This window comes from Styela clava, chromosome 3 (genome assembly GCF_964204865.1).
Source record: "Styela clava chromosome 3, kaStyClav1.hap1.2, whole genome shotgun sequence".
Taxonomy (NCBI): Eukaryota; Metazoa; Chordata; class Ascidiacea; order Stolidobranchia; family Styelidae; genus Styela; species Styela clava.
In genome coordinates, this window is record NC_135252.1 from 16,564,374 (window position 1) to 16,679,630 (window position 115,257).

At 34.1% G+C, this 115,257-nt stretch overlaps 8 protein-coding genes across 12 annotated transcripts; 1 reads left to right on the forward strand and 7 right to left on the reverse strand.

Moving 5' to 3' along the window:
- Positions 1–1,534: 1,534 nt before the first annotated feature.
- Positions 1,535–13,227, reverse strand: LOC120343427 (uncharacterized). The gene is made up of 17 exons (XM_078110907.1): positions 13,131–13,227; positions 12,769–12,822; positions 12,208–12,375; positions 10,784–10,941; positions 10,375–10,534; positions 9,512–9,669; positions 8,088–8,253; positions 7,635–7,694; positions 5,667–5,852; positions 5,168–5,334; positions 4,733–4,934; positions 4,190–4,347; positions 3,687–3,794; positions 3,538–3,609; positions 2,904–3,063; positions 2,428–2,565; positions 1,535–1,958 (listed from the first exon to the last, which is right to left on the reverse strand). Exons 1-17 carry the CDS (start codon positions 13,171–13,173, stop codon positions 1,915–1,917), a joined length of 2,202 nt encoding a protein of 733 aa, XP_077967033.1. The 5' UTR covers positions 13,174–13,227; the 3' UTR covers positions 1,535–1,914.
- Positions 13,228–19,715: 6,488 nt separating this feature from the next.
- On the forward strand, positions 19,716–62,282 carry LOC120342770 (uncharacterized). Of its 5 annotated transcripts, none has more exons than XM_078110882.1 (29): positions 19,716–19,818; positions 48,087–48,165; positions 48,690–48,808; positions 48,962–49,151; positions 49,232–49,299; positions 49,373–49,714; positions 50,382–50,589; positions 50,752–50,882; positions 51,147–51,486; positions 52,453–52,648; positions 52,729–52,805; positions 52,923–53,033; positions 53,157–53,325; positions 54,866–54,985; positions 55,239–55,350; positions 55,538–55,647; positions 55,731–55,888; positions 56,175–56,355; positions 56,548–56,642; positions 57,132–57,248; positions 58,052–58,116; positions 58,193–58,272; positions 58,426–58,549; positions 58,748–59,131; positions 59,337–59,460; positions 59,801–59,989; positions 60,081–60,161; positions 60,456–60,639; positions 60,856–62,282. In XM_078110882.1, exons 1-29 carry the CDS (start codon positions 19,731–19,733, stop codon positions 61,192–61,194), a joined length of 4,581 nt encoding a protein of 1,526 aa, XP_077967008.1. In that variant the 5' UTR covers positions 19,716–19,730; the 3' UTR covers positions 61,195–62,282. The 5 variants fall into 5 exon arrangements, with proteins under 5 accessions (XP_077967008.1, XP_039267671.2, XP_077967007.1 ...); XM_039411737.2 differs by lacking the exon at positions 19,716–19,818 and adding an exon at positions 35,719–35,923 and having other exon boundaries at positions 60,856–62,281; XM_078110881.1 differs by lacking the exon at positions 19,716–19,818 and adding an exon at positions 35,719–35,923 and having other exon boundaries at positions 49,235–49,299; positions 60,856–62,281.
- Positions 62,283–64,836: 2,554 nt separating this feature from the next.
- On the reverse strand, positions 64,837–70,279 carry LOC120342137 (tetraspanin-18-like). Its single transcript, XM_039410832.2, has 5 exons — positions 70,041–70,279; positions 67,832–68,026; positions 65,948–66,106; positions 65,622–65,801; positions 64,837–65,373 (listed from the first exon to the last, which is right to left on the reverse strand). Exons 1-5 carry the CDS (start codon positions 70,098–70,100, stop codon positions 65,317–65,319), a joined length of 651 nt encoding a protein of 216 aa, XP_039266766.1. The 5' UTR covers positions 70,101–70,279; the 3' UTR covers positions 64,837–65,316.
- Positions 70,280–74,538: 4,259 nt separating this feature from the next.
- On the reverse strand, positions 74,539–79,990 carry LOC120342138 (tetraspanin-18-like). The gene is made up of 5 exons (XM_039410833.2): positions 79,828–79,990; positions 78,781–78,975; positions 77,472–77,612; positions 76,527–76,703; positions 74,539–75,264 (listed from the first exon to the last, which is right to left on the reverse strand). Exons 1-5 carry the CDS (start codon positions 79,888–79,890, stop codon positions 75,199–75,201), a joined length of 642 nt encoding a protein of 213 aa, XP_039266767.1. The 5' UTR covers positions 79,891–79,990; the 3' UTR covers positions 74,539–75,198.
- Positions 79,991–88,214: 8,224 nt separating this feature from the next.
- Positions 88,215–92,365, reverse strand: LOC120343082 (tetraspanin-18B-like). Its single transcript, XM_039412165.2, has 5 exons — positions 92,226–92,365; positions 90,306–90,494; positions 89,722–89,898; positions 88,972–89,193; positions 88,215–88,581 (listed from the first exon to the last, which is right to left on the reverse strand). The coding sequence occupies exons 1-5, from the start codon at positions 92,292–92,294 to the stop codon at positions 88,516–88,518; spliced, it is 723 nt and encodes a 240-aa protein (XP_039268099.2). The 5' UTR covers positions 92,295–92,365; the 3' UTR covers positions 88,215–88,515.
- Positions 92,366–95,225: 2,860 nt separating this feature from the next.
- Positions 95,226–98,384, reverse strand: LOC120343081 (tetraspanin-18-like). Its single transcript, XM_039412164.2, has 5 exons — positions 98,224–98,384; positions 97,223–97,417; positions 96,684–96,854; positions 95,947–96,189; positions 95,226–95,596 (listed from the first exon to the last, which is right to left on the reverse strand). The coding sequence occupies exons 1-5, from the start codon at positions 98,284–98,286 to the stop codon at positions 95,531–95,533; spliced, it is 738 nt and encodes a 245-aa protein (XP_039268098.2). The 5' UTR covers positions 98,287–98,384; the 3' UTR covers positions 95,226–95,530.
- A 4,263-nt stretch (positions 98,385–102,647) lies between these two features.
- LOC120343424 (tetraspanin-18-like) lies at positions 102,648–105,366 on the reverse strand. The gene is made up of 6 exons (XM_078110794.1): positions 105,217–105,366; positions 104,733–104,927; positions 104,151–104,321; positions 103,615–103,866; positions 103,440–103,519; positions 102,648–102,949 (listed from the first exon to the last, which is right to left on the reverse strand). The coding sequence occupies exons 1-5, from the start codon at positions 105,280–105,282 to the stop codon at positions 103,457–103,459; spliced, it is 747 nt and encodes a 248-aa protein (XP_077966920.1). The 5' UTR covers positions 105,283–105,366; the 3' UTR covers positions 102,648–102,949; positions 103,440–103,456.
- Positions 105,367–107,117: 1,751 nt separating this feature from the next.
- On the reverse strand, positions 107,118–111,080 carry LOC144420937 (tetraspanin-18B-like). The gene is made up of 6 exons (XM_078110795.1): positions 110,920–111,080; positions 110,638–110,832; positions 109,824–109,994; positions 109,242–109,493; positions 108,686–108,778; positions 107,118–108,372 (listed from the first exon to the last, which is right to left on the reverse strand). The coding sequence occupies exons 1-5, from the start codon at positions 110,980–110,982 to the stop codon at positions 108,728–108,730; spliced, it is 732 nt and encodes a 243-aa protein (XP_077966921.1). The 5' UTR covers positions 110,983–111,080; the 3' UTR covers positions 107,118–108,372; positions 108,686–108,727.
- Positions 111,081–115,257: the final 4,177 nt, after the last annotated feature.

Here is a 115,257-nt window from a genome sequence, read left to right on the forward strand (position 1 = left end):
TCTGCCTGGCATCTGACTGTCAGTTCCTCGGCTTGGATTCGATAGTCTTAGACTAGAATTTGCAGCTAGCCAAGCCAGGTGTAATACGAAGGCAATAGATAGATGGCCCTAGAACTACAGTTGGAACCTTATTTTTAATTCGAGCCAAGCACGGCTACAATTGCGTTAGAGTACTGCCTCGTCTGGGCATCAGGTGCGTCTTCTGAACTTTGAGTATTGAACCACTCGGTTGTATTCCTTGGACGATTGACCAGAGGCAAATATTGAATTTTATTATTTACTCAATATTTATATGAAATTGAAAGTAATATCATGAAAGTAATATCATATACTATTTATATCAGTTTATGAATACACGTGGCGATTTTTATAGAATTATGCATTGTTTGCGTGTTATTTCACTGATTGCCAATATTTGCATAATATATATATATATATACCGCTTAGCATTTTGATAATTGTCCCACAGTCGCCGTTTGCTCATCTTTTTCCTACTAATTTTCTACTATTCACTTGTTCGCTTATATATACATCTTGTCTTGAGAGTGTATACTTTATGTTTCAACATATCTGGCAGTTAACTACTTTACAACTATTCTCTCATTGAACATGAAGTGAACCGATGGACCGTTTTGTTTCTTTAGTGATTATTTGGTTGGAATGGATGGTGGCTATATTCGATGACCTCCGATCGTATCGCCATCTCCCAGTCTATACCAAAATAGATGCTGCGTAATTTGCTATTTCAATATGATCGACAAATCAATAAATTTTCACCATCTCTCTCTTTATTTGAAATCGGAGTCATACTTTCAAACCCCTAAAATGCTATCTATAGTATTTCGAGAATTTAACTTGAGATTCGGACCCTAAATGTATAATTGCGATGGACATGAAACGAGTTCATTTAACTTTGTCCAACTTTATTATTTGCTGTCAATGTTTAATTTCACTTACTTTAACAAAACTAAATTTTCAGTTGTCAAATTCTGTTGCCTGTAAACCCTTTCCACCCATTTAAAATTAGTGTAAGTCAGTTAAAATAAGCTATCATAACTTTGAAAAGACAGGTAGCTATGTATTTTAAAATAAATTGATGCCAATCTTCATACAACCAGATTTTAATCGCTATAGTTAAAACATGTTCGAATAAAACATTGAAAATGTTTGAATGGTAAAAAATGGGAATACTTTTTCTGGGGTCAAGAGTCAATACTTTCACTTTCAAACACCCCGTAACCCGACGCTGGAGTCAAAGTTTGATATGTCAGGAGTAAAAATTCGAAGTTGAATGCTATGTAACCAAAACGTCAATCTCAGCCAACCAGTTGACCATAAAGTACACAGTGAATTGATGCAGCGATTATAACCGCGAGGTCATACATACTACTTCTTTAAAATACATTTGATTGTAGTGTACTCGTGTTGAAACTTACAACTTGTAACTTTGTTGGGAATATCCAAAATACTCGATCACAATTACCTCTTTCTTAATTTTACCCCGTTTATTTGAATAATAATCAAACTCATTCCGTAATAATAAACTTCGATTTTCTATTTGTAAACGTCAATAAGATAAAGAACTCATATTATAAAATTTGGTTTAATTAAAGAAGCCTATTATTTATAACACGCGGCTTCAACAAATTTGATTTTTTAATTAATAACAAGCAAGTGATGTTAGCTTAAGCATTGGCAAAGTAAACAATTCAAATGAAGAATATGTATTTAGCTTTCATATCAAGTTAAATGTCATTTATTGTATTTTTCCAAGTCTTAATTGTTGTGGCACCTGCTGTCTTGCTTCATTCAATTCAGATCGATTTCATTGACGTAGTCATGAAAAAAACATTTGTATTAAACAATATTTTACGAAAAGCAAGACCACTGAGGTTATTGTGTGATAAACATCTCTTATAAAGTGAGACCTTCTTCATTACCAGTAGTTTGTCTGGCGCCTGAAACAAAAAGAGTAATTCAAGACATAAAACCTAAGCATTGTACAGCCCACCGTGATGTTAGTACTTATGTGAATCAATGTAAGTTCAAAACAGATGTAAATTTTTCAAATATGAAATTGTTTATTGCTCCAGTTTCATCGTCGACTTGATAAAATAAAGATTTATGAAGTATTATGAATTCACGATTCTTATGAGTTATGAGTCAAGTAAGCGCTCGGAAATTCACAGTTTAAAGGATATTATGGAATGCATGTTAAAATTTTTTGCATGTTAAATTATTTGATATCAATGAAAATTTGCGAATCGATGTAGAAATCTAATTTTTCTTCTGTACTTCGTAATGGTTTAGTTTTGTTTCTCAATTTGCGTTGAATTCATCATGCTCTGGAATGTATTTTCAGTGATAATGCAGGTCAATATGAAAGTAGGAACTATCACAGTCAGATCAAAATGACAACGTTTATACCTGTGTATTTAGATTTTTTTTGTTTCTTTTTGCAGCAACACTTCATAACCAAAACAATCATAACTATAAATACGATGATTCCTGCTAGTGTGCATAGAACGATCTCGAGTACAGGTGGACCGGTATTGCCAACGGGTTCTGGGAAGTGCAAAACAAAAACAAAATAATAAGACCTTAATAAATAAACATAAAATTGAAGTTTATAATTTTATTTTGCATCAACTCAGCTTGGAAATCTAGTGAGTAGCGTGTATTCGCAAGCATACTCGCAGATCACAGGAACAAAATGAATGGGATTTTTTTTCATTCTTATTTACGTATGATTTTTAGTCTCCGAACCCTCAGAAAGTGAATCCATGATGAGCACGGAGTACCCGACATCTTTAATTTATGATACCAACATAATTATGTAGAACACGCTAACCACTCGGTCGCTGTGTACACAAATCTTGTATATTCTGAATAAAAATACGAACCTCCAGTTGGTGTAGAAACTGTAGATGGATTGTCAACATCTTCGTAGACATAGACTGTTCTCCCGTTCAAAGGTTGAATAGGTCGATAGTTGTTTCTCAGAAGATGATCTTTTGTTTCGTTACCAGGCAACAGTTGCGAAGGTACGTTGGCCTTGTTTAGCTATCGAGTTTATAAATAAGATATATTGAAACATTTTGCTTTATTTAGCAAATAGAAATCCAAAAATGAATAAAGATATTATTATTAACGCCCATTCAAAAGTGATATTTTGCCAATGTGTAAAATTATTGAGAAACAATTTACAACCACCTGTCTTTGCGCATTGTAACTACAAAGTGAAAAACAAACGTAGTCACATTGGCTCCTCAATGAAAAGTTGACTTCGCTATAATATTACTTCAGCTCAATTTTCCCAAATAAATAATTACTACGCGCCCGAAATTTTTACGATTCGTAAATTTTCGACAGATTACACGCGGATAAAATTCTTTGCTTCCTGCACATTGTAATTATGATTCCTAACCTTCGTTGCTTACTATTGAAATTCTGCTATGTCTCATTATTATTCAGCCTACCTTCTCCTTCGCAACAATGAACTCTATTTATAATTCTTTTTATAAAATAAGATTTTACCGTTGCAGTTATTGTATCAAGTATCCCTTTCGATAGATTTGCCAATGGTGTATCTTCTGATATTTCTTCGGTCTTGATAAAACGAAACGATACAAATAATTATTAATTTCATACAGGTTTATAAAGTTTTGTTTTGACTTAATATTCACCTTTCCCGCTCCTGGCACAATAAGCATTGCTGTGCTTTCATGTTTTATAGTCTCCCTGGAAGTTACATCTGCGCCACTGTTACTGAACAGTCGTTCAAAAGCAATAAACTGAAAACAATGTGAGAAAACGAAGACTATCAGTGTTGATGCAAATGAAATTAAGTTACAACAATAAAAAAATTTGTTTGTTCATCCACGGTTGCACCTTTGCGATGGACATAACAGATTACATTTTCGATTCTATTCTTCTATTCAAGTATTCTTCTAAATTTATCTGAGTAAAAACAGAGTTTTGAATCTTAGAATATACATTGACCGCGTCCAAATGCAAGATTTTGAAGCATTTTTATTATCTTATATAACTATTTGATTCTAGCTCATCAACTTCAATATTTCTAATAGCATTTTCGTGCGTGCTGTTAAATTTTAGAAAATGATTAATAAAATGATTGAAAACCAATATGTTAAATATGAGAACAAAGAACTATTATTTATAGTCTAACCTGATTCACAGAAATTTCGATGGGATGAGATAGCAATGTCCAAATAACTGTTTCGGAGCACGGTGGTGTAGTGAGAGATCCATTGTAACGATAAAATGAATAATCGCTTGGTAGGAGTGAAATTAAGCTTGGCCCAGAGGGAAATGATACACTATCGTCTGTAAATTTAAATACTGTTTATTAATGTTTGAATCAAACTTTTAAGAACAATTGAGAAATTTGAATTTTCATCAAGTATAAATAATTCATTGCCTCGGATATTACAATAGTTCCAACTTGTCGACCCCATGGGTGACGAGACAATAAAGCAAAATTGGAATTTTATATTGATAGATTTAAAATATAGTGTGTTAATTTTGTATTAAAGTATTTCAGAATATTGTTCCAGACAGGGTAAGATAAATAAGACACCACCACTAATAACAAATGGGCTTCATTAGAAACTTCGAACGAATGTAATTTCATGTCCACCCAAATACAAATTATTTCAATCAAATAAAATATGAGATGAGTAAGCATTAAGCGCTAGTTTTGACATGTTACCTTTGTAAATAATTTCCTCAAAAGCTTGTAATAGTTTCTGCATGTTAGAATTTTTTCCGTAGTCATTATTTTGTTTTGTTTCACTACTGCCGCTATGGGCAACGTCGAGTAATACGCCAATGACGACATAAGCGTCAGATGAATTCTTCTGAAAATCTGCTAAACTTGACAAGTACGAGTTTTTGCCATGAACGATATGCATCTGTAAAAATTATTTGATTTCATTAACATAATTAGCAAAAATCAACATTAAAAGTTTTTTTAATTAGGAAAATGTCATTGTTTTCAAATTCAACACTTGAGATTCATGAATTTTTTGATTTACGTTTGATTATCGATAACAGTGAGATTAAGTTATAGTTTTCTTAAAACTCAGTACAAAAGCTTATTATTTAAATATTTTCCATATTCGTGGTTGCTTCAAAAGTAGCAAACCTCTGCAGGGTATCTTCTACCGTTCACAGTATGTTCTGATCCACCATGAATATTTCCATCAACTGCTAAATCTCCCCAGTGAAAATGAAGTTGCAATGCAGTGTATGAATCACTCAAACCACCACCTGATATTGTGTAAGTTCGATCTTTGTCGATGTTAAGTTTCGCTAGAATTAAACACACTGAATTGTATTGAACTTAGTCCCAAATAGGTAACGATCTAGAATTTATGTTCGAGTCTCGGACAGCGAAATGTTGAACACGAGAACATCAACACAAATACGGTATATGTTAGGAATTTCTGATAATCAGACCAAACGGATCCCTTTGTAACAAGATCGTAAAAGTAATTGTTGGAGTAAGCAGTCAATAAAGAAACGAAATTAGATTTGTGTTTTAATAACAAACAGATTATACAGCAGGTAAAATACACCTGTCACAATCATATATCAATTTGAAGTTTACAAGTAATATTAATTCACAAAATGTACATATATACCTGAATGCCCATCGTTGACAAATGAACCTTTTAATGCTTGGTTGTATCCATCAAAAATAATGGGTTTTACTGGGCTATTCGATCCGGGTGCATCCTGCAACTTTACCACTTTTGACTCGACAACGTTTATCGGGGACTGACTCTGCTGACCACATACTGGATATGAGTGTGACCAATCATCAGTACCTTCAAATAATTGATAATGAAGATAGTGGATCAGGAGATCAGAGTGGAAAAAATGCTCATGCTTTCCTGGCAAGGAGCAAGTCGCACTTTCAGTTCATTCACGACAAACCAAGTAAATTTGTAAGCTTCTGCTAGATCACAGTTTTGTATACGCAACTTCTCTGAGAAAAGCGAGATATAACTCTAATAACAAGGATAAATATAGTTTATACAATCCGTTTCTATGTTTGGAATAGTAATTACTATTCAAGATATTTTACAAATATACATGGTTTTGTGAAAATAGATTAAGATATTCCTATTTATCACTCTAATAACATCTCATTCAATCATCATTGTGGCAATTGCTACATACGGAGCCAAGATGAAGTAAGTTGGTAGAACGGAGGTTTTGAATTATAACCTAATCATTGAAATGGAAATATGGAGCTCAAATATGAAATTCAAGCTTTTTGTGGTCGGAATAAATGATTACAGCAAGAAGTATCATCTTGTAATGAATTATTATCGCTCCATCTGAGCAATAATAATTAATCAATTTAAACCAATCCAATTCGCAAAGTTTACCAATTTTACCAAAACTAAAAAAACAAGTTATGGGGCTATATTTCTTTTTAATACATCAAAATTGGATCTATCCGCAATGATCTCGGTCATTTCTGTGACTTTTTTCTGCATATCAATTCCGCTTCAATAAGTCTGTAATTTTGGCCCATATTATACAGTTATACTCTATATAGGTATATTCACGATTCTTGAACTTAAGTAAATGCCTTAATCGGAAATTTCGGGTTGAGTGAATGTAAATGGGATTAGTAAAAACAACACGGCTCTTGCATGGCATGTTGGCAATAACTTATATTCATATTGTTCATGGTGCGTATTTCCACTTAAAACCACAAAAACACCTGTATATGCGGGATTTGGTAATTCTCGAACTAGAACCCATTTTAAGAAGTCTATAGTTTTTAGTAATGTGTATTGCAGTCATATCAAATGTTTTGTGGAGATTAAATTTTACTTCAACGTTCATAAACACCATAGGAAGCGCGAATGAAAACCTTGACACGATTTTGAATGCGTCAAAGTGATAAAAAAGAAGAGTAAAATAGGTAAATATGAATTTTCTCTTGCTACGGGTGCAACAATTTTATAATTATTCAGGAAACTTCAAAAGATTTTTGACATAAAATTGACAATTGACGTATAAAGTCTCATACATATTTCAATGTCTTTCGTGATATTAGACAATTACGAATATTCTTCTGAATGTTTACTGATATTAGTAATAATACACTGCAAAAAACGAAAACACTTGTTTTCACTCTATTATGAGTAAATATTTTCAAATTTTTATTCGTCTTTAGGTTAGTTTACTTTGGAAACAATGCTGTACAGCTTGAGCCAGTGTTTTTGTATAATTGAATCCAAAAAACATCAATTCCTATACAATACTTTTTACCGGTATCTTTGCCATATCAAATGGTATACATAAGTGATTAATGAATGGATGCAATTAAATTCTATACCAAAAAACTGGACTGTCTATTGATTTCCAGACTATCGTTTATCATCGCGTTGCCATTAACAACCCAAGTCACGAATGCGAGAATTTGAAAAACATTTTTTCAATGAATATAGTGTTTAAAATGCAATCGAAATAGATTCATTTTTTAAATTTCAAACCGCTCAACTGCGGCATAGCAAAACTGCTTAGCACAAGAAAGTTCGGTTCATCACTTTCGCTCATTACAGCATAGCTAAGTACGATAACATTCCTACCTGTATTTGAACCATAATAAGTCCAACCATGCGTCTCATCATCTTCTTTCAAAAAAAATTCTGATGAAGGAATAAATAAAATAAATTAGTGTTGCGACGTTTTGAGTAGAAAATATTCATAATTTTAATTTTACTTTACGAAAATACCTGTTATCACAATTCGCAGAATTTTCAACGAGTTCACTCTCTTGGGAGAAACTAAATATTCACGTGGTTAACCCAAAGAGTTCTATTTACCAACGCAAAGGTGCGAAGCGTGACAAAAATATGAAAATCATGCCGATTATGCGATTTTCACCAAATTTAGGGAAAATATTTAAAATCAATTTATAATTTGTATTCAGTCATCAAAAATGTGGAAGTTCATTGCAAAAGTAGTTTTACAACAAATAGTGAATACAATCAGTTCTAAAATATTTAATTAGAAAATTAATTGATAACAATAAAGCTCACTTATATCTAAATACGAAGTAACTATTCTCCCATTCAATGATTGTACAGGTCGATAATTTCCTCCCAAGTTATCAATTGTTGACAAATCGGTGTCATCGCTCGCCGTAACTCTATCTTTGATGGCGTCAGGAGCAGAAACGGACTTCAGACTTTGAAGCATTTCCATCTACAATAATTGAAACACTACAAATAGTCATCTCAATAAGGCTATTTTAGGTTATTGTTATACAGAAGATGAAATCATATGTAAAATATTTTATCAGGCGTTTCATTTTTGTGAAGATATTCAACTACAAAAGTCCAGTATGTGTATAGTACTGTGCCAGTCAAATCTTTCGACAATACAAACTCTCGTTTGACAGCTCACACTTGACCAGGCTAAAATACTTTAAATCTTATTGGGTGAAGCTGGTGGTTTGAAAGCTATGATTTGCTCACCCTGTCCAAAATGAAAGTCAATTACCTGCGAAGCTATTGTTTTTCAAAACGCATATTTTGTTAATGTCGAGAAAACAGCAAGTCTGTTTAACTTGTTCATAACAAATTACTTAAGATAGTGTTTTAATTTGCAAGAAAATAAATTTGAAACGCTTGAACGATTTATTCGGAATTTGTGTTGACGAAACAAATGCCTGATATCTACACACAAATGGATGTGTTGGGATTTTGGAAACCGAATTATATAGAAACACAATATCTTAATAGGTTCAATTTGTAGAACAATTGACATATGCCAACTTTTTCGGGGTCAACAAAAATTAAAATAAAAAATGGTCTCTTAGAATTAAATTACTATTTTTCCGAATCCTATCAATTTCACTTTTTTGTTTAAATTAAAATTTTTCGACATCGTTCCTCTGTGACTATGACCATACCACCAAGAAACGTAAATTTATTTTTCTCGTACTCAGTACAAAAGCCTTCTCGTGTAGATATTTCCCTAAAATATGCATCGATTGTAAACAGCGCGTAGCGATTGAGGTAACCGGGAATCAGAAATATGTATTGTACAATTTATTTTCACTTGAATACTTGAATATGACATACACACGTGCTGTGCTGTAGGAAACTAACAGCAACTTTACCATAATATCAGAGTGATCGATAATTTTAATCCTGGCGTATGCAGGTCATGACGCCAGCACACTCAATTTGTAAAATATGATCTTTAGAATACCGATTGTACAAATACTCAAATTTTCACAATTATTAGGAAATTATAGAAAAGTTTCTGATTTTAGCTAATAGTACAAGGTAGTTAGCATACGAGTGGTATTTAAGTAAACAAGAGCGATTTATACAAACATTACGTTGCCTTATTGCCAACATTTCGGTATCTTTTGATGAATCAATACTAATTTTAGCGCGTAGGATAAATAATACAGTTTCGTTTTCATGACATATTTTTGATTAAGTGAGCATACCTGGGACTGTGATATTTCAACGGGTTCTTGGAAAACTGTCCACGTTACTGTTTCATAACACGGAGGTGTTGTCAGAGATCCGCTATATCGGTAATATGAAGCAGAATCAGGTAAAAGCGAAATCAATCTTGGTCCTGATTCGAGTGTGCTTGTTGAATCTATTTTTTTTTATACAAGAGACAAATATTCACATGTTAAATGATTTATACTTCATATTCATATGCCCAATGAAGCTCTGCAAATATCAAGAATTTTTTATACGTAGAAGTTTCTATATGCAAAGCTTTTTAATCCTTTCGTTCGACTTACTTTTCGAGTTTACTGTAGCTTTAGTAAAGTTGTGTTTCCTTTCGGCTTGATTCATGGAAACATACCACACACAGTGAATTCGTCTGATCAAACGATAATTATAAATTTGGAGTGTCAAGTAGCAGTTTCATTTAAACTAGTATTTTCCAGTTATTATACCAGAGCGAAAATAAAAATAGAAATGACTGAAATTTAAATTTTATAGAAAGTGATCGTTTTCTTAAATGAATTACATTCAAAATATTTCTATATAGCCAAGCTTTCATAGGGCGGTCAAATACTTAGGAATTTAAGAACGATAACTGACGATGGTACCGGCTACGGCGTGGAACAAAATGTTTATTTATATAAATATATGTTATTGTATAAACAACTTATCATTTGTTCTATTAGTATTACAACCATTTGTTGTGACATTCTTCCTAAATATATAGGCTTCATTTAATCATTTTTAACTTAAGTTCAACGGGGAGTTAAGATGGGATCTGAAATGCGAAATTTAACTGATATTCCCGGGTCCTCGGAAGTTTATAAATATTTTTTGGTAAATTTACCTTTATATCTACACCTTTGTGCTGCTTGTAAGAGCTTTTCAAAATGAACGTTTTTGCTGTTGCCAACTTTTAGAAAAACGCCCAAAACTGCCAATCCGTCTGACATATCTTTGACTTGTCCGACGCTGGTGTACGGTTCTTTTATGTGAACAATATGCATCTGAAGTTGAGTGAAAAATTGTAAGTTGTGTGAAATAAAAAATTTGATTTATCTAAGTCTAAGATAGCAAATAAACTACTAGTTTTCATATTGTATCAACTCAAATTTCATATTGTTGTCACGATAAGTTGAGTATTTTGTAATTTTAAACTCTGTTTTGTAATTTTCTTCTCAAGACCAGAAATAATACAAAACGTCTGGTTGAACCAAACCATACTTACTCATTGAAACCTATACTGTATCTCTTACCTCTGCTGGATAATGCCCCCCATTTACAGTATGTTCAGATCCATCAGTTGATCCTGGAGTTGCCCAATGGATATGCAGCTGCAATGCGCGATATTTATTTTCTCCCATTCCACCGCCAGATAATATAAATGTTTTGTTGGCAGGAAAATTCAGTTTAACTGAAAGAAGACATGATATTTATGAAAGACTTTTGTTTATAAAATATGAAATGTGAATTTTTACTGGGAAAATATAAACTTCAAAATGTGAATGCTAGTATAAAACTGAAAATACCCAAATCAGAATAATATCAAAGTTAAAATCAGCCCACAATTCAGATTAAATAACGCCAGCGGCCGCGTAGTTTTAAAAATATATTCAGCTATATGCGAGACTTAAATATTGACCCAAAAGAATGATGCTATTGTATGGAAATATTTTTGAGGTAAGTTCACTTTATTGTCAGAGTAAGCCCAATCTGTTATTCCGGACACAACAAACGGCTTAGCAAATATTATACTCATTATGTGCTCCCGTAAAATACGGCGCGATAAAAACGCATATTTCCCATAAACCTATGAAATTAATGATGTAATACATCACGTGATTTTAACGAGATCACCTAACCGCTTGAAGGCCTATTAGATGGGAATGAATCCATATGATGCTGAAAGTGTATATAAGCTAACTGAGCCTATTACTAAATCCAATCACTCGACAGTAAGGATAGTCTGATTGACACACAGCAATTGCAGCATTGCTCTGCAATATTTTGCAAAAAAATATATGTTTGCATATGTTAAACCTGGGGTCTGGCGTTTTATGCGTTGCATTGGGGAATCTATGCCATTACATTGGTCGTAATATAAATTTATTGGGCTCAACTTAAACAAATTTACCGAAAGTAACAATAAAATGTAACTCTTTTAACAGTGTTATACAACAAGTATAATCGCGTGTTTTCAGCAAAACCTTAATCGGCGTTTGAGGTGAGTAAAACCGGGACGAGTAATTCGTTTAGTCATCGGCAGTTGCACAGAATTGCGGGCTTATGAAGCTATTTGTGGTATGAGAGACATGTTTAGGTACAGTAGGCTGGCTAATGGCCAAAAAGATTTAACCCTAGGGCCTCTTGCGAAATCTCATTACTTTGGCTTACAAAAGCATTTTGTTCGGGGCATAACGTAAAATACACCGAAAACGTAATATTAATCCTGCTAAACAGATAGGAATATTTCATACTCGTTATTCTCTTGTTTCCGGTAATTACTGACCTTTGCGAAATTACCATGGGTAACAACAATTGGCGGAGGTAATGCCTTCACCAGAATACTTTTTCTAAAACCATTCTGCAGCCATGATTTACAGACTGCCCATATTTTGCTAAAGTACAGCTCGCTCAATTTAAGAATATTATTTTATTTATAGAATCTTGAAGAGCATACCTGTGTGGCCATTGTTGAGAACTTCACCGCCGTCTAAATGTTGTCCGTATCCCTGAAGTTTCAACATGCGCAAGTTAGGATCAATGAGAACTTCGTTTGTTTGAATATCAACTGGTGATTGGGCATCGTCGCCACATGCTGGAGCTTCTTCCGACCAGCTGGATGGTCCTATCGCAATAAAATAATAAAGTCAAGAGTTATGCTAATTAGATTGAATTGTTATGGCAAATAACTATCAATTGACGACGTGTTTAAAAGTCGACAAATGACAGTCGAACGCATTTTTGATTCATCTAATGAATGAAGAAGTTTAAAAAATGGGCTCCATAGCTCAAAGCAACACTGAACTGATGCAACCCCGAGAGAATATAAATTAAAACACAGAATTTACTAAATTTGGAAAGTTGAGATAAGACAAAGTATAAACAACTCAGCATATTATCTGCGCTTTATGGCTTCATTGGCAAACATCCTTTATAATACTCATGGTGTTTATTACTAAAAAATATTTTGCTTAGAACTGGTGTGAAATTAGCAAGTAAATAAGAGATAGAATGCTACCGTGCTCTCCAGCGTAGCTCCAGTCATCTGCTTGTACAGTTTGCAAGCAAAAGTCTGAGATTAAAAAATAAAATTTGAGTTGAATCGGGCAATGTACTGTATAATATATAAACATTTATAGCCTAAATGTTAGGTTAAATTTGCGAAGTTTGCAGCAGCACGATGTCATCGTGTCGAATATCTGTCTCGTATCTTGTCGTTGTTTATCCCATTGTCACCGCGGGCTTGGATTTCATCAGATATGTCGAAGTTGTCTGGGAGCTCTCATTGTATTTTTTTGACCTTGTTTAAGCTATTTAACACAAATATGTGTAGACTCCTGCTATGGCTAACCAAAAACAAACATACTTAAACGCACTTACACAAAAGAAAGCTGACCAAAACCTCGCGTCGGAACATCTTCATTGGAAAATCCTACTGATTGCAATTTCTAAACAAACTATTATTACAACAATCGTCTGTAAATATCAACAAAATAAAAGGTTTCAAACGGGTTATTTATTACAATGCAGACCGCAATCCTCACTCATTCGTCCTGGGAAAAGGCGAAACCGCATATATACAATTTAATTAAAAGCTCTTCACGATTATTCAACCTAAGGTTCAAATTATGATAATTGGACAGGTTCGCTTTTACAACGAGTTATGGGACCCAAATGTGCTGATATAGTCTAGTCTAGATATATTTACACCTTTTCAAATAGATGATTTCAGATTCGAGTTTTAGTTCTAAGATAAAGCTATAACGCGATAACATCTGTAAACGAATCCGAAGCTATAGGAAAGGTAGTAATTTACGATCAGGTATGTTGTACTATCTCTGATACAGAAATTGATATTTCGTTTCTAAAATATGCAATATACATTAGTTACAAGCATACTATACTTTACACTTACTTTGAAGAGCAATGCCATAGCATTTGCTCACAACAGCACTCACAGACGACATTTTATTAGCCTTACAAGAGAGGAAACATTACTTGATCATTAGATTTTACGGTACTCTCGTAGTATGTGTACCAGGTGAGGGTTAGGCCATAATTTTATTCCGACTTTCCTTTTTTTAGTTCTATTACGAGTTCGAGGACTTTTTGTGTTAGCCAAGTGTATATACCTTCTGCCCATAGGCTACCGTTCTATTACACAACTTGATGTAAAGTAGGCGAACAAAATTAGTTACCTCCATATTGGTACACACACTTCTGGAGCGCCGATTTTACAACCAATAAAGATTATATCACTAAATTTCCAATGTCATATGCAGTTATATGTTTGACAAACAAAAATCCCAGTCTCCATTAAAAGCTCTCTCCTATTGTTACGTCTAAGCTATCAAAAGAGTAATTGTTCTGCAATACGGAAGACCTGTTGTACTAAGCTACAGCGTAATCGTATCGCGGTTCCGGCTTAAATATATGAACATAAGTTCGCCAGAAGGCGAATATTAACCCGGTCTCGACATGCTATTCTGACTTTCAATACATTATTAAAAAGTTCAGTAAATACCATAACAAAAATCGGAGTGAAAATATTGCCAGTCTAACATATACAGTAAAGCCTAGCACAGTTCAAGCACTACTAACTAATTAGCTCATTTATGACCTAAACACTTTTTAGCGTAATTGGTCGACAGGTGTCGTCACGCTTTTCTGGTTTTGCCTGCCGCAAAATTGGTATCCACGACGCAATGCATAGAGGACCATCAAGTGGAGGTAGACGACAGTCTTATTTAATGCTAAAGCGAGTAAACAATATTTCTGATATATATAATAACCATATCAAATTTACATGTTCCAAATTCTTTCTTCGACGAATTCCCACACGCCGCGGGTATTAGATATCTAACATTATTTACCTGCGGCTAAATTAACAATACACCAGATGGAATCTAGCGTATCACAAAATCTTACCTTATTTCAATGATTCGAAATCAAACTGAAATTAAAAATTTATACAAAAAATAATACATCGCGAGAGTGGCGTTCTCTACGCTGCTACGCATTTTTATTAAACGATGTTGAAATGTCTGAAGTGATACCCTCGGTTTTATGTAGTGATGCGTAAGTGGATGCTCTATAAATGAATATGACCTAATCTGGAGCTAAAATTATGCCGGAAGGTCATAATATTTTCCTATTGTGATGTGCAGTAATCTGAAAGAGACAGCAGTACTTGATTACGCATCCGGATATTGGAGTATACACAATGCTTCTGCTTTAACGAGCACAAAGATTTATCGAAGGTAACTGTTTTTGTTTTGCAGGTCAGTCATTGTACCACCCGAGTTTGCTCAGGGTGCAAATAGAACGGCTATAAAAAAAAAAGTCGAGAACATTGCATTAACGAGAAAAGATGTGAACGTATGAAAAATTCCGAAATGACGATAAATAATGAGCAATGAACCTTTTTCTAATTCAGATTTAACTTCAGGGACCAAATCACCAAACGCTTGTAAATATGGGAACTGGTGAGTAATGTTGACAGGGTCATGGGGATAAAGTATTTCCGAAATAAGCTACAAAACGTATGCGTCTACTCGATACCATGAAATTTTCTTACAGGTTGCCATAGTGGTAAGCTGAACGTCACTATACTCATTCCAGATTCTGTTTTTGGGGAATTGAAAATTCAGGTTCTAGCCGTCACCACGAAAAGTGACGCAAAAACGCCTCGATTACAACATTGTTTCGTCATAGTAAACTTTAACATGATTTCTGTTAACTTCTCTAAAATACAAAGCTATAAAGATATTTTCAGTGTTAATTTCTTGCGACAAACATATTTTACTACTCTGTAACCTTTACATTGTCCACGTCCGCTATCGTATTAAAAAGCTTGGTATTGATCTACCTGCTTAGCACAATGGAAGCATGCAAACAAAGGAATGTCCTATATCATAAAAGATGCAACTAAGAAAAAATGACTTATGAGTGTATGTGCTGGCCTAGTCGGCTGTGGAAATTGTAAAACTGCTGGGTTTTTTTACGGTAAACTTAGAGTCTCCCACAAAAGTTTGCCCTTCTGGTGACGTTTCCTCAATTCCACGACGTATCGGTATTACAGGTCGTCCCTGAGAAACACCGTAGCGTTAGCTATATTCAGATTTATTTGTTTGCGCGTCTCCTCGTTTAGTTGCATATAAATTTATATCCTAAATATTAAATTACTCTGGCATGATTAGTATTCTCCTCGGTTATTGAAAATATACGTTGAAATATTTAACACTTTTCCCCAAGTCCTCAACAACTGTGTTTTCAAGGGTGTACTCCCGTAGTATGTGAACCAAGATGGCGGACAATGAACGTAGTATGTGCACCAGGTTAGGGTTAAGTCATAATTTCAGGTACAAATACTACCGGAGTCATGTGGCTAGTCCCCGAACTAAATACAACTAAAATAAGGAAAATTGGAATAATATTATGGCCTAACTCTAACCTGGTACACAGACTACGTCACAGTATCCGCCATGTTGGTTTACATACTACGGGAGTACCTCCAAGGGACCATCACCAGCCTACTAATGATTTATATACTTATATTTTCCCCGACTTTCGATAACTGTAAAGTCATAATCCTGATTCATATCAATAGGTCCATACTGGAATATTAACACAAGTCATTCACGTTATGAGTGTTAACAGTATACATTCTGAATCTTTGTGTAAATGGAACTAGTTTGCATTGGGACGTCCCTGGTGACGCTATGTACATACTTGGACATGTAATATATCAAAATCAAATTTTGTTGTAACTGTCTTTTACGCCGATACAATGGCGACCTCATGTGTGAGCAAAGAAGAACTGCAATAGCCTATCAACTGATAACTATCAGGCGAAGAAGCAACACGCAAATATATAGAAACGACTTAGGGTATTCCTTGTGATTACATATGCTTTTATTGAAACATTCACTAGTCAAAACCGATCTTTGTAAAGACCCAAGTTTTAAGCGACGCTATGGTATTTAGAGAAAGAATTTTTGCCAATAACAACATTTACTACAACAACAATTCAGAAAAATATTCAAAATATCCACTTTGTGACAAAACCCAAATATATATTCACGAAGTTCTGGCGAAGAATTCACGCGTGGTGGCGCTCGCAATATAAACACGAAGTGGCGAATTTCTTAACAATCAGCAAAAACATGGTACAAACAACAGGCATCAGCAAAACTCAACACAAAATAAAAATAAAAGCATTCCAAAAGACACCTTTATCTTCAACTAATGAAAAACCGCTTGGTATGGAATTTTAAGATAAATTATTAAAAAAGCAACCATATGAGTGGGATAAAAACAATTTCAACAACATCCTTTTAGCAGAACTTCGTGTACAATAATAGGTTTTTACATTGCTTCGTAGTTCCGTTGATAGTTATATCATTTTATACAAAATACGTGTGATGTAGTCCATGTTTTTCGAGCATAATTAATGCTCTTCTATACCCTTTTGTATTTGGCAGAGCTAATTTTAATAAATTTGTTGAAAGAATGTAAATCTTCATCTAAAAACACTAGTGGAGAAGTTACAGACGAAAACATGTAGATATTCTGATGTTTCGTAAATGGATACCAAATGTAGCAAGCACTTCAATTCATTGTACCGGTGAACAGATTAGTGGATAAGAATTCGCCAAAGAGATTTGGATATTTAAATTGAGACATTTTCATTTTCCGTCATTTTGAAAAGTGGTTTGTTTCCTATCGTGTTTATGAGTGATACTATCCCCCAAAATACGGTACTCCGTACCAAGTTGGCGGACACCGGGACGTAGTATGTGTACCAAGTAAGAGTTAGGCCATAATTTTCCTTATTTTAGTTGTATTACGAGTTCGGGGACTAGCCAAGTGACTTCCGTAGTATTTGTACCTGAAATTATGGCCTAACTCTAACCTGGTACACGTACTACGTTCCGGTGTCCACCATCTTGGGGCGCATACTGCAGGAGCCCCAAAAATACTATATATATACCAAAAGTTTTATTTTGATCGCTGTTACAACTTTATCGTGGCACTGGTTATGTTCTATGGCGAAAAAACAAATATGGCGTATTTCAATCACACTGTAAAAATTAAGTATTCCTATAAGTAGGAAAAATGCAATAAAGGTGTATGTTCTTGCGCAAAAATTTCAATTGATAAGACATGACTAATTCACTGTTTCGTAATCTCCAATTTACGATTAAGTAGATAACAAAAATGATTCCTAAAATAATAGGATTTATTTAATAGTAGGCAAATGGATTGACACCCGATACTCGATAAATTCATTTTATTTGGTATTAAAAGTGTGTAATATTCCAAATCTCGTTTTAGCATTTAAAACGGAACGCCAACGTTTCTGTATTACATATATAATTAACCAACTTATTTCGCGATTACATTACAATTCCCAACCGCCAGAGGCGTTTTATTTTTTGGAAAACACACAGACAGATCATGACATTAACCTCGAAAAAATAAAATGGAAATAGTGACGACTTACACATGTTTACCGTCATGAAGACGTGGATGACATCGCAAACTTTTCTGCGATTCTTTTTCTGATTCCAAATTAATATTGTATAGCAGTATTTAGCGTATTTTGATTTGACATTATTTCCCTAGCTCGTAGTAATTTTGTAATAGTCCTAGATGGAACATTGGACAAAACTGAATATAGATAATTTCTTGATCAAGTTCTTATACCCGATATAATGTTAAGTTAGGCAAAAACAGCTAATTAGGCCTTGTTTCGTGGAGACGCAAAGTGGTTCAAGCAACCTCAACCCTGTAATTATAAATCTTGGGAAGTTGTGCAGCTTAGTACGAGATTAGATTGAGAAACTTTGAAGGAAAGATAAAACTGCAGTAGCGCGAAAAGTATTCGAAAAGTATATATCAAATTTTTCATTATAAAAATATTATAAGATTTATGAATGTTTTATGTTGAAATGTTTTTTGTATCTATATTAGTTTAGTCGATAAGAATATAGCTTCTAGATATAACGGTAAGTTGAAAAGCGAAAACTAGATTGTCATAAGCGGAGAGCGCAACGAGTTAAGACAAATTACAGATAAAGGCGAAAAATAGTGAAACAGTACAGTCCATAAAAGTTCAAATAAGGTGAAGAAAGATCTTGAGTAGGGATGGGTTATGAAATGTATATACATCTTTTAAAAATTAAGATATCAAAAGCGTTCTACTATTTTGAAGAGATGAAATTTGCTATATAATTATATCGTAATATTAAATAAATTCGTTGTAATTTATCATTATCGAGTTATTGAAAGTGGTAACAAAAAATTTAATATCTATTGACCGAATTTGTCCATCATTCAATTTACATATAAAATACTTTTGTTAAACAGCTTGTTGTGGGTTGATTTGAATAATTTTTCGAAATCTTTTTTTTTTAAACAAAACCAGTCATTTCATCCGTACAAAACTTATGTTTGTTTACTTTATGTTCTCTTTAATTTTTAGACATAATATCGAACGTTAAATATACCGATGTAAACAGCGCCGATACCATCGCGTGATTATTTCTTGATAATTATAGTCTTTCTGTTTTTTAGCTATATATAACAAACATAGTTTTTTCAAAGCCTATACTTGTTTTAATGTTTATTCTCTTCAAAACATTAAACTGCTACAACTTACGTTGAATTCTCATATTTCAGGAATATCAAATCTTTGGATTACAATTATCTGACGTTTGAATAACAAACTGAGATAGATTTTTATCTGACCACAATCACATTCATCGTTCTCTTTGTTGACGTTTTATGGAATCTATTATGCAAGCGTGCAATGATCTATTTTCCCAAAAGTGAACATGACGTCTCACGATACTTGGAAACGGAAAATACGTAAAAAGAATAAACGTTGAAACGACGTTTATTGAAACTTTTATAAACTGATTGATAAACTTATTATAATTGACAACTACTCATTGGAATATCGTACTGCAAAACAACATGGCGATGGCAAGTATTCCCGCTATGAATAACAGGAAAAGTCACGTGACATTTCCCAACAGCAATCCATGTCTTCAAGACATTTTGGGTGAGTGATCTTTAATTTGTCTTATTCATGGAATGGGTATAGGGATCTTTCTTCAGTTATTTTAGCATCAACGTACGACTAATGAGAAATTAACAAATTTGGAATAATATATATTCAGCAAATACAGCAAAATGACTCATTCTTGGTCCCTCTTACCTGTTTTATTTATTTTTCCTTTAAATTTTCTCTATACTAATTCTTTTTCATCAACTAATCTGTCATTTTATATTATCTTCATCCCGTTTCTCTCTTACATTTTTTAATTACATTTTTGCGCCTTTTACTCCTCTTTTTTCTTTCAATGTTCAAACTTTGCTTTCCCCCATTTGCCCCTTATTACTTATCGAAGTTAATCGGTAAGTATGTTGATAGGTATTTGTCTGTCTGTATGTCTGTCTGTTAGATGCACGCGATATCTCACGAAAGCGAGATTGAATCTGTTCCAGATTTTGCATGTGCATTCATCATATGTCGGACCAGAAGCCTATTGATTTTGGATGAATAATGTCGTATAATTAACGAGTTAATAATTAATTAATTAATGATGGGACACAAGGTGTCATTATGGAGTAGAAGCGCTGTTCTGGGGGATCCCTTTAATTAACTTTCGGTCGATAAGTCTTCGGTCTCGGACCGATATTCTCGTTTATTACTTATCGATCTTTATTTAGATCGGTAAGTATGTGGATAGGTATTTGTCTGTCTGTTAGATGCACGTGATATCTCACGAAAGCGAGATTGAATCTGCTCCAGATTTTGCATGTGCATTCATCATATCTCGGACCAAAAACCTATGTCGTATAATCAGCGAGTTATTAATTAATTAGTGATGGGATACGCGGTGTCACTATAGAGTCATAAATCGAAACCGCAGTTTCGATCGATAAGTCTTCGGTCTCCGACCGATATCCTCGTTTCTTGCTTTGATACAATTTTGATGACTTGTGATTGTGTATGTGAGCTTGAAATAATTGAACTTAAGCGCAAGCGCGTTTTTATATGAAAACTATGGTCATTGATGTTGAAAATCTTGACTCCAGAACACTGAAAACGTGGCATCACGCCGCAAATGTGACGCCATAATATATGTTCAAAGGTGCGGGAACGGTTCCGAGTTTTTTGCATTCAAATTTACCACCGCTTGAGAATACATACCAATATAAAGAACAATAAATTTCTTTCCTAAAATTTTAGACGTCACAAAAACAGTTTGGGATATTACGTTGCAATGCTATTTTAAACAGTCAAATTTTATGAGCGATTAAAAATTGTTATAATTATCATCACTTAACTAAAAGTGAACAATTTTGATTGTTTCAGTTTAGTTTTCATTCTGCACTAACACTTATGAATCACACGAGTATATCTTTTAAGTCTGTACAAGAATGCTGTTTTTAGCTTGTTCCTCGACAATGATTATAGGGTTTGTCAGAGAATCGTGACGAGCATATCCTTCGTTGAAGACTACTATTCTAGTTAAAGTTGGAATTGTTTTCCAACGTTCCTATGTTAAACAGTTTGGAGTAAAGCAAATATAAACAAATTAGCAGAGATTGATAATCCTAAACAATGTCTTGCCTTGTTTGCAAACTGATAAAATATAGAAATTTGACTACATTTCCTTGCTGTTTATTTGTATTCCCTAGTATTCTAAACACTTAGCCTTCGATTCATATTCATATTTTCCCAAAAGTACCATATTCACAAATCAGAATAAAAATATATCTATTATACATCGGACAATTACATACTCTTTAATTACTTAAATTTTGATTTATGAGATTTTAAAAATTTTAAAAGAAATTTCTCGTTTGTTTTATTTCCCCTTTTAGTGCGATTGAATATATTTTGCATTGAAGTGTACGGCGGTCACTTTTTTGGCACGAGATCAAGTAGAAGTTTTGTTGAATTTGATATCTTATTGCACAAAGTTCAAACAACATCGTCCATGAAATTTCGAAATAATTATCTTTGGATAGCGTGTGACTATTTGATCTACAGCAGTGATTCTCAACCTGTGGTACGCCTACCACTGGTGGTACTTGGGAGCTTTCCAAGTGGTACGCAAGCAGCTTTTTACTATTGCAACAATTAACTTTTGAGTTGGCTAAAATACCAGTCTTTGGCCTTATAGAATATAAATCGCCCTCGTCCGCTACTACCCATCTAAATAGAAACGAGACGGGCATGTTTTCGGCCGTTTTATGTGTTACGTTCACAATGCATCTGCATTGAGAAATCGGCAACGAAGGGAGCGTTCTTTGGGTGTGGTGTGTCGAGATACCCTGATAGCGCCTTGATACATTATAATGATGTTATTATTGCTATCTGATGTTTGTGTTGGATGATCGGCATAATCTTGGGTTTTGAGGGTAATTAATTTGGAGACTAGATTAGGCAGTTCGTGATAGCGGCTAACTCCGAACAAAGTATATTCGTCTGAGTTTTGCCATAATTCGATTCGTTTTGCGATGATTTAAGCCTTTCAGCTCTGACGGTAGACGGCGCAAATTCTCTTGCGATTCTGCACGCAATTAATACTGCATATAATTAACACATTGAAACTTTGCATGGAGGTCTAAAAATGGATGTAGTGCCACATAAAATACTACCATAACGCGTTGATTGTGCCATTGTTCCCTACTACAAAAAGGGGTTTTTTCGGTGGTACGCAGCCAGGGTAAAAACATAAAAGTGGTACGCGGCTAGTAAAAGGTTGAGAACCACTGATCTACAGCAATAATAACTTGGACTTATTTTTAAACATGTTTGTTCGCTTATAACAAATCTTAACCCCATTTGAAATAAAGGTCAGACTAAAACTTGCAGCTCTATTTGCGTTGTATTGCGCGTCTTTTTCATTTCGATGTGGTGCGCCACTAAGTCTCCATTTAACCGCACCAAAACCTCGACATCGTATGTAGGTTATAATAGCGTAATATTGAGCACATCAAAAAATGGAATGATTTTGTCACTTTTTCATTCTCATTAATTGAATGTAAATGAGCCATATCATAATGGAGAAGAAGTTCAGTTAAAAAATTTTAAACTGTTTGACATTCTGATTGTTTCTGTTCATTTTGTCGAGTCTTCGGTTATATTGAAGATAATTAATGTATCGATCCTCAAGCACGATTTTTATGTATCTTAATATAATTATCCCTTCACATAAATTAATCGTAGCAAAATTTAAAAAAAACTTTTATTACTCAAAAATCTCGATTCGTAATTTTTAAAAATATAAAATGACTCGAACATGTATAAATATATAAAAAAAAATTTATATACACTGTATTTCATTAATCTTCACTTCATAAATAATCGAAAAATGAAACCAAACTAGTCAAGTTCGGTTCAACTTTTTCGCATGACATCATTCTTAATTTGTCAATTTCCGTTCTTACAACTCACAATTATTTGTGACGCTGTTATTATTTTGTCATCAAGAATCACTCTTATGTGTTTCGAAACTTTGTTGAAGGCATTTTATTGGAACGAATCTTTACTGTTATTTCCACAGGTTGAACTCAAAAATATCTCCAATATATATTAAAAAAAACTTGTCCACACATGTTATATAAAAATCAAATGGTATAATTTCTGAAAATAAGAGATTACAAAACATTATTATAACGTAATTTCCAATAAAATTTATATTGTATACTAGAAACCAAAATGTTGGGAGTTGTCAGATTAAAATTGTGTTTTTTTTACACATTCATAACATATATTCTACTTACTACTAAAATATATTCTGACTGTTAAATCTTCGCCCGGGGCTAAGTGCGCATATGAGATGTATCATTAAGTCAGTTTAACATGTTCAAAACTCATATCAAAGACTTAGTCAATCGTAATAATAACTTTCAAACAATATGGAAAAAACTTTTAAGCTAATAATGGGGGCAATGGTCAGTCAGTAAATTGACTACCACAGGCCGGAAAGAAAATGGCTATATTTATTACGCCATTTGAAAATGATGTTACAAGTTATAAAAAAGAAAAGCAATAATCACATTGAAACAGTTTTCGTAAATTGGTACAATGAGTTCATTTTTTTACAATCTGGTTTAGTATTTGGTCGTTAATAGTTTGCTTACATATATATCATTTGAAAATATAATTAAATTATTATAAAACGAAAATTGCTGCAGAAATTCTATAAATACATGAATCGTTTGTTGTTATTGTTTTTCTTTTTGTAGTTGTTGTTGATAGAATATCGCTTTTCTTCTTGTGAACTAATCAATTTTAAAATTTCAAGATTTGAATATAAAAAATGATATACGACAATCATTTTTATATTTTTTCAGACTTTTCCAAGTTCTTTTAGAGTTTTAGACCCTACGTTTCATCCAAATTTGGCAGTTTTTTTTTTAATTTACAGGCACACTTTTATATGACCTTTGATACATACGGTTTAACCCTTTTGCCTGGAATATCTGTCAACATCGCGGTATAACTGTGACCTTCATGTCCATATATTTGAGTATTTCTGTCTTGTTCACAATCACCATCTTGAACTATTAACTTTTGGAAACATTTCAAGTATTAATCACATTCTCTTTCCGTTGTATTTCGAATTACTGAAATAACAGGTTTCTATTTGAAGTATAGAAATAGGAAATGTATTGACAAAAATTGAAAGTTTCAAGCGTATTATTACAAAGGTGTATTTTGTCCGACCTAACGGGCAAAAGTTCAAAGTTGGGGTCAATTGGCTGGAGAGTCGTTTAGTCTGGTTTAGAGTCTGTTGTTTAAAACCGAAATCGCCTCTAGTTCTAATGTACTATATTATGGTGTTATCATATGCTTCACAGTAAGAAATTTTTCGTATTTATTGTAGTTTATTATTTGATTTTAATGTCAAATTGTCTCCTAAATTTATTTGAAAGCAAGTTACAGTCAATAGACAACCCTTTAGAAAATTCCTCTAGATGGCGCTACATCATCGAGTTGAGACAAACCTCAATATCGACCGAAAGGTGTGAAAGGTCACTAGCATTTACCATGTGCAATGATCACCTTTATTTTGCCAAATATTGCGTCGATCACCAATTGTGGTGTCGTGACGGAAATCTAACGGTAGATAATAGATATATCGATTTCCATCACCAGCGTGCTAATACCTAGTTTGCTAAGCGCCAAGCCTACCTAAGGAATGGAGCAACGGAATACTCTTCAATTCAAGATAAAATAAATCATTACTTGTCATTAAAAGGAATATATATATTAATGTTAATAAAATAAAGTTAAAAACAAAATTCAGTTTTATTTATCCTATTTTCTTTAATTAAAATCGAGACAAAATTGAACGCCACCACAAAAATTGGGGGTTTGAAGATAACTTATTGGTCTAGAATCCAGTGAAGTTTTTAAAAATTAATCTACCTCAAATTGTACACATAGTCTGTCAAACTCATCTGATAAACAACGAACTGTTGACCCATAGTGCAATGGTGAAAGTTCCATTAGACATGGAGGTGTACATATGGATCGTTTGCCGAATTCTTGTTGTTATAATTGTTTTCCTGCGCAACTAACAAACCAATCCCATTTTTATTTATTCAGAAATAGGAGGAGTTGCTAGACGCCCATTACTGCACTTATATATTTTTTATTTCCCTGATTCACATACGACCAATATTTCACTAAGCATTTTGCTGTTTTATTTTAATTAAAGTGGGAAAACTCGGTGCTAAGTCCTTACTACACCGGTACCGATTGGCTACCTCATGTCAATATATTTGAGCATCGCCCTCTTATTTTTCACTGAAGATATTTGCAATGAATTTTTTTGTAATTTAAGATTTGCGTTCTTCACTATTCCCATTTCGCGTACAACGCTTTTGTGCTTCAGGATTGTTAAAAATTGTCTTCGTAACTTAGACAAATAACCGATTTTTGACGAAATTAACTCATTATGTCTGATAAGACGTTTTTTCGTTTATTGATAATTCAAAGTAAAAGATATCTATTTAATTTTAGAGCAGTATCTGTTTTTTGTTATTTTTTAGAACAATTTTAAAAATTTCTTTCACCTTACGCCCATTTGTTTCTTTGATACGACAGCAAAATAAATGTCCATCTCATTCTATTAATTTCTTTCCTGATTACTGTTATTTGAACTGATACCACTTAGTCTCTATTTAACAGGCTTATTCGGTAGCGCACATGGTACGGTCGTCTTATGGGTGTTTGTGTTTATATAAATATTTGTTAGCTAACAGGAAGTTGAATTAGGATTTCACGGCATTGTCATGAAAATATTCAATCTTGTTTTTAAGAAATTTTGACAAAAGTCTGATTCGTTTAATTATGCTCCTCGAAGTATATCAAAATATTGGAGTTGCCTGCCCATCTATAACCGTCACATTCTGTGATGTCGTCATGCGTTTGATACCTTAGGGGTTAGAGAATGATTAGAAACTTGAAAGTATTTGGAACTTTTCACCATCGGGCACAAAATTTGGCATATATATATATATATATATAAACTTCATGCCATAAAAGAATTTATAAAGTCGGCCCAGTACAATTTACATTAGTTATGTGATGTATATGTATATACTTGTCAAGATACTAAGGAGAAATGTTATTTGATCTAACTTGAAAAACAACTTCTTGATAGATAGAAAAGTTGACAAATTTTTTGGCAATTATACGAACAAATATGATTTTAAGTAAATCAAATATAACTTCTTGATTTTGAGGCGGATCCCGTATGGCTTGTTTTAAAGTAAAGTATTTGTTGTGATGAGTGCCTCAGTAATCCTCATTGTCGTCATTAGTCTAAAATTAATCTCGGATTACAAACTAAATTTTCGGTTAGATTTTCACCCGGCTTCATAAAATTAGATTTTCACCCGGCTTCGTGAAATATTTTAAAATCATAAATACCCACAAAAAGGACAGTTATAAATGAGATAAAAAAGTTCTGCAGGCAAGATCTATTCGACAATTTTCCAACTGCAATTGCTTTGAACAAGGAGGAGACATCTGTAGACATTCAGTGTGTTTTTATTTCAAGATGGTAAAATCTTTTCAGTTGTCTTGATCTACAACATGTTTTTCATCCTGAACTAAAGGCTGTTGTTGCTATTAGTACACAACCTAAATTGCGTATCTGTTAGACTGAATAGGTTGAGGAGTTCTGTCTCAGGCGCAGTTAGTTCTGAATTAGTCTCAGAATACATTTTCAGTCTGGTGTAAAGCATATTACGAATTGTATTTCAATATATAGAAAATAGATTTAAGTTGTATAATATTAAAATTATGATATTCATTACCAACTATTGGTTAGGACAATGATACGGTTTAACCCGACACGGAAGTCGTTAACATACAATTTCAAAATTGTTGTCAAATCTGAGAGGATTCATGCGATTAATTAATGTTTAGAAAAATTTTCATATGGCTCGCTTTTGAAATAAATAACGAAAATGAGAAATTACAAATGAACAGAATAATTTAGGTTGGAGAAAGTTATTAAATAATAATCTAGTAAAGTTGTAATCTAAACTTCGTTGTATGTAGATTGCTTGAGAACTGATCTAAGGTTTCCCCAAAATCGAACCGAAAAATCGACAAAGGACTCCTGAAACCTGGAATCATATCATATCTAATCATAAAAAATAAAAACGGAATTATTTTAAAAAAAAATTTTAGAATATGCGGCATTTTTAAATATTCCTTTTTTTTTGATAATCAACTATAATAAATTCGATTTTAGGCTCAGATTTCCATCAAGTAATTATGTTACTTGTGTTTCAGTCCTATAATTACTTGACAATAATTTTGATAATAATATTTTCTATTTATCCTAAATGTGTCGAACAATTTCTGAACTTTGAAATTTACAGTTCATTTTCACGAAACTGAAATAGTACAGTAATACTTCTTTCTCAAAAAATATTTATCGAGAGGTAGAAGCAATAACCATACAAAATTTTATTTGATAATGATTTTTGAAAAATAAATAATGTTGTGACATATTCTCATTGGTCATATCGGGAAACACGTAGGTTTTGTGGTGCTATTATTACATTCCATTTTATTGTCGATTCTTATCTGTGAAAACCGATGTCGCGGCACATCACGAAAAGTTTTGGTATGCACTAAAATTAGTCTATACGCATCGATATAAATACATTTAAAAAAAATTCAGTTGAAATTTGAAATATAAATTATGGGTCACAGTTGAATTTTTCTCTTTCGAATTTTGCATCAACGATAGGAAACAAAAATATCGAAATGTATATTTGTACATGTCTGTGATCACTGACTTAAACTTGTAATAAGAAAACGTTGAAATTCTTCTTAAAATAAAAATTGCCCGAACGACCCAACCCACATAGGAAAGGATGTTTATTAATTTGTATGCTCTTGAAACGCTGGAACAATTTAATTGAAACTGAAACTAAAAGATTGAGATTCTTGAAAAAATTTAGTGTCTACAAGTTTCCCGATGAATGTTTCCTATGAGTTATTGTTGGAATAAATCTAATTAAGTTAAATGAAAGGTGGGTACTATTGTTCCTAGCGGATAGGTGGATTTCGCTTTCATAAGCAGTAAGGCACACGATTAAGAGATTTGTTTGAAAGAACTAGGCGGAGCAATTTACATACATAAATCTATTAGTCTTTCAATTAGATATATATGTTCAGTTTACAAACTTTATAAATAATGTTCACATTTTCGTGCTAAAAATTTCAGTTATTTATGCAGAGTGCAAAAAACAGCTAAAAAATATCAGCATCTGTGTAAAAGTATAATTTCCCTTCAATAATAAAATTAACTTTATTAATCTTATTATAAAACTTAAGATGATTAATTTTGAATCTACAATCTAGTACAATATATATTTTCAGCGAATAAAAGTACGTCTAATCATTTTCTTATATAAACAATGCTTTAAACCAAAAAGGGGCGTCCATGAAATTTCATAAACATTAGTCAGGTAGTGCATGGTACCGCCATTCCGTTCATAAGATAAGACTAACTATAATTGCGACGGCGGCACCTTGTGCTATCGACTTTTTCTTCGATTTTCACAAAATTTCATCTCCGATGAAATAGAATACCGTAGCTGCCACTTTAAATCTTGCGAATGTTTAAAATAAATCGCCATAGCGAAGTATATTGCCAGAGTCAGCCATATTTAATATTATTTGTAAGAGATTGATATAAATTTTATTCAATCATTAAGTGAATAGTTTTCCAAATTTTCTTATTTTATTTGGACGAGACGTTTTATAGCATCAAATTTTTGTTAAATTTAACTTAGAATGAGCACAGACAGTGAAATCAGTTAAATTTTGACATGAAGTATATATAGAATTTGTCAAGCTTTGAGAAGTTTTATACTTTTGTAGTATTCGAATTGTTGTTTGACATTGTTCTGCAGTATTTTTCATCGTTTGGATATATTTTTAACGGCCAATTGATAGTGATTTGGAGAAGAGATGTTCAGCACTCATAAATGAAGGAACCTTTTTTTTTTCTAGGTTGCCACTGATTCAATTTAGGGGAGAGTACTAATCGGTATTTAGTTTTTGTCAATACGTTTTTTCTGCGTGTCTTTCTTATTAGTTATAGCTATTCATTGTACTGATCATTTGAACTAGACTATATGTGATGAGAGGGGAGGTTGGGTATAACAAGGAATGCAGGGATGAAAAAACAGCAAATTAATTTTGCATACAGCCTGGATGTCATATCATTGTAATATATTTGTCGGCCCTAACCTGAGTTCCAACACTTATTTTTCTAACAATAATATTTGTTCCATTTTTGACATGATTAATCAAAAGAAAATTAGTGAAAACGATTCTTGTCCTAATTAAACAGGCAAAATGATCGTAAACGTACTAATTAAGTGATAAACAAATGAACATAAGGATTTGGGTTGGAGAAAGTTATTAAATAATAATCTAGTAAAGTTGTAAGTTGTAATCTAAACCTCGTCGTGTGTAGATTGCTTGAGACCTGATCCAAGGTTCCCCCAAAATAAAAACTAATTAATAAATATTTTTTAGAGTGTGTGGCATTTTCAAATATCCCCTCTTTTTGAATATCAACTATAATAAATTCGATTTTTGACCCAAATTTTTGTCTAGTAATTTTTTCATTTGTGTTTCAGCCCTATGATTACTTGACATTCATTCCGACAATACTGTTTTTCTTGTATCCAAAATACATCGAAAAATTTCTAAAACGTACTCAATAAGTGATGCCGGTTTTTTAAGATATTTATTATTCATATGATATATATTATAACGTTAGACAGACTATTCAATGTTAACTATGTAGAGCACACATGTGTGGCAGATTATACAAATATTTTTGGAGGCAGTATTTTGTTAGCACTCACTCACGGTTTCAAATGTAGAAACGACTTCCGCATATTATATAATATCTTATTGAATGAGTTTGTTCTCTTTCATATAAGTCATTTTTATTCTTTTTCATCAGTGAAAAAGATCTGACACCGGGCATTGAGATTTTTTATATAAAGATAGTATGGGATAGATTGTTTTATGCATCGCGCAAAACTTGACGACCTACTCACTTACATTGGCGCCGAGTTGTTTGGCTGCTTTATCAATTCAGGAAACTGATGATGCAATTCAGTTACGAGATACTTCGCGTTTGCAATATTTCCATTCTAATCGGTGTAAAATTTCTTGACGCCATAACGTCGCGAGTGTAATATTTCAACTATGTTAAAAAGTTTGTTCGCTTTTCCTCTGTGTCATCTCGGATGTGATTAATACTAATCACGGATGTTTTGATTCTTTCTTAGCTTTCTAAAAAACAATTTTGTTGTGATAACGCCCTGGGTTTTTTCAAAACGTCTGTCAAAAACATTTTATTGTGTTGGGCGCGTGATCAATTGCAAAAATATCATTCTTCTTCAGACATATCTCTGTAAGCAGTTTTGAAAAGAAGTAGCCTAATGTTTTTGGATGAGACCACTTGTAAAAATTAGTACTAATAAATATTTTGAAAAAAGGTCGACAACTTCCAATTTAAGCATCAACACACTCGTAAGAAGTTATCGATAATCATGTTTAAGTTGAGGGTTAAATATATCTGGTTCAATGCTCCGCCTCCACCACATCACCCAGGTTGTGATAAACTAAGAGGGATATGCCCAACCAGTAAGAATTCAATTCCCAAATTATAGTTACCCCCTTGGGTCATTTGCCTGATTCGTCCCATAGAGATATACGCTTAATGATAACAGTAATAAAGTTTGGGACCTCCTGAAGTATGCGCACCAAGATGGCGCACAACATGAACTCAGGTTGTGTACCAGGTTAGGGTTCAGGTTATGCGACATCTTGATGCGCATACTTCAGGAGTACCAAAGTTTGAACAATATAATGTTTTTATTTAAAATTGTGAAATATATACCAGAATTTTCCTTCTGTTAGTGATAATGATGTGATTTTTAGGATGTCTCTATCAGACATCTTATGATTCATACATTGCGAGTTGAAGTAAAACAAAATTAAAACGAATAATAATTTAGCATAGGAAATATCGTAGCCAAGTTGTCTCGCACGCTGGAATGAGACTAGCTGATATTAGATACATTTATGCAATTTAAACACCAAAACGATTTATTGAACCGACATGATCTTTGCACATCTGGCGCCGCCTTCTTCCGTCATCGGAAATATCATGGACACTTCGGCATCGGGATTTCCCTACAACCCTATGTTTGTAAATTGTAAAGCCCATAAACTTCTTTAGGTAAAGCTCAAAAAACAGTATAAAAGATACGATCCGCTATAATTAAAGGTTCGATTACCTCGTATAGGAAAATTCTCATCGATGTTGTGAGGATGCACATTTTCTTTACCATAATTTTGTCAAGTACTTATTCACACATCCCTCCCAAGCAATCGTTGAAAAAGTGAAACGGGAGCACATCTCGTACAATCGGATGTTTTTTTTTATTAACTCTGGCCACTTAGTGTTATGTTGTTTTAAAAATACACAAATAATGAACGGAAAACAGCACAGTAAAGAAGTGGTCCCCAGGGCGCCAAACTCAAAGAGCCACTTTTATGAAATTTTAGACAAAGCGGAGCTGGGGCAATTATAATTTGTGTTCCATCCATACGTGGTTCGAACATAAATTGCATTTTAATCGTACGTTATTTGTGGACCATGCTTTCTAAAATGTGTTGTTTCTTGCATTATATCCTAGATGTGTTCGAGCGCTTGTTTGCGCACCGGAAATACTTGATCTCATTCGCACTTCCCATTTAGTTCCCGAGAGAAGTTGGATTAAGAAAAATCACGGGTTTAAAATTTGGTGATTGCGGGAAATTTTCGCATTTGTGCTGAGATGGCAGCTCAAGCGAATAAAGAATTATAGCGGTAGATTTTTGTCATTTAATTAAAGTACATTTAGTTATTTTCAGAACGAGTCCGAGAGACTTTTCGATACTTAGAAGTGGAATTCTTCATTTTTTATAAATAGAAACAGTGCACGATCAAGATACAGTATTATTAAAAGCTAATTTTAACTCTTTAAGAGATAGAATAGAAACAATGCACTAAGTTTTAGACAAAATTTAGGCAAGGTTTGTTATAATTCAATTTAGATTTAATTCAGAAAAAACTTTAGTGCATAAATTAATCGGTATATATACACTGTTGTGTCATAATTACATCAGATGACGTTGCTTATTGTAAATCCTTATTAGGAGAAACAGGCTTTCCGGTAAAAATTAAACAATATCGAATAAAGATTTTTGTGTGAATTGAAAAATCAAGACCCAGTTTAAATGTCTGTCGAGGCTGAATATAATGGGAGCAGATCTTTTGGGCAAAAATCGTACTCGCGAGTAACTGATTTGAGGAGTAGTGGCTGAAGGTAAATTGAATTTCATGATCTCGTTTTACAGATGTGAATTTGGGTGAATGTTGCAGTGTAGGTTTTAAGTCAACTTCATTGTAAAATTTATGATTTGGACACAATGAAAAACACAAAATAGACGAACTCTTACAACTACTATATTCCGCGAATATAATGCGATGAAACAAAAGTAAGAATAATTTCGTTGGATAACCCAGTTTTAGTACACATATACTTTTGAGACAAACTAACCTTAAGAAGCTAACAAGTCAAAATTTTACTTCAAGAGGCAGTCACAAACTTTTATTTTCTGAGTAGTCTATTACAGAACTTTTTTTGAAAAGTGGAAACGTTAAATTTAGTATTTTGGTTATTTCAACTACTCTATAATAAGTAAACAAGCACTTCTATTCCCCGATCGTTTTTAATTTCATTATATCCGATAATATTTACTTTAAATATTGTTTATTTCAACTCATACGTTGGTGACCTCAGAAACATTTTGAACAAAACTTTATTTTCTTCTCGGCATATATTTCTAATTTGAATTTTGTGAATTTTGTTTGTTAATTCAGGGAATCAATCCAGTTCACCAAAAATAATTTTCGACAAAATTTATTTTATATTGCATCCGGATTCCGATAAATTCTTGTTGTGTTGCCAAACGACTACACAGTTTTTAAACAATTCCTTGGGTTGTCTCATGACGAATTTAACAATCGGTCTACTTTTCAGATTGGTAAGCAATCTGCGTCATGTCATGAAATATTGAATTTTTTGCTGAATTGTTTTCGTACCTAGTTTCGAAAAGTTGCTCTGAAATACAATAAAACAGGCAAAATTGCGTTTAAGATTTTAAATTCTGTGATTGATTAAGATATACCTTTAAAAGGGGATCAAAAGGAATGTTTGAAACTAAATTTTGTGGTCATCAAACATACGTTACTTCGTTATTTCAACTAAAAGTTAATTTTAAAATCCGTAAATACACTTTATTTGACTTCGCTTCGATTGGGTAGTCTGCCCTCAATTTACACACACTTTCATAAACTGAATATTCAATCGTATTCATTAAACAAGAGAGCTACGCCCAAATATATGGACACGTCTGTTCGCAGTACAGTACGGTTTACAGTACCGTCGGATCACAGTCTACAAATATATTCACAGCAAGCGAAGCAGTACAGTAGGACACAAAATGGCGTCCGATGCCCTTAGAACGTTTAATGACGTCATAGCAAACAAAAACAAATCTCACAGAGCTAACAGAAATATTTAAGATGAATAAAAGTAATAGCCTTCTGGGGAAAAATTTTATCTTCAACCACTGAAAATTTCAAAGCAATTGGTCCAGTATTCGAAGAGAAAAGCGGTTTTTTAATATTTCCACTAGGTGTGTTATTCTGTGTCAAATAACAAGAACAACATAATATTGAAACGATCGTTATGTCCACTACGTGTCCAATAAATTACGTAACCTTGTTTAATACGATCAAAATGATTTTGTTAACAAAATCGGTTGAGCTACGAATTCTTCTGCTTCCTCATAATTGTCAGATCTAATTATACCATAATAAGTTATAATTCATAAATAGCCACGAGCAAAAAATAAAAATCAATCCTTAAATTATATGATTGGTGAATGTGACGACTATGTGCGATCAGAACGATATAGGTGCACCAAAAAGTCTTATAGTGTGTAGTAGTAATTCTCCGCAATTATTTTATTGTTGGACAGACATTTTGTGCTAAAATTTTCAGGTTCGCGAATCACCTTTTCCTTGTCGAATACTATCATCAAAATCTTATTTTTAGTCCATATGTAGTGGTGAAAGTTTATCAACATATAAAAGTTGGATAAAACTTTGTTGGCGACACAGAATAGAAATGAAAGGTTACAAGTATATGTCGCCTCACATAGGTTGGGTGGGCTACGTAGAATCAAAATATTCTATTTCTCAAAATCTAATATCCCTCAACTTTTAGTTTGGCTGTTTGGGGTGAAGCCAGGAACCGCTTCATATTTTTAACAGATTCATGTAGAACGTACTTCACGCGACGGGATGGAAGTTACATTTTTTTTTTTTTTAGTCCGTTAAATGACAAAACCATACTTTAAATTGTAATACGCGCAATCATTTTGCAGTTTATTAAATCTTAAGTTTATATTCCGACAGGTGGCTGAATGGGTTGAAAAATTTTTTTTTAGTTGCATAGAGACCGGAGAAAAAAACTTTTATTTGAAAAAGTCTCAATTTCAATCATTTCGAAATTACTTCGACAATCCAATTAAAAGTAAAAGTGAGTTAAATTAAATGTTGAACGTCATATGTGGTCGCACAGTTGAATTGATACATCCGCTTCAGCATGGTCTCGCCCTATTTCAGTCAGAAAATTACATGTCGGGCAGTAGTTGTATTTTAGTGAGTAGCGTTACTCGACGGATAAAAATTTTAAGTTTTACCATTTGTGAACGGAGAAGCTCTAGGAATCTGGTTTCTCAAAACTCTCTTATTCATCATGTAAATTAATAGTATTGTTGGTAATGAATGAAGTATCTCTTGACTGTAGCTATGGAAGTTGAACTTGAAAAAAGTTCAAAGTGTCCATAATATCATAAAAAGTTTTAATTTTCAAAGTAAATTTTTCGATACTATTTATAGTTTATTGGCCTCTTATCCGTGTATTAACAGATATGAAAACGTGAATAAACACTGATTAAAAGAAAAAAATCTGGTAAAGCTATATAAATATATATATACAGAGAGATAACTGAAATCATACCAAAATTGAAATTGTAACTGAGCTGCACGAACACCCTGTATATTTCATAGTCGTGTGGTAATGAATTTTTATTATAAAATTTTCAGTCAATCAACGCAACGTTGAGCTTGTGCTGATTAGGTTGTCACTACTAACTAATCGAAATACTATAATGTAAACAAACAGCATATTGTGAAAATAATATGTATGATTAAATAATAACCTGTTATTTACCATTTTTCTTTATACGCTCCATAGTGATATTTTAAAATATAACATAATACTAGCCGAGAATATATATTGACCCAGGCCCGTCGGGCTTCTGTTCTTATATATAAACGTGTTTCCTGATAAGATGGAGAAATGTGTAGAGGCTGAAACAAGTATGTTCGGTACTTTGCATGGGGCAAACTTGGATGGTTGTCCTACGTTCATCAAAGAAGAACCTGATCCGATCTTTTCTTCGGGTAAGCTACAGTCTAATTTACTAATTCATTAGTATTGTATTTCGTTGCATCGATTCATCATTCCACGACTTGTAGCCGCCTCGCAGTCAATATGGCGTAGAATACATTGATGGGTTATCCGTTTAAATCTGACTTGATCGACTCTTGCAAGTTTAAATTGAATATTTGATAGGCTATTTTCAATTTAGAAAAATTGTAAATTATACTAACTTCTTTAGTTTTACGGACGTTTTGATATTAGACATAACATACGCTTGGACGAAACGAAAAGAGTGAGACGAGCAAAAGCAGGCATACCCCAGAAGAATATTAGAAAGCGGAGTTTCGGTAGTAGTTCTTTAACTACTCTGTTGCAAAATCAAGTGATCTTGTCCACAACCCTAATAGGCAAATAAACGACACAATATAAATAGTCGTTAATGTTAGTGATCATTCCCGAAACTAAATCTGTCACACCACAAGCTTTGCCCCATTTGGTTGGAAGTTATTGGTATTATAGAAAAGTCGCTTTTCAATTTTCTTCGGGTATTGTTGCATTTTTGTTGTTTTCGGAAAGAATGTGATCAATATTCTATAATTGTTGGAGTCTACAGAGCATAGATTTATATTTAGTAAAATGCTACGAAAATGGTATATATCACATTAATTCGAGTTTTAATTTCAAAATGGCGCTAATCTTTGCTGAAGATATTTTGATGCGCACGAGAGAAAATCCTTCTCGCACATTCCGCAGACGATATACAGCCCAGCGCAGATATACTTCTACCTAATATCTTAAGCGCCATCTTCCGGAAGCGCTTTTTTATTTCTATCCGCAGATAGGAGCGTGATGATGTCAGTAGAGTGCAACACATACGAGCGTTAATATACGCTCGATGAACAGGTCTTTTTAACAAAATTGTAATATTATAGTTCTCATACATTGGGATATTTGAAGAACTGGTGACGCAAATGCGCAATATCTGTGTACGCGACTTGATTTTTATACTCTTTATTTAAAATTAAATTTAAAATTATTTAAAACATAAGAAACAAAAATGATGGCATTATTATTGGCCATTTCGTTTATCATTAGGCAAACACTACATGCTAACGATTGTCAACGAGTGGTGTGTTTTCTTATTATAGAAAATGAGATAAGCAGATGAATCTAAAGCAAACTTGACGTTGACGGGTGGCGTTAAGGGCATTATTATCACCTACTGGAGCAGAAAATCTTTTTATTCAAAACATATAACCATTAAAAAAATATCAAAAAACAAAATGCATTTCAGCTAATCTTCCTCAAGAACTATATATTTCAAAAAATTTTCAACGATTCATTTGTAGCTAGTTTGTTACATTGTATTGCCATGGGCGGATTATTAAAGGACTTAAAATAACATATACCACTATACATATTATTCTACCGCATAATTTCCGCTACAGCGCCATGAACTTTATCTGCCCTTGGTATTAATTAGCATGTTTTATGTCGATGTGAATTCGGAACAATTTAATGTTTGAATGAATATTCCATGAATCACAATCGAAAATTAATATCATAAATGAAAATTGATATCGTTTCGAAATTTCGAAACAACAAAATCGCTGATATCAAAATTGCTTGATAAGATATCTTTGTGACGTCACTGGTAGCGCATTATTCGTTTAAATAGCGAATTAAAGTGTTCTTTAACTAGTGTTCCCTTTTTAAATTAAAAACCACGAGATAATTGTTAACTCGACAGAGTGGGTTGTGAAATTTTTTATCTATGAAAACCGTTACATATGAAGAAATCAATAAGATTTTTCTTTCAAATATGAGTATTTTAACCAAACAAAATTCTCAGTTTTGTTTAAATCACATACTCTGAATATGTTCCATGAAATGGATAGTTTATAGTACGATTTTTTCAACATACTTAATTATAACTTAGCATTCTGCTTTGAATATGAAGAATTGTTTCAATTGGCAACATGGCCCCGTTGAATAGGGAATCGCTTTATATTTCGTATTTGTTTTGCGGCCCAATACTCCAAGTTTTTCCCAAAAAGGTGTGGAATTACAATAAGGAACACTTCACTTTTTTTGCCAATAAGTAGAAATTTAATGAACGCGCTTAGTCGTAGCCTGGAGCGATGAAAGCGCCGTCATTTTCCTGAATTGAGCCATTATTATTTTTTTACCTTGGATTGCTTCGATGACAATATGACAAGGCTCATTAAACTCTTAGATTTCAATCATGACAGGCGATCTAGTAACTTTATTCTTGAGTGCGCATGCAAAAAGGTTTTGAAAAACATTGTGTAGTGTGTTTTTGCTCATTCAGCGTGTCAGGGTTGAAAATGAACTCAATGAGCTGGCTATAGGAATTCAAACCCAATTGGGTTGAAAAGCTATCGCGATCGGGAACAGCGTTATCGAATAAATATGTATTGTTTATGTATTATTTTTTACTTCATTGTTGATATAGTTTAATTTCCTGAATTTAATTTTTATTAATACTGCGGGACATTAGATGTTTTTTGATATCTTTGCTTTATTACCTACCTTTTAATACAATTTTATATGAAAATTGAAATATTTTTTTGATTTCATAACGCGATTTCTAAATCGCCTTGTGTCTTTAATTTAACAAATAAAGATCATTGGCAAAGTACCTGAAATGTTTTGAGCAAACATAGGCTTTCATAAATGTATTGCCACGTCAAGTGTTGATGAAAATAATGATTATTGCGTTATTGTTTTGGTAGAAAATAGCGTTTTTTTCTAAGAAAAAATGATTTGTTTGTGCTGGGTTCAAGGGCGTTTTCTGCGTCGATATTGCAAAGTTGACTGATTTATGGGCGATTTAGGAATAACTAATTAAATTTAATAGCCTACGGATATGCTATGTATATGAATGTTTATATGTAATATAATCTAGTTTTTACGGTTCGTGTCAAAAGTCTACGGATTTACATATATCCATCGCAATTGTAAGAAAAATTATACGATTTTATTTATCGGATAAATAGCCCAGAGTCATGAAGATTGTTGTATCATAATGTAGATCTTCACATAAACTTGATTTAGCGAAAATATATTTTTAAATATTGCATCAGGGATTAAGTTAAGAATGAAATATTTCAATTAACAAGACAAGTAAAGGATTATATTTAGGTTGTTGAATAAAGTGGCGAAAATAATGCTGTATTCTAAAAAGTGACATTTTTTATATTTTATTCTTCTGTATAGTCGCTGATTTTTAACATTTTGAGAGTAATTCAAATTGACGCTGGCGAAATTAAAATCACTTGTTATTTATTTCATAAATAGAAATGATATTACAGTAAAATTTAGTAGTAAGCGTCCAGATCTCAAATAGAGCGGTGTCAGAGGCATAGGTCCAAAACGCCAAGTGCAACTATACAGTCACAGAAAAAAAAATTGAGTTTTTTCTTTATTTTCACACGTAGAGTGCTAATATACTGAATCACTTTGTTTTGATAAAACTCCGGAATTGAAATATTGGGCTACACAAAGATACTCATCGATATTATTTGCGTGTTTACAATTTTACCGGAAATAAAAAATTTGGGTTGCGCTACGGCGCCGCAGTAATCATGGAGGTTATGAATGGAAAAGCATTTGGAACAGAAATGACCACGTTTGATCAAGTAAAAACGGAATATGATGGTGAGTTTGTTATTCAATTAAGAAAATGTTTAGCCGGGAAAACAAGTACTACTCAAGACTACTACTGAGATTAAGAAGTTTAGCGCTTCGTCCAGTCGTAAGTATTGGCGTTGAGGGTTTATGGACTTCATAGTTCATTTTATATTGCATTTCTATTTACCGCCAAGTACGTTTTTGCTGTTATGTTGTCCAAAATCTAAATTGGGATATGGATTGAATTATTTATGCGGAAAAATCATAAATTAAAGCAGAATTCTATTTGTGGTAAAAAGGCAAATTTCACATTTACGCGACGCATGATAAGAGTCGAGTCCAAATTTATGCTAAGATAATTTTTATTTAAAATCTTGTAAATTAACTTATGTTTGTTTTTTTACATATATTTGTTGCCATAACAAATTGTACTTTAAAACGAATTAAATTAAGACATGTAACGAAAGAATATAAAATGAAGCTTAAATAGAACTGTGGCACATCCACGAAAATTATTTGGTGCGTCTAAGAAAATGAAAATATACAATGCCCTTTTTCTCTGATTTCCGCGAGCACAAAGACGGTTGGATGACATAGTATTAGAGTGAAATAAAAAGCGTTGGGAATAATTACGCATTATATATAATGGAGTGAACGAAACGTTTGTTTGATCTATTTTAAATAAAGAACGAACTCGATATAATCAATATTTATCCCTATCCTGCTCCCCGATTAAACAGAACGAAGCATATAATATACTTATTTATTTATATTTGCTGCGTTTTTTCGACGACAAATTACATCACAAAATTGCAAATGAAAATATTACTATAAGCCGTCACCATGTCTCGTGTACAAAATAACTTATTGAAGCGTCAGTATAAGAACAATGAGCTTATACATACATGCGTGGCGGAATTTGACTTCTTGTAAGCGAGGATATATATAATTACATTTCTATAAATGTAAAATCCTATAATCACTAACCGCATTCGTGTACTTCTCATTAGGAAAAATTCTACATCATTGTGTAATGCTCACGTACATCCTAATTTGCTTGTATTATTGTAACATCGATTCTTACTTCTTCATCAGACATCAGCCAAAGCCGAATTGAATAAAGATATTTGTCATTCAGTGTATTATCGTAGATAACAAAATATAAAGTCCAGATAGCATAATGTAGACAGACAGCACACGAATTTAAACACCACCATTTTTGGAGTATCACTGCAATTTTGTCTGGTTGAAAAAACATTAATATTATAAATAAGAGAATTTTTATCTTTTCTAAATGATGGAGTAGAAAATTGTGATTTTAAATATTTATGCATCAAAACTTTTTACTAGTCACATTTGGGTTTGAAAACAAAAATTCGAAATGTCAAGTAATTATTTCAAAAATTATCAATTAAAAATGGAATTCTCTGAATAAACAGTAATTCAATAGACTACATAAAAATGAACAACAACAAAAAATGAACATTCTATCAGTTTGACAAAAGGCTGAGTTTAAAACATGACCTTTACCTAACCGAAGCATTTTTTGTGAAAATGGTAATTAATTTTTTAGCGTGCAGACAACGGTCATAACTTCGACGTAACTACAAATTAACGGTCAAGAAAACACACGATAATTACTAGATCTTATTGTTCTAACTCTAATTTGTCGGTTAGTCAACGATAAAAATGTTGTTAAAATTGGAACTGTAAAATTATCTTACAAATTTCTGTTGAATCGATTCATTTTGAATGTCTTGTTGTCCAGATTTTTTTTTCGTTTAAACTTGAAAATCGCATGTCGTTTGACAATTTTACTTCTTACTATAGCAGGGATTCAATATGAACAGGATGGGTCCATTTAGAACAAACATGTAGGTGGAAAAAGCCATTGAACACAATGATATTTAATATTAAATGTATATATTTGTATACTAAAAGCAAGTATTAATATCTATATTGTGATTTACTACCCATTAACATCAAAGCGTTAGTCCGAGTTGGAAATTTAGTAAGAATTTAAACTATTTTATATCTTTCATTATCCCACGCTTTGCATATGCATGGATTATCATATTTTTGCATTAAACCGCAAGGACGGCGCCAAGATAAAAGCGAAATAAGATATCAAAGAATGATAAGAATTCTATTTTATTTTGCGAAAATCTAAATAAATGAGAGTATTGAAAATATGCCAAGTAGTAAAAGATCAAAGAGCATTCCCTAATTTCATCAGTTTACTTCAAGGGATTTACAGTCTTGTTCGTGCCATATACGCGACAATAACATCAATTTATTGCTCTATAAAACTGATATGCATTGGCAAATTTACTGCTGTTTATTTTGTCACTGCACCAACCCTTAGAAAGAATTGCCAAACCCAAAAGTCATTGTTTGATATATTTAATGAAAACATGTTTTGTGCTTTGTAATCTATATCAAAATATCTCCCCAAGTTTATGAAGTTTGCAAAACTTTTAGAATTATCATAAAGGTCAACATATACTCTTGCCACTCCATCCTTGAATATACACATTTGTATTGATCAGGGCAAACCCATAGGAATTGGGATAAACAGTTTGTTCTACAAAAAAACTCATTATCTCATTGCACGTCACGACAGGTTTTGTCCAAGGATACTCCTACTTTATGGTCTTATGTGTAAGAATTTGCGTCAATTTCGCATATGATTTAAACAAACGCGCCCCATAAAACTTGCAGCCCGACCCTCGATAGTCGAGAAAATGTTTTACGATTCACCACATTCAATTTCATTTCTCCACACAGTTGACATTGTCTGAAATTTAACAAAGAAAACTAAGTACATAATAAATGAATCGAAATCGTCAATGTGATTGTAATAAATAAGTTGGAAAAGTCAACGAACTTTTGTTCATTCGCCCAATAAATATTTTCACATTTTATATACATTTTGTGCAGCTTTGAAACTGTAAGGAAATGTGCCTGATGTTTAATGAGATTTGCATCGAGTAGTACGTAGAATTTAGCGATAGCAAACTATTCTTTCGAAGTGAAATATCTGGATCACTGAACAGCCCATTCTTACTCGTCAAATTTTTAGCAAACGCATTTACGGTTCGAAAGGCTTCCGTCTTCCCATAGCCTCCTCAGGCGCAAAAATGCATGATATATTCCTGTTAATTTAACTGGGTGATTTATAAATGAAGTCAAACCTATAAATTGTGGTTGGTGGCGAAGCAATAGTCTTTCAAACAATGTGCAATGTAATTTATCATCCTGCGATTTGATGTGTCTAGTTTCATGTTGAGGTACACCCGATTCTGATCCGGGAAAAATCAGGCATGAACTCAGTAAAGCTTTGTTCCACCTCTGTTTATCTCACCGAATTCATCGACATGCATTAGAATTAGATCGTAAAATTTTTACGAGCGTTACCCGGTGCAAGTAACGTGTGATCGCGTTGTTTGTTTGCGTCACTTTGCCATTATTTCTGCTGCCAATCGTGCCGATGAGTCAATACGTCGTAAATTTCCGACAGAAAATTTCAGTACAACTATGATGTGGGAATTAATAAAAAGGATGATATATGTGCCGATATATTATATTGGTTATTAGCCAATTTGGACTTATATTGTGTAAATTTGCTTGTAATTTATATCAATCCTCGTTTGGATTCCATCAACAGAGACACACAAATCCAGAATTTCCTTTCCTGAGTACCATTGAGATATAAACCACGCTTCCAAAGCGTGATACATTATCGCCAGATAATGGTCAAGGCTGAAGCCATGTTGAACAATATTTTAAAACTCTAGTTTACAAATTTCGTGTATGTTATAAAATAATCGAAACTTAACTGAAATAATTCAACTGGAAGTGACACAGTATAAACCGGCGATTCTTTTATCCTTACTCGCTAGTACAAAGCTCGATATACGCTTTTGCTGCAAACAGAATGCTGCTTTTAGTTTGTTTATCATGCACGTATCGTTCTTTGCTAAGCTAACATTCATACGCATGAAACGAGGACGACGGGGTCGAGGGTCACTTTAACGCGCTTGTTGATTGGACGATCCGAAAACAGCAGCTTCAGCTTCTTTGAATGCCTGCATATTATTTATTATCGGCAATCATTAACTTGCAAACATTTCGATAAACGTCAAAAAGTTGCCGATTTTACCACGTGTGATTCATTAAAACCACACATACACATTGTTGGGTCCCAGGTGACACGAAATAGTAGGGTCTCGTCGTAAAACTATTCGACAAAGGTATTACAGAATTATTAACTTCTGCGTGCATGCAATAGGTTTTATGACTATGCCGCGTAAAATCAGTTTGAGACATGACTTCAGGAAAAACAGATGTGCACTTCCAACAGCCAATTTTAGATTCGGCACCACTGAAAGTTATATTTAATATTTTTAAAATTATTTAAAAAATTTTAATTTTTTTAAAGTAAATGAATTATTTTTTCAAAGATTTCAAATTCAAAACTCGTGTTTTTATACGTTTTTGAAAAGAGCCGGAATTTAGCGTAGTTCGTTCGCCATATGCGCTATCTTTAAAGTTGGTTAGAGAAAGCAGGAAATTTATTCTTAGTCAGGAGTGGAACCAATGGAATTAGATTGTGACAGTAAGGCCGTGCCCTACAATCTGACGGAAAATATATTCGTAGAACATTTCATCATACCTGGTGAGTTACTTAACTTCGACATTCGATTTTTTTCTTTGAATTTAATTAAATTATTCAAAAATTTACTAAAAATGGGCTGAAATAATTTCGCATGGAAGAGGGCGTAATTTTGGAGCAATCAATGTAATTAACGCAAAGTTTGATCAATCTCAGTATTTTTTTTGTTTGAAAAAATCATTTTTTGGATAAAATCTGTTCATCGGGGGCAAGAACAAATCTATTAATAATACGGCGTTATCCCAAGACCGCGACGTCTCATCCGGGTCCGCAATGGAACTCATGTTCGTACATATGCAGGGTCGTAAGTGTTGCCGCAAGCTGCAAAGCAACTCCCAGTGTTCCTGCCATAGAACACTGCACGAAGCCTCCTGCTACAAACAATCTAACACTTACATGAACATCCCCCAAAAGATTCGATCAGGGTCATCAGAGGTGCGACGGCGAACTTCATTCTGGCCTGTATGAGGGAGTCAATTCGTCGCACAAAAATGTATAAACTGAGAAACATTCATTGTGTTGTTGGGTTACATCGCAGAAGTGTTGAAATACATAAATTATCCACTTGTTATTTCTTAGTAATTTCTCTTTTATTATCTTTTATGGTCAAGAACTCTTATGAGTCACAACCAAACGTTATAATTCTGATGGGCGACACGCGTTCTTTGGAATCTAATTGTCACTTTCCTCGTGTAAGAATTCATGAGCTTCCTCGCCAAATTAGATAATTAGAACTAAGAGTTTCGAACATCCACAAAATTACGTTAAAATCGGAATTGCAACATCGATGGCTTTTGTATTCAGTTATCATTATTAGGGCGTAACCCTAAAATTACTTTTAAATGGGTATTGCCACTTCCCCTTTCAATAATTTCCATAAAATTCTTCTCTTGAATTGATTTGCATTCCAATCCCAGCGTTTTTCGGAATATTAGACTTCGATGCGCTGATATTTTTTGCTCATTATTTACATAATGACATATATATTTATATTCCACATTACCGAAAAATAAATAAGCTGTTAATTTTTTACGAGATGATTAATAATTCCGTTTCGAAGAAGACTCAAGACAATAGACACACATACATGTGGGAATACTAAATAAAGATTCAGTGAACAAGTATTGCGCTCTAAAAATATCCGCTGGTGATCACGTTTGTCTGTTTCCGTAACTCGATGGCGGCGAAATCTCTAAGAAGAACTCAACGCTACCAAGTAAAAGAAAATTTGATTACTTGTTACAAACATGAAGGGCTTCAAATTTAGACCAATAGAAAGTAAACTTCGTTAGATGAATTACATATTTGTATGCATGTGTTTGTGATATGGGGTTGACAAACAATCATCTTATCAGATCTTTATGAAACTAAATTTCAGAATTAAATATCTACATTTTTCCTACAGACTTTTTATTGGGCTTTTGTATTTGGAAATATTCATTTATTGAAAATTGATGAAAAAAATATTTGGTTCATGTTCTTCTATTTATTTCAGTACCCCAACCAACTAAAGTGCTGTACATTTGTTTCAATATACAATAAAAGGTCCATCCAGATGGTAAAAAAGTGAGGACACTACGTCGAATTTGTGAGAATCCGGTCATCCCATGGTCGCAATGATGACCCCTAACCTTTTTAGAGCAAAATTTCCAGAACAGTGCTCTATTTAACTCAAACAAAGACGACAATTTCATAATATTTTGCAAATAACGTTACAGCGCGAATTCATTTTACGTAATTTTATAACCATGTAGTAACATTTCAAATTATGTAACAAATGATTTTCAGCTATTGTGTCGCGGAAGTATAAGATTACACATAATGGTATTTATTTTTATATAACATATTTGCGCTGCACCCCAACAGCCAAACTTAAAGATATGTAAGCTAGTGTTTAATATCCCTATTAAAGAGTAGTCCATGTCATTGTTTAATGTTCTTCATTGTTTAGTAAAGGTAATCAAACTTAGGCAGTCAAGGTTCATATTTTATCAATGCCTTGTGTGCGCGGGACTACAAAAGCGATGCGGAAGACATGCTTCGACTTGCATGCGTCACATCGTCATGTGCAAATGATAGGTTGTGTACACCCCGTGTTTGTACTTCCGATAAAATGACGATGAGTGTATTGCCAAAAAAAGAAAATATTGTTATATCCGTTTTGATAGCTGTATTTGACAGACATATAATCCGTGCCGATATGTATTTTTAAACACATCTTTGATCGAATACCGTGCCGAGTACAACTGTCATAAAAAACATAGTTCCACTTTCTGGAAAAATCTAACAAGTGATTTTCTAACGTTTCAATTATGGCTTGAATAAGACCTCCACCGAACGAAAATGTTGCGAGGGAGATCATATACTGAAAAAATTCTATTTTTTTTTTCCAAACAAAATATTCATAACACAGTAATGTACAGTAACGTAGTCTGAAATACGATGCCGTGAACTGCCAAGAACTCTTTTAAGTCGTGTCAGTTGCCGTGAAATTATGGGATATCAATTTATTGGCAAGAACATATTCACCTACGTATGAACCCGCGGTTGCAATCTTGCGATATATCATCAGCATTTTAAATATTGACATGGCGTGATTATGCGTAGTGCGCCCAAGTAGTTCTGTTTAGTTAATTGGCAACTGATGCTTATTCCATGCAGTTATTATCGACATAAGTAAACAGATAAAAGACAATTAAGCATGTTATTCTTCACTTCATCAAACTTTGGTCAAGTGGGGCGAGAAGAGTGTTGTTAGCTCGCGTGAAAATTCCCTCGGTCCCTTATCAGGAAGATTACATCGGCGAATATTCGACCTAAACGTTCCCATACATTGAACAACCAAAGAATGTAGATTTCGCAACGGGCATGTCTAAACAAGTTTTGAAAGTTGTTGTTGCCAAACGACTTAATCGAGAATCATTGAAATAATAATTAACAATAAAAACAGCGATGAGTCATCATTGAAACATGTATATTCTATATGTATTATTCAACAAATTTGTTTTTCTTCACTCGCTCAAAAATGCCTAATTAGCAAATGTAATTACCTCGTAAATTTTATACGATATGAATGCAAACCATAGTTTGTTTGTTTTTATTTGATTAAATGCTTGTTTTGATGTTACCCCAATGTTCCGAATAATATTTTGCGACAAATATCTCATTCGCGACAATATCTTTCACGTTATTTGATTCTAACTACCGAAGTAGCTGAAAATGGCAAATGACAATAATCAGGTGCGCATGTATGGCGATAAAATATGTAAATATTAACTTCGTTTCGCACGTTTTATTAAGTTTGCGGCAGATTTATCTCGCCATAGCTGTCTTGTGCAACAAGAAATTGACGGAGAACAAACAACAGCCTGAAATGTCAAATATTTGTGCACGTCATGTTATTTGGTTACCTTGCATCTTCCAATTTTCTGTTTGTTTTCCCATCCAAGCATGGCTGATAGTAAATCATGATTGATTAGACTACATCCCAAAGTCTAATAGGTTTGTGAAAACTAAGAATCTTATAGAAAGACAACGCTTTGGCAGCTCTAGTACAAATGATTGTATTTCGATGATTGGTTACTAATTAATTATGATCATACATATTTTAATTAATGCTGTTCTTCAGACGTCATACCCAATAGCAGCAACGTCGTTTACAATATACGCAATCTATTTTGATTTATGTGCAGCGTCATGACTCGCAGCAAAGCAAATATTAAAATATTTTCTTCCTCCGAAAATTTGCATTTTTCAGTTAAAACTTCTTACAATGGGTGCAACATACATTCAGGCTGTTGAAACGTTATATAGTTAGTATTCACCCGTGTTATAAACATGATCTTGCTTTTCAGATGGGGATAGCCTCCCATTGGACACAGATCTGAACTTAGCAGATTTAGCTGATCTTATGTCAAGAGGAGAAAGCGACTTGTAAGTCCTATTGCTTGGTTTCGACATATTTTATCTGAATATACATCTGATAACCCAATATAATCATTGAAAGTGCTTTAACATGAATTTATATGTTTAATATTAAGAAAAATGTAGTGTAGGATTATAAATTAAATGCAGCATTTTATTTGAACATTTTTGTGACTTGATTCATATAAGACTCTCGCAGTTTTATTAATTTCCAACTTTCACATATAATGCGGCCGATAAAGCACTTCTACCCAGCTTGGAATCGCGTGTTCTGCGGTTTCAATGGCGTGTACAATAAAGTAGACTGGTAATTATCGACGTCCACCTAGTGTTTTAAAATCCAACACGTTTTTTTATGTCAGCGCGTTACAATTTTTTCATAAAACACACAAGCAAACATAATCTGAGTAGTAAACAAATGATCACTTTGAAATGAAAACAAGTGTATATGAATGTGTAATAAACAAGGCCTACTTTACATATTTCAAAGATACTTTATTCTATCACTGATATTTTAAACACTTACTTTTCAGACCTATCGAACTACAATCCTCGCATCTTGACTCTTCGCCACCTCACAACGTTTCAGACGTCATACATCAACTGCACGGAGGACACGAAGAGCAGTTTTCATTAGGGAGTGTGAACAGAGGTTAGTTTATGGCTCCTTCATCTAGTGGAGGAATCACCATTTTATTTTTTTATTTTAGAGATAACATTTTTATTTTAGAAAATTACATACCGAATAATCTATTTCGAAGTTCTGAACAGTGGACAGTAAGAACTCAATTCTTCCAATTTTCAGAAACTTCACCTAGTCATCAAAACGGATACAGTTCCGACGGTTCGTATCAAAATTATTCCCACAAAAACGCTCTTTTGATTGAAAACTATCAGACAAACGGAGAATATCGACAATCAAATCAGCTGCAGCAAAATAAGAAATACGCACTATCGCCACAAGATCAATCGTATCTGCAATATAAACACAGAAGGTAAATATCATCAAAAGTTTTTTCCGTCACTTTAGTTGGAACACATCAAATTTCTTCTGAAAATAAACTGTTTTCATCAGCAGGTGCCTTCCGGAATCCCCTCCAGATTCTGGATCTGAACCGTGTTCATCACCACAAGAAAACAGAGGTTTGTAACCTATTTGTGTAAACTAATTTACAAAACCAAAACATACAGCTCCATTCTCGACTGTTTTTCGCAGAATACATTGATCCTAACCGGTACACAAACGGCATTGGCCCAGATCATCAGTTACAGCGTGACCGTCTCGCTCAACACCAACAACACAATCACTTGCACAACTTACCAGGCGGTAGCAGTCCATCAGGTGAAAGTACCTGCAGTCACCAAAGCGGCGGAAGCTCCCAAACTTCAGGTAGCCCATATTTGCACAACGTGAACCAGCAGCAACAATATTCTCCGGTTGAAAGTCAAATACAACAGCAACAACAGGTCCAAGAGTTTGAAGACACTCTCAATTCTGTCCAGACCACGAATTCAAATCCACTTATATTACACCAACAATCCATGGATTACAGTACAGGTAACTATCACAACCATTTTCATGTCTTATATTCTACATATATTCTGCCAAATTTCGAGTCTTTGTCAAATTCATGAGCTACTTTATAAATTATATCATTTGCAATATTGATATCACCCTAATTAACGGTTATCGTGTCAAATGTGGAGCTGCAGCAATCACATTGACTTTTCGTACATCCACATAGTGTCACGAAGTTAGAACCAATCTAGTTTTCCAGTATAAATTTGATTTGAAACCTGAACCTTGATATACATTTTTGTTAAATATTCTTGCCAACTTGAAAGTTTGATCTGTAATGAAACCCGGACAGTTTGTGAATCTGGCAACAGAAAATTCGTTCGCCAGACGCGTTAGTTACACGCGTCGATTTAGTTCGGCGTATTGTGACGTAGGGTTTAAGCTCTTTGATCAAGTTCGTTTCTAAATGCCAATTATGCTCTTATTATTATCCGCCAAACAGGCGCAACTTCAAGTGTGGAAATCTGGTCGCGTGCATGACTTTACTGTACTTCGAAACACAATTTGTTATTTAAATATAAGCTTCCATGTCCCGCTCTGAAAGTCTGGTACATTATTCTCAGTTTAAGCACCTAGTGTTGCCAGTAATTCAATTTTAATTATCAACGGTAATTGGATATTTAACAAAACTAATTTATAATTTCAGCGAACGGACAACAATCGAGTCTTCATATGAACAATAACTATTCAGACCAACAAACACCACCGGGAACAAATTTCTACGTTGGTTCCAATCAAGGAATCATTCAAAACAATGGACAGGCTAATGATGTTCACAGTCCTGGATCAAATGGTCTACCCCACCCCAGTCAACATATGAATCCACTCATGGAACAGTTTTTAAATTCACAATTGTAAGTATATGTTAAACGTTATAACAAATCATATCAAACAGTTTACATAGGAAGCTACTGTTTGCAAAATTTATGTTTGTCATCATCCACCCAGATCACCTCGTAATCAAACTTATTTGTGTTATTTGTAGATGAATCAAGATTTCATTCTTCTATTTTTAGAAACGGGCCGACCACAAAGAAACGAAAACACTCGGAGTCTCCACAAGGTGCAGTTCCTGAACAATTAAACGCAACCATATTGAATCATCAATATCAACAAATGATCGGACAACCAATTAAACAAGAGCCAGGTATACCTATTGAAAATAAGAAAAGAAATAAAAACGGGATTGTCACGAGTTATTACCATTGTCAAATGATGATTACGGATTGAAGCGATGTTTTCTACTCTTATTCATTCGTGTCGTGTCCTATTTTCAAATCCTTAATTTTTTTTTACCTTTTTAAACATTAGTGTGGATTCAATTGAAACTATCAGGTAATACCAACAATTCGCTGAACTCACTTTAAAATAATATCGTATTAAATCGTTTTCTCATATAATACTTACCCAGGTCTGACGTCACCAACAGGATGTGACGCTCGTGGTTACTACAACAATGCTTATGACATGGGTGATACCTTATCCAGACACCCAAGTACAGTTCAAAGAGGAATCATCGGTGGCTCCATAACCCTAAATAATAATGGATTATCACAAATGCCAAATCCAACATTGATGAACTCTATACTCCCACATAGCGACGTAATTAATCACCAGCCGCCAGCAGTGACGACACAACCAACGTCATCCTCCACCCATTATTTGGATAATGGATCCTACCAGGTCATAAAATGGTCACCCCACCAGAGGGAAAATTGGTGCAACTTAGTCGACGCTAATGGAAAAGATTTGTGAGTCAATCAATAAATGTATAATGTATTTAATGACACAATTTCAGCAGTTTGTTATAAGTATATTTCACAATATACATCGAAATACCGGTAGAAATAGTGTACTTTGTGAAATATTATTAAAATTGTCGCTTATAAGCTCGACATGTGAACTTTTAAACTTGACATTATCCTCTTAATCTATGTAACGAATGTATCTAAAATAACTCGCCACATATCCAGTGCCACATCGTACCATGTTCCGATTTAAGTTTGTTATTCTCTCACGACTCTTTATGGTTGTGAGATATTATATTGTTCGACTTTTAAGCCGAAAAAAATTAAACATGTCAACACATATTTGATCTATCCCAAGATTAAAACAGCTTTTACGTGGGATTATGATTACAATCTAACTCAAGTTCATGCAAGCCACTCCATTTGATATTTTATCAAAGGGCCTTCTAAATAAATTTGTAAACTTTGGAATAATTCACACTGGTAATCAAGAAAATACAACAAAAATCATGTGGACATGGTTTTCAGCAAAAATGACCCTGTAAACAAATTAGACCGTGCGGGAATTTCCTTTCGAAAAATGACTATTTGTTTATTCTCGCAAAAGTCTAAACGTTTTGCAAATGCGTTTTGTAAATAGTCGGTTCAACAAAGGGTTGTCACAACAAAAAGCAAAATCTTGCAATAGTTCGATACTAAAAATACATGAGGTAAAAAGGTTCTTCTTCTGTGCATAAGAGTGGTTGCACTAAAATTATATACTCACAAATATCTGTCCCCATCAAAGTTCATATTTGCAAACGAAATTCATAAAATTTTTTATTGTTATGTTCACTGTATGCATATGAATGCGGCTTTTTTATAGATGTGTTTATAGCATCACATGTCACTATAGCTACTGTGTCACGAATAAAATGAAATTTTGCAATATCATTCATTATTGTGAAATAATTCTGATCCCTATTTTAGACCAACTGTTTCGTACCGTGTGGATGCCGACAAAGGATTCAATTTTGCCGTCCCAGATGACACATTCGTATGTCAAAAGAAAAATCATTTTCAAGTTACTGTACACATTGGAGTAGTTGGACAACCAGCGTTCATAAAATCAGAAAATGGACTGAAAAAGATCGAAGCATTTTATCTTAATCTTTATGGAATAAAAGTAAGATAATTTGTTTCTATTATTGAATAAATAGAATATATTCGAACTACAGTTTTCAATTTATCTATTTTTGATTCCAGTATGAAAGTCCGAGTCAGACAATCAATATAGAACAATCACAGTCAGACAGAAGTAAAAAATCTTTTCATCCTGTGAAGTAAGTAGTTACACAGCATTTTTGATCGGGGAACATTATTTTAGTATATAATGATGCACAACCTTCTTTTTGTATTCATGGATAAAAAAAATTTGAGTGTCGTTTTTGTATTTCAAGGGTCGATCTTCCAGGAGACCAAGTAACGAAAGTAACAGTGGGAAGATTGCATTTTAGCGAAACTACATCTAATAACATGAGAAAGAAAGGCAGACCAAATCCAGATCAAAGGTATGTTTCAATGTTTATGGAGATTTCAGACAAAAGAAGCACGTTTGATTCTTCAGGGTTGTGTGTTGTGAAATGTCAATTTATTCATCGTATCTCACCAGACTCTTTTACATTAATTATAAGGTATTTCATGTGCGTTGTTGCACTCCAAGCGCAAGCAGATGGTAAGGTGTTCATGGTCAGCGCCGCAAACACAGAAAAAATAATAGTACGTGCTTCCAATCCTGGACAATTCGACAGCGACGACGTGCAATGGCAAAGAGCACAAGTTCCAGACGCCATCTTCCATAATGTAAGTAAAACGCAAAGAAATGTTTTGAAAGACTCCCTCGCTTACATATAGGTTGCATTGCACATCAACAAAAACAGTAATACTCTCCTGTATAAATTCTTTCAGACATAGTATAGAAAAACCCGACGAAAATTTGTTTTTTTTTGCTCCAAAGCATATTTATTTCTATGAGATACCAATTTTCTGCTAAAATTTCATATCATTCCTGAAGATAGCATGTCTATAATTTATTGTCATCGTCTAGAACAAAATTCCCTTCCGGGCAAATTACTTTCGACGAATCTTTGAGATAGTGATCTATCCATGCGCGTCATACGCTTAATTTTAAACGATGGATCATGGTTAATGCCTCCACATCCGTTTGAAGATTTTTTGTCGATTCGGCAAAAGATGTCTTGTATCCTTAAAATGGACTTTTCTCGATGAGTTAATGTGACCTTCGTGAGTGAGAATTCATTTATAATGAAAATAAATTTCCAAAGCTTCGCTTATCGTGTCGTACTTTACTCAACATTAAATAATTTTAAGCCATCACGCAAGAATAATATCCGGTGACGACACTATAACAATATATATAATAATATTGAATATCGAATTATTATTGTTATCCTACTTTAAACACAATATATAGAACAGTTATTGAATCAATTATGGATTCCTAGTAATCGCGCTTTTAGATGCTTATACATAGTAGATTCAACCCATGTCCTATTAATGCTTACACGTATGATAAAACAAACATAGTTAGGCTGATACGAGCCTCCTTCAAGTTATAATATACATAAAAATAAATGAATAACTTGATATGTTTTGCTAATAAGAACTTGAAAACTGCTGCAACCAAGATATGCATTATTAATTGAATAAGTATAAAGTATTGAATGTATTGTGTACTCTGTGTGGGTTTGTCGGTATCTTAATCTATATTTGATTGTTACACACATCAATATGATGTGACACGACAATCATATATTTGCGATGAGAAACCACACAGAGAACAAGAATTCGTTTGTTTTTTGTTAAAATAACTGACAATACTTACATCATCTTTGATCAAGTTTGATTATAACCGTTTGAAAACGCGAACAATGCATTCATATGACCTCCGAAACTCCAATACTTATCAGATTATACCAGAGATGAATATCTTAGACCAAAACAACGTCAGGAGACGTCCGTTCTCTGCGCCATAATTAATACCACACAAATGAAATATTCATACGCGATGGGAATCAATTTAGATTGTTTTTAGTATATCAGCGAATTTTCCTCAAGCGGTGCAACTTACACGGTACTAATGTCTGCGTGCGAAATCGTGGTTTTATTTGACAAACAGAGTTTGCTAGCGGGTTTAAATTTTAAAAAGGAAGAGATCATTTGTTTCCTTATATTTATTTTCAATTGAAGGATATTATATATTTCTAGTGATGACTTAGCTGTCCATGATAAAGTAAAGTACATCTGAATTCCAATTTTCTAGTGCCATCTAGCGGATCACAAAATCGAACATTAAGTCCACTCACTAATTCTAATTTTTCAGGGACGAGTTGGCATCAACTATGACAAACCTGACGAGTCTTTAGTTGTACATGGAAACATAAAAATTACAGGACGCCTAATGCAACCATCTGATCTCCGAGCAAAAGAAGATATTCAAGAGGTGGGTTTATTGCCACACCCAACGTCTTGATTACTACCCGAACGATGAATATAATTATTCTATAAGATAAGATTTTCAGAAACCCAATAACACAACTAAATGCTATGAAAAATCACTTCTCTCGCACGGTTACCAGTATATGTCTGGTATAGGAATAGTCAACTCGTTTCAGATGTATTGACTCTTGCTCAAACATGATTCAACCATTACCTGTTGAAACTTCTTTTAATTTGATTCATTACCTACATTTCAGGTTGATACAAAAGATCAGCTTCGAACAGTTCAAAATGTCAGGATCGTAAGATATAAATATTCACCAGAGTATGCACAATATGCAGGAATTGACCCGACTGCAGTGAGCACAGGTAAAAAGACGTATTTTTTTTTTAGAAGTCTATGAGACTACTCAATCGGCTTTGTCCATATTTTTTAGCTCAATATGTTTTTATTACTGAATATGAATATCCTCAGGTCTTGTTTTAGTTCACGGACGACTAAGGGCCTAAGGGCTGTGTTGTGTTATTATATTCAAAAACTTTTTGGTATCTACAGGCGTTTTAGCGCAAGAATTTCAACAAGTTTTACCCGATGCCGTGAAGGAGACAGGAGATGTCGAACTACAAAATGGAGACACAATACCCAACTTTCTCGTTGTTGACAAGGTAATGTTTCCAACTGAATATATTTATTCAATGTATAGTCGCATCACAACGAGGAAACTTGATAATATTTTTATTTTATTCAGGATCGGTTATACATGGAAAATGTCGGTGCTGTCAAAGAACTTTGTAAATTAACCGGAAATTTTGAATCAAGAATTGACCAACTGGAGCGGTGGAATAAAAAACTTGCTAAACTGAAAAAATATGACAGCATAAGATCAACAGCGAGTAGCATGTTTAGGTAAAATAAACTTATCAAAATTTGTATTGTTTGTTTTTATCCTAAAATTCGAAATTCTTTATTCGGAATTAAAAATACAGTTTGTATGTTACTGTTCTTCGATGCAACCAAACAAGGAGGCTGTAATACTGGGATATGATTTTTCAAATACCTGTTAGAAACTCAGTCTAAAAGTATCGGACATTTTATGTTAATTGAGACCGCATAGATATCCATTGCTTAGTGTTGAGTTGCATGACGATACAGTGTTTCGCATTTCGGTAAATCGACATTTAACTTTTTACAGCGGTATAAGCAGTCTTTCAACGTCAACTGGAACTCCTTCAGTAAGCCGAGCTGGAAGCACAAGGTTTTCAAAAGACAAAAATCATAACGCAAACAATAAGAATCCGGTTTCTAAAACAAAAAGTAAAAATAGACCATCAAGAGAAGGCAGTGACAATCGAAGAGATCGACACAGTCGGAGGGTAAGTTGGATAAATATAAGCGAATATATACAGGAAATGAAACAGCAGTCCTGTAGAGACGTCCAGTAGCGCAGAATTTTTCTGTAGTACTTACTGCTTACTAGTGCTCGGTACATATTCATTCAATTACATAAAGATACTAGTTTATTAAATTTTGATTGCTCAAATTGATGTTTGCTTTTATATCGACAGGATGAAGCTACCCCTGATAACGGTGGAATCGGCTGCTTGAACCAAAAACTGACACAAGGACTAGTTATTGCACTTTTCCTTGTAATGGCATTCAGGTATTGACTTTGTTACTTTATTACATTTCTTTAAATATTCTATAAATTATTTTAATCTTGTCGGCGGCATCGACGATGGATGATAATTGTATAGACAAAGTGTTATACAAATTCAAATTAATGGACTTGTGTTCGTGTAATAAACTCGTGGATTCTCTTTGGCCTTCGACTATACAATACCCCGCATTCCAGTGCCCTTATTGTATTGATTTAAGGTAGTTTAAAGTTTGCACAATGCATACTCTGTTCATTGTGACTGAGCTTAGCAAATGATTTACCCGTTTTTATCAAATATTAGAACATAAAAGTATATTGACCCACTGCATAGCGCATTTACGATAAACTTCATATCATACATGAAAGAAAGGTCACACCTACAGCTACCTAAGTATGAAAACTGCTGATTACAAATGCAGTGCCATCCTCGCAATTTGATGGTTGCCACCTTTTTAATAAGGCAGAAATTTAACCTTTGCCTGACCCTTGCAGTTTTGTAGCGATGTCAACTTTGTACGCCATATCGCTAAACAACAATGGCGACCAGGGATGCTCAGGAACAAATTGTCAAACCAAAATGCTGAGTACCAATAACGCTGACGATTACGGGTACGCTCAACGCATGAGATAAAACTTCTCATGCGCGCATGTTCAGTCACATTTGGTGTTACCTGCAGCAATCACAAAGCAATAACAGTTTTCTGTCTAATATTCTGCATGCTTTCGGGTGTATTTTAATAACTATATTATCGCTAACATCTTTATAGTAACTCTGTAAATATTATAAAAGTTTTGCATGCTTCATTTTCATTATTTCTGGGTGATTTCAGTATGATTGGAATGATGGTAATATACATTGTTGACGCGAGAATGGAAAGCAATAACAACGAGCGGATTTGCCCGCCATGTCCATCATGCAATCCAACCATCGATACCTCTACTATTTCTACCCCCGGGTAAATATCTTGCATGACGCCACTGTTTCTCTTTCCTTTCTAAACAAACATCTGTTTCCATTCTTGATTAATGAATAATATAATTATCGCTTGATTTCAAGATTATTCTTTATACATTTGATCATTTTGATAACCTGTTCCAAGAAAATGTAATGTAACACTTTGTGATTCTCAAATTTTTATTCTATAAGCTTTGTGTTTATTTGCATTCAATTCATTACTAAGTGTAATTTAAATTTAAAAATATAGTATAAATACAATGCAATTCTTTTTGGTTTGGTTGTCGAAAAATGTCATTGAAAAACTTCTTGGCAACGATATATAACGTCCTGTGAAATTACTAGCAAAATATGAGTATATCAGCGATTTTAGATGATAAATTTATTCATTTTAGACATAAGTAACAGTATCATTTAGGGAACAGTAAAAGTTAAACTATTCTTGTTTTTATCACAGAAATGACGCCTCGACATCATTTAGGTCGACTGTGGGACCGAGTAACCCCACAACCGAAATTGGAAGTGAGTTTCTAAAACTGTTATTAAATATATTTAACGAATTAAAACTCAAATTTTAAACTCTTTTCTGTGTTTCCAGCTCCTGCATCATCTGGTAGTAACCGCGTCCCCATTTCTTACTGTCCGATGGAGGGACGTGCAGTGTGTTCGGAGGAAAAGGTTGGTTCATGTGTAATTATATCATAATTATAACTATTTCTTAAAGTTTTCTGCCGTTGTTACGAAAAGTGAAAACATATAATCATACAATCGGAATCAATTTTCATACTGAATCTGATACGGATTGTAACCAATTTTTAATATCTTTTTCAGAATTACTGCTGTTCTGGTCCTACTCATGGTCAAGAAATTTCAGAACTTTGTCAGCGTGATATGATCATGCCTGATGGAGTGATGGTAACGAGCCCTTCAACAAGAAGACATCCTGATGCCCGAGGTAATAATTGCTTTCTTGTTATTTATGTATTGACTTAAGATGACATGAATTTATTGGTACAATCATGATAAACTCACTTGAAGTAGGTAGGCAAATTAAATAGGCCTCGTAATATGGTTATAACATAAACACTGTATATTAGGTAACTAATCAAATGTCGTTGTATTTCGAAACAAACTATTCTTATTATTCATTCAGGTGGTTTCTTCAACCCTGGGAAAGACAAGTACGACCCTTATCGAAGATTTGAACCAACTCTCCGACCAGAGCATTTTCGTACTTCGACATATCGATTTGTTAATCACAAAGCAAAACAGGAAAAACAGCGTGAAGAAAATCGACGCCATTATAATTACAAAACACAATACAGACGACCGCCGACTCCGAGACCGACCATAGAATATGTTCACAGTAAAGAGCCTCAACATATCACTCACCCCAGCACCCCGCAGCACGTTGTTACAAACCCCACTATTCATCCAACTAGTCCCAAGTTCCATCGCACTCTCAACGTCACTGAAAAGAAGATCATTGCTAAAGAGAATTGGGATCACCAAGTGCCAGTTTCGGCATTCGATACAGGTGACTTAACATTCTTTACATTTTGATGAAAATAATGAGTGAAAAAAATGTCAAATTCCGGTTTGATTATTTTAACAAACGCTTGATGATACGTGTGAAGATGTAGTATTTCAAAACTGAAGATAATTTTTCAGAAACGAGTCTTCTTTTAAATGAACCCTTGCCATTTCATTCTAGGAAAATATTCATAAAAAATATATTTCAGATAAAGCTAAACCACCATCGGTTATAAGAAACCCGGAATCATCTAAAGATGATGGAATGAAGGATGATATTGATAACATAAAAGAAGATGAAGTTGACACAAAACCTCGTTTTAAAACTATGAGGTAAGTCATACTTTATGTTCTATAAGGTATCTCATATTACACTGCAGTTTCATACAGGCAAACCTGTATGCTTCTGATCTGAGTGTGTCAGACAAAACAGTAATGTTTCGGTAAGATAGTATTAAAATCTAAATCTAAAACAGAAATGGCTTAACCTCTATCTATAACATAGCATGTCGTTAGATGGTTCAAGTTCACTTTGCTTATGTGCGAATATGACATTCCGAATATATTTACCTTCGTTAAAATTGATTTTTCTATTCTAATAATATTTTTAAAATGGAATTTGTTTAAGTGTTTAGTACGTTAAAATCAAGCTTAACAAATACAAATATTTTAGAGATGAACCAGAAGAAGTGTTAACTCGAGTAAGAAGAGATGTTGACGACATTGATGAAACGGATGGAAGCGATACTGAAACAGATGATATTCTTTCTCAAAACGGATTGAAAATTTTATCTGTTCGTCTTCTGGAACCTGATGTGACATTGTATACAAACGAAACAACGGCATCTCCTTATGTGCTATGGTGAGTTCTTCACAAAATTACCATTTACGACGTAATCTCCCAAGCCTTGCATAATATTCCCTAACATGATATAAATGTGATTTTTTTACAGCCACAGTTATCGTAACACAAGCTTCAACGTTCCAGTGTCGATGCATACCCCTCCCGGCGTTCCAATGACTCTTGAATTCAAGTAAGTGTTGAATCAAATTGGTACTTGAATACTATAAAAAGCGTAGCAAAATAGTCTATATTGATGCTACTTGCTACCCACAAATTTGGTACTGTTGATTTGCCATCTAAGAGTATCTGGATACTTTTTTATTGATTCTCATTTGCTTGGAATTATAGAACACATTCCATGATTTCTGTTTTACAAATTCTGTTACATGGTTGTATTTTAAATAAATCTAGAACATAAGTTTTGAAGTGGTAAACTTTGATCATCTGTTTTCTTCTAATAAACTGTATAAACACGTTTTAACAGCACTACAGTACCGGGTACTATATATTTATGCGACCACAAAAAGCTGAGCTTCTGTCAAGAAATTAGCGACCAATATTTACCAAACGAAGAAGCTGACGGTCGATCCAAAGACGGAACATCACTTCGTTTTACGCTTTTCTTCTCTAGCTACGTTTCGTCAGATTACTATTTCCGATTGACTACGGTAATCATTTTTTCCCTTTGTTCCTTTGTTTTGTTTTTGCTCAAAATTGATTCTACAAAATGGTACTCCAGGGTTGCACGACAAAAGAACTTTGGAAAAAATATCAAACTCGTGTTGTGTGCTGATCGCATACTAGGTCATTTTATTCATTCTTTTTCTCCCAGAAAACGCTGATTAAAACATGTTATATTTCACTACAACTTTTTATACTAACAGGTAGACAAAGTTGGAGACTGTAGCTCGTCTATAGAAGACATGGGCAAGACGTTTCATCTGTTCCGATTTCGTTTTTACCGCCCTTGCACTATTGAAACACCACCGGAATCTGACGAAAATGATCCTGCAACATATCTAAGTGAAATGTTATATCGCACAAATGACAGCGACTCAGAGTCACCATCAGATGAATACTCAGCCCCTGGTCAAGACGTCGGAGACGGGATGGCAAATGGTTCTGTAGATATGGCAAACGATCCTAATCCAATTCCAAACGATGAGATGAATTTGGATGGCCTTGATGAGACAAATGGTGATTTAGACATGCCTGCTTTATAACTCACACTAATAAAAAGCTTTGGTAACAAGTAACAGCTTGAAGCTTTGCGCGAACAACGGGCCTGCTTCCTAGAGGCCACACCGCTGTTCCTCAGCCAGTCCGATTTATTCACTGCTCTCGTACAATTTAAGATTGTTTGTATCAATTTTAAACGCCAGCTTCTGCGAAAAGTAGATGGAGAGTGTAGCTTACAGATTCGAGTCTGTTATGCAATCCTAACTTGCTACAAGTTAGGAAAGCTGTACAATGTAACACGTTTGATTTTTAAACTATGTCTATTTAAAAGTAATTTTTCACGTTTTCTCGTACTGATTAAAACCCCTTTTCATTATTTGATTGCGCCAGGTTTATATAATTAAAACCTGGCGGTGTTAAGTTCTATTTGCATTTTGTCATTTCCCTTATACCATTGTAAAGTAAATGTTGTACAAAGATTTTATATGACCATCAATTTTCTATAACATTGTTTTTTTTTATCTAATTATAAACAAGTTGAATCCAGAACTTGTTTCTAGCTTTCGAAACTCTATGTTCAGAGTTTTCATTGTATTTGACCTGGTAATGACCACACGTCTTTTCTTGAAATTATCATCGTCGAACGAAACCACGTTCTTTGCTTTTGCACACTGCCGTAGCGTTCCAAATTGTAGCAGCCATAAAATATAACTACTTTAGAAATCATATTTTGTATCAAGTACCAATCAAACTACAAAGTGCAATAAAGGTGCTGAAATCGAATCATAAATTTTGTTAAATATAGTGCCTTTGTGTCATTGAGTTGTTTTTATTTATGCAATGAGAAAATGTGCTTTTATAGTAAACTAAGCCAATCAATAAATGGAATAAGAACTGCTATACAATAGACTTTGCAGTTTATTCACTTTTTATTATCCAGTTGTTCCTTATTTCTACTTTCGTTATTATCTTTTGATCCAGTTGTAATATTGATTTCATGGTATTATGAGATTCATGTCATGAATTACGTCATTGTGTATATATATCTGTGCTAACTTTTCTTCCATAAGTATGTATAAATATACAATAAGGAACAATAAAATTAATTGAAAAACCATGAGTTCACATCTTGGAACACGTCGATTTAATGAGAGTCTTCTAACGATTACTGGATAAAATATATATAGTTCTAACAGGATTTTGTCAATCAGAGGCAAGAAGCTCTTGGATTTTCCAGCAAGACAGCAGGAATCACAAGCCTGAAATCAATTAGTTCAGTAGTTAGAATGAAAAGCGATCCTTCATCATTATAACGACAACGTGAATAACCGATCAAGTAGCGTACTGTACTAGTGTTTTACAACTTTAAACAGTGAAATGTAACTGAAAGGAAAACGAAGTCACATTTAACAAACACACTTAAATCTCCAGTCTAGACGTGAATCGAAATACCGAATGATTCGAGTCACAACTGTAGCATCTAATCGTTTAAATTAGTGGTAGCCTACGTGCAGCTCATAAAAAAAACCTTTTCGCTGACAAAGAGGTGGGTGACATGGGTCGAGCGACCGGTACAAATATTTTTGATTTTGTTGACGTCACTACACAAAAATTTGAAGTGAAAACGAATTCCATAGAGCCCAAAGAGTTTGTGAAATAATTTCAGCCAATGGAAAGTTTATTTTAGAACAATCGGACCAGTAAGCTATAGTTGAAGAAAAAGCTCATTTTTTTCACAAGTTGAAGAAGAAGACCAATAACAACAACAACATAATTACACGATTCATATGTCCATTTCATAGGCCTTCTAAGAAACGTTAGTATACTGTAGTTAAGTGTAGTACGTATCGTGTTTCCCGGAAAGTTCAATTTTCTTTCGAAAAATAACACTAGGGCTTATTTTGGGGATATGTCTTTTATTTTCATAATCAAAAACAGATATCCAAAATATGAATCGTGGCGTGATCCTCACGTTACCTGACGTTTTAGATTAATCACGTGTAATCACTTTCACGTGTAAGAGAGATTTCTTGCTATCCACTAGGTCAAAAAAAAAGAAATTCGCACTATCGACTAGATCATATTTTAAAGAGGGGGCTTATATTAAAATCATTTTCAAAATTCAGGCTAGGTCTTATTTTCGAAGAAACACGATATGTACGCGTTGGGCTTCCGATCAAATTGAACAACACGTCATCAATAAAAGGCATTTGTCTGAACGAAATCTTAACTAATTTAGACAAATTCCCCCGTTCGAATGTCGCTTAGCTCAAACTACTTACGTTTATAAGCCAATCTTGGCAACTACTCGTTACCGGAAGCGCCCTATCTATACATGTAGGGGCTACCACTGTTAAGGTTGCCATATGACACGACTATAGTGCTCTATATGACACGACAAGGGATTGTTTTCTCGGATGCCAAGATTTCGTTGTTGTATTTTTGTCAAAAATCACTGATATTTCTGTAAAATCCGGGTTTGGAAAAGATGTACAAAAAAAAATATATTACATTCAATAACGAGAATCTATTCTCGTTGAAGAACTGTACCTAGTTTCTTCTAACACACTGCTTCATCTACTAGTTACGACATTCTCCTATGAGTTGCTGTACGTCATAGATATATATAAAAATTATCCTACTTGCTCACTCATGCAGTGCTAAAAGTTCCGCTGTTTCTTTCGAATGAACTGGTGAAATCGAACTCTGACAAGCTATTAATATTGAATTGATCTTGTTTCTGCCCCCTAAGACATTAGAGCGCCACCTTGCGTTTCGACAAATGGTGAACCTAAATGCTGGTCTTTTGCATATTTAGTATACTTTTTCTATTTCTCATGTTGGCACATACAAGCTGATTTATAAACGACCAAATTATGAAACCAGACTTGTTGACATGTACCGGAACGACAAAGTTCTGAAACGAAGGTGTGATTAAATGCCGGATACTGCAATATGTAACAAGGTGACGTTGCAGAGACTAGTTTTTGATCACAGAAATTAGCCTCAATGTTGTCGCGAAAACCGAATCCTTTTATTCACTAATTGTGCAATATATTCCTCTAGCGTAGTTACCCCCGATATAGTACCCGATACATATTTTCACGGCACATCTCAATGAAAACATTTGAAAAACAGTAGGCTACTTGAAAAGATATAGCAAAATATACGAAGCTGTGTCGTATGAAAATATTTTGATAATCCCAGCATGTCTGTAAATTATTGGAAGCAGTGGTTCTTTTGTTTCTGGCAAAACCACCAAAAAAATGCAATATTGGACATTGGACACGAAATGGACCAATAGTTTTATTTAGTATTAGATTGTTGTTGTTGTTAGAAGTTATTTTGTTGCTATGCTCTTGTTGTGTGTGATGACGTCATCTAATTAAAAAAAAAATGCGCACCTTGTGGTGGTTCCGCCTACGCACTATTTGCGATGTGGTGGTCAGTTGAAGTCGCGGAAACTACTGTACCGTACCTGTACTGCGAAAGATTAAATACCCGTACTACTTCGGACTTGGCTTTCGTGTTCATGCTTTTGTTTTTTTTAAACGAACTCCCACCGCCGGAACTGGAATCACCTCACTCGTCGATTTTCACACTCATGTTTTGTTGTTCAGCAATCGTTTCGCGTAATCAAAAAGTGAAACAGTTTAGTAGATTATTCTTATAATATAGAGCAACTATTTCATTATTACTATCTTCATTTATTCATACGTGAAATTAATACACAATTGAATATTCCGACAGTTTAAAAGAAAAGCTAGGATAATGTAAAAATGAGTGAAGCCGTCTAAGTTCTTCAAAATGATTAGTACTACGATGTACAATTATACGGTCTAACGTTATTTATCATGCAACATTATACTATTGGCATAATGGCCATCCATATCCAACTGTACACGATACATTATATCAGAGCTCGACTTTTCTTGTCCATTCTTGAATTGAAAACCCAATAAAAAGTTAATTTTTCTTGGGCAGCATGCATTAATGGAAAAGAAGTGGCATACATAATGCGTGTCACTATCCCGAGTTGATAGACGGCATCAATGAAAATGATATATTGAAATAATAATTAAGCACTCAGTCTTATGCAATATGGTGATGATGATCCCAATCAGGCAAAACATATAATCATCGTTTATTTCAGCCATTTTGACTTGTTACTCAGCTTTTCCAATCTTTTGGTAAAGACAACATGAGAACACCATCGCCAAGAGCTGGAAATACATAAATTGATTAATACTAAATCACAATAAATAATTACATAATTGCATATAATAGATAATAAAAAATAAATAATTGTTCATAAAAGTCACGTTCAAAGTAGATTAGTACGGTATATACATAATATAACTTTATTTATTAACCCAGTACAATCACGATCATCGGGCAATATACTGAACATAAAGCCCAATGTGAAACGAGAACAACACAAATGACTTCAGTACTTTAGATCAAAAATTACCTCGATTAGAAGGATTCCAAGAGAAATTCCACTCAGTATCCAGAACATTTTCGAAATTGAGTTGCTGCATCCATGCTCATAGGCCAAAGTTACATTGCACTTTTGGGGCATTCCCGCACAACATGATTTTGGTATGTCCTTTCCCCAGTCTCCTGGTCCATCAATTCCGCAGCATTTGAACTGTAGTGAAAATACAATACATTTATTTAGTATATTCAAATATCTGCTATGTTTCATTACTGATTAATATATTATGGGCTCAGCTGGTCAATTTTTGCAGGTGGCATTATAGTATTCTTGCTTGGAAAGGTGATTTGGAAATGTACCTCTGTATGCAACTCATCCCAACCCTTTTTAACATCTGCGTCGGTTTTGTAGTCGTCCATCTGCTCTCTAATGAGGTCCATACTTTTTGATCTGTACACGATTGCCAATATTGCCCCGACCAGTTGTATCAAGAACAGGACAAGAATGATGGCGAAGAACTGAATAACGAAAAAATATGTGAGTGAGATAGTTAGTTATACGCTAAAGTTATTTTAAAATGGTTTCACAATTTTGAGTAAGTTTTGGGTAGTGACGTGAGGAATTCAAATCGAATTTTTCGGTTTACAACGTTGCTGCATAGGTCAGAGCAAATTACTTTATCGTTCAATTATTCAGTTGCTAGATTCTATCTCTTTGACTATTTTAAGCTCATGATAAGCTCATATGTTTTTAGTGTTATATATGACTTCGAGTAAAAACGCAAACATTGTAATAGTAAAATATGATCACCTATTATAACTGATGAACGGGGGTACAGAAAAAGAGAACTTATTAGTATTATTAGGCGTATGATTAACAACAATTGTTTTTTTATTCAAATTTTGTTAAGATTGATTTAATTGATGTTCTTAAGATACGTGTAACGGTACATCGTACGCCGTAGGCTACAGCAATACATCATCTGGCTGCGTATAAGTAAAATTAAAACCACATTTAAGATGCCTGTGGCAAATAGTAATCAAACAAGTATATGATTAAAAAAGTTAGTGAGTAGGTGTGGGAAGTAAATACGTATATAAGTTGACGTTGGCAATTGGCATCTAAATAAAGAACACCATCTTAATTTTGTAAAATTGTTGAATCATGAATTGTCGAATCTTGAATCATCAATACTTTTCGTTCTTATTAATTTTATTAGTTTTAATTTGCAAATTTGGCAAACATAAATACATTGGACGTAAATACATCAGTGCACACCACAAAATTTCCTATGAGAATTAGGTGTATATATATGGTTATTACATCAAATTTGAAAGTATTTTATTTTCAGTGATACAAACGTACACTTCTACTATTCAATCTGTATGCAAATAACTAGAATTACATTACATTACATTTGGGTTCGTTCACATAAACATATCTATTTTCTAAAAATAAGCGAGAAATATTCATGATGTATAAACTATAGTGTTGCTAGTAATAAATTCGTATTAAATCATACTGATTTTGTTAATGTTTTGGAAAGAGGTCTACTTCTGCACTGGACAACAACTTTTGTAATAGATTATGGACCGTTTTAGATACAATTCACGAGAGATGTGATTCTATATCTTCTTTGAAATTTAGTGATGTGGAGAGTGCGATGTGCATAAGATGTCATTACCACACCGATATCTTAAGTAATTGAAATTAATTACAACAGCATTAGCACCAACATGACAATATGGCCTACATTTTTAAGACAAGTAGGTATGAATTACTTTGAAGTGATATTACAAGTCATTATTGCTTCTAGAATGAAGAAATGTAACGCATTACAATATTCTTAAATTGAGGTATTTGTGAATCGAATTTCAAACAAGGGGAATATTAAACGCTGCAGCTGTTAGATTGATAGAGTTTCCCCTCAGCGCTCCTCCTGGGTGCATATTTTACAGCAGTAAAAAAACAGCAGCATTATCACTATATATGTAAATGGCTTATTTATCATAGCACAATAAGGCTCCATTCTCCGTGTAGCGTTATACATAAATATATTAAACAACTGGAGACAATTATACTGTTAGAAGTTCTGGCATATTGCAATTTGGTGTGTGAGCCAAGTCTTCGACGGAGTAGGCCCTAAGTACGATTTATGTATGACCATTTATTAATAGAACACAAAGCGTTAAATGCCGTATGTTCGATACTCGATACTTATATTTAGAATAGATATCACATACCGTTCCCAAGAGGCATCGGCTTTCTTTAATTGCTCCACAGCAGCCAAGGAACCCGATCAGAAACACTGCTGCTCCAATTGCTATTATAATGTAGATGCCAGAAAATATCGCTGGATCTGAAGACACCATATTCTTGAACGAATCTGCGTCAACCACAACCCAAATTCCAACGGCGAGCATAGCTGCACCTGCAAGCTGAATAGTGGAGCGTGCTTTATTTTCATTTTATTTTTATTTGTGCTTTATTAAAGACATTGCAAAACGGTGACTAGCACATAATGCAAATATAGCTGTTACATTGTTTTATCTATACAGCTTGCACAACCACTTAAGTTTGCTGAGAAAGTTTAGGTTTCAGAAGTGTGAGAAAAATTGTTGTCAAATTCAAGTAGTAACACGATAATGTTAAAAAAAAATACTATCTAAATTTAGCATCTCAGTTGCGTTTGAAGTTATAATTTAGAAAATCGTAGTTACGGAAAAGATGTTATTAAACGAACCAGCCATTGAATTAATTTTTTTTCATTCATAATTTCAATTTTGTTGTGAAACCCGTTCTGAATATATCTTATTAACCAGGTTTGTTGTTTTTTAATCAGAAATTGTTCAAGTATTTTTACTTCATTCAATACATATGTGGGGGCCAAAATGGTATCAATAAATTCCCTTTGTAATTTAAAAAATGTTAAGTCTTTATGGACACCCTATAAATATAAAATAACTGATTAGTTAAAAAATCCAAATACATATAAGAAAAACATTCAATAATAATATAAGTAATGCGTATATTCATGTATTCGTTCAATTACTAACCACAATCATTTAAAAATCGTTGCTTTTGGCAATCTAATAAATTCAAATGTCGATTCTTAAGTTCCATGTTATGTCAAATGCTTGAGACGAAAAATGTGGAGGTAAGATATTGATCATATTTCCTTGACGGCCGGCTATCTCAGAAAAACATGGTTCGAAGAAAATTGCAACTGCGACGCCTTAGATTTGATGCTGAAGGTTACCAAAAACGTTACGTATTTCCGTGACTTTTTTGCAAAAACTCTCTTCGTTGCATTTACCATTCTGATCGATATACAAAAAGCCATGCTGATTACAATTTCGAGTGTGGTGCATAAGTAAAGCTTATCTAGATGCCTCAACCTATATTGGCCAAGTTAGTCATGATAGCGTATCCCTATTTCGCGTCGAGTGATAAATAATTTAGGCATCGGAAAATGATCGGTGCATTACATATCAAACCTTTAATTTAAAACAAAGGCGAAACCTATCTTCGGAAGGCGTTTTTCAATACCACAAGATGTACTTTTTCTACTTACTTGTTTCTCATCATAAACTTATATGTATCATTTTTTTATACAGTTGCTTAACCACAAAGAAACCTTTAAATGTATCATCTCGGTTAATACATAAATTTGATGTGAACGAGATCAAATTTCAAAATATTATGAAAGTGGATCTTTCCAATTCAGATTAAACAAATTTACTCACAGCCATTAATTTATATCAAGCAAATTCAACAATATAATGGTCACTGGGCACGTCACCGTTAATAGAGTTTTTCCATATTGAATAGATGGTTTTAGTGAAAAATGGCATAGTTTTATTTTTCATAAATCTTCATTGTAGTTAACTTTGCTGCTTTAAACTCAGTTTTGTCGGTATTAGTCGGTTTGGCATACTCCAACCAAATTATTTTACCGGGAGTGAGATGTTGGGCATACATACTTAGAAATTGGAACTTATCAGAAAAAAACTTAAGATTTCAAATCCACGATGCCAAAAAAAATCAAACAAAAATGTAATAATATAGGTTTGGTAAGATAAAGAGTGTAACATTTCGTTTATTATAATAAAAAAAACGCCTTCTCAAAATTGAAGTTAACAGGACTAACAAACTCAATATGGATTCGGAATATGAACGCTGAGATATATTTAGAACGATATTGCATGAATTGCACGCATTCGTGAGAGCGATCCTTTATTGCTTAGCTCTTTTATTCTACAGTGCAAGTTATGTTTGAAAATAGAATTTAGAAATCTTATCTCCAGTATTTCTCTCAATAAAATGCAGTTATTTTCCATACAGAAATCAAGAAAACGATCGCTACCGGTACGTGGATGTTTACACGTCAAATATAATTAAATATACGGGACAAAATGAAACACATAAATGTAGTAAACAAACTTTACTTACAAATATCAAGAAATTGACGAAAAACATCATATATTTGATGAGAGTCATTCCGCAACCCATTTTTCACGTTTTTGGTCTTTTCCAGCCAAGATATGTAAATGGGCGTTGTCGGATCCGTCCGTCGAATACTAACTATCACACTACTCTGATTGCAGCTGACAAAACGGCGCTCGTGTACGTACTGACGTGCCTGACAAAACGAGAGACTTCAGACAGAAACGTTCTCTGTCGACGCTAGTGACATATACGATGAACTTTTTCAACGAGCTTTTATACCGGTTTAATTTTATTGAAAATTATCCCGGCCAAACTTGAATGAATGATATAATTATTAAACTTTGTGAAATGATTAATGTTTTTATGAGATTAAACCCGTGGGAGTACTCACATTCATAAGGCGAATTACATCATTTCTTGCCCTGGGAATCATCAATAAATACAGAAAAAGACGTTTTTGTCAGAAATATAAAAAAGGTCGGTAAAATATTTTATATAAATTCCAGAATAACTTTTGTTAGTGAGAACTGTATATCGTCAGCCGTTGAACTCAGTTAACCGCCGAGTTAAATTCCAATAATTCAACAGGGAATTACTGTTTACCGCTTGCCTACGATCAGATTAACAGTAGACCAAGGTTATTTTGTCGGCAAAAAATCGCCCTTGAGGCAATTGCCCGGATTGTTGAAAAACTTAAAACAATGCAAGCAGGTCTTGCATGTTTCAACATAGAAGCTTTTAATGAAATACCGATTTGGCATTCCAACCATACCTATTTTGGGGGAATTAAAAACATGATATGGAATGGAACATGGAGTTAAAAACGCCTACGAATGAAAAACAAAGTATCGCAAACGATGTACATTGAACAACACCCGAAGATCATTTCATCTCATTATTTTGTACATTGCAAAAATAGGGGTTTCCGAGCGCAATTTTCACTCAAATTTGTAATATTCCAAACTTTAAAGAGGTTTGTTGTATTTGGTCAGAGTATTTTTGTACTACGTTGTATTTAGATAATATTTTTTTTTTTTTCAGGAATCGTTTGTTGGCTCCCAGCTGAAAGAATGGTCTGGTTTAACAACATGATTAGGAGATCAGCGAACCGGTTAGCATTAATCAGTTTATTTGCTGAAAAAATATGACTTTTTGTAACAGAACCGGGTGAAAATTATCACTTGTGTGACGGAACCGGCTGACGAAAAATTTGAATTCCACACTGCATGAAACCCATTCAAAAGTATTAGCTGTTAGAAGCCATTATTTAGGCACAAAACTGGAATAATTTAATCTATCGTTTAGTACCTGTCCGTGTGTAAATATTCTGTCTGTTTGATCGCTGCGAACTTGGGCCAGGACCTGACTCTATTATTCTGTTGATAAAAACGATGATAAAAAGATCTATTTACTACTCAATGATATCAGAGATGCTAAATGTTGAAAAGTTGAACATATACTTCTGTCTTAGTTTTAGGATTACGCCGATTACGACGTAAATCAATCAGTTTATTTACGTCATCTGAGATATAGAAAACGTTCAAAATAGTCTTAATAATGATTAAAATAAACTTTGATCAACAACAATATATGACATTTCTAAAAATTTGTTTGCAGCGTAATCGTCTTATTGAACTTACAATCATTTGCAATTATGCTGCACGCTTGAAAACGGCGTCACCAACAATCAATAGTTTCTCGATTTAAAAGAAAAAGAAATTAATCATCATTAATCGTGTGATAATAAAGAATTTATTGCAGCAAAGATTTTAAACGATTTACCAACGCGAACGACAAAATCTTTTGCACCCGCATTTAACCAACTTGATTCCTATTTTAATAAATATTTATTGAGCCGGAATTGAAATCTGGTTTACTAAGTCGATATAAAATATATAATTATTATGTTCTATTGCCTTCCTTTCCCTCGGGAAATTTAAATTTCTAACTCTTTAATTCGTGCAAATCTTGCAAATCTTACCGCATGTCACTCCTCTAGTGTAAAGAATGGAGAAGGAAAGGAGAAAGAAGCTACTTAGCATGGCGCAAAGTGGCCTACACATACTTCATGAAACACAAGGTCTAGTCTTTATAGATAAATATGGACAAAAAATTTATAATATCAAAGTAAAGTTGTCGCTAACAGGTCATGCAAAACCGAAAATACAATTCACTGGTTCACTTTCAAATTAAAAGTTGATATTTCGTCTTCCATTTTTCTAATTTACATCTCTCTCCTATACGGAACGGAACGACTCGATTTATAATCTATAGCGTCATCTAACGGTGGCTATAGAATTGTGGGTAATACACAGAGATACTCGTGTGATGGATCTTTAAAATTTTGTAAAAAAAATTACATTATCCGACATAAAATTAGTTCTTCGACTGTATTAAACATGAGACGTTGCCAATACTCAGTCGTCTTAAACAGATGAAACACAACAGTACACGATAAATAGTCTGTACTCCCAAGTATGTGTCATGATTAGGGTTAGATCATAATTTTCTCCCGATTCCATTTATTTTAGTTTTATTACCAGTTCGGGGACTGTCTGTGTTAGCCAAGTAAATATCTCCCTGCCCATAGGTTTTTACACAACTTGATGTAAAACAGGCGAACAAAATTAGTTACCTCCATATTGGTACACATACTTCTGGAGCGCCAATTAGTCATTGCAACCTCGGGGAAAACTATCATTTATTGTCTTCCTTAACGTCAACTGAGGCTCGATAAATGGGAGACCTTCGGGTCATAAACTTACGTTTCGTTTCTATTTCTACAAATCTTACATAATTTTATCAATTCTTGCAACGAAATAATAATATGCATAGGAATCGTCACTGACTTCCATATTATGATCTGCATCAACTAATCTGAATGTCCCCAAAAAAACGAAGGCTCCGGAAAATAGGTGGTTTCAGTATTCAACTTGTAACTATGAGAACACGTTTGGCATTATTTTGTACGTAAAAAACGATTCCGTAGCCGACCAGAACCACTGATTGAATGCATTGATGTGCGAGTTCTCACTATTGAGACGCGAAGATATTTGCAGTTCGTTCTCAGTCATTATTTGAAAATTCATCAAAATAAAAAAGACAGCTTTTGCATTCAACGATTTCAAGCTAAATTTGTCATTGTTTGAGCGGCTTCTTTGTCCTGGCCTGGGCAGTAGCGACAATAAAAATAGTGCCCTAACCCGACAGCATCACTGGAACTCATTGACCCCGACCCACCATGACATTTTCATGGACTTCCTAGTTTCTCCTGTGGCCCTTCATCGGCTTATATCCATTAGACGTGGGATAATTTGGGCATTTGCAAAAAACTAAGTATATATATATATATTATGCCCGGGAGCCCTGAAGCTAAATTAATGCCCTAATCCTTGTTTCCAAAAAACGTATATATCCACCATTGCCTTTCAGTCGAGTAAGATGCCTGGACCCTTATCTTGGCATATGCAGCCATAGTACCCAGAGTAGTAACATCGTTTTACCCCATTTTATCTTCAGCAACGCCGATGATTGTAATAAATGTGACTAAATCAGACTCCATGTCACAAAAATGCATTTGATATTATTGTGGATCGATAACGTTAGATCTGAATTGTTTCCGGGTTGTCTCGGACATTCCAATAAAAACCGCGCCTTCACCTTTATTCTTGTGAGTCGCATAAACCCGATTAACTCGGTTCTGAGAATCCTTTAGGCCTTTCAATTGGTGTTTGAGCAGTATACATCCCCACGCTAACTATTTTTCTCTTCGCCTCGCACACTTTCTATTCGTATTATTGTGATACAAAGTATATTGTATGTACAAAATAAAAGCATCTCAACATCTTAGAATGAATGTGGCCGAGCTTTAAAGCAGGTTTGAATCTAGCAGCTGGATTGTCGGATTCGACGTTTTCGCAGGACGCCTCTAAGACAAGTTCAGGTATTTTATGTTTTAACTAGCAACAGGTGTATTATTTCAACATTATTAATTTTTATAGTTAGGGGTAAAGTAATCTGCCGATGGGCCAAAATATTCAAACTCGAAAACTTTCTGGCATTCACTCCGGCAGTCTGCGAGTCGATAATAGTATAGATATTCATAATAAACTATCCTTACTGGAGCCGAAATTGACGTGGGGTCAGGCTTGGAATTTGCGTCAGAATGGTGTTTGAAATCAACAAAGAAACATTTGATCTCCAAATAAGCCTTCAATTTCGAAAAACAGTTTATAACCCTAATATAACTTTGGTAGAGAAATACAACCAACGAAAACGTCCAAATTCAAATGGGAAATTCAATTCTATGGTGAAGCGTTACAATCGTTGTTTCATTTTCGGGACATAAACCGTCAACTATAGCGTTGTCACCTACGCAATGTGGAATGGCGCGCATGAAAGCGGAAACTGGAGTCACAATTCACTTGCATAATTGTAGCTATTCATCCACTGCTTGAATAACGCAACTCGTAAATGACTAAATGAGTCATAAGAAAATATATACATAAAACAGTTTTTATGTGTCTGTAAGTCCAGGAATGATATCGACATAGTACAGAAATAAAATGAATGAAACACAAGAGAAAAAACAAATCAATATCCCACAACACCATGTCAACAATGATTTGGAAATGTGATATAATGTATTGCAATGCACCAAAGTGCAATCAGCTATATTTTACATCCAAGACTGCACAAAGTGGAGTAAGAGTTTTATTATAAAAGGCATGCGCAGTAAATATGATGATTCAAATGGCTTAAAGGCGGAAACGTGCGTTGACGTTCGCTTCCTGAGATTAAAACGCTTTTTTGTTAAGTTTATTATATTCTATTGTTTACTGTTTTATCAGTAATATTGGGAACATAAATGTTTATTGCATCTGAAACCATAAAATGACTGCAAAGGGTATAAAAATAACAGCAACTGAATAAAATAATGCTTCCCGTGCTCAAAAGATCAATAAAACAAAATATAAATGTGTTCAAAAAATCTTGGCAAGAATGTTTTATTTGTTCTTAACATCATCAAATCATCGATTCATACCCATCAAGTTCGTTTCATGTATGAGATAACAGGGATCTACGGTGATGAAATATGATTGATCGGGCATGGTCTGTGATAAGTTCATAAACTGAAATTAACGATTATTCTCATTGAAGATTAAGCAAAACCCTCAGATTCTCCGATACTTCGATACATGCAGCAAGAGAAGATCATCGCCAGAAGCTGAAATGCAAAAAACATTTAATAGTCATCAAAACGGCACGAATTTTAAGATTACTTTTTCTATAATCGCTTTTACAGTGAACCCATATCATGGTCGTCGTGCTCAGTTAAAATTGAAATTCATAATAATTAAAAGTACCTATAAATTGGAAATGACCAAACTATACAAATGTAAGAAAAATACATAAAACAAAATTCTTAATTGAGAAATATTCGAAAAGTTTTTACAAACTCAGATATTCAAGATTACTTTCTGTAAATATTTGCTTCTCGCAGTGAAAACAAGATTTATTTATGATATTTTCAATTCATGATTTTCCCATAAAATTTAAATTACAATCAGATACATCTGAAATATTTAGGTATGATTTATTACATCACAGATTTCTAGAAGACCAAGAATTTGGAAATGTGTATACCTATTTCTGTGAGTAAAGAGGTAATAGGAATGCATATAGATTACCATCAAAATAACCCTTTTACTTTGGTTCAATGATAACCATGTAGCGTATACTACCTATGTAATGTTACATAAAAGGGAATCGTTTAAATGTATTGCATATTGTCATAAACATACACACAGCAGACGCATACACATGCCAAATACAGAAATAATTCGGATCAATACATTCGCGTCAAATGTCCATTTTTTGTTTGTTTTCCAGACGTTTTTAACAAACCATTGAATTTTAAAAAGGGCATAATTAAAATCATACACGCAAATAAAATAACGCAATGCGCAACTGACAAGCATGCGAGTATGGAACGTGCACGAATTTAGTCCATTTTAGTACATACACTGACTAACGTCAGACATCGTGACTAACACAACGAGCAGTAATTAATCAAAGTACGATATTGACATTAAAATAGAAATGCTAACTTTTCGAAACAACGGGTTTGAAGTTACTGTAGTGAGAATTTTAACGCATTTGCGTTTTTCGTGTTTGAAAATTAGTTATCCATCATATTGCACGTCTTGATAGCTGTCGAAGATGATGCTAAAAGATCGAATCACATGGTAGCGTATCGCATATCATAATTACTGGAAAACGACTGCTAACATAAATAGCAAAACCGTAATGCTTCCCAAACTATTTTTTAGAACAAAAAGGGGAGGGAATATTTTGGGAGAAAACAAATTATCCTGTAATCTAAATACCCGACAATTTCTTTGAGATAAATTTCTCTAAAAATGAAATGTAAATGCCGCAAACAAAAGTCACAGAAATTTACATTCAAATCTACTATCTTATACATACCTCAATCACAAGAATTCCAAGAGCAATACCAGCGACCACCCAGAACATTGCAGCAATGGTTTCTTTACAACCAGTTGTAAATATCTTATCTGGCGTACATGCCTTGTCTTCGGGACAGCAAGATACTGGGGGATTTGGAGACCAGTCGTCCGGCCCATCAATACCACAGCAGGTGAACTATGAAGTAAAAATTAAATTAAATTTTATTTAGGAAACATAGATGAAAGTAGACGCAATCACACTGTTAAACGAATGAGTAAGACATTCTAACCACAACAAGGTGGCTGGTTGGGAGATAATGGATATGAATATAACTGTCATAAATGTGCTTATTATTAGGATAGGATAGAATAGGATTTACATATTTATCCCGGGGGAGAGGAAAGCCGATAAGACGGCTTATCCATATGGCGAACCACGGCCTCTCGTCCGGTTACCATTCCAAGTCGGGTATGGGATTAGTTTTTACTGTATTGTTTGTTTTCGGAAGCATGGACTTGGTGGTGGAGGAAGCCGTAACCGACCAGCGGTTACGTGAACCACCCAACGACGGCGAGGAGTCCAGCAATCCTCTCGCACATAACCATCCCTACATGGGATTCGAACCTGCGAACCCACGCAGAGTAATTAGAGGTGCGGTGGCGAGCGTATTCCTAACGCTTAGCCCGTTGAGCCACACCGCCGCGCCATTATTTATGAAATGTTAACATGCCCTCACTAAATTTAGTAAGTATAATTACATTATTTTGTCCGTTACAATAACAAAAACGACAACTTGAGATAAATAGAATATAACATAATGTAAATATTAGAGAAAATATTAGGAAAATCGAATAACATAGTCATAATAATGATATTTAGTAAAATATCACCATTTTCTATCCGCTATCTCCGATGGCAAAGTGTTAAATCTGAATGAAAAAAAGGCATGTCAACTGAACTTACCGCCTGTTGGAAAGCATCCCAGTCCGTGTTATTGGTTCTCATGGTTTCACGAGCAGCTTGTTCCGCCTGAGTACGAAGCACGATTGCCAGGACTGCCCCAACGATTTGAATAATGAAGAGAATCAAAACGAGTGCAAAGAACTGAAAACAAAAATAAACGGACCGATTATGTTTTGCATTTGTACATAATGAAGAATTGTTAATACCATCAACAAAAATGAAAATATCGCTTCATTATGAGATGATTTATACATTAGAATTTTATCGTGTGATATTGAGGGAAACGACCCATCTTCAAATACTCAGACTGGTCAAACTTAGGTACTCATTACGTGAGTTCTATGGTAAAAAATGAATGCAACATCCGCCATATCTTCAAATATAATTTTGCATTAGATTGGGGAGTACGTTATCCTAGAAAAAAAAAACCTTAGTAAAAAGTACGTTATCCTAGAAAAAACAAATTTCAGCTATTTCTCATTTCAGCCAATGAGCATATCATCGCATTCCATCAACTTACAGTCACGAGAAGTCAATCCTATCGTCTTACGAATCAAAATTACTACGATTATCAGGTAATTGAAGGCGTTGTTTGCCGTGGGCTATATTACCACACCTATAGTTCTCTCACCTATGTTTACCCATTGGTTATCGTTAATCAGTTACGTGCCGCACATAAATACCACTTTCGGAAACGAATCAACGTCAGTTGACGCATGATCGATGCAACAAAATAAGTCATAAATCACCAGAAAGAAAGATTTGAGCGACTCGTAAAACTCAAACGATATCACCATACGACCTTGCATTATCAAACGTTATACGTGGTACATTACTTACGGCCAAGTACGAGAACTGTAAAAAGTAATTAACACGAAGGAATGTGGGAATAAGTCACAGATGAATTGCCATGACGTTCAGATTTGAACATTGTACTTTTGTGCTACTTATTTCAAGTCATGTGTAACCCGTGGTAACAACTAAAACTATAAATCCTATGCACTTATATGAGTTAATGGAACACCCTTTTTATTACCAGTTATAACAATGTGGAGATATGCGAAGATTCATACATAACCTTGAATTGGCAACCCATTATTAAGAAAGATATGGTTTTCGAAGCGAAAAGACTATATCACAATGTTAATTGATTCAAAAATTTCGTTCTCATACACGACAAGCCGTAATTTCAAGAAATGCGTAGTAAAACGTTTGTGTGTTCAAACTACCCTTAACGCACAAATCCAAATACATAATATAATACTCTATATTGTTTGCTTTTGTATTTTTTGATTCAGTGCCTGCTTACCGTTGCCAACAAGCATCTGTTTTCATTGACGGCTCCGCAACAACCCAAAAATCCAATAAGGAATAGAGCCGCTCCTACTGCAATTATGATATAGATAGAGTTGAAAATCAGAGGATCATTCGATACTACTTGCTTGAAAGTTTCGCCAGAAACTGCGGCCCAAATACCGACACCAAGTAGAGCCGCTCCAGCAAGCTGAAATATAAATACATGTTTATTGTTACTTGTTAGCCTACCAAGTATCGTAAAATAGGGACATTTGCACATAAGCATGTGAATAGGTAGGGTGGTCATATGACGACCCTCAAGTACTTGAATTAAATTCCCATTACATATTCCGACATCAGCATCGTACATGTGTACCGTTAAGCTGGTAGATTATACTTAACCCGTTCAAAAGAAATAACAAAAAAAACGATACAAGCAGTGATAGGTGTCGTACGATTGCTATGAATTTTTTAAAGCATGTTCTAAACTTGACCATAACCCGTAGCTAGAACTCAAATGTTGGTACATAATTTCTAGGTTATGTATGCTTAAAATTGATTTAACATTACTCCAACATTGTCACAAGTTAAAGAATAAGTGCACAATGTACTTCCACAATTTGTCATGGATAATTCAACCATTTCCCGAAGAAACGAGAAACGCCATTTTGCAAATTACATGCCATGTCCTGGCTTTGCCTTCAGAACACAATGTCGCAAAAGGAATAAACTAACGCTTGAGGTCGACCACTTTAATTTAAAGAATTGGTAAACGTCAAAATGGCAGGTAGAGTTCAACCTTATCATGCGATCAGTAGTGTAGTAATGGCACGTATACATAATTTACTTCCCCAAAATGCAGTAAAAACGGGTTGGTCGTTTGGTAATGGAATGTATGACTCAGTTTTACAAACGTTTTCTAGCACTCTGTACAATTCGTGTATTTTGACTGAATTTACAATTTACCGCAATCAAACCTTAATATCATCCCACTACTCCAAACAAAATTGGCAAAACCGATATTCATAGGATTAAATAAAGTGATATGAACGATACTTACAAAAATAAGCAAGTTGAAAAAGAACATCAAATATTTAATGCATGTCATTCCGCCACTCTCCATTTTGATGTTTTTTATTTTACTCGGTTTGTAGATTTAAAAATGGGTAAAAACTAGATTTACAAGTTAAATAACGAGATATATCTGAAATAAAAAGAGCGAGATGGTTAGACTTCTTACCTTAACTATTTAAACAACAATGCTAACGAACCGGGAGTGAATTCTTAAAGTCTCAAAAAGTACTCTCCCTACGTATGGTTGGTGTACTTGATAAGAGCAAAAAAATACCGCGTAATCAATATTTTTAGACTTTAATGGCTCATTCAACTTCTCTAGATTGGATGGAAAGAAATCGTTGATTTCCGAGAATGAAATTTTGTGGAAAATAAAAATTTCGATGATTGAAAATGACAAAAATTCAACCATTCGTCAATTAAAATTTATCGCTGATGGAAATCACCAAAGACGAGAGACTGGGAATTTGACGTAAGAGGTAGAATATCAAAACGGGAAAATTGTCACGTGTTAACGTGTTTATCGCAGTTACAAAAAGCCAAAGTCTGGAACACCGAATTTAATATATGATAAAAAAAAACGTTGTTTGGGAACCAGAGTCGCTGTAAACGCAATCACTTGGGATCTAAAAACCAAATTAACAATCTGCAACGGAAAAATTATGTCTAAGCTCGGTAGAAGAATCAGGTCCCGACTTATAACTATGAAACTCACTCAAATTATTTCATTCAATACCTCGGCTGTATAAATCATTATGTCTATACACCGCCTGAGATTAGCTGTCTCGTGCCTTGAAATAACATATACATATATTATAAAAATATCTATTACTGCGATTTGGAGTTCGTAAATACAGAACTGGAAGTGTTTTTAAGATACAATATAATAACTCTGTGCTTGCGTAGTCCTACGTACAAATTTCGAAGTTTGCGTTTGAGCGGGTCGGAACAAAATCTTAAATATGACAAACTGCCATACTCTAACATAATAGCCTCATGACTTGCCCATTAATAGCCTAAGAAGTGCGTCACCAGAACACACGTGACTATTACTTGCTGTGCGTCACCTTCTGAAAACGAACTTATTAAAACTGAAAAACTTGACTGACCAGGGTGAACCCGGAAGTCAGATGACAATGACCTAAATATCTAAAAATTATGACAAAAACCTGAAGATAACTAATTTAGTTACTATATCGGCATGTCAAAAAATGAACATAATCGACAAGCTGGTAATGAAAGTGAAATACAATACAGATCATAAGCAGCCCAATCATGTACCGTGCGTCTCGAGCTTACCATGTCTCAAACTGTAAAAATCATACACAAATGCTTACACCACGATATCCATATTGCTGACAGCATTAGAGCTATTACAGCGCAGTTTGGCGATCACCCAGCGTGACAGACGTTGACTTCCTGAGAAATAGCGTGAACTGACGCAACAAATACAACATTAGTCTTGCGAAGCTATCACCACTGAAGGCATAAGCAATTATTGCTCATTTATTATTGTAACTATGGCATTATTCCTATTACCGATATAGAGCGTTATCCAGAACTCGAAGCAAACTAACTAAAGTAAAATCAAAATATTTAAGAGGCAATTTGCTGTGACCTAATACTATGGATTAGCGTTAACAAGCAAGAACTCAATTGTGAATATAATGGTATCACGCAAAGCTTCGTTTGACCTCAATCGTAATATGATTATATATTCTCAACAACAATGGCTACTTGCGCATATACGATTACTGACATTATGGTGATTAAAAATGCTAAACGCAAACGCTAAAAGTTCGTTTTCTATATTTATAGAATTCCAAGTAAAAAAAATGGAAACGACAAATTCTTTATCGAAAATCGCAAAAATAGACATATTTTGGCAAATCTCCATATGCGTGACTTTCCGGATAGAAACGTCCTATTGACTGGAATAGGGAAATTCGAAACATTTACTTTTCCTTATATAGACAAACCGCATGCAAATATTTAAAGGGCATTTCGCAATAATGTAGGCCGAGCAGCTCGCAAGTTTCAATAAGCTTTAATCACAACATTCACACATCATACCAACTTCACAATATACTTTTTTATTTTTTGCTTTAGTCGCTTCTGCTGTCTATACTCGGATTTTTGTGATAATGATCACATTAGCTACAATTGAACGTACTTGAAGGCACCAGCGCTACTTGATAAAAAAGTCGAATGTAATCTTGAAGCGATCGCGTTAACAGCAAAATTAGTGCTTCATTTGTTACTGTCGTATTATTTCCCTCCCACTATCATAAGTTAGGTTAGGACAAGATAAACAGAATCAAAGAAACAGATAACAGGCCGTGTAACAACAGGATAGTACCCTACATATCCCCGTAGAATTCGCCCTAATTAAAATCCTTTATTTAATTCATCAAAAAATCGTTATCTGTGACGATGATCACGTGCATTAGGGCTAGGCAACTGAGTGATATTGCTCTGATTAATCGCATGCTGCTAAAGCTATATTTCGCGCAACCCAAATCACTGAACACGATATGTACTGCTTGCTACATACAATAGTACTCCTTTAAGCTATAGTCTATATCGGCCTCACCCAATGCTAACCTTAAGTTTAGTAAAATGCCGCAAATACTTCCTCCTAATCGAAATGTTCAACACAAACAACAACCTGACCACAAGGCATAGCTTGATAGAACATTTAAACGTTACGCCGCAGGCAACGCGAATCAACTGCGAGCATTTCAATTCTGGCCAAGCAGCACCTATTGCTTTGTGAAGCATGACTCGATTACGCTTCGCTGCGTTTATCTTCAGCAGGTGCAATTTAGTGCATTCCAAATATGTACTGGAACTAGAGGAGTACGCGCCGCGCCAAAGCGGATATTGTGCGTTGAATGACTCGACGTTTCAGTACTAACATAAGGAGACTTCGTAATAAGATGTTTTCGTTGCATATTATAGAACAGTCAAAAATGGCAAGTAAATAAAGTCACCGTCCGCGCAGAGATTATCGACGGTCTATAATTGACAAATCATATATTTTATTCCCTCAATTTTTGACTGATTGAAAATAGGTTGCTAAATTATTAAGATGTCATATCTCAATCGTATACTAGCACTAGTGTGAAAGCGTAATCAGTGTACAATATGTCTATGTTTGATGTTTCTAATGGTTATAACCTCACGAACCGTCATTAACCAACTCAGCATTGGAGCATTTCTTCGACAACTACCATATCATAAAAGTTAAAAAGATTTCATTGGAAGTTTAAATACGGGGTGGGAGTGCGTGACAATTTTGCCAGCAATATTTCTTGTAGTTTATCCTTTTTCCATATGATTTCAGGTACAAGAATTACCCTTTCTTTTGTAATTTAGTTCAAGTCAAATTTTGAAGACATCAATAAGTTTCGCCCAATTACTTGGTTTAAAATTCTTGATGAACTGTCATGTTGTTTTGTCTTGAAGCAATATTTAAAATTAATATGTAGTAATATTCAAGAAAAACAGAACGTTGACAAATTCAGATCATAACAAATGTAGGATAAGTTCGCGAGTTTGATTCAAATACAACGTACTAAATCGTGAGGCGATGTCAAATATGTCGAACAAAAAGAATTCAGAATCAGCAATCACTCCAAGAATTGGATAAATTTATGTGTATGGGGCCGATTTCTGAATTTTGTCAAAGAAAACATCAGTATAGATTAGATATATCATTAGCATTATTAGATTAACTGTCACCAGAAATATTAGCAACTTGGTTTGTTATGAGAAACTGTTCAACTGCGACCATGTCCTTTCTTACCTATATCAACGATAACCGGTACCGTGATTAAAGCCGCCTTATTGTTAACCACTTTCTGCTGCTATACAAATTACTGACTAACCCTACGGCATCATCCAACTATATACAAAGATTTAAAGTGAACGAAACGATTTCGAAATGCGGGATAAGCGTTTTGCGTTTCTCGGGTTGGTGTTGGGTACACTGCAAAAATAATAACTTGGCACTTCATGTTTGAAGACAGTCAGACTTGAAGCGATCGCGTTAACAGCAAAATTAGTGCTTCATTTGTTACTGTCGTATTATTTCCCTCCCACTATCATAAGTTAGGTTAGGACAAGATAAACAGAATCAAAGAAACAGATAACAGGCCGTGTAACAACAGGATAGTACCCTACATATCCCCGTAGAATTCGCCCTAATTAAAATCATTTATTTAATTCATCAAAAAATCGTTATCTGTGACGATGATCACGTGCATTAGGGCTAGGCAACTGAGTGATATTGCTCTGATTAATCGCATGCTGCTAAAGCTATATTTCGCGCAACCCAAATCACTGAACACGATATGTACTGCTTGCTACATACAATAGTACTCCTTTAAGCTATAGTCTATATCGGCCTCACCCAATGCTAACCTTAAGTTTAGTAAAATGCCGCAAATACTTCCTCCTAATCGAAATGTTCAACACAAACAACAACCTGACCACAAGGCATAGCTTGATAGAACATTTAAGCGTTACGCCGCAGGCAACGCGAATCAACTGCGAGCATTTCAATTCTGGCCAAGCAGCACCTATTGCTTTGTGAAGCATGACTCGATTACGCTTCGCTGCGTTTATCTTCAGCAGGTGCAATTTAGTGCATTCCAAATATGTACTGGAACTAGAGGAGTACGCGCCGCGCCAAAGCGGATATTGTGCGTTGAATGACTCGACGTTTCAGTACTAACATAAGGAGACTTCGTAATAAGATGTTTTCGTTGCATATTATAGAACAGTCAAAAATGGCAAGTAAATAAAGTCACCGTCCGCGCAGAGATTATCGACGGTCTATAATTGACAAATCATATATTTTATTCCCTCAATTTTTGACTGATTGAAAATAGGTTGCTAAATTATTAAGATGTCATATCTCAATCGTATACTAGCACTAGTGTGAAAGCGTAATCAGTGTACAATATGTCTATGTTTGATGTTTCTAATGGTTATAACCTCACGAACCGTCATTAACCAACTCAGCATTGGAGCATTTCTTCGACAACTACCATATCATAAAAGTTAAAAAGATTTCATTGGAAGTTTAAATACGGGGTGGGAGTGCGTGACAATTTTGCCAGCAATATTTCTTGTAGTTTATCCTTTTTCCATATGATTTCAGGTACAAGAATTACCCTTTCTTTTGTAATTTAGTTCAAGTCAAATTTTGAAGACATCAATAAGTTTCGCCCAATTACTTGGTTTAAAATTCTTGATGAACTGTCATGTTGTTTTGTCTTGAAGCAATATTTAAAATTAATATGTAGTAATATTCAAGAAAAACAGAACGTTGACAAATTCAGATCATAACAAATGTAGGATAAGTTCGCGAGTTTGATTCAAATACAACGTACTAAATCGTGAGGCGATGTCAAATATGTCGAACAAAAAGAATTCAGAATCAGCAATCACTCCAAGAATTGGATAAATTTATGTGTATGGGGCCGATTTCTGAATTTTGTCAAAGAAAACATCAGTATAGATTAGATATATCATTAGCATTATTAGATTAACTGTCACCAGAAATATTAGCAACTTGGTTTGTTATGAGAAACTGTTCAACTGCGACCATGTCCTTTCTTACCTATATCAACGATAACCGGTACCGTGATTAAAGCCGCCTTATTGTTAACCACTTTCTGCTGCTATACAAATTACTGACTAACCCTACGGCATCATCCAACTATATACAAAGATTTAAAGTGAACGAAACGATTTCGAAATGCGGGATAAGCGTTTTGCGTTTCTCGGGTTGGTGTTGGGTACACTGCAAAAATAATAACTTGGCACTTCATGTTTGAAGACAGTCAGACACGATAATATGATAATAATTCATAAATATTCAAACACATAATGAAATATGTTAGCCTCCAGAAGTGATCATGCGACCGATTTCGCAAGAACAGTTTAATACGATACTGAAACAATATTTCCATTGAAATGTATGCCCGTGCATGCGCTCATATTTTGACAATTGGTCTGATATTCCTTTCTCAATAAATATTTCCAACTGTTCTCCTTAACTTAATTCTTAACTTTCTGTCATAAAAATTCCCTGTTGTGATATTTTAAGTCAAAAACTATTGAAATTGAGTTATCCCGCATACGAATAGTTGGAAACTTCGTGCGCTTAGTTTTATTCGGTCCAGTAAATGGCATTCGTAAAATATTCCTGGAATTAAAGGAGTGCGTAAAAGTGAATCATATTATACGGCCTATTAGTCGCGTATTACGAAAACAGCAAATTACGTAAAAATACTAAACTCTCAAGCTGAGATGACGACATTCCATTGCATACAACGCATGGTCGTAATTGGGGTTTCCAAACACGCGTAAGTGACGCAAGGTTTTCAATTTCTTTACCTTCTTATTCAACTAACAGTTTTGAATATTGTACGCGGAAGAATCCCATTCACCATTTATGACTGGGCATACCTGAATAAAATCCAGCGTGACATCTAAACTTTGATGTATGAATTAAGAAAGGATGGCCACGCAAAAACAGCACTTAGCAATGGTCACTTCTCGTTATTGGTCATACAAGCGCTGCTGGTGACGTCACTAATGATTCAGATTCATTTCTCCTATTTGTCGGTATAATATAACATCTTTTATATTGTGAGATTTCAATAAATATATACGGTAGTTAAATTTTGCCAGATTTGGTGAGGAAAGATGTGACCACAAAATGCTTCTAATTTTTATTATTAATCATAGCGAATAATAAACTTTACCAACTGGGGTATTTCGAGTAATAAACCTGATTCTATTTGTACGAACATTAAGCTATTTATCTATTTCCTTCGAGAAAGTCAGTAGTGTTTGTTAGTCATTCGTTGCGATTAAATGACTTACTGAATCTTAATCTAACCTCAAATAAGCTGTGCGAACTAGCTGTGTTACGGGAGGTCGTGCGTTCAACTGTACCAGATAAAATATACTTTAACAACCTAAAGAAAACCTGACCGTTACTATATACTTGCAAAGTAATTGAATTTGAAAGGAATCTCATAACACTCTTGCTATTGAATTCAAGAAATGCTGTTCTGCACTTTTTTGTAACAGCACTATTAGGGAAGATAGGAGGAAGCTTGTCTGCATCTAAGTGATAGAAACCTGTTTGAACTCTATGATTCACAAATTCTTCGCCATTGTTAGAACAAAGCCTTGGCTTTTAGAGTTAGACGAATGAGATATATCAGTATCAGCAAAACAATGACTACCATGCAAATCCAATCCTTATACTATATTGCGTTCATACTTGACTTACTAAATGTTAAATGTGTCATCAATTTTCATTTTTGGGGTTATTAAACAATGAAATCGAATGGATCGTAATTGACTCAGAATTTATGACGATGTGGAACAAGGAAGTATTTACATAAATTCTCATTCAAAAGGCTGAATGTACCCAACCCAACAAATACTGGGCAGAATGCTCATTTGCTGATTACAAACTCAGAACCGTTCCCAGTTTCAATTTTGGACAAAATATCAATTTGACGTGTCATTAATTTCCACCGCCCATGACACCAAACAATGAACTCGGCTGGACTGTAAGCAACTCGGAGATTAAATACCGAACCCTACAATACATCACAATGCGGAACAGAGGACTTATTTACATAAATCATCAGAGTTTACTCAAAAGCTCATAACAAACGCGATCAATTATACACCGTCCTCAGAGCATTTGAAACCTGTTCTACAAAAAAATGTCCACGAACAAAGTTTACAAACAAAATGTTCGTTGGCTAATTACAAACTCAGACCCACCGTCGGCGTAAATTTTGGGCCATTGTGATGACCTGGCAAGATCGAACACTTAAGTAACGACAGTAAACTTTATATCAAACAAAAAAATATTCTGCAAATGGCTCGAAAACTGGATGAAACAGGTTCACAGCTTAGATAGATATATATGTCATTTCCTGTCCATATGCTCTTCATTCTGATGTAATATATCCGTGTAACTATTATTGTCTTCACAGATCGAACTTCAGATTCAAGTAAAATCTAGCGTGACTATATATACAGACCTATAATGCAACTAACTAACAACGAATGTGGGCTATACTTTTAGTATTTGAAGGGTTTCGGTGATAAACGCTAATATTTTCTACAAATATTACATTCTCACGCGCGTATCAATGTTTATTTAGAAGACGCCATTGGCACTGTTTATTTTGTGAATTTGATTGAGCGCAGGGTACAAAATAATATACGAAAAGGCATCTAGTATTTTACTTCAGCGAAAAGGTTGTAATCTAAAGATGCTAGACCCAGTAACTAGACCCAGAGAGAGATTGACCTCGTTATACAATTCCTAAACCCGCATAACCCAGAGAGTTGTCTTATTGTTGCCCGAATATCACGTCTACACCCACAATTTTGCATAGTATGTATAGTACACTTCATAGTCAAATACAATATACGTGCTATCATGCATGTTCGTATTCTAATATCTTTTCCTATTCAGAAAATAGTTGATACAAAAATTGCACAAATTTTGATCCGTTCCAAAGCAAAAGAAATTTTCATGCTTTATCATATTTACATTGATATAAATAAAACGAGGACAAGACTTGTTGATAAATATTGTGATGAGTAAGTAGAGGCTTCTTTTTGTTCAAGGCACAGACTTGTAATTTGCCAAGAATCTGTACAAACAGCACGCAAACACCATCGCAAGGATCTGCAAAAAAACATATTTCATTTTAAATGGGTAAATACAAACATTAGTTTAGTGTATTGATTCACTTAATAGACTTATTATCTCTCGCTCGCCACCTATCCCAAACTCAACAAATTGATATTTTGAAGTTGTTAGACTTGGCTGCAAGAAAAGGAGGAACCAACCGGTAACGAAATATACAACACGTCTGTTGGGGTGCAGTGAAGAGTATGGGCAAATTAACCGAGTCGGTTGTGAGCTGTGGATCTCTACTGGACCTCTGGAGGATATGCCTATAGCCCTATACTCCCGAGTTGCTTGGTTGTATTTAGTGAGTGTTTGCCACTTTTTTTATTGCTCTAGATTAGAACATTAATAAACAAATTGTACTTGAAAAGAAAAGGGACAAACCTCCACTAGAATGACACCAAGAGCAACAGCACCAACAATCATCTTTCCCTGCAGTAATGTTCCAGCGCATCCTTGTTCGTGTAGATCATCACCTTCACAAGCTGAGTTACTGTACGAAGGATTGGATTTACAGCATGAGTCTGGAACCGGAATTGTTACATTTCCAGTGAAAGTACCATGTCTTCCCCAATCTTTATAGCTGTTGTAACCACAACATTCCATCTAAAATTGTATCAGATAGACAAAAAATAATTATAATGAGACACAATTTCAAACATCTGGACCCGAAGACATGTAGTGTCGTTTTGAACCTCGGGTAATACATCACTCATTAAGTGTTTTCCCCATCCTTCATTTAACAATGGGTATTGGTAGTGTTCGATTCTGGTGTCGGAACCAAATGCGAACAAACTCGATCTTGTCGTTTTAATGAAACAAAACAACATCACATCATGGTTACAGATGCTGTAAATTGGAATACTATGAACAAGGAGAGAATGAAAAAGTGAAAACTACATTTTCATTTCTGAACCGTCTGACACGTGAAGACAACGTAAATAATCTGACCGAAACAAACAAGACCCATGAACTTTATATTGGTATCACGTCAGTTGAAAACACCAAATAACAAGAGTTGATGCTTGCAAAATAGAAAAAAAAACTTGAAATGGTAGAGGAGACTTTTAACGTGTAGTTTGTCAAGTGGATGGAATTCGTTAAATTATATATTTTTCAGAAAAACGGACTTACCGTCTCCTGGAGCATATCCCATGATCTTGTGACTGATCTCACTCTATCCGTTTCACCACCCGTATCGTACTCCTCCATGGATTTCAGAGCATATCGTTCAATATTATCTCTTTCAACATAAACCAGAATAGCTCCAGCAACTTCTACAATCAGGATGATCAAGACAAGAACAAAAAACTGAAAGTGATAGAAAAAATGCTGAAAGGTATGTAAAACACATGCTAGTAAATCTTTCATTCCAAAAGCTTTCCAAAAACACTAGCCTACTACAAATAAATATTGTTATTAAACCAAGTTTTTAGGCGAAAAAAGATGGCATATTGTCACCACGATCATCAAAATAAAACAACATCTTGACCAGAGTCGTATTCTGTGCTTGGCTTTGATTTTTAGCCCGGTTCAAAGTCATACGATTGTGAAGCATGTCATCATATGAAACCGTATGTCATAAAAATCTATTGAATTGGATACAACAGTTCATCTTTCGGGCCTACATTGAATAAAGTGTATATTTCAGTCTTCAAAAAGTCAGATCTTCCACAACTATAACCTATGAGCTTTTTAAATGTTGTAGTTTAACTCACTGTTCCCAGCAAGCATCGATTTTTCTTAATGGCTCCGCAACATCCCAGAAATCCAAGGAAAAACAAGGCTGCTCCAACGCCGATGATAACGTAAAACTCGTAGATAGTGATTCGTCCAAGTATTGGCTCAAAGGAACCTTCGTGTATCAAAGCCCATACTCCTACTCCAAGAATTCCTGCTCCGCATATCTAAAAGCATGGATACTGTATTTAAATCTATTATGCAAATCTGACAAAGATGTATCTTGCCAAATAACATGGATGGTTGCATGGGATTCTTTTATCGAACATTCTTCAATTTTTACCGCTGTATGGTTCTAACGGTTATCCACGATAAGTATGTCATGTGGCAAAATTTTATTCAATTATTGCCTATTTTTTTCTTTTAATAAATATTTGAAATCCCTTACATTAATAAAAAGGCAATTTTATGAAATTCGGCATTGAATATATGATTCTTCCGTCACACAGATTTCAGTTAGTCATACGCTTGGTAACGCTGTCGTGCGACACTAAGTAAATTCTAACATAAGAAAACCTTGGTTCAACATAATCTTTTTGCATGAACTCAATAAAAATACAAATGTTTTTATTTTCATTGAGTACAAAAAATATGCCCGAAGTGAAAATTAGAATCATAAATATCATTATGTAGTATTGATCGTCAGGAGAACGCAAAATATACAGTATTCTGTACATAATTCCGAAATAATTTTTATTCGACTGGTTTATTCTTAGGTAAGGGTTCATTGGATGCAAATTGTACATTGTAGTTTTGCTAAATTATTTTTGTAGATCTTTTTGAGTTTGCTGCTATGAAAATAAACGTTTTCTTCGCAAATAATGAACAAACCGATTTCAAATTTTCAGTACCTAAAGAGGATAGAAATTACTGGGAGATGACACTTTTTTTATATTTTATGTGAGTTTACAGGGGCGAATATTTTACCCCAAATAAATATATATTATGAACACACATTGATGGGACATTCAGTGCAATTCTTTTATCATTTACTCTGGACTTCGACTGACATCGCGTGGCCATATTTGCCTTTCGTGTCCATACATTCGATTGCGGCACTGTGCTGCTATCTTGTTTATGTTATGGGCATATTTAAAGAATAAAATATTATTTGTAAGTCTGAATGATACTGAAGTAATATTAAAACAAATAACGACCCGAATGATTGAGTACGCTTTGCGGATGTTTGATCTGTTTTACAAATGGACTGTTTGCATGAAGACGCTAAAAAATATTTTTTGCCACTCACACACATTTAGTTTTACATTTATTTTTCGTTTTATTAGGACGAAAACTGATTGATTTACCGAAAGTTTTTTTTAGATTAGGTTGGTAAATAACGGAAAAATATTAATTAAGACAAGCCAGGTTATCATGGATAAGGAATAAGATGACAGAACGTTGTTAATAAATCATCATCATGATCTTCATGGCTTCTATTTGTAACGGCATGCACTTTATAGCGTAATATAATTTAAATCAATATTTCTATTTCCGCAACGTCTTATACATATGGATGGAAAAATATGATACATTTAAACTACACTATGTTAATTGCGACGCACGTCTATCAACAAGTGTTTCTGACTTATACATCAAATTCTAACTTTGAAATCAACCGAATTTGGATATTATTTTATTTTAACTCATCACATAAGAATAAACACATGTTATAATTGACGTTGGATACATCAAACAGAAAGCTAATAAAATATTTTTTAGCACTTTATTTGAGCGATTGTATGAAAACTTGATGCAATTGTCCACTTTCTTTTTGTAATAAATAGTAACAATACAGAGTGTAACTATAATTCACTCGTGCACTATTCTAGAATCTGTAAGTCCCCAGGGCCAAAGTGCAATCTGTATCTGAATATCTATTAAAAATCAATACTTACAAAAAATAGCAAGTTGAAGAAAAACATCAAATATTTGAGACATGATAATGAAGCAGACTTCATCGCCATTGTGTTTTTTTTTAAATCAAATTTAGAACACTTTAATTCAATCTGAAAAGAATATCAATCAGCGGATAAACGTGATCAAGCAGACGTAAATAGAAATTCCAAAGTTAAAAATCTTACCTTCAAAAAAAAAAAAATCAAGTAACTTCAATCTATTCCGCCTATATTTTTTGATATTACATTTCAAGATACATTGGTGCAGTTGTCAATGTCAATGAACTGGCCTTATTGCAAATCGAAATGCGTTCACATAACCAACCGATGTGAACTTTGTTGTAGCATTCGCGGAAAGCAAGAAAATTACCAAATCTGAAAAAGTGCTCACGATTCGACCCAAAAATATCAATAACTCGGTTTTTAACTACCAGAGCCTTGGATAAATAGTTGTTTAATTGTTGTTCTAGATTTATATATTCCCAGAAAACTCTCTATTATCAGGCTTATTGTCTCGCTTAAGCTACCTCGCTGAAAACGCCTAGGATTGATAAAAAAAGGGGGGGTCCCGAAGTATGCGAACCAAGATGGCGGACATCGGAATGTAATATGTGTACTAGGTTAGGGTTAGGCCATAATTTTAGCTATAAATACTACGGGAGGCTCTTGGCTAGTCTACGAACTAATAATAGGACTAAAATAAGGAAAATTGGAAAAAAATTATCGTCTAGCCCTAACCTGTTACCCATGTTACGTTCCGATGTCCGCCATCTTGGTTCGCATACTTCGGGAGCACCAAAAAATGTCTGAAAGAACTAGACTACACCGACAATTCATTGCACTGTTTTGACGATGATCTACAATGCAAATATAAAATAAAGTCTATTCTAGCTTGCATCTCACATCCTTGCAACTTATCTTGACACAAAATAATCAATCAAATGGCATCATTTCCTTTCATCTCAGAAGCTACGGCAACACCCGACCAAGCATGATATCGATCCATAAATGCAAGAGCGTTTATTTACTTTTAAAAGAAGAATAAATGAGAACTTATGTGTTTCATGCTTGAGACCTAAAATTCTAACGCTTGTTTGAGTTCTAAATACAACATGCACACGTATTTTTACAGCAGGTAACATAAACAGGATTGTGTAAAAAATCGTGTTGAAATATCGAAGTAATCATTCAGTTGATCAGTCTTTTGTTTTAAATTTCAACTTATAGCCATTTCCCGGTTCCTCACACATTGTTGATCAGGATGATGTTATACGAGTACCTGAATGCGCCATCGAGTTTAAATTAGAATCTGGAACTATGTCTTTTCATATCATTGTGATAAAGGGGGGGTTAAATTTCATTCTTGGCCCAAGAAACACAAGACACCCGACTAAAGATAATGGTTTATGTGATTCAGCCTTTTAAAGGTAATTTTTAAGCGCATTCTCAGACGACAAGTATTTTTCTTATTGTCAAGCGCTTAAGGCTGCCACCTGGAATTTTATCACTCATAATCTTGTGGGTAAATCCTCTCGACAACGCCGAGTGCTAAAAAATCTGCTATACTATGCCAATTAATACAGGGTGTTCATAAAGCCCGGTTACAATTTCACAATTTTGTTACGATGTCAGTTTCCAATACATAAATTAAGCAATTTTAATTTATTTTAATTTGTTTTTATTTAATCTTTTTACTTCTTTTATTGCATCTTTATATTGCCACTATTAGGTGCACGGAGCACATCAAAATTTTTTTACCTAGTTTAATACAGGACTTCATGAACACCTTGTATACCTGTAATACCCTATATTTTTTCATTCACCATAGAATGAAAATGTAATACATGAACTCAACACCACCAGAAAACGAAACTATTGAACATTTATATCCGGTTCATAAATTTTATAGTGATTTTGAAACACACCAAAAATTCAGTGGTTCAACTTTCAGAATCTAATTTATAGTTGTATCAATGTAAAGTTCAATGAAGCGTTTCGGATTATTAATGGCTTTCCAGAATCATTCATCCTCATTTAACAGGGGGGTAAATCAAAAGAAAAGATTCTGTCCCATCAAAACAATAACTATCCACTTTATTTTCGATACCTATTTTCGATACCGATAATATCCTCACGAAACTTAACCCTGCGTCGTTTAGCTAACGCGTCGTTTTGCGATGGGGTGCCATTCTCTCCGCGTCAGGCATACCTGAATGTTTTTCATCTCACGTGTACTCGATATATCCTGTGTTGTTTATATATTTAAATGTTTCATACGGGTCGTTATGAGATTATCCCATAAAATCGAAATATTGTAATTTTATCGTGTGTATAGTATCATGGTATAGATTCAATGTCATTTTTTATATCTTAATAATCAGGAAAAGAGTCATACACGTTGATTTCAATATTTGTGAAAGTCTGTTTTTTATGTCTAAAATTTTCCGTAGAAACTTTCCTACCTTTCACTTGATAAAGCTTCAAGGCAAGAGAAAGAGAGTGGGCAAGTATGAAAACGATTAACGAAGACTATAGCCAATGCGATATAATACATATTTGTCTGACCATTGCGAGTGCATAAAGTCGTAATACAGTGGTCGGCAATCTGTGGGCTATACCGAGCATTTTCTAGTTTTTTGCCTAGTGGTTTTTGTTCATATATCAGACTATCATACGTTAAGTTTATTTCAACTAATCAAATCAAATGTTCCTAACAAGTTTATTACGTGGTTAAATTTACAGTTTCCAACGAAATTGTTTGACCTTGAAACTTTTTCCATTTTACTATTTGGACCTTCACCCAAAAAACTGTCATGAGCGAACCCATCTATGCCGATCTCATTAAGACAAGAATGACAGAATGGGGTCTATTTCCTAAAAATCAATGGTCTCTGATTACAATAAATATATTCAAATATATATATACATCTCCTGTCGGGCATGGGGTATACTCAATATCAACTAATCAATAATCCATTTGAGGTAAAATGAAGATTCAAGCCTTTTCGTTTGCAAATAAATTGAATAAAAAAACAGACATAAGATACCAAACTGTAAACATGGAAAACACAAATTTTAATCCAGATAAATATAAGCTGTAATACCAGAAAGAAAGTATAATAACTCCATCCTTTTTTGTTCTGTGCAATAGTTTAACCAGAGACGGTCAATAATTAAAAATTCATTGTGAGGCCTGCAGATAGTAGAATTACCCTGTTGCAGCTATTGTTTGTCAATAAATTTTATATATATTACACAAAATGAAATCATATAATGAAAGTGAACTGTATTGCTGGTTTGAATCTTCATGCCACTCTTTTATAGGTTCCCAGAGATTTGTACAGGCAGCATGAGAATATCATTGCAAGAATCTAAAAAGCAAAAATGCAATTTACAGTACTGGTATGTTGTATTTTATAGTTGCATATAAAGCGTAAAAAAGTATATTCAATGTGATAAGTGAAATGACTGATACCGAGCAAAGTTGATGCTTTTTTATATTGACTTTTATTCTTGATTTTATCGATAATGATTGATTTAGAAAAAAATTATATTATGCCGGATTTTCCGTATAGTCTTGATAAGTTTCTATCAAACGAACTATGTGAAGTGTAATTTTACAGAAGATGTCTTATCTATCAGAAATGTAAATCAAGGACGACAATTCGGAACGTCTTTAGAATATAATTTACCGGAGAAAAATGTTTGCGAATTATCTTACCTCAAAGACTAAAACACCGAGCGCCACTGCCCCAACAATCAACTTAGAATGTTCGAGAGTGCTTGCACATCCCTCTGCGTTCAGGTATTTGACGTCAGCTTTTTGACACAATGTCACGTTAAGAATGGGCGAATCTTTCTTCAATAACTTATGTTTACAACAAGAGTCTGGAACTATTTTTCCAGAGACAGAGTAACCATTAGTTTTCCAATCTTTGTAACTATTGAATCCGCAACAACCAATCTAAATTCAAAAATTTTTATTTAAAATTCTAATTATAATCATCTTCCGAATAGAAATTCAAACAGAAGTAATAAAGGCCAAAAAGTAAGTGAATAGTTATAAAAGCACAGTGTACTAGAATTAACATGCGCATTAATGTATGGAACAGAGGCACATAAATTCAAAATGATATTTAATTGATGAAAACGTGTCCAAAGGAACCATGATACCAGACGCTGGATGTTGTTAGAACACTCAGGGCTGACACGTGCCTGGGGGAAGGGGGCGTAGTCGGTGATGAGGGGGGTTTTGAGGGTCGGAACTCTCACTTTTAAAATGCCTGGCGCCCCCTTGCCTGGCGCAGATGAATGTGTTTGACATGATATTGTGACAGGTAAAGTGATATTGACATTTTGATTTAGGAAAAGCAAAGTTTCCTGCATCGACTGGTCAAAAATCTTCATGGTTTTAACTGTACAAAATCTTCGAAATAGGAAGATATTTTAGAAACTTACTGTAGCTTGAATCGTATCCCATCCTTGTGTGACGAGTTTTCCTTGAGCGTCCGTAGAACCGTAGTGAGTCATAGATGACAATGATGACTTTTCAATCTTGCCTTTTTCAGCATAAATCAAGATGGCGGCTGCGATTTCAACAATCAAGACCAGAAGTACCAACACGAAAAACTAAGAAAATTGAAATAAATGCATGGGTTCTTGATCGTTTCAGTCGTACATAGTGAAAATGCAAAATGATTGGTAATATACATGTAACAGTTATTTATTGATTTTGATCCAGACTTTTTGATTGACGCAATATTAAATACCGATGATTCTTTTATTATTTTGCATTAAACGATCGGTAAAATTTTTGTTTACCCTAATCATAGTCCTGCACAAAAATAAAAATTGTTCGTTTCGAACTTCGAACATTTGAAGCCTTTACGAAATGTTTTTTACAGAATCTTTCTATTCGAAAACGGCCACAGTGCACATTCAAATATAACGTGTATGTAGCTATATCTATCTATCAGCATATATTTTAGATAACTCACTGTGATCAACAAGCATCTATTTTCTTTGATAGCTCCACAACATCCCATGAAACCAATAACAAGAAGTGCTGCACCAACACCAATGATGATGTAAATACCGTTAAAAATCATTGGATTGTTAGCCATCATCTCTTTGAACGTCTTTTCGTTGACCAGGGCCCATATCCCCACTCCTAAAACTGCAGCTCCGCATATCTAAATAAAACAAAAACAAAAAACGTTTTTATTTTAATTGAAAATTACTGTCATTCCCATGCCTTGGAACTTACTGAAAGAGAATCTTAAACACAGCTAAAGCGATGTGGGGGTGGAGAATACTGCTTTGTCCAATGGCAAAAGAGAAACTTGCTCTTAGATCGAATCTTACAGTTAATTTTTGCGTTTCAATAATGATCAAACTCATTCAAACGAGTTAATATTAGTATAATAATTGTCAACAAAGTCGTCTCGAATTGAAAATATTTGTACATATATATACACATGCAGTTGAATTCAGTGAATGTTGCGCTATATTGAAACCACGCGTTGACAGTTAACTCATTAGCGGTATTAAATATGTAAGATTCCACAACGCAGGTTACGCGAGATCAAGATTCAAGCAAATTTGTGCAAAGGTAATCTCTTTAAGGTTCAATATGTTGCTGTATCCGGAAAATTGGTGTGGAGGAGTACAATAATATTGTTATTACCTACACATTACCTACAGCCCACACATTGTGATGGGTAGAGGTAAAACAGGAATCTCATAATGGTGTATTCACAATACTGAATACTTATATCAGAACGAGTTATTTTTCGTAAGTATCTAAGCTGTAAATTGTTTTCGTTATACCAGCTTCATAATAAATTACATATTTCGAAAGGTGAGTTTGAAGTCGCTAAAAGTTCATATAGCTGAATATACAGTTGTGGGAAATGAAGGCTGTGATAAAATTTCAAAATCCTTCCCCTGAGATAAAGATATTGTAGATAAATATAAAAATGATATATTTCATACTCACGAAGAAAAGCAAATTGAAGAAAAACATCAAATATTTAAGACATGTCATCGATGCAGACTTCATGGTGATTGTTCGTCCGTAAAGTTTATCAGATAATTATTTCGAACCGATTTTCAGTTAGACAACAAACTATGAATAGATGGAAAGAAATAAGAGAAATTTTATTAAAAAATGATTCAAGAGTTTGTCACAAAAATAAGTTATGTTTGGTTATTGGAACCGTACGTCTCCTGTTATTGATTCGAGTTAAAATATATTTTATTAATGTCTTTTATATTCAGACAAATTTAACGAAAAATTGTATATGCACTTCCACATGATTCTCATTTACATCCAGTGGTGGAATTCAAAATTCTAAGAAAGGGTTCTCTCTCATATCTAACTCACTAACAACGGGTTCTCCTATTTCAGAGAATTTATGTATCGCACAACTCGAGAACTTTATTCTAGTAGGCTTTGCAAGTACGGGTACTCGCGAATCCTCTTGAATCCCATCACTGTATACAGATCAAAAGCATCCAGACAATACGAAGTACATTGAATATGTAAATCCATTGCAATATCAATCCTTTAACATTCAAATCCAACAAATTATCTATTCTCACAATTATCTAACTGTACTTAATCTAACCTAACCACATCTTCCAAAATATTTGAAATTACACGAGGGAACATAATAGCTTCCCGTTTCCGTTATAAACTTTGATCCTATTGCCATATTATAATAGCAATAGTGCCTCTGGACATTTTAATGTACACTAGTTATGTTTAACATAAATCAATATCGGCCGATTAGGTTGTCAATGTGTGGCTCAATAGACCAATTATAATAAGAAAAAGCCTGAGGCAAGCTTTGGCCTAATTGCGAGAATGTTTGTTTACTCTAGTTTAGAGTGAGTAGGGTCTTGACCCTCTCTATAGATACTGGGAATTAACAATATAGCGAGCATAGTTATCGACAAAATGTGATATTATTAGGAAGACAAAGCGTGAAAATATGACAAAAAGTGAATATTCTAAGTCAGGGTGGTCCAAGGTTGTCAGTTCCACGGGCCACAAAATCATTTTTGCATTGTTCGCGGGCCACAATAGTGCCAAGAATAGGTGAACAGTGCAATACAAAACAAACACTTTTATTGTGCATACATATAGTTATCAGGCATAGCCATTCTAGGCTAATAGAATGCGCATTCGATTTTTAGTTTTTTATGATGCCTATATTGTTAGCATATATTCTCTACCAAAAAGTTAGAAAGCCAGATACCAATTTAGACTGCCAAGCACATTATTCAACTTCGCAAGTTGCCTCAGCTAGCCATAACACTATTTAATTCAGTGACATTAGTGATGAAAATATTTCAAGAGATTTTCTGATTAATTTTATTACGAAACAACACGATATGCGATTTTTTATTGCTCTCCGAATGTGACGCGGGCCACAGATAATGAAGCAGCGGGCCACATGCCATTTCCAATTATCAGTCAATATTGATTTTACCCAATTCAGCATCTCTTCTATATTAGCGGTTAAAAGAAATAAGATGCCAAATGCATTTCAATATATCTAAAGCATTTTGTAATATCCGAATACGATTTCTGGTTCTCAATTTGAATTTGATATATTTTGAAGCAGAGACCACTCAAGAACAAAACTCAATCCTGAAACCAATACGAAATACTTTTCCGTTTCGCAACTCCTACTTATCACTTTATCCTTATCAACTCAGCACGACCGTTTTTATGTCTTTAACTGCATGAGAGTAAATATTAGCCGCGCAGTTTGCCGCTTTTAGCAATATCTAATATATTTTCTTGGACGATGCCAACATGCAATAGACAACTGCCAATGAAATATTTATTCTTGCTTCAAACTCGTCTGCTAACCAGTTATTCGAATGGCACAGTTTTGCACATAATAGTTCATAAATTCGGTTAAAGTATTATTCAAGTGACAAAAATATTTTTACTGTTTCATCGCATTTAATTTCATTCATTGAATTTTGATTCGTCGCCTAACCTAACCCGGGAAAGGAAATGCAACTCAGTTTGAATGGAAGTCAAACAAGTTAACTGCATCCATGAATACTGTAACAATATAAGCTACTGCATAATTAAACTGTTTAAAAATACCAAGGTTTGATCGATTTGAAGTTGCAATAATTAATATCGACGATGTTTAGAACTGAGCCTATGCAGAATCTAGACATATACTTTAACATACACTCATTTAGTGTTCAAAGCAATGAAAAACAATTGAATTAAATTTCCTTTGAATTACTAAGAAATGATCGCGCATGATAATATTATTCTACTTTGATGATGCAGTTGACGTTTTATAAACCCCACCTTCAGTTCCTTCCTTCACTAAACTTAACAAAGTTACTGTGGTGCACCTGCCAACCCTTTTTGTCCTTATGAAATCTCAGTGAGGAAGCCACACATTACCATCTCCAGTCTATTTCCTCTCACTCGGGAAGCAGTGCATCATCTGCGCGAGGTGCGAGAAACCGTTGGCGCTTTCCGGGTCTTGATTAATTGATATTTTATTGCACTGCCTCACTCGGTGTAGATAAAACCAAGCTTGGGAAGCACTCTGCCTACGCATATTCGTTTTGTTAGCCGAGTCGATACCTTTGCATCATTTGGATATTATAATATATACTATATGTTAATATATTCTATTAATCATATGCAGTATATAAGAAACATGTTTGTTGTCTTGTATAAACCAAAGAAAATGACGTTGATAAACAAATTTTTGATATAATTAAAAATGAAAAATGAGCTTATTTATGCGTTATTATGTATGCTCTTATCTCGTCGTACACATTAGCATCAGTATGGACACGACACGAGTCTTGATTTAATTAACAATTTTCTAATGAAAAAAAAACAACAAAGGGGGATGCAAATTTCAAAGTATTTGTATGAAAGAAAATCAACTTCTATAAACATACAGTAATTATATTTGAAAAATTACTTTTCGAGGCTTACCAATCACATGACGAATATGTATAACATTTTTTGTTTCATAAATAGTTAGTCTTGACAGTGGTTCTGACCTTGAATACGAATATTTCATAATGACCAAATAGCTCGCATTCGTGAACATACACCTTGAAACGAAAGATTTCTATTTTAGGTTCCTTCTTTGTTGACAGTCTGCGCGAGGAATTGATGAGTAAGGGAGAACAACGACAGGAGTGACTCCCACATCATTGATTCTGCACAAAATTTCGACTCACATGGGATATTGACGTTGCAAAAAATTTAAACGTAAAAATATATAGTGCCACCGCACATGTGAACTCCTAAAGCAAGTTTCTGCAAAGTCGGCCTAGTTTTGCCCTTATGGAAGCAATTTGCGAATCTGCAATTCTGTGGGGGCAAGTTATTGCAATGCGTTGTTTTTTAAGTGTTTCCTAGAAAGATGTCTACGAGCATTGGATGCGAATTGAATGCCAGTAAGCCCACCTACGCCCATCTGATTCACAATTCACTCTTCCCTCCGGTAGTCTACTTATGCCTCTATTTGTAAAGACGTGCGGTTTATATTTACAGCAAGTCATAACACTAAACCTCAGAAGTTAAGCCTAACTAAAGCAAGTCAGTATCACAGAAATTTTTTTTCTTATAAAAAATGTAAATTCGAAGGCAAATCTACAAAATATTCAAGCCTGCTAAACTGCACCTATCCCCAGATCTGATCTCATTTATAAATATTTTTCTTTCTGCGTTCGTGTGCCAGACAAATTGATTTTTACAACAATGAGTGATTCCGGATGCAGGATGAAAAACAAGACACAGTTTTTATATGTGTTGTATGCCGAGTGCAGAAGGAAAGGCAATTTTTTTAAAACACAATATAGGTAAACCAATTATTTCTGAGCTTCTGTGCCTCATTAAATTATCCCGCGGCTTTAACATCTGTAAAAATTAATAAGATAAAAACAAATTACTTTTGAATTATGTACATTTTTATCTATATTCCTATCCAATTGGATTGCATTGAGTCACGTTTTTTCAGTAATGAATATCAAACATTGTGAAACAACGATTTTACAACAAATGTGGTTAGGCGGGGATGTATATAAGGCGACAGTTGAGTAACCTAAAATCTACTTTTATTAGCTCGCAATCCTCGCATCAGACAAACTGCCCAATTTTTAGTTCGACAAATTCGACGAGCTGCAGTCACTTGCTTCTGGAAGTATTCATCTCCCATTCTTACTCATAGCTACCTACTATAGCTAGCTATCTACTTCTAAATACGTTTAGTTGCCGAGTTGTATATATAAAGCAGTACTGTGTCAAAGACCGAACCCTATATTCGAATAAACCAACTCCCAATTATTATAAATTATGACTCTGACTTTCCAATTCTGAATAATTTTTAAAAATTCAATTATCAGATCAGGGATGACAAAATAAAGACGTTAAAAACTTTAGTGACAGCAAACCTAATTTTGTTACGCAAAGACGCTTCAGCCGATTTATGCGATTTAAAAATACATCTTCCACTCCAATGCCACCAAAATCCTCCAGATGACTAGAACCAGCTTCAACTAAATCGATCAATTCATCGACATGCGCCGTTTATTGATATAAATTTCCAGTAATTCCAAAAAGACATGCAAATATAATTATTTTTATTTTCGTCCGTATCCAAGTATGAGGGTGATTTTATAAAATCGAAGTGGAGCTGAAATGTAAGATCATCATTCACCTAGAAAAGGATGCAAGCATTTTAAAAAATAAACAAGAATAAAAATGGAAAAAACTGATATTAAAACTTTTTATTTTCATAATGTATATGAATTGGTTTCAGTGTTACTTAATCTTATTACTAAAACATTACTTCATTTTGAATCAAGTTTAGAGTAGGTTGGTTTATATCATCTAACTCTATGATTTAAGGAATAGCAAAATTAATTAAAAACCAAATTTCATCATCGTGTGTTCGACACTTTCAGCCAAACAAGTTTTTACGGAAACAAGGGGTCGTTTCTGGTGATCGAAGGCACGACATATAAACAAAGATCTATGACCTGTAAATCCATCATAATTATACATGTATGGACATAATCTGGGTTTTCACATAAATTTTAGAAGCTTAACATATGAGTCTGTTGAAAATTACCTCAACGGGCCAAGTTGAACCTTAATCTTATACAATGCTGTATGATAATTGATAATAATAATCTGTGTTAGCTCACCTTCACAAGGATGAGAACTATATTTCCTTGTAATCGACGATGGCTCGGTAAAGACAGCTCGTGGTTATCAAAGCGAAAAGCTAGAAAAATATTTTTTTTGTATATAGTTAATATTTATGTAAATTCGAACTGATCCTTTTCATCATGAAATAAATTAACAAAACATTTAACAAACCTCAAACAACAAAATTCCTAGTCCCGCTCCGGCAACAATCCATAAATAATCGCCAAGTTTTGCTTTGCATCCGTCTGTGTTGAGAAACCGTTCGACACCAGCTTGGCACAAAGTAGCATTAGTTGGGGACGAAGTTTCCGAAAGAACATCTCGTGCACAACAAGATTCAGGGACAACTATTCCTGCATAGCGACCAGCCCAATCCGTATTATTTCGCCATTCATTATAATGTTCATAGCCACAACATCCAACCTGATTACATAAATAAAATACTATTATATTCACTACATTGATCTGTGTTTCATATCTATTCAGAGTTTAGACTATTACTTTTTTTAAACTTCGTCTGATCAGATGGTACCCTGGATTTTGCGGATGTGCGACATTTGTGTCGTATATTTAAGCATTGCTCTCTTGTTTATCCCATGGGACAGGAAAGCCGATAGAGTAGCCACCAGCTTCATGTATTTTATATGAGACATTCATAATAAGCATTGCTTCAAATCATGTACATTAAGGTAAGCATTCATTCTCACAGTTCCTTGAAGTGTATCCCATCCTTGTTTTATCACATTTCCCTTGCTGGTGCCATCACCATACGAAGAAATAGAATCGAGAACTGCACTTTCAACTTCCCCGAAATACATGAACATAAGCATTGCTCCAGCGATTTCAACGATAAAGATGATAAGCACAAAAATGAAAAACTAAAAACAAAATTGAACCAAATTTTTCGTATAGGTTCGTTCCAACCCTGCAGTTTTTGAATCCCACCTTTTTACTATTATGGGTATATGTCACAGATTAATGGTTAATTTTTGCAATGCAGACCCGCCAAATTTGTTCATCACTCCAATGCACAACCGTACAATTTTACACGAAGCTTTAATACTGCAGTTTTGGAGATTGGAGGAACTTAACGCGCGAGTACAGTTTTACCAGATTCGACTTAAATTCGGTTGTTCTTTCGTCTTCCATCAAATGTGTAAATATCCGAGTTCACATAAATATGGCATACTATTTACTTAGTCTTAATTAAGCACCGAACACATATCGTTGTAAACATAAGCTGATATATAGATATTAATGATGATTTTTTATGATCATGTTATACTTACTATAGCCAAGAAGCATAAATTTTCTTTGAAGGCTCCCCAACATCCAAGAAATCCCAAAAACAATAGCACTGATCCGACAGCGATAATGATGTATACACCATCGAATATTAAAGCATTATCCACGAGAATCTCTCGAAACGCTTCTGCATTGACTATCGCCCATACTCCAACTGTTACGGCCACTAAGCCACATATCTGAATACAAGGTAAGGCGTCAGACTTTGACCTACAATGTTATAAAAATAACTAGTGCGTCCGAAATGTATTCCCAGCAAGTCGCATGAATGTACAATACTAGAAATATTTTTATCTCCCAGATATGCAAAATACAAATTAAATACAAATATCTGAACCCGAGCTTCAGTATATATATATATATATATTTTTTATCGATCAAATTGCTTTGCTTACGTATTTTTATTAGTATGCTGGAGCATGTTTGTTCGTAACCAATCTGTTAAGATACAACTAGGTAAATACTTACAAAAATGAGTAAATTGAACAAGAACATCACATATTTCAAGCATTTGTAGTTGGGGGCGTCAGCCATATTTATAACCTGCTATAAATACTTGTAATGAAAAGCCTGTTTAAAAACGAATCATTCAATTCCAGTTCCAAATTTTTTATTTCTCATCCTAAAAGAGACTCTATTCTTTCCCAGTAAGCATACAACGTGAGGTTGGTTGAATGAAAGGCGACAAACTCGTACTGAACTCTTACTTTAAACTCTCACTAAAGACCTTCTCAGACATTCTAGCATATATATGTATTTTGTCTGGTTATGGTTTGTAAAGATTTCCAAATACAGAGTACTTCGATAAAAATTTTCTGACACAATTAATGACCAAAAATCTATTTAACTACAGCAAGCGAAATGTGTACAAAATTCTACTTAAAACCTAATTCAATATCACAATTCTGTACTTTGCAGTTTGTACCGGATCTCTTCAAAGTAAAACATCATTAGCGCTGGAATGTCTCGCATTAAAGCATTATTTCTATATTCACGCGTAATAATCAAATAATATATTCCCCTTGTATTGATGATTATGGGCGGCTAATATATTACGCGTATCTCATCCATTTCTGGACTAAATATCCGATATCGTAAATAACCAAGAACATACTTCCCATGATAACACGGAGAAAACACAACGGATCATAACGAGGTTGTATTATGACTGAAGCAAAATATGAAGGTAAACGTAAACTTTAACAATCATATCTTAATCACTTTCTAGATAAAGATTATATTGAGAGAGATTTTACATTTCCGTTTTTTTTGTTTACGACAAATGACGCAAATGCTGTAACGTTATCTTTCTAGAACTCACAGTGTATGATTATATATATATATATATACAGGGTGATCAGACCAAGTGTAGACGAATGTTCATGAAAATATCTACAATATATATAAATGTAGGAGAAAAAAAATTATTTTGCAGAAAATAACATTATAAAGATAAATAATAGAATTCATTGTTATATTTTGATATATCCTTCCTTTCCCTTCACTACACGCCTCGATCTGCTTGGAACTTGACTGCACGAGGCACGTATGGTTTCTTCTGAAATTTTGTCCCAACAAGTCATCCGCTGCAAATGCCATTTTGCTAATTCTAGAAGAAGTCACGTCTCTCTTTTTTGGAAGAAATGCGAAGACTAATCGTGTCTCTCCAAAATATACATAAATCTCCAATTTTGGGTAGACTCCACACTCAAGTCAAAAATTCCTCATTGTGTTACTGTTTTACAAAGTTGATTTCCCGTCATCGAAACTTGAATTTAAAGACTTGGGTTCGTTATCAATTTGGATGTGGAATGGCTGGGGCCGTGCGGGCGTAATTTGCATAATATATTACGTACCTAATTTTGTGAGATATAATTTTCGCATTGCTTTTTTTTTGTAAGGGATAACGGTTACAGACATCATCAAGTAGTCAAAGCTATAGAAAATTTATATATAGTTACTCATAGTTGCAAACGCTCTGATACCGTAGAAGATTTTTTCACTTTTTCAGATGCTGCTGATCCTTCTTATCAATTCATTCCTTTAAAATTGCACAAGATGGCAATGCCGTTGTACCCTTATTTGGCAACTATATTTCCAAATCAGTATAGCACAGCTATCGATGTTAATTTGAAACTCAGCTTAAACAATTCACAATTTATCATTGTCGCTGCTCAAGTAGACGTCGTTAGTTGCAATCTAGAATCGGAGCGCCAAGTCGAAAATCATCAGATATCCAACTAAATTTCCGCTCAACCTTTACTACCTATACACCATACTTCTAAGCTCTAGAGTAGATCAATCTCTCGATATCTCACACTCACTGTAATACTGTTTATACTTGAGCATAGCTAAGATCATAAATGCAATGAGTTTTTGGTGAATTTTAATATCAGTCATAAAAAAATGCATCACATTTCCCAAAAAGAATTCGGAAAACTGACAAATAAAGAAATTAAGTTCATTTATTTGAATGTATTTTTATTTATCACAAATACATAATTATTCTCTCGTTCTTCCGAGATTTCTAAAATTGGAAAACACAATAATTTTTCCGAAGAATTTTCAATTATTACAGCTGATAACAAAAGTGAATTTATCTAAATCAATGTTTAAAATCTTATTTTTGTTTTACAATTTAGCCCTAAAAATAAATGGTGTATGATTTCATTAGATTTAAGTTTATAAAAAAGCAAAGGATGCCCCAACAAAAAGTAAATGAAAATCATATAATGGCAATAATGAACAACAAAATAAAAAAATGAAGAAGTATCTAAAACTAAAATCCCGAGGCATTATTTTATGTTCATACCTCGATAAGTACACGACGTCCCAGAGCCATCATTTAGTGTCACGCCATATGACATGGCACCATCAGGATGACACATTTAAAAATACACACATGAAAAAATGCAATATATGTACATTGTATAAGTAGAGCATGCAATATCTTGGGCAGGCAAAAATTTAAATCAGTTAATGAACTAATCACTGCTTAACCAGTCACGGCGTTTGGGTCAAGCGTTTCCGAAAAGAAACCAAATTGTTAGCAACAAAAACTAGAATGAGTAATTTGTAATTTAAATACGCAATATAGAGTAATCAAGACACATATAATAATCTGCAATATAGTATAAGTAACCACACAAAGCACACTTGTTTTTAATATTTTCACGTGTGATGCCTCTCACACACGATCATATGTTATGCGATCGTTCCAATAGCATAATATTGCTATAAGAATTGCAATAGGTAATTTTTAAACAAATGCAATATCTCAGGACGAACAATGAACTGTAATCTATTGAACAGTTGTATCCGTATAATATACCGGTACCCAAAAATTTAACTCCAAAAGTTTATAGTCCATGCGGCATTCAGATAAATTCAATTTTAGTCCTTATTATATAATTTCTATTACTAATATTTTAACTAGATTACTATTGAAATGCAAATATGCAATGTGATGATACTATTTAACATTTTTATGGTTATACAAAATATGCCAGTGAACGCCATCTTGGCGAAGGTAATTTTAGTGAATAATGTTTACAATGATTTTAGTAGACGTAGAAAATAGTGTGTCTTCTGACCCGTTGGCATCTTTGTCAGTTTTATTGATTCCTGTAATTGGAGATTCAAATTAATGTATATAATCTGTTTTTCCCTGAAGTACTTATGCACAAGTAAATCATAATTTACAAAGACGCGACTATTATTAAGACAACAGCAGTGGAATATCAAATATACGCCTAAAAATGACCGTCGATTTGAGGTTTCTTAACTTTCTGGACAAAAAAAAAACATCGCCAAGTATGGTAGGTGAAGCGACGGCTCCATTTTTATCGGAAAATATTAAAATCTGAAGTAGAGACGCTTGACAATGGTAGCTTGGCATATATATATATATAGGCTATATAAAGTATATATAAATTACCTGAAAATAACTTAAACTAGATATCCATCCCCATTGTATTTTTTATTCCTCAACGGCACGGTAGAGACAGCAGGCAAAAATCATTCCAAGAAGCTGAAAAAGCAATAAAATAACTTCAGAACTAGAATTGAATTAAAAAATAAAACGTCAGTCAACAATAGTTGTGTACGTTATTAAATGACGTTTTTACTTCAAAGTGAAAGCAAGTTAAATTTACATATTACATCGCAACATAGTATATTATTCGATATCATAAATTTTGCCAATGTACTGAAACTGCAGGTCATATAATATTAGTAAGTATAATAATAACTCAAATATAGAAATAATAAGGTCAAAATTTTTTTATTCGAAACAAGTGTTTTGATAAATTTGCATATTTCAAATTTTAAGCCCAGAAATCTAGGGATAAAGTTTTATATTTTAACCAACTTTATATTTATATTTATTTCCAAGACTGCTCAAAGAGTCATTCAATTGAAAATAAATTCCTACAAAAGAATTCAAGAAACAGTACATAGGTCCGATTAGCTCTTTTTCTTCTTGGTATTCTTACCTCAAAAAACAGAATTCCAAGTCCAACACCACCGACAACCCACAAATAGTTTCCAAGTTTCGCGTTGCAACCTTGTGTATTCAGAAATTCTACATTCCCTTGTTGACAGAGAGTGGCGTTTGTTGGCGAAGATGTTTCAGAAAGAATTTCTCGCTTGCAGCAAGAATCTGGAACAATCTTACCGGGATTACGGCTCGCCCATGCAGTGTTGTTTTTCCATTCAGAAAAAGATTTGTAACCGCAGCATTCGACCTTTTAGTTGTGAATGTAACAATATTTTAATGAATTTATATTGCAGTGAATTTACATTTATGAATACGCGTGCCACGATTGGAAATAGTACAGGCTATTAGTTAAAGAAAACAAGAATGAAACAATGTAAACAAAGCTAAAACTCAAGCCTGTCGGTCTGGGACACAAACTGCACTCATTTAAACCCTAAACTTAATGAGGCGTGACTGACAATCATGCAAGCCATCTTATCCTACCTAACCATTCAGTGGCATATCCGAAACTCAAGCCCAATTTCACATAACTAATAACAATTAGTAAAAAACAGAAGACAGAAATGGAGTAGCTTACTGTAGCCTGGAAGGTGTCCCATCCCTGCTTGATAACTTTCCCTTTGTCAGTTCCATCTTCATACGCAGACTGCGATTCGAGAGCTGCAGTTTCAACTTGTGGATAGTAGACGAAAACAAGAATGGCACCGACAACTTCAATGATAAAGATGATCAGAACGAAGACGAAAAACTGTAACAGGGTAAGTGAATTTGAAATATTTTTTTTTACAGAATTATTTGTAATTGTAATAATCCCAAATCTGAATACAGAAGATGCTGCCTGGAGATAAGTCAATAATATCTTGCTGGTGTTGATTTTTTTGTCACGTACGAATTACATACATCATTAGTGGTCGTTACGGCGACTTCTCAGACTTCTATACAGTAGTGGGATTCAGCCGGTTTGCACCGGTTTCATAGAACCGTCTCATGGAATTTTATGAGATCAGCGAACCGGTTAGCATTACTGGTAAATGTCAATGACTTTTTGTAACAGAACCGGGTGAAAATATGACATTTGTGATGAAACCGGCTGACAAAAAAATTGAATCCCACCACTGCTTCTATATTATACATAAAATTCTACAAACGGACATTGGTTGACTTACTCATCGTCTTACAGCGGAAGGCGTTCAGCCATACTCAACCAGTACTTGGAATATTTCGTTAAACCAAGGGCTGCGATTCTCTAGAAACGGCTTGACAACGATCGGCATAGCATAAGTACACAGACCAGTGCACATTTGTAAAGAATACCGACCTTGACATAATTGAGTAATTTCTACGAACATCAGAAAAATTAAAAATACATTTTTTACGAGAAAACTCATTACCGTTCCCAAGAGGCATCTGTTTTCTTTGATTGCTCCGCAGCATCCCAAAAATCCCATCAAAAATAATGCTGCTCCGACTGCAATGATGATATAAACTCCGTTGAAAATCAGATCATTGTCGACTAGAATGTTCTTGAATGATTGGGCATTCACGACAGCCCATATTCCGACAGCAAGTGTTGCTATTCCGCAAATCTATAAAAGAAAGCATATTATGGTCAATAGTTTGCCTTCAGAAAATACAACACGAATTACCAAAGTATGAAAAGATTTGATACTTACGAAAAATAGCAAATTGAAGAAGAACATCAAATACTTCAAACAGTTCAGTGAATCAGTCTTCATGTTGCTCGTTTGTCTTTCGGCGAGGAAATTAATAAAATTTTAGGCAAGGTTAGTTCTAAGTCTGTAAAACACCAAACACATATATAAATAAATGTTATGTGTTTAAGCGACGTAGATATGCATAAGTGGCGAAGTATATTCTATTCCAAACATTCAGGGATTCTTAACAAATAAAACTAGTTCTGCTTGGTAACTGAAGCAATTCTGTCAACTAAGCGGTAAGCAATAAATAAATTTTGGTTGAAATACAGCATTCAATACATCATCGTGCAGTAATAAGCAATACAGGAAATGTAGAACGGACGCCTGGTACTTGTTGAATACTTCATTCAGTCAATGGAAGCCTGTTTGATATAAACCAGCTTCGAAACAATTTAACGGAGATTGTTATTATGAGTAATCTATAATGCTGTAAAATTATGCGATAGCTTATTCATAAATATGTAATTAGTGAGCAATTACAGAGACCGTTACTCCGGAATTAACTGTCATAATGACCAGAGATATGAGCTATTGAGAACGATAATCCATGCCAGGGTACGATCGTAACATACAAGTGCAGCAATTGTATACTCATTCAGTTGACCAGTATAGTTCAAAGATTGATTACGAAAAAAACGCTAATAAACACACCATATGCTACAATAATAAATGAGGATATTTCAGCACGGGGTCGACTTTGGATTGCCTATCACAATTTCTGCGTGAGCTCGATTATAGAGGGAAAAAATACTCTGGCATTGGTTAAACAATGAAATACACTACCCTGGTATATTGCTGTTATAACGAATTTCTTTAGTGTGCTAGTATGCACATAAATTCAAATAAAAGACGAGAATAGGATCCTGTCTTGAAAAGCATTCAGGGTCAGATGGGGACGCGGATTGTACATTATTCACACATAAAAACAAGTCTTAACGATGTTATCAGCAAACGCAGAATTGTGTAAATACTATTCAATCTATAATTCATACATATCTCATCTCATATATAAAGAAAAAATAGGATAAATATATAGTTATTGCGTGGAAATCAATTTAGTCATTGATATCCTCCTAAGCTTGAGTTGAACATGCTTAGCTGTATAAAGTACAATAGTCTTTAAATAACATACAAATCAATCTATTCGATTAATGATCTAAAAATATATCGTTCCTGGCTCGTGAGTATAAGTGTGGACTGCTTTCACCAACACGCGTTTTAATACTATTATCATGAATTACAGGGTAAGGGAGGTAATATATAAAATCGATACATACACATCAAAACGTGGTCGATGAATGCATGAACATGGCGGTAATGATAGCATCAATTTTATTAGCTGTCTGTAATTGTCAGAAGATATTGTTGGAGACATCGACCTTGTCAGTTTAATTATTCTCTGGTTTGTATTATCATGTTCGATCCGTGCGTTACTCAATATAGACCATCACTACTTTTTCCAAGGCAAAATTTAAAATCTTACAAAACATCGCTCATAAATGTTTCATAATTAAAATTTATATATATATATGCAACATTTATTCAGTAATGGTGTAAAAATTGCACACATGCAGTAAAAGTATTAAGATCGCCGGAGTGACACTAACTGCCACTGAATAGTACCCGTTTGCAGTTAAATTGATCATTCAAACCAAGGTGATTATCAAGTCAGTATTTGTGACAGTGACAGGATATTCCATCACGATTCACGTGATATATAATCATAATTTCTGTTATAATCCATGGTTACCAGAACCGTCTTAGTAATAATAAATTCTCATACTCAGTGAATCGACAACGCTTTAACTGTGACCATTAAAAATGCGCAACGGTCAAAGAAACCACGAATTAAGAGCTCAAGCATCAAAAGCCACATGGCAATTACTAATACCAGATGCTCGATCAGACGTTCTGAAATTTCTATAACGTTATATCTACAATGAAAAGGATACAACACCCTGTCCGCAACTGAATCCCCACGTATTCAATTCTATCCATATCAGAATGATAGATAATGCGATATCGCACTGAAGGAAACCATTAGTCGATCGAATGATCAAATTTACTCAGCGAACTGAAAAGACTTTTACAGACGGTTACGTATTCAGTATAATCACACGGCTTTTTAAAAAAAATGAGATTATAACAATAAGACGATTTATTATAAATCTATTCTCGTCCAAGAACGGGCCGTATAGCTTTACACCCATGGAATATAATTGATCTAAGTAAATGTTTGACTGAATTTCTAAGATCAAAAATCGTTCCCTGACTGTAAAAACAGTCAGAACAATATTGAGCGATTCATGGTGGTTTGAAGTGCGTCTTGAATAAACAGAAATCCATTGCTAAATCCGTTTGAACGTCAAAATGTCGTCATCTTCAGGAGACACGCTGAGGCCATTTATATCAAAGCGAAATTAGTCTTATTTCGGTTCCACTCATTTCCTATACGTGGTCAAACACGCTCTAGCAATATTGAAATAGTGGCAATTTCTTTTGTATATAAATACATTACGTGATTCATAGAAACTGAAACATTCAAACGCCAACAAGAAGTTAAAATGCAGTGGAATACGCTAAGCTTGTTATAGCGATTTTATCATACGGAAGTAAAACGTCCCGTCTTCCTTCTTTACGAATCGTGAACCAATTTAAGTTTTAGGATCAACCAAGACAAATAACCTGGCTCCTTATAGGATCAACCAACACAATCGTTTATTATTGATGGAATGTCTCTGATCCTTGTTGCGTTTCGTCCTAATCGGCACAAACCCGGGGCTAATCCAACATTGGTCAGCCTCGTTTGTGTCCGTTAAATTATATAATGTATTCTATTTATATTTGACCAACCGCAACTAACTAGGTATTGTCTATATATATTGAATTACCCACTACTTGCTGAATAAGTGACTAACAGTAGTTTTTGGTAGTATGCCGAGTAGAAAAACACCAATTAATTTTTCATAATTCCGGCGAAGTCGTTCGAGTAAACCCTTCCATAATTTATTGACAAAGATGCGGGAAATATGATAGAAGGGTATGGGGAATTCGCGTAAACAAGGCACGCAAGGCATTTAAAACGTAAACCAAAATATAGAGAAAATATATTCTATTTCACTATAAGAAACGACCTTCGGTACCTGGAGTACCAAGTTTCAATCAATAATTACACAATACCCTTTGGTGCTGCAAATTGATGCTAAGATACAATAGTACGCTGTATGTTCGGCATATTTGTCTGCACCCGATGCAAATATATGATATTTATTTATGAAATCTCAAATCTAATAAAAATTACCTCGTAAGCTCGAATAAACTTCTACTTAAACAATTTCCCAAATACTGAACATATTATTCGTAACATTTTTGCTCCCAGACACTCAGCGTCTTAGTGATAAGATATTCCTTTAAACTACAAGAAGCTATTCATGCAACTGACAGCTTAGCAAGGCTCATATAAGTACTGAACATATATTTAAACAATTTGGTAAATCTAGGGAAATTTCATTTCGACTTTCCTCTTCTCCTTGGGCTCCCCTGACGCACCGAACCATATAGGCGACGCTTTTGAATAACTGCGATGGAATTGGGCGTATCCGACAGACGCATTTACGTGAAGAAGATGAATAGCTAAAATAGTCATGTGACAGTACGTGTTCGTGAAACATCGACAGATCAATTCATACAACTTAACAATAAATAAAATATTTAAAATTCGAAAATAGAAAAATGTTCGATGATACATTAAAGGCCTGTTTGCGTCGCGGTATGATAAAGTAGTTTAATTCTTGTTAAATTTACCTCTTAGACAACGATTAGCTTTAAACGAGTTCACAATGCAACCCCTTTTCTTCCTAAAAGCAGTATTGTAATATTATATCGAAACAGACATAGTCAGCCGTCTATTGTTAAAGCGAAAAATACCAAGAATGTGACATAGTTATTGGAATACTATTTGAAATATTTTCCTCAGCAATAAGTATTCACATACCCACGTACACACCACATATGATATACGTTTATGATCTTATACTAGTCTCCATATGTTTATAGAGTTAACAGGTTGACTATACAGCTTTACCTACAACGATTTTTGCTAGCTCTCAGTTTTCCAGCGCTTCCCCAAAGACTAAATTTGAATGAGCTTTTCATTTATAAGTGCGTGCCTGTGCGCATCAACTCACATTAGTGGACAATGGAATAGCAAACTTCAAAATTTGTAGATATCATAACAGCCAGTCAAAAATGAAATGAATATTGATCGCTGCTTCTGCGAAACTGGTGTATTTT

What these genes read in the sequence shown, in the direction of transcription:
- LOC120343427 (XM_078110907.1), bottom strand. Translation starts at nt 13,173, where the DNA reads ATGAAGATGTTCCGACGCGAGGTTTTGGTCAGCTTTCTTTTGT. An exon ending in ACAAAGGTGTAGATATAAAG is followed by an intron (nt 9,670 to 10,374) that starts GTAAATTTACCA and finishes AAAAAAAAATAG; the next exon opens with ATTCAACAAGCACACTCGAA. An exon ending in TCGAAATTTCTGTGAATCAG is followed by an intron (nt 3,795 to 4,189) that starts GTTAGACTATAA and finishes CATTGTTTTCAG; the next exon opens with TTTATTGCTTTTGAACGACT.
- LOC120342770 (XM_039411737.2), top strand. Translation starts at nt 35,812, where the DNA reads ATGGAGAAATGTGTAGAGGCTGAAACAAGTATGTTCGGTACTTTGCAT. An exon ending in AAATCTTTTCATCCTGTGAA is followed by an intron (nt 52,806 to 52,922) that starts GTAAGTAGTTAC and finishes TTGTATTTCAAG; the next exon opens with GGTCGATCTTCCAGGAGACC. An exon ending in CCCGACTGCAGTGAGCACAG is followed by an intron (nt 55,351 to 55,537) that starts GTAAAAAGACGT and finishes TGGTATCTACAG; the next exon opens with GCGTTTTAGCGCAAGAATTT.
- LOC120342137 (XM_039410832.2), bottom strand. Translation starts at nt 70,100, where the DNA reads ATGGGTTGCGGAATGACTCTCATCAAATATATGATGTTTTTCGTCAAT. An exon ending in GCCGATGCCTCTTGGGAACG is followed by an intron (nt 66,107 to 67,831) that starts GTATGTGATATC and finishes TTCGTTATTCAG; the next exon opens with TTCTTCGCCATCATTCTTGT. An exon ending in GGGATGAGTTGCATACAGAG is followed by an intron (nt 65,802 to 65,947) that starts GTACATTTCCAA and finishes TTTTCACTACAG; the next exon opens with TTCAAATGCTGCGGAATTGA.
- LOC120342138 (XM_039410833.2), bottom strand. Translation starts at nt 79,890, where the DNA reads ATGGAGAGTGGCGGAATGACATGCATTAAATATTTGATGTTCTTTTTC. An exon ending in TTTTCAACTTGCTTATTTTT is followed by an intron (nt 78,976 to 79,827) that starts GTAAGTATCGTT and finishes TTTATATTTCAG; the next exon opens with CTTGCTGGAGCGGCTCTACT. An exon ending in TTGGAATTCTTGTGATTGAG is followed by an intron (nt 75,265 to 76,526) that starts GTATGTATAAGA and finishes TTTGCATTTCAG; the next exon opens with CTTCTGGCGATGATCTTCTC.
- LOC120343082 (XM_039412165.2), bottom strand. Translation starts at nt 92,294, where the DNA reads ATGGCGATGAAGTCTGCTTCATTATCATGTCTCAAATATTTGATGTTT. An exon ending in ATCGATGCTTGCTGGGAACA is followed by an intron (nt 89,899 to 90,305) that starts GTGAGTTAAACT and finishes TATCACTTTCAG; the next exon opens with TTTTTTGTTCTTGTCTTGAT. An exon ending in GGGATATGCTCCAGGAGACG is followed by an intron (nt 89,194 to 89,721) that starts GTAAGTCCGTTT and finishes ATACAATTTTAG; the next exon opens with ATGGAATGTTGTGGTTACAA.
- LOC120343081 (XM_039412164.2), bottom strand. Translation starts at nt 98,286, where the DNA reads ATGAAGTCTGCATCGATGACATGTCTTAAATATTTGATGTTTTTCTTC. An exon ending in TCTTCAATTTGCTTTTCTTC is followed by an intron (nt 97,418 to 98,223) that starts GTGAGTATGAAA and finishes TGTTTTATTTAG; the next exon opens with ATATGCGGAGCTGCAGTTTT. An exon ending in TCGGTGTTTTAGTCTTTGAG is followed by an intron (nt 95,597 to 95,946) that starts GTAAGATAATTC and finishes TTTGCTTTTTAG; the next exon opens with ATTCTTGCAATGATATTCTC.
- LOC120343424 (XM_078110794.1), bottom strand. Translation starts at nt 105,282, where the DNA reads ATGGCTGACGCCCCCAACTACAAATGCTTGAAATATGTGATGTTCTTG. An exon ending in TGTTCAATTTACTCATTTTT is followed by an intron (nt 104,928 to 105,216) that starts GTAAGTATTTAC and finishes CCTTGTATTCAG; the next exon opens with ATATGTGGCTTAGTGGCCGT. An exon ending in GGGATACACTTCAAGGAACT is followed by an intron (nt 103,867 to 104,150) that starts GTGAGAATGAAT and finishes TTATGTAATCAG; the next exon opens with GTTGGATGTTGTGGCTATGA.
- LOC144420937 (XM_078110795.1), bottom strand. Translation starts at nt 110,982, where the DNA reads ATGAAGACTGATTCACTGAACTGTTTGAAGTATTTGATGTTCTTCTTC. An exon ending in GGGACACCTTCCAGGCTACA is followed by an intron (nt 109,494 to 109,823) that starts GTAAGCTACTCC and finishes CACAACTAAAAG; the next exon opens with GTCGAATGCTGCGGTTACAA. An exon ending in TTGGAATTCTGTTTTTTGAG is followed by an intron (nt 108,779 to 109,241) that starts GTAAGAATACCA and finishes TTGCTTTTTCAG; the next exon opens with CTTCTTGGAATGATTTTTGC.